Genomic DNA, 144,179 nt, shown 5'->3' on the forward strand with positions numbered 1-144,179 from the left:
CTCTCTTCTGGTGTCCCGGTTGAACATTTCAGAAATCTGGCAAGCCTAACTATAACTAAAACCAGAGTGTCAGAGTAGGACCTATTTTGGGGTGTACGAGTCGAGACTTTAAAATTCCAAGAGTTGGAGTTTGTCATTTCCCCCCAAAGTCTGAAACTGTGCCACGGCTGGGTTGTCAGACTAATTTTCGGGTAAAGAAGTCGGAGTCGGCCGATCTTAAATTTCAAAATGTCGGAGTCGGTAATTTTCTCTCCGACTCCGCACCTCTGACTGGAGCGAAAAGAACCCGCTGTTTTAAGACAACGATGTCACTTCTTTATCCCATTTAAGTACAATTAACAGAAAAATGAGAATGGAAAGAAGAGAGAATGATATCTATATGATCTATGATAAAAGACTGAGCCAATGAGAAAACAGGTGATGGTCCAATGTAGCATTTAAACAACAGCTTGCCGTAGTTTACTTACGATTTGAAACCTTTTTACGTAGTATATTCTGTTATACAGTATAACTTCGATTTAACGATACCCGATTTAACGATTTCCTCAATTTAATGATACATTTCACTGGTACGGGTTTGACTGCATTGAATGTCTATGTTCCTCGATTTAATGAAATTTTTGATTTAACGATAACTTTTTAAAGGCTCTTGACAATAGTTAAATCGGGCTTAGACTATAATTTATTGAAAGAGTGCTAATGCATTGTTTTATGGTTTTTCGTTTCTTTCAAAAGGCAATTAATTTGCAAACTGTCTATAATTATATCAAAACTACTCTTAAATAACCTTAAACATATACTTTTCCGTATTTTATTGGAATGAAAAAGAATCATTTTTAGTCTATTGTCCAGTAAAAAGAAAACGAAAAAAATTTAAAAAGCAAAAATAAATATAAAAATAATAGAAATATAAACATTTAAAATGTAAACAAAAGCATTACTGTAGGAAAGTTTTCCTATTAAAAACATTTGAAAAAGTAAACATTATTCAACAAAATATAGTTCATAAAATTACAAAACTTGAAGATTAAAAATAGGTTTTCTAGAGGATAGAAAGATAATTGATCTCTCTCTCTCTCTATATATATATATATATGTTTAAAAATGTTCTTCATTAAGCACACTGTAGAAATTTAAATCAAAAGCCTTTTTTTTTTTTTTTTTTTGCATAATATTATGCCTTCCAAAATCTGAAATCGAGTCTGTATTTTCATTATCTTTCAGTTTTTGAATGACACTTTTCAGGCAATAAAGTTACTTTCATTTAAAAATACATTTGAATTGGTAAAAAAATTGAATTATTCACCTGATACTTCATTGAAAATTAAACGGTTTTTCTAAAATTAGCCACATTTATTCAGTATTTTGAACGTATTTAAAATCTTACTAACATTAAATATTTCAACGTAACCTGTTATTTTACCATGAAGTGTTGAAAAATTATTTCCAAAACAAGTTTTAATCTTTCTTTAAATTTTATGAACAACAAAGTTTGAAAGGTTAATCAGGCTCACTTTAAAATTTTAATTTTGCTCTACTAGTGATAATTTTGCAAGAGAATTGAAAATGAAATTGAATAAGTTATCACGTTTGAGAAAATAGGCCAAAAACAAAGTAATAGCTACATTTGTCACTAATCTATCTATATTTTAATTTTACTATTTAAGAATGTCTCAAAATACGCTGCTAATTATTTGTTTTTAACGCTTAGAGAGCTTCAAAGTTTTATATGAAATGTCAGTTAGGGGAAATGTATGCAAAATATCAAAGTTTAAATTTTAGAGACTTTCCCTGCTTTTTGAATGAATTGAGAGACATTAATTGGATCCAAAACGAAACTTTCCAAGAGCAAATAACTGAGTGAGAAAAAGTGGAATTTCGGACAAGTCTTGGGAAGGGAAGTTATGATTCCATTTACCCCAGAGGGTTTAAACTTACCCAAGCGACTGAGGGATGAATGGAAACATCGATTTCTGTCCCCATGATGTTGATGTAAACAGATAATCATAATAGACACTATCAGTTTAGAAACATAGGAAATACAACACCAACGATACTCAATATGCGGTTCACAGGTCGCATGGGACTCGCTGAATCGTTTCAATTAAGGTTGAAATCGCGTTAAAAGAAAAATTATCCAAAGATTTTGCCCTAAATTTATGTAAAGGTAAGCACAAAAGTATAACTTACGGAAAAGTTAGTCTTCCAAAAAAAAAATAATAAATTACAATGTCAAGCCTAGTCGTTTCCATTTACCCCAGTATATACAGGCGCAATGGTAAAACATAAATTGCATATAAAAAAGGCAGGGAAGGTGAAACTCATTAACTAAATGCTTTTAGTAACCTTAACATGAAAAATAAAATTAGTTGAAACAACTTTGCGTTTGTATACCTGCTGGAAAGGATAACGTGAGATGACTAAATTTGAAAATACAACTTTTTTTGCACTGTCATCTTCAAACAATGATGACACCAACAAATTGTTTGGCAACTTGCAGAACTCTCATAATGTCATCTTTTTGTTGTCTAGTTTTTATTCACCAATTGTTTAGTTTCAAAACTGATCAAAAGTATAGTAATATAGATTGTTTTAATTTATCCAAACTTACCCAATCTTTTTTTTTTTTTTTGAAAATTTTAGCGCTTATGCAGACTTAATTTTAAATGAAAGTCAAAACTCGTTACCAACTAGAGGAAGTTGAATCCAGATGAAGTATCCAGGAGACTAGAAACTAGAAGGTGACCAAAAATGCAATGGTCTTTACACAAAATGCAACCATAACTATACAATAAAATGCTGTCAAAATTTGCATTTTCCGTAAAAAAATTTCATAGCAAAAAGACGAAAACAGAAGCTACTTGATTTATTTATTCTTAACTAATGAAGCTGTTCATCAGTTTCTTATACATTTGCGATAAAAAAGCGATTGAATCGATAAGTTCATCTTAATATGCCATGCTTTCAGTAGCGTATTCATGATTTATTAGTTTGAATTTTGTTATTTTAAAAACATAAATAAATAAATAAATAAAATAATAACTAACAATTTCGCTGAACTTCAAAGCATAGAAAAAAGGAAAAAAGAACAAAGTTACTTGCGTACACTGTAAACGCGGGCTACTTTGGCCCTAGAGTACTTCTTCTATTATGATTTTTATTTAAAAATTTCACAATAAAAACATGTCTCTTAACCTAAAAATTAAGATCTACTTTGGCCCAGCAAAAAAAAAAAAAAAAAAAACTCTCCAAAATATCTGGAAAAGAAAAGAAAGGCTAAAAGTGAAACTCTAAACATGAAAAACGGGAGTTTTAAGCAACAGATTAAGAGAGAGATTACAGACTCAAATCTTCTCTCTCTCAGGACTCAGTTACATGACTTAATTACTATAGAAGATGAAGAGGAACTTAAAGTTGCAGGAGCTTTAGAAAAGGTTGACCCACTTGCAACTGTTTCTTACGACTTCTATTCTTCCATAATTGTCAAATAACTGTTCACGCGAGAGAAGAAGGAGTTAATGTTGAGTACCAAAAAGTGTTGGAAGTGACCGTAAATTAAGGATCCTTTGCTTTACGAATGCTGTTATCTTAATAAAATAATTCAACCTCTAAACCTATGAAAAGATGAATGTTCTCTGTCGGTATTTTCTGAGACAATAACTAGGTATGCACACATATTTTTAATATTTTTTTATTTTCTTTAAAATAAATGTGTAACTCAAACTTCTTGTAAAAAATCGATTTTTATTTCAAATAAATAGTTTTTCCTATGAACACACGTGTTTCTTTGGCTCTAATTAGTTCTACAATGATTTTAAATAGGAAAAACAACTTTGGACCAAAGTAACCCAAACGTAAGGGTAACATTGCCCCCCCCCCAAAAAAAAACAATTAAAAAGGGCAATAATACTTCGAAACAAAGTGATCAGATCGCAAAATTTAAATTAAGATAACTCTAGATTGTAAAGAAAAAAAGGTTTCCAAAGATTGGAAATATGAATTGTTACAAAATTTATGAGAAAACATGACAAAAAATCCAAAATGTGGGCCAAAGCAGCTCGCGTTTACGGTATTTGCTATGTGTTTTAGATTTTGAAACTGGATACTTACGCATCTAACAGAGCTATATTTTAAAATGACCTTCATTAGGTTTTCGGAAATTAAACGTTTCAAGTTTTCAAAAAAAAAAAAAAAAACAAACTGCTTCAAAATTGCTTTGAACAACGCTTTCCTTATGATTAGTTAATTTTTTGGCTTATACTATACATTGTTATTGCTGAAAAGATAAGGAGTCTGACAAAGTGCATGAGGGGCTCTTTGACCACGTCTCTAAGCTAAATTACTTTTTAGTGTATTTTTAATTAGTTAACTGAATTAACTTTTATATCGACTAATACTGCCGTGTGCAGGTAAACGGCAGTATCTGCAGAAATGAGTTTTCGAGATATTTGAAGAAACGCGTTTTGGATTCAAAACTAACAATTGGGAAATGTTGGAATTAGACGTCTTTTTCGCGCCTTTTTTTCAGCGGAAACCACATAAGCGAGCTTGTACAGAAAAGATAACGTACAATAGATGACAAAAATGCAAAAAAATGAAAAATGAAAAATTTCCAGTTTCTGCCCTTTACCTGCACACGGCAGAATACTTATGCAACACCTTGAGAGACCACTCCCTCTCTTCACCATCACCTGATGACAATGCGTGTAAAACACTTTAAATTTGTGGCCACCCGTCGAAATTTCTTTGACCACTCACGCTTGTGTGACCGTTTAAAATATCTAACATAGCAAATACCGTTACGCTGTGCAGCAAAAAAAAAAAAAAAAAAAAAAAACTTCAAAATGCTTCTGGCATAACTCTTGCTGATTTTTATGTAAAACAACCCCAGATTCCAAATATGACAATATGACCACCAGTTTCTCCCATCACGTTCCAGTTTTTGAAACCTGCGCCCCCACCCCTTTTTTTTCCAGTCTTCGACAGTTTCATAGCCATGATTTTAATTTGGAGGGAAAGGGAGCCTTATATTTGCCATTAACACTCTTCTGAGGGCTAAGTTCAAAAGGTTGAACACTTTTAGTAAGTCGAGACTCTTGGGGGTATTCCCACCTGACATGTTTTAAATATCATCAAAACAGCTCTTTTTTTCCTAGGGGGTTTGTTATACAATTTTTTCACTTACTTTAAGGGAAAAACCAGAGTATGGGACCACACCTATGAGTCTCATGTCCAAAAAAAGGTTATGAAACTGTTGAAAACTGAAAAAAATTGGGAGTGCCATTTCCGAAAAGTGAGATATGATGGGGAGAGGCACGGGTCATATTTGGATTCAGGAAGTCATTTTGCGTAAGAATCAGTAAACTATATCAGAACCTTTTTTTTTTTTTTGTTTTTTTACGGCGTAGAGTCAACTGTTTTTTCAAGAATTTCCCAAGCCTTTAGAGCAGAAGTAGTGTTTTTTTTTTTCGGGAAATTTCATTTTGTTCGGGGGTCGGCAAGTAAAGCGAGCACTGGAAGGAGACCCCTACTATAAAGTGAGCCATGCTCTACTACTTAATGAAAATATACAACATTTGTGTATACGCATTGACCGCATGTTACCAGCTGATTCCTCCAATATAATCTAAAATCATTTAAAAGAAAATTTGCACAACATGTTTAATTAAACACTAAACCTATGCAAAATCCACCCCAAAATGTAGTTTACAACAAATTTTATTCCAAAAAATTAGAAGAGTGATAAACTTAGCTGTATCTATTAACCCAGTGTTTCTCAACCTGGGGGTAGTTACCCACAAGGGGATTTTCCGAGGGGTAAAAATAAGTACAAAGATTGGGTTATTGTTCGGTGAAAAAACAAAACTTAAAAATCCTGTCAATCAAAACTTACTACCTAATCGTTAATCATTAGCAATTAATGAATAACTTCGTGCTAGAACTACAATGTGCATTGGCCAAAATAACTATCAAACAAATAACTAAAACATACCCGTTTTCTTTGACTGAATGATTAAAATTCATTTTAAGTATTATTTATTTTTCGTAATTTAAAGAAAAAATGCAATAGCTAATTTGCTTTTAGACTAAACTTGGGGGGGGGGGGGGGAATTGCTATTATATTATTTACGTTTTGGGTAATAGCCTTCAAACAGTTGGGAACCGCTGCATTAACCTCATAGTACAGTATTTATGGGGGACAACACATAAACGATACCTCAAAAATAGCTGGGAAGAAGAAACGTAAGTGTTTTCACATGACAAGTAAGAGCAATTGAAGCCAGTTACTTCGTATTTGTAGACCTACCGGAGAGAAATTGTAAGATTATTAAATTTTCAAAACAACTTTTTTCATAGTGTCGAAAAATGATGACTTCCATACAATTTATTGGAATGATGCAGAACTCTCAACACTTCTTTGATATGTTACCTAGTCTCCACACATCCAAAACTTTAGATTCAAAAACTACCGGAAGTATGGTAATGGTGGTTGTTTAAATCTTCTCCATGTTTCCTTTTACGCCAACCGACTCTACCTCAATTGAGGCAGTGAGAAGCAAAGGGATGTAAGTGGACATTTTCAAGTTTTGAGTAAAACTCGTATAAACATTACGTCCTAGGTAGGCTTTCATTGAATTTTTTTTCTCTAAATCATGCTGTACAGCAGCACCTACCAGAACTACTAGTACTATATCTTGCCCTAAGACAGATCAGGGGTTCAACTACCATTTGTACTGGTTATCTCCTAATTTTTAATTTTTGCCACTTGCATGCCTTCACCTCTCACTGCCTCATACGTTGTGTTTTTTTTTCTTTTTTTTGGAAAAAACAGTTGGTCAAAAGATCCCTACAGAGGTTCTGTGACCATTGATGACATATATGTCTCTGAAACCCTTTGCTTCTCACTACCTCAATTGCGAAAAAATGTAAATCACAGTTTAAAGGAAAAAAGAATCCAGTTTCATGGAGTAAGCCAACAAAATAGGAAAATACGCGGTTTCAAGTGGAGTGCTTGCTTCCCGTACCTTATCAACGAATCCATATCTGTTATCATCTCTTTCTGTGTCCGCAATCGGAGAAATCGTCCAGTCATTCAGTGCCCTAATCATCCCGGTCTTTATTTATTAGGGTCCCCACCTGATGGGAAGATGCGAGGTGTAGTAAGCAACCTCGTCTTTTGTTGTCCGGGGCATCGGCACTCGAGAAGTGCAACCGCATGCGATGAGTAGCTTGTCGACAGCCGGATTTGGTCCGGGCAGATGGGAGCAGCGATAGGGCACTTGACTGCGAGCGCGCCTCCATAAATAGCGGCCTCTGCGGGTGACTAATGGTTCCGGGAGACATTTATGAAGTGAAATCGCATTATCCCGGGCTCCATCATACCGGGCCCGAACCTCATTGTCTTTGGAGGGAGGTTATGGCTTCGAGGCTACAGTTGCCGTTTCGCCATCTGTTCCCATTTCACCTCAGAGGGCAGCACACCCCTTGCCTCCTTCGATCCCTTCCCCTCAGAGGGGGCGGACAAAAAACGCATCCCCATCTGATGGTACTACAGAACAGGGGAAGGATTTCATTCAAGAGATGCTAATCGCATCTCACATTCCACAAACGGATGTTTCCGTCTATGTTTTTTGTTTCAATGATTAGCGGTTTCATAACCAATCGCCTAACATTTTTCATCTATTTGTTTTTTGTTTCAATAACTAAGGATTTCATAAGCAGGCACCCCACATTCCACTTACGGATTCTTCTGCCCTTTGTTTCATGTTTCGTTTATTAAGGATTTCAAAACCAGGCACCCCACATTCCACATAAGGATTTGTCTGCCCTTTGTTTCATGTTTCGATGATTAAGGATTTCAAAACCAGGCACCCCACATTCCACATACGGAATTGTCTGTAGTTTGTTCTTTGCTCCAATGGTTAAGGATTTCATAACTAGGCACACCACATTCTACATGCGAATTTGTCTGTACTTTGTTTTTTGTTTCAATGATTAAGGATTTCACAACCAGGTACCTCACATTCCATATACGAATTGGTCTGTCTTTTGTGTTTTATTTCAATGATTAAGGATTTCATACCGTGACACCTCACATCCCACATACGAATATTTCTGTCCTTAGTTTTTTGTTGCAAGGATTACGAATTTCATAACCAGGCACCTCACATTACATATACCGATTTTTCTTTTCTTCGTTTTTTGCTTCAATGATAAAGAGCACGTCAAAATTCACCGAACAAATGTAGGTGGGACAATGAAATAGAAAAGATAAACGTACTGCTGTTATTTTACATTACAAAGATTTTCGTTTACATCATATAATTTATATACAGTAGAGCCCCGATTAACCAAAGTGAGTGTGATCAGAACATTTTCGGTCAATCTGAATTTTCGGACAAAATAGGGATCCATGAAATGACTAAAGAAAACTTTGAAGATTTAACTCTGCATTTAAAATACGTACACATTTGTAAAATAGCTACTTAATGTGATGTGTTTAGTTATTTTACTTTTTATTTTTAATTATATTGCTATTATTTTAATTATATTGCATTTTTACAACAAATATCTCACAAGCCAGAAAATTCAACGGGAATTTAATAAGATAAAATATAGAAAACATCAACTACTATGGTGTTATCAATAACTCAATTATTTTATTTTTTTTCCTTTGAATTTTAAACATGAATACGTAATTAACAGGAGTGCCACTTTTCAGTACTAAAGACGGAATTTCGTCTTCTATAAAAATTAGCGAACGGATTTCCGTTCTTAAATCTTCAAGATAACTGAATTGATAGAATAAAGTCTTCTTAATTGAAGGGTGAAAATCCATCTGCCATTTTTTTTTAAAAACGAAACTCCGTCTTCAGCACTGAAAAGGGGCCTCCATGTCAATGAAAAAATAATTACTTGATGTTTCTAATAATAAGCTCTACTTGAAGAATTGAACAAATACATACATTTGTGCTTAAAAAGTAAAATTAGATATAACAACATATTTTTGCACAAAATTTTCAGATCATAGCAGACACGTTTTTTGTGGAAAAGCTCACACTTCATTGCATTGAAAAAGGGATTCGTTGAAATCCCGAAACACGTGTTTGCAGTAATCTGGAAATTTTGTGTAAGAATACGTTGTTATATCTTAGCTTACAAAGCTCTACTTTACTTTCACCTTCAAACGTTTCCGAGTTAACTGAATTTTAAAACTAGAACTAGCAACAGTGTTCAAGAAATGAACTGGGCGCCCGAGGATAAGGAGAAGTAATAGAAGTTTACAAATAATTCAAATCTCGCAATGGAAATGGTCACTTCCAGTGACCTTGACGTGGTATTGATTACATAAAAAATATAAAATTCAAAAACTTTCGATTGAGAGAGTTTCGACTAATCGAGGTTCAACAAAATATTTATTACACAAATAAAATTTTTTGAAATGAACTTTAAAGTGTGTATCATTGCTAATCAATCGGCTGCACGCTGCTTTCCACAGATGTATTTCTACATCCCTTGTTTTTTTGTCTGTACACAAGTGAAAGCTCAAGAACAAAAATAGCTCTTTAAAAAGCCTTTACTTTTCTTGCATGCAAATATTAAATAAAAAAGAAAAAGGAAAAACTTGATTCCAAATACTATTACTTCACCCTTGATCTGCCTAGTTTTCAAATTACAAAACTAAGGATACTATTTACCAAGTAGTAAAATAATGTTATATTAGTAATACAAAAGAGTTGTTGAAATTTTACTGCCATAAAGTGTATATGTGCACTACATGGCAAAGGTTTTTAATAACGAGAGCAATTACATCGTTGAGTAAAAATAAAAGCTTTAAAAGAATTATTTATTTAAATAAAAATGACATTATATAATCTCCGGCACCCATGCTATATAATAAGATTTTCTCATTTTTGTTTGCCACATTAATTTGAATTTTTTAAGGTTACCAGTTCTACTTCTCTAAATACATGTTATTAATAATGTTAGAGAATGTTAGTTATTAATAACTCGGTAACTTTTAACATGGGTATGATTTTCCTTCAAAGATGAAATAACACTGGGAAAAAAAACAGTGCCTTTTCTTTGTTAAATATATATATATATACGGTGGACGCCGGTTAATTGAATCAGTGGTTAATTCAATCAACCGCTTTAATAAATGGAATCAAAACTGTTTAGAGAAAACATCATTCATATATATATATATATATATATATATATTATTGATATATATATATATATATATATATAAAGAGAGAGAGAGAGAGATACCATATTGCAACAATAACTTTCAAAATGCAAATGAAAGAGTTTTTTTAGCTTACTTATTGAACACCGTCAAAATACTACGGCTTGAAAACTCTTATCGGCGCTAGATTCGAAAATGCATGAAACCTCAATATTTTCAATGCACTGAGGGAAAATTATATTTTTGTTGTTTTTAAGTGCTTCTGATGCACCATCTCATTTAACATTTTCCATAAAGTTTGCACCCTTTGTAAATAACAAGCATATGAGAATTTTTCCGCAAAAGCATATTATGGTTGAAAAATATATCATACAGATGGAAGATTTAAAAGATATTACTATCTTTTTCAATATTACTTGCAAGAACTTGACACATTACGTTTTTTGAAATCGAAAGAATAAAACATTGCTTGTTGGTTAAATAAATCACAAAAATCCTTTTTTATCAAACTGCGTTTACAGATCATTAAACAAACGAATAGAATTTATTGATCGTCTCATATTTATTAAACTATACGAAAGCAACTTCTCTTATTGAAACACTATTGAATGAAAATCAAAAAAACATTAAAAATAAAAAGATTTTTTTCCTTCTGAAAAAAAGAAAAAAAAACCCTCAAGTGTAAACATTTTAAAACATCCAAAAAATTTAGAGAAAGTTAAAAAAAATAAATAAATAAAACAAATAAGTTAATAAGAACAAAGTATTAAACTATTGGCTTAAGAGAATTATCGGCCCCCATAAAAAGAATTCGTTTAGAAAATGTAAAAAAATTTCAAAGACGCAACAGCATAAAATCAGCTTTGAAAACCTATAAACAAAACGCGCTGTTTATAGGCGGTCCCTATGGCAGCGATCCTCCTCCGCATGCACTGAACTCGGAAGCAAACCACTATGCGGATTAAGTGAGCTTCCCGAGCTTTTCTCTTTTTTGTTTGTCCCACATCCCTCTGTGGGCCCGAGGCAGCACACTTCGCACTCCCCGACACGAGTCGCTTTCCTATTTACAGTCGTTTTTACACCAGCCTGGCTCCTCGCGGGAAATCTCATTAAGGGAGAAGAGCGCACCACTCAAGTTTTGCCCACTTTGCACACACAGCATTATGAGAACACATGTTTTCGCGCAAGATATCATGCAATGCCCTTCCTCCGACGGCACAGTTATTTCAATTCCTTCCGATTTCGAATTAATAGTTCTTGAAAAGCAAATATATACTTGCTTCTATGTATACTTGCCTGCATCTATGTATACTTGGTCTTGTCACAGTCCGTGTATACTTGCAGCTTGATATTCCATGTGTAATTACTGCTTGTATACTTGCAAGTATGCTTGCTAGTGCCCTGTATACTTACAGCTCTTTCACGTATACTTGGGGCAGTATACACGGGGGAGGGGGTATTTCTCTTATGTATACTTGCATCTTGTTATAGCTACCTTGGGTTGTTGCCTTCAACATTACTTTGCAAAAAATAATTCTGAAATCATATCATTGCGAAAGTTTTACTGTAAATTGGGTTTTACTACAAGGATATGATATGCGCAATGAAGACGAATTGTAGTTAACATTGCGGATTAAGAGTTACGTTATTAAACCCTAAATAAAGCAAAGAATTAGTTCATAAAATGTTTTTTGTAGTTGATTTTTAGCGTGGTTTCATGAACGTAATAGAAAATACGTAGCAAAATTTAAATTATAATTCAAAATTACTGCAGGTGTTCCCTCAGTTACAGATTTATCGGTTGGGGCACGTCTGATTTAAATAGAGGGAATTGGTACGACTTTGAAACGTGCGGAAAATTTGTGAGAACTTAATAATATGAACTGGGATGTTCTACAAAGTGAATAAATACGTCAAAGGAAACACTGCAACAATTCACAAAAACATTGTGGGATTTATTAACTTATTTACTTTTTTCGTAAATTGACTTGTTAGAGTTAACATTGCTTTATAAAAAAAAGTCTCACTTAGAACATTATGAACACTTTTATTGTAAATTTGGTTTTAATGCTACAAGAGAATAATATGTGCAAAGATAAAGCAGTTAGCATTGAGATTTGGGAGTTGTATGACAAACCCTAAATAAGCCGAGAATATTTGTTAATGATACCTTCCTAGAAATTCATTATTACGCGGATTTTCATGAAACTAATAGAAAATAGGTTATGAAAAAGAAATTTGAACTGGAAATTGATGCAGGTATTCTATCAGTAACATAATTATAGGCAAGCTTTCATGCCTTGTTTTAATTTTGTGAACGTTATTATATGAATTGAAATGCTCTGAAAATGCTAATAAATAAGTCACGGGGAACGTTGCAGCAAGTATCGAGTTGTACTCTTTTACTTTTGAATATTGATGCGTACATAGGCGTCTGTAAGGATAAATAAACTGATAGTCAATTTTTTGTTTGTTGCATCGAAAGACAGTCTGAATCGTTCTTTTTTTTATTGCTAAAATCAGGTTAATGATGAGAAGTAGAAAATTTGCTCATTATTTATATATTTTTAAAGAAACACTTTAGAGTGGGTGTAGAATTTTAAGAGCCTCAACTATAAATAGAATTTAATATTTGTTCCTTACACATTGAAGGAACAAAAATTTAACCTTCTAATAAATCAGTTTTTAATGCTGTTGTATAAAATAATATATTTCTTTTAATTTTATAATTTAAAAATTTCATTGACAGAGTCAATAGGGCGAAAATCTGAATCGGATGATTGCAGGTTCGTAACTGACACCGCTAAATACGCAAAGAGTACATAAGGCGTACGTCACTTTAGAGTCGGCGTAGCATTTTAAGAGCCTCAACTATAAAATCATTTAATATTTGTTTCTTACACATTAGAGAAACAAAAATTTATCCTTCCAATAAATCAGTTTTAATGCTGTTGTATACAAAATAGGTATTTTTTTAAATTTTATAATTTAAAAATTAAATAGGCAGAGTTGATAGGGCGCTGGTCTCGGAATCAGAGGATTGCAGGTTCGTAACTGACGCAAATACCAAATCGTTGGATACGAAAGTTTCGTGGTAGGAAGCTAGGAGTTGCCATCGGGTACAAAGTTAATGGAGAGATCTCGCTTCGTCTCCGAAACTATGCCTAAATTGTGGAGGTGGTGATGCCATCTATCGATGCCAAGACCGACTCATATTTTGAACAACCGCTCTCATTTATCTTGAATCCTACTTGGTCAAGCGAAAAGAACTGGGGTCTTACAGAAGAAGATTTGCAACAACTACAGAAATTCATTTTCCCAAAATATGTTTTTGTGTTTTTCTCAAAATGAAGTTATTGAAAATTTCTCTACTCATTCTCAAAATGTATCCAAAATACAGTTTTAACATTTTATTAGATAATTTGGTAACAAATTGAATATTTTATAATGGATTTTAATACTATTTACGTATACCTTTTTTTGAAAATAAAATGCAATGAAAATTAACCTAAAATGCAACTTTATTAAATGAATCATACTCTTCTAAAAAGGAATCAAACTCTAAAAGTGTACAAACAACAACATGCGAGTCCCATAAAATTTTTCTGATGCATTAAATGTGGGTTGTGGAAAATGATGCTGGACATTTATCGGACGTGAATGGTCCTCTGAAAAGAATATTTTTCGGTACAAAATAAAGAAATTAACTAGCGTGAAATTTCATAAAACAGCTAAATTATAAGCTAAGATAATCCATATTTTAAATTTGCTCTTCTTTTTCTGTCGTCAATTTGACAAACATGGGAGTTTTTTTGGGTATAGTTCGCAAATGATGCGATGTCTCCACTCATGCTCTTTCCCTTTCGTCTTCAACAAGACGAACGGCCTGCGTTACTGCGCAACTTTTTGCGAATGCAATTATCTTGACTTTCATGATACATGCCACTGCGCACCTGCTTGAATTTCCCTTTCGTCACGTTGAAGAGGATTTACAACGCTCATGAGTGGCAGATATAGTGTTAAGAGATCCTCTTCCCAGCAACGCTTAACGGGAAATTAAGTTTTTTGGGATCGCAAATATGGTGGTAAAAATTAAAATATATTTATCATAATTCTTGTAACCGTTTGTTACTTATTAGCAAAACAATATTGTATGCACCAAATAAAATGACCAGTACTTGATCAAGATAAAGGCAAGACGGGTTTGGAAAAATATTCATTTTCAAAGGAATTTCTTTTTCAATCAATCTTAAATTATGGAATTCAGACCTAATCCTTTTATCTTGTTCTTTACTAAACATGTAGAAAAGATCAAATATAGCTTGTGATTATTTGTCGAAGAATCCTGGATTTTTGGAATTTGTCTGGAGCAATTGCTGCTAGTAGCAAAGTAGAGGAATTCATTTTTATTTGGAAGTCGAAATATGTCGAAACAAAATATTGGCGCAGCGCATTTGAAAGTGCTCCCGTTCCTCGGGTGCGAGTTTAAGTGCTCTCGCCATTCCCTGCCATCTATTTCTCTTTTTAGCCGAGCTAACTGTCATCTTTTTCGATGCAGTAGAATATTTGAATCCGAAATGGTGCCTCGACACAGGCCAAGAGTTCTAAAACGAAAGCTTTCGAGTTTGGAAACCGAGGCCAACATATCAAAAGTCTTTCCCAGAAGGCAAAAAGAGACTCGACCAGAAAGAACAATGTAAAACTCGGCTTTTGACACTGGGTCAGGAATGTTGACTGGCCCGAAAAAAAAAAAACTCCTCGCGCAAGAACCATTTATTTCGGAGTCAGCGAGTTGCGGGAGGGGAGAGACAGAGAGAGAAAAAAAAGCTAAAAACAAAGTTAAAGAAGCCCAAAAAAGTAAGCAGAAGACAGGCCAGGAAAATGGGTGAGCACCATCTTTCATCTCGGCCGCGTCCAAAGTTCTCACCTCTGCACAGGCATGGACATCCCGCCGTAGATGGCACGTTACAAATAAATATAAATGCAGGAGTGCGCAAACCTTTGGGGAAGGCAGCTCTTGATGGATTCAGGTTCCCCTGACGAAAAGAAGATGATTTTTCATTCTGCCACGTCGGGGAAGCTGGGACAGCGGCACAAGCTTTATTAATCTCAATTAAGCACTCCTGCGCAACAGCTTAGTCGAGTCACATGCGGGCAGTCATGTATGAAATATACATCTCGCTTCGGTCTTGCTCGTTTTGTTGGCGAAGGGGAAGGCACCCTCGCGCATACCAATGACACTTACTTTCGCTCTGCCCTGCCACTCTATCAGGCTCCGGGTCCTCCAAGGACCCGCAGACAGAAGTCTTTTCTGGAGCCCCAATCTCGCGCATTCATCTTCAGCTCGCCAATTGAATCGATGGGAGGCCTCGCTTTAGAGCGATTGACTCGCCACTTCAGACCTTTTCGCATTCTTACAGATTTTATGAAATTCGCCCCCCGGGAAGAGTTGGGAGCCGTAAAAGGATTCTTCTTTGTTGGGCGGGGGGGAACACTTTCAAAGCCTCCGGTGGGAGAAATTATCTTAAATACGGAAGGCCTACCTCGTTGCTCGAGTTGGCCCTCCGAAGCTTATATATCTTCAAATTAATTCAAAGTGTCAAAGAAAGAACCCCCAGTTATTCTTATGATAACTTTGCCGCCGAGTTCACTGATTGTCGTAATTACAAACTTTATCTCAAATCGGGACAACTTTGAAGAAAAAGGACTCGCACTCATTTGTCACGAAGACTAACAGCCTACATAAGTTTCCATTTTCCGGAAACTTTTATTGATTTCAGACTCCAGTGTTGTTAAACTCTAGAAGTGAAAGTCAAAATCATTCCTAATCTCACGATACATCTTTCTCACACATTATTCATTATCTTTAAACAACTCTCATCATTCTTTGAAGTACTTATCATACACATTTGCGTAGAACGTAATAATTTAAGATTTTACCAAATTGAGAAATTTTTAATTTATCCCGAAAAAAGAAAATTATTTCATGATATCACGATTTTGGTTCACTTTTAAACTAACACTTAAATATAAAACCTTTTAATATTTAAAACCGGACTAAATCCTTAGCAGAACCAGAAATCACACTTACTGTGTCAGAAATGTTGGGTTTTGACCTTTAATACTCTAAGATTGAAAGCTTTGTGATAGGATGTCCTAGAAATGCTGCCCATTTTCCGGTTACAAATGATGATGCTTAATTTTACTTTTTTCACATTGTCGCAACAAACTTAAAAAAGTATCAAATTGTTGTAAAATTAGCCATCATCCTTCGTAGCTTGTAGAAAATGCAACGGAGTCACAAAACTGATATGATTGATGAAGACCTTTCTGCGAGAACGCATTACTTCAATTCGATTCTAGATAATTGGATGTTAGAAAAAGGCTGATTTTATTACTCAGTGATGTTATTACGAAGAACGCTGAATACGACTATAGTTCAAAAAAAAAAAAAAAACATAATTGAAAAACTATATTTAAAAAAGCCCTAATTTATCTCCTAATTTACCTTGTTATAAAAAACTAAGTTTAGTATTAAAAATAGTTTACACTAATTTCGTTATAAGAATATCAGCTTCAATTGAAATGTTTTGCAGTATATAGAGGTAGTGGTGCTGGAATTTCAAGTATAAAGTAATTCGAAATAATTCCGCAAAAGTTTGTAGAACAAAACTTAAGAGATAACTAATTAGAACATTATTTGTAAACTAGCGTTAGGCTTTTTCATACTCATCACGAACATTTTTCATTAACTGAAGAAATGAATCAGGATTGTATTTTTTAATAGTGAAAGGTAAAATAATGCAAAAAGTCTGTTGGTTAGTTCTTGCGAATACGATACGCGTTTCTTTCTTTCTTTTTTTTTTTAGGTGGCGTCATTGAAATTCGTCAACTTCGAAAAAAAAAAAAAAAAAGTAGGGGTATGTGGGGCAAAGTTAAATAGCGGGGCAAAGAGAAATGGTGAAAATTTGACTCTGCTTTTAGCACCAACCGTCTGGTAATATTTTAGCTAAGTAGTAACACATGTAGTTGATTCCAATCAAGATAAAGTTACCTCAAAAAATGAAATAAAAATGATAAAAGCAATTTTTAAAAATTTATACTCATACTGTGATATTTTGTTGTAAGTCAAAAATTATTTTTGTTGTTATTAAATAATAAAGCTGTTGTTATTAAAGTTTTAAGTGTTAATTGAGATCTACTAATATTTGGTGAAATATTTGTCTAATAGTAAGCTTGTTTGTGTTTAAAATAATTTGTACCGTTGTTCAAGTGCATGAGGGGCAAGGTAGATGCCGCAAAGTAAAATAACTCATTTCGTTTACTTATTCCATGCTTTATAAAATCACTTGAGTATTTATTTATTAATTAGTTCATTTGCTTTCTTTCATTTAATAATTCCCTTATATGTTCATTCAATCATTTATTTTCTTTTTTACTATTTTATTCACTCATTTGTTTTTTTTTTCTTATATTGCGTAATTAATTTTTTTTTTTGTTGATTTTCTTCTTTTCTTTTTATTTATTTACTCATTCTTTAGATCAAAAATACCTTTAATAATCAAATAAAAAAATATTTCATTCGAAAATAATTTCATTATTCACTTTGCCCCGTGGATAAAAAAAAGTGAAAATTTTCCTCCTTTTTTGGAGGTACAAAGTTACTGCCAAAAATAAAAAATAATGTTTCAGTGCAAGTTTTATTATAAAATATATTGTTCCTTCTTTATGAAACGTAAATTTTAGAGTAAAGTTCCAATTTGTTCATATTGAAAAAAGTAAGTGATCTTAACCATTTCACTTTGCCCCACATTCCCCTACATTCCTAAAATGAAAACAAGTACCACACCTTAAGAACAACGGATATAAATACTCAAAAATTATCTTCCTACATGCATGTTTTTAAGAGATGTCATCTTTCTAGGGAGGATGTTTTTCCCTTACATAAGAAGAGATGATCGTGTTAATTGGATCGTTATTCAAGTAATTATTTTCCGGGGATAAAATGCATCCATCGAAACCGTTCAGCTCCCCCCCCCCCCGCTAAATGCATCTTAATTTTTAAGATTAACGCTCTGAAAGGGTGTCCTGAAATGTAGCTTTTCTACATCAAGAGCACTCTGAAGGAGTAAACGGATTTACATAGTGAGCTCCATTTATGCAATTAACAAGATGAAATCACGGTAATTCTATTTTTAATGCTAACCGCAATGTGAGATAGTTTTGATTTCTGTATATGTTATTTGTTAGTTTACGCACATATGCTTTCGTGTGGAAACAAAGTTATTTCCGTTATTGTTAATGATTTAAATCAAACCGTCACGAAGTTTTTTTATTTATTTTTAATTATAACTACTATTTTCTTCGGAAAGGTGGATTCAAAAAAAAAAAAAAAAAATACTGCGTTTTTCAAATGATGAAGTTCAATTTTTGAATTAAAAGTTGACTGAGTCTCTGAGCTATTTTAATGTCCTGTAGCAAAAAACTAATCTACAGACAGAACGCAATACTTGGGAGTAGAGACGATCTTGAAAGTTATACCAATTGACAGCTTCATTGAAAAATTTATGAAGTACAAGCGGAGCAAAGTGAAATATTTTACTTCATTTGTTTATGCATTATTTTCTTAATTCCTTCACATACTCATTCATTTTCATTCATTAGTAATTTTTTGCATTTTTATATGTGAATTTATTCATTCACTTATTTACAACTTATTAGCATATTTATTGCACATTTATTTAATAATAATTCATAGATTAATTTATTTTTCCTTTGTCAACTATTTCATTTATTTATTTAGTTGTCCGTTTGATTCTTTTTTTTTTACACATTTAGAGACGAATTTCAATAATTAAGAAGAAAATATTTCATGAGAAAATACACAATCTCTTTGACCCATACAAAGTGATAATTTTATGCTACTATTTGACGGTATAAATTTACTGCGAAAAAATGGAAAATAACATTTCAATACAAGTTATGGACTAAATTATACCCTCCTTATGTATTGTAATTTTTTCAATTAATTTCCATTTTTTTTTCATTTTGAAAAAACCGAATTCATCTCATTTCCCTTTACCCCCACATTTCCCTACTAAAAAGCACTGTATACGAAAAAGCATGCAGAAAATGCTGACTTTGACGTTGAAGTTACCCCATTGTTAAACTTCAAAGTTTTCATTAAACAAGTATTCCATTGTTGATGAGAATACATTTGCTTTTTAAAGTATCAAACATTTTTTGGTTTTTTTCTGTAATTATTTATGAATAAGTAGATCTATTCCTTGCATATGAATTTCAAACAATGTACGCGTTCTAGGAGCTATTCAAGTTATTTCATCAGCACACAGTAGTATTTACTACTAAATATCAAATAATAATAGGGTTGACTAGGGGAATTGTGAATTGGGGGAGTTGTGAACTACGTCTATAACTTTAATATTTACATTAATATGATGAAAAAATAACTAATAGTCTAATTTTCAGTTCTTTTTTAATATGCTGTTAAATCTTGAAAACAATCATCCAACTCCTGGTATACAGGGTGCTCCGTTTTAACCTGCAAGACCTTTATTTTCTCAACCGTTAGTCCTAGATGTATACTTCCGATTGCAAAAATGTTCAAAATCAGATGCAGAGTTACGGTATTGAAAATTTGAAGCAAAAATAAAAATGAGTCAAAAATACAAAATTTAACTTTTTATACAGGCCCTAGGTCCCCTAACTAACATTTAGAGAAATAATTTCTATTGGAAACTATTACTGATACAAAAAACTTGACATTTGTGCTACCAAAACTCAAGGAGATATTCCAGTTCAAAGTTTTAAGGGACCATACAGAAGATAAGATTGGAGCTTATCGCTCTTTCGGAAGAATGACAGGTCGTCCAAGTAGAAAAAACAAGGTATTAAGAAAACAAAGTGGTATTTTTTTAGACTTTTAGGTTTGATATCTTTAAAAAAAACTTGTTTTTTTTATATTTGTATAAAAAACGAAGTCTGAGTTTACAATTTAAGTTAGTATTTTCTTTAAATCGACAAAATATGTCATTTTTAGTTGGTATTAAATATCTATTATAATTGTTTTCTATTATTTCCCACTTGCTATATTTTTAAAAATGGAGAAATTTGTTACCGGCGTTATACAAGAGGTGTTGTAAGCACTGAAAATGAAGGTATCATTTTCAAAGTAGGTTAAAAGTGAACATCTTGAATCGACCAAAATTATTTTATAATACCTTCTAAATGACATTTCTGATGCAGTTCACCATTAGCCCCAAATCTGGTTCGAGGTAATTGTGAATACCTCATAAAATTTTTATTTTTGCAAAGAATTTGTTAAAAATTTGTGTGGTACATTCTGAAAGATGTAAAAGTTTGAATATCAATTCTAAAGTGTGATATTTTTGAACACTTTTTTTTAATTGAAGATTTTTGTTGAAAACGTCGAAAACCATTAGCAATTACGTCGGTCAACCCTAAATATTATTTTCTTTCTTTTTTTTTTTTTTTTTTTTTGTTAAGAACGTTGAAGATTACATCTTACAAATCATTGTTCTGTTTCATTTCGTCTTAAAATGTGACTAATTATCATAACGATATTTGTAGGAGAAATTCTTATTAGACTCTCTACGAACTATGACTTATAATGATGGATATTCGTTTGTTCAGATCTTCAGCTTGTGAACCCATTTAAGGGTATACGTATAAGTTTCAAATTGCAAAAAAAAAAAAAAACTAATATTTTTAATTCGTTTAAAATATGCATGAAATGGCAGACAGGAAGCATCACGATTATTAAAAATTCATACAAATACAAAAGTTTAAACATTTTTTTCGAAACGGTACTTACAATGTCAAAAGCGCTCTTTTGAAACTTTGATACATTTTTCTCCCGATGCCGCTTTTTTTTTTCAATTTTGCCAAGATTCAAACAGTGATAACTCCAGTTTATATTATCATTTATTAGTTCGTTTTTCCCTATAAAATCTATATAAACTTCTGGATGTTTTGACTTTAAATCCTAAGTAATTGTCGAGGGAATTTTTTTAATGCAATTTTAAATCTATGTCTTTGAATTAAAAGTATGAGTCCTTTAAGTGTATCTCCGATGGAAAAAGATACCATAAAAACCATGGACTGCAATTCTATTATTAAGTTTGGAAACATAGAGCAGAGAAGGGCGCATAATTTAATACCAATGTCGTATGCGTGGGAGAATTCGATTTTTTAAAATCTTTGCTCAATATTATGAAAAATAATTTATTAAATGGTAATTAATTAGTAAAAATTAATAATACCCTTTAATATTTTATCGGAAACATTTTTCAAATGATGCATTTTTCAATACTCAAAGATCCAATTTTTTAAATGAAATTAAACAAAAAGTAAATAAATAAATAAATAAACAAAACCTCAAACCTGTTCATATAAAATTACAAATATGGGTAAAAAATATACATATTTTATGTATATAAATTGCAGTGGGATATAACAGAAATTTTTGCTGCAAATCTTCATTAAAGAAAATACAATTAGTTGTTGATACGAAAAAGGACTTAAAATTATGACAGCACGACACGCATTGCACGGTGTTCTAACAGTTAATTTTTTTTAATAAGTAGAGAAAATAGTATTTGTCAAAAAAAATATTTCCTATGAATTTTTATGCTTGTATTGTCATGTTTGAGCCAAATTATAAAATTTCTAAAAGTGTCTCAAAGAAATCATGTGAAATGTTTCTGGGCACTGTGCTTAGGGTTAAAAAATATCTAGGATTTTAACAAGATTAGTACAGGAGATACATCAAACGCACTTATTTTTTTGCTCTATTAATTTGGGTAAAATATCCAAAAATTAAGGCAGATCGGACAATGAAAGTGGAAAAATGAACCCCACAATCTAAACAGCAAAGGTGAAAATGTGTGGATGGAAACTCTGTAGAACAGCTTTTTCCTTTGCAATGCAGGTAAAACAGGAAAACAAAAATTAAAGTGTTGTGGTACAAATATTTATAACAATTCGAAGAGAGAAACTCGCGCTGTTCAATGTCTTTCTATCCAATTGAAAAATCCCGTAACATGGCTTATACATGAAAATTCTAAACATTTAGAAACATTTTTAGAAGCAACACACAATGCCTAGAAATAAGGAAAGCTTTCTTTTTTTAATTAAAAAAATAATTAATAGCATTTGTTTAACATAAATGAATGAAAAGCATTCAATATCACAGTGTGTATACGATTGCCCTACATTTAAGAAAAATGGCAGCACAACCTTGATAAAAAAAAAAAAAAAAGAGAGAATACGTTTCAAATAAATTCAACAGATTTTCCCTCTACGTCAAACAATTTCTGGTTCCCGGTAAACCTCAAATTTGAATGCAAGATTCTGTATATTTTTAATTTTTACAAGTTCTTGCACTTATTTGAAAGATCATACATGATATTTTATTATATGTGTAATAACGCGAAAAAATTTGTTTCTCACATTTTAAACTCATTGAAATAATTAACATTACTTATCAAAACTGCTTTACAAAATTACCTTGTATAATTTAGAAGTCTACAAAAGTTTTTACAAACATTTTTAAGACAACTGTGTACACATGTGTTTCGTGATTCAATTTTATATTCAATTTACGAGATATCTAACAATTAAAACTAATAACTATGACATTTTTATTTGTACATTCAAACAAATTACATAAAATATTTTGAAATTTCTTTAAAATATTCTTTTGAACGAAAATCACCTTGCATTATATGCTCGGTTTGAAAAAGGAATGAAATCTGTTGTTTATCCATAAAATTTGAAACATGGATAAACAAATAAAATAATTATTGACTAATGCGATGATTTTGGGGCACTCTTTTCTTAAAATTGTCCTGCTACCAAAAATATACGCATTATAGGCACCTTGTCATAGGGGGAAAAAAGCACTGAACTATCAACACTGAAACTAATAATCTTAGACATTTTTACACTCAATTTTGCAAGTTGGATAAAATGTTTCTAAATTTCGTAAAAATATTCTTTTAAAGAAAAACCATCTTGTATTATAAGTTTATTATAAAAAGAGAAAGGAATGTGAAGTACATCCATAAGATTTGAACGAGTAAAATAATGATAGTCTAATGCAATGCTTTTGTTGTCCGCTTTTCATACAATTGTTTCCTGCTATAAGAAATATGTGTAAAATAGATACCCTGTCGTAGGGAAAAAGATCACTGAAATGTAAAATTTCATACAACAAAGTTTAATGCTTAAATTATAAATTAATTTCATTTCCCCAAGAGATTTCTAAGCTCTAAAAATCATTTTCATTTCCCAGACTTTCTCCTCCTGCGTTGGCAAAAGCAATGATTTTCAATCACATTTTAACCGCATTTGCCAATTTAGCTCAGAACGAAGGTCAACCGCGCGGCTTCGTTTTAAATTGTGTGTTGTGAAATCGAAGGGTCTATTTATGAACGAGTTGCTAAAGAGGTGGTATTTTTCGAGTGATGCAATTGGCAGAGGGCATCGCTCCCCCCCCATCGCCCCCCTCCCCCTCGTCGGTCGAATGAATGTGTACGAGCATTAGCCGAGGCTGCTCTGGCAAAGAATGTGCCTTGGGAGGGAGGCGCGAAAGAGAAGGGGATTTGGGAGTAGCGCAGCTGAGCTTCGTGGATCTTGTAATGAGCCCAAATCCCAAGTGGCCCTGGACAAATGAGAGGCGGCCACAAAGACTGTAATGAAGACGCGCCCCAGACCCATTCCTTTAGCTGCCAAACACCAACACTCAGATGCCCACTCACACTCAGAGACCCTATCACTTTTTCTGCCACTTGCTCAATGGAAAGATTGCTTATCCTTTGCCACCGAGTAATTAAAATGGGGGGAAAGTTCACGTACTCCTAGCGGAAATATATATAGCTTTTCTATTACATGCTTTCTTTTGTGTATCCGGTTGTGATAAGTCGGCTTTGAAAGCAATGAACAAATTGTTCTACAAAAGTGTTTAACATTGCAAATAAAATACAGCTAATATGAATAGGAAAACTTGTTTTATTTCTATCCAACATTGCAACTTAAATTCACGTTAATACGAAAAGTAACCGTGCATCACAATAGTTAACAAAAAACTAGTCTTACAAAAATGTATTTCGATCAAAAATTAACCAATATAGTATTTTTTCAAGAAAAATAATACATTATTCAAAAATAATAATAGAACTTTCATTTATTGAGCAAAAAATACATATTTGACGTCTTGCTGGCAATCAATCCACCACATTTTGAACTAACTCAAAAAAAAGCACTTCATTACACATGTGAGGCGTAAGTATCTGAAGTATTTATTGTACTCACTAGGGACTAGAATCTTAACAATGCAGTTTTTCTACTCCTTTTGCATAAAGCTTCGTAACAAATAAAATTTTTGCTTTTTTCCCCCCAAAAATTTTTGTAAATATTTTTATTGGTTAAGAAATTTTGCTTAAAAAATGCAAATATGCAAATTTTTGTGCCGATACTATTGACGATCGATCCTAATTCAAATGCTGCAATATGCCTAATAAAAAAAGAAGAAAAAATGTTCATGGCCGCAAACATTTTCTTTTCTTACGTAAATTACGCGATGATTATTCTGTCTATAAGCTGTGGAGAAAATCAAGATTTCTTTAATCACCAGACAAACAACCGTTAGTTTGTAAAACTATTCTTCAAAACAGAGACGATCTAATGTGGGAGGGGTTTTTGTGGTACATCCCCCTTTAAAAAGTGTTCACTCTTTGATCATGTAAAACTAACTAAATCATCATCTGTAGTTTATCTATATCATCTAGGGTGTCCCAAAAAATGAAAGTCAATTTTTCAAATCGCACACCCTCTTATATTTTTCCTTTTATGTCAAAACAACTGTAAAAAAAGTTTCATATTTTTTGAGCAACGGCAACCCGTGCCGACTTGCGCCAGAAAGCGTAAACCATCACTATAAGTGTGTACTAGGACAAAACAAAAGAAAATTTTATTTTGGAAAGTCGAAATTTTATGTTGGTAAAACGTTGCCGCTATATCCTCACATGCACAAAAACAATATTTATCCAAATTTAAAAAAATATATTTAAGTGTCCAGCGTTAGGCCTGAAATGTGTACTAATTTCCTTCAAATTGAATTCTTCTATTTATCTTTTAAAGAATTGCGTATAAATTAAAAATTATATATATGAAGTTCAAAAATGATTAGCTAGCACATTTTAAAATGAATAATTTAAAAAATATATTTATAATGAAAAATGTAACTTAAACTTAAAAAAATCCATATCTTTGAGACTTAAATATTGCAAGAGAGCAAAAATTTCTATTTTATGTTAATTACCTACTTTACTAGTTATATTTTTAATTTAAAAAAAATATAAGAAAAAAAATTGATGTTTTGGAGAAAATTATAAATATCAGGCCTCTCCTGCTAGAAACCTAAATAGTTTTTAAACTTAGATAAATATTTCTGTAGTATACATGTGGGGTTATAAGGGCAACGTTTTATTAACATGAAATTTTGAACTTCCGATTTTTTTTTATTCGGCCTAATACACAGTGATTTCTTACATTTTTGGGCAATTTGAGCAACGACTTGCCCGTTGCTCAAATTATACGAAACTTTTTTTACTGTTGTCTTGAAAAAAGGAAAAATATAAGAGGGTGTATGACTCGAAAAATCAAATTTCACTTTTTTGGGGACACCCTACTATCCTCCTCCGATTTTATTTATTTTTTGGCAAAACAAATGCTTTGAAATTGAAATAGTTAGCACTCGAAGAAGTAGAAAATATTTAATGTTACGAAAAGTAATGCATTTCACCCACAACCATGGAATTATATATCAGGGTTCTGAAATCCCTAATCCATCAAAAAAAAGTTATCAATTTGTAAAAGGTGTTTCAAACTGAAGAAAATCAACACTTGGTGAGCTGAGAAATGACAATCAACGCCTTAGAACAGACAGGTAACCCTACTACTTTTTTTTCAGAACGTTGTTAAGATAAAGACTTATCTGAGAGATCTCCAGTGGAGTAAAATCGATTTCTTGCGAGTTTCGAATGTAAACGCAGCGAGCCACTTTCATGGATGACATTGATAAATAACGTTTTCTTATCACTCTGTTATCATCCGTTTACTTGTTTCAATTAGAAAACTCGCTAGACCATTATTTTCAAAAGAGCTCGATTTTCTAGATCAATGACGCACAGAAAATCGCCCTGAGCACCCTGACTTACAAAAATTCGGAAACCGGGAAATTCCCACGAAAACAAAACCGCAAAATCGTCGTGAAAGAAAGAGGGGGAAAAACGAGTGACGAGTTCTGGTATCAGCGATACAATTTCACTAATGATTTTTCTCCACTTCGTTAAAACCGGGGATCGCTGCGAAAAGCTAATTACGCTAATTGCTAGCAAAAAGTAACGTCTGACTAAAAGAGATAATTTTCCGCTGCTTTAAGTTTTCTTTTTTTGCAGTTTTTTTTTCTGCAATTGACTTTAATTGCGTTGACAGAATAAAGGATATCGTTGGCAAGTGTCGATTGCGTAAATAAGGTGCCTCATAATGGATGAGGTACTCGCTCATCTTAATCATATGCTTACAACTGTTCCCCTTCCTGTAGTAACAACCAGACATACTATAGCAAGCAGATTGAGTTCGGTAGAAAAAATGACGCTAGTTTCGGTAGACACATTTCATTGAAATGTTTTGTTTGCCTCTTTAAGCTTATATAAAGCCAAATTTTAAACTTCTCCCAAATAACTTGTAACGCAGTTGAAGAGCAATTACAAATAATTTTGATTTCTAATCCATCTGAAACAAAACCTCTAGACACTTTTATTAGTTTTGACATCGTAAAAAATTACATATCATTGTTGATAACATACAAACATTTTAGTTTTTATTTCTGGATCTTTGATACACGATTCCACGACGAATGTAGTTGCCTATTACTACTTATGTAATCTTTACTAGAATTCTAAGGGTTGGTGAACTACACAAAATTCCCAGCTCCAGTAATCAAACTTTATTACCATTTCGATGCAAGTTTTAAACCATTTAACTTTTCGTTATCATTTGTGAAACACAGTTAACCAGAAACAAGTCAAAAAATGTCTATCCTATCGGTTTCATAAACTGCAGCAAGCTATTTAAGCATCTTAGAAATATTGAACCCAGCCACCCTCCCCACTTTTTTTTTGGCTCCAAAATTCTCATTGAACTAGAAATATTTCATATAGTTATGATTCCCTTTTATCGATATTTAACTTCATTTGCTGCAATGTACTTCTTCTTAGCAGAGGCTTTGGTATTACGGCATATAACTGAGACGTCACGATAAATAATGTAGTTTTTTTTGGCAGCTGCTTAAAAGTTATCAAGGCAACAATGCTCAGATTACAGGTCGGAAATATGTTTCTACAAGGTATGAAATAAGGATCTTGAAAACAAGAGATACAATTTTAAATTCCAGAATTGTCAGTAAAAACATATTAAAAATATCTTTTAATTTTACGTATTAAAGTAAGAAGCTAATTGATCAATATCTGTTAATAAAAAGAAATTCTCAACAATTGGAAAGCAGGTACTGATTGATTAAATCTAGAAGAACGTTTTTATGTATAGCTAAAATGACACAGCAAAACAAGTGTTTCGGAAGAAAGAATTGGTCTAAAGCACTTAGCGATTCGGTATAACAATAAAATATGAGTTTCATTACCACCCTCTCTTTGGAGCAATGTTTTTTCATGAATTATAAACATTATAAAAAGGAACTATGAGTATGATTTTCAAAAAAAAAGTATTTCATAATATGACTATCGTTTCTAAATTAGATATCTGCAGAAAACGCCTTTTTAGTACAAAAACATTAATTTAGAAATAGGGAACACGAGTTTATTTCTCGAAATAGCTACACGAAAAAAATTATAAGCTTTTCTTTTTAATTAATATACAAATGAGACTAACAAAACAATCCATAGATGTTTTAGAATGCAGTAAAAATATGATAGTTTCTCAAGAATAAAAAAAAAAATAATGCTTTTTTTTTTGCAAGTTTCTCAATAACGAGACAAATGGCGAAAGTAATGATGTCTCTTCTATCAGACAAAGAAAATGTCAAAGTAGCTATTACTTGAAGAAATTCAATCGGGCATTATAGAACGATGCATTTAAACGTCCATCGCAGTTTCATAACATGAACATTGCACAGGGACATTTTAACATCACATTTTTATCGTGCACATATTTTATACCAATAAAATCTCAAGCGAAACTGATCACATAGTGGACTTCATTTAATCACATAAGAAACATAATTATATAAAACAAGTTGCGTAAATTAAGAAAATTCGATCACACTACCTAACACAACATTTGCGAAATCATGCTCCATTTTCAAATTGAACATATAAAACATGGAATGCATGAAACATCACAGTATCAAAATCTAAAAAAAACACGATCAAATTTAAGCACATGACTGTTATTTATAGTAACGGCAGAAGACAAATGCTTTTTCAGGAAAATATTTTTAGAAAGTCAATAAATCACAAAAAGTTAAAAGTCAACAGAATAATATGCGAAGGAAAAGCACGTAAATATATATCACTGGCAAACCTGAAATGCATATGAAACAACAAGAACGGTAATCGGAAAACGCATATGAAAAGACATAAATGTATATCAGCGGCTCCGACTGCTTTAAAAGAGCTCTTAGAAACAAGAACTCTTCCACGAAATGTATGGTATTTGAACCCTTCCTTTTGTTTCGTTCCCCAACAAAACTCGTCACTTTATCTCAGAAGAAGGATTTCCCCCTTGCGTTGAGAAAATGATCGAGCTTGGGGATTCTCTCCCCAACAGACCGGGGCACGAGTTATAGACAGCGAATCTCCCCGCATTAAGTGTTGCCTGTCTAGACCGTAAATCAGCCCCCCACATCCAAGCCTAGAATGTTCGCTCAACATTTCCCCTTTTTTTTCTGCTCAACTTCTTTTTTCCAATTCCCCCGTTTTCTTATCATGCTTATCAAGTTCCTCTCTGAATGTCGGGGAGGGCTGTGTGATTAGGTTCTTACTACTGTGGTCAGAAGAGGGTGCAAATTATTTAAACGCCAAGGGAAATGACGATTAGGTTAGGCGAATACGATTTTACTTTTCACCAGAGCAGTTTAAAGTGAAAGTCTAAGAAGAAAAGTGAACGTCACCCTGCTGGTTCACATCTTTGTTATTATCTTATAGAAGATTGTATCGATAAAAAATTTCAAAGTCATCCAAGATCGCAAGATATTCCAGTAGAACACGTTGCTTTTAGCTTCCACATCAACAACGCCCATAAGATATCTATAAGATTTGCACTTGAATATTTCCTCAACTAATTGAAGATTTATTTCGGATATTTAATGTCTCTTATTAAAGAACGCTGAAATTTGACAGTTCTATAATCGAGGTTGGCAATTTCAATAAGAAACTTGATTTGGAACTTAGAAAAGTAATTTGAATTCAAGTAAGTTGAATCAACTTTCGAGCAGGCGGTCATCAGGAAGTATAGGTAGGTAGAAAATCGAATTAATCGCTCGGCATCCTTCACACAACAGTCAACTCATCAGGCACATGTGCCGCTACCATTCTCAACCTGATGAGTTGAATTAGCTGAAAGGACATTACCAAGCGTTCACTCTACAAGCTATTCAATTAGTTGAGTCAACTAGGTCCAGTTTCAACAGCGCTGTGGAGCAGCTGCTCAAAAAATAAATAAATAAATAAATAAAATCGGCTTTGTTCAGTGGTGTGTGACATATATATATATATATATATATATATATATATATATATATATATATATATATATATATATATATATATATATATATATTAGTGTTCCCATTTATTTCGAGAAGAAAATTTGCCCTTCGAGTGAACACAGCAAAAATCGCCAGTCAACTAGCTGACAGGCAAGTTTTTTGAAACATTGATTCTACTAACCGCCTCGTCTGTAGGAGGCTTTAATTTTGTTTCAAGTCATCGGGCCATCAAAGTCATTTCTGAAAAAATTACCAGCTCCCAATTTTCCTCCGATACAAAATTTTTAGATACATGCAAACTTAACTTCAACTTTATCTTTGAAAACTGAGCAGCATAAAATCATATAGCATCATATCATTTTTTTCCCGTATGTATTACTACAACCACTTTGCCGAGACATTTAGACTTGAATTTGTCTGGTTGGCACGATATTTGCCAGAAGGCAGTTTTTTAATGCAACAAACCCAAAAAGTTTTTGCATGCCTTCATGCTATACACATGTTGAGGATATCTTTTCATTAAGCCATTTAGTTATGAGAATCAAAATGTAGTTAAACTGGAGAAAGAATCCAGAGAGTACGTCCCCCACGTTGACTTTCAATACCCTTTCGGAGAGGTGTGTTTTCAAAAATGTTTCTCGCTCTGAGGCCCTTTCATTCCAGTACCCTAAGCCGTTTCTCACTTGCACAGATTTTTTTGTTTTCATACAGGATCAGGGGGATAAATGAAAACAGAATTTCAATGTTATACATCTAGTTCTTCCGCTTCAATTTAAAGGAACAGATACATAACATTTCGAGCATTGCACCCAAAACTATAAAACGTCTCTGAGAGCAATTAGGCACGACAATTAAATGAGCATTTGTTGGCGAAAAAGATCATATTTACATTTATCCCATATTGTTTCCATTTACTCCAATAAACAGGAAAAACATGGAAATAGTGATTTACTTTCCCATGAAGCCGATGGCAAAATTGAAATAGTGATTTAGTTCCCATGAAGTTGATGGAAACCGATAATCGTAGCATACAAATCAATTTTGAAGCTTAAGAATTTCTACACCAAGGATACTCAACTTGTGCCCCATTAGGTTACATGCAAATTGCTGAATCCTCCAAATGTATCCCAAAATCATTTAAAAATAAAAATGGTCCAAAACGAAAAAAAAGCGCTAAATTCATATAAAATACACATAAAAGAAGCGCAATGTACATCTACATTAAATCTTCCAAAAAATAGGAAGAATGACAAGCTTAACTGTTACAATTTGCCCCAGAGTATATGAAGAATTAAAGTACCTGATTTGTATACCAAAACTAGCAGAGAGGGCAAAATTCAAAACTAAACGTTTTTAGTAACCGTCCATGCAAGTAAAATCAGTTGAAATAAGTTACTTCGCTTTTGAAGATCTTCTGGAGAGAAAAATAAAGGATCACTAAAAAAGTTTTTAAAAACACCTTTTTTAAGAGAATCATTTTCAAGCAATAATGACTCCTACAAAATAGTTTAGAAACTCGCAAAATTCTCAGAATGTTTTCTATATGTCACCTAGTAGTCACTCTCCAAGAGTATAGTTTTAAAAATCAAAAGTGTGGCGATAGGACTTGTTTTCATTTACCTAATGTTTCCATTTACCCCAACTGACTCTACCTAAACTCACGCTAGACATAATAATAAAAACCCTTCTGCATGCATTGCTCAATTATTCGGTTTAAATTAAAACCCGATTTAAAGAAATGAAAGAAAATGATCCGTATCCTTTGGAGCGTGGCTATCGCGTTGTTCCTGGTTTTTGCAAAGAGGAGGAAGTGGATTCCGCATTTTAATGAATATAAAAACGCTGCTAAAAAGGGCCGAAACGGAAACCGAATATCAGCGATTGCATTTCTTAGCTAAACGCGTCATTTCATTAATTACACCTAATTACTTGCAAGTACGAGAAAGAAAGAAAGTAACTCTGGAAAGCTGTTTGCATTCAAAAAATCGCTCTCCACTTTTGAACTGTGTTGCGGAGGAAAAAAAAGTGCCTGGTATTTTCAGCTCGCGAAAGAATCATTTTTGCCTTTTACGAAAATTAACTCTTGATTAAAGAATACTGCTTCAGGGAAGCTTGTGCTCTTTAGTTACGTAAACCTACTACGAACGAATCGCAGCCAATTTTTAATTTCCTACATTAGCAAGGGAGTGACATGTTTCTCTCTCTTTTTTTAGTTCCTCTAAGAATAAATCAAACTGAAATTAATTATTAATTAGAAAAATGTGTATGCTATCTCAAAATATTCCACAATCAAAAGGATGAAGGTATCAAAATCACAAAATCATACCCTCAAAATCAGGCCCCCCCCCCAAAAAAAAAGAAAGAAACAATTTTCTACAGTTTTCAAATGGTGCTTCAGTTATACATTTTTCAACAATGCGATCTCAAATGAAATTCCTACTGCTCCACATGGTTGTTGTTGTCTTGTCCATGTGTTTATAGTCCAAGTTACACCGAGAAAGTCCGTCTTCACTGATGATGACTGGGGCACGTTAAATATATCGTGGTCATAAAGTCCTCAACGCGAATCAATATCTCTGTCGGTGCTGAACCAGGAGTTGTTCGCCTTCTGGCTTGATTCTAAATTTCGAAATGTTGATAGATGGTGCTTCCATCTATCGCCTGCTGTCTGAGCTAATTCGGACTTCCACCTAAATGGTGCTCGTTAAAAAGGAAGCCTTTCCCTCACTGCCTTAAATCGACTAGCAATTGCTACTCGGGCGTGGTGATCCGAGTGGTATTAGTAACAACAGCAACAACAGCACCGAAGCGGTTCAAGCAACCACGGCAAGCTTTCTCTGGTTGGCAGTACAGGAAAAGATGTTTTTTTGGATACAGTTCGTATTCGGGACCTAAGTTCTTGCCAAGGTCTAGTTCTGTTGGTAGCGTCACTTTGTTTTTAACTGAGCAAAAGTATATATTTTTGAGCCTAGTAAAGTTGAAAATGAGTCATATTCAAAGCAATGCACACCGAGGAACCGCATTAAATTTAAATAGTCTAAACAAATCGTATACAAACTGATCGAAATAAATGGGCGCAATATGAGTGTATATTGTAATAATTAAGTGCATCAAAAAATACATTGACAAAGAACAGAAAATTTAATGCAGTTTTGAGACGATTAATTAAATGTTTAACACATCGTTTATCACCTCTCTTATTCCGTTTCAGATATTTTCAATTTCTCTCAATTTTAAGCGTAATTTATCACAAAATGCGGTTTAATTCATTACAAAATTCTTATAGTGCTGATTTCACAATTCTAAGCAACTCATTTCCTTTAACTTAAAATATAGTTATTTATTGAACTGTTAAATACAAGAAACATTTTAAATCTTCGGTTGGTAGTCGCAACAGTAAGTTGAATAACGCCGTCGTATTTCAAGGATTAAGTGGCAATGAACCTATTGCTTAGACAAGGAATATATGCAATACTTTTCGCGCGACAACGTATTCTGCTTATTTTACTGATTCATCGGAACAAATTATTAAATTTCTCTTAAAAAAGCATTGCTGTTTGTAGATATCAAACTTAAGGCTTTCATAATTACTTGAATAAAAGTATCGAACGTGAGGAACTTTTTGTTTTTGTCAACTACAAATGAACAACCAAAGGAAAAAATAACGCCATTCAGGACTCTAGGATGAGAATCATGTCAGTTTAAAAGCTTAAAACAAGAATTTTAGCAATGAATTTTAATTTTGAAAAAAATTCTGAAAAGATTTGCTTCAAGGGATGCCTCCTGTTATGGGCAACATGAAAATAACATTTGAAAACGGGTATTTACATTTCATAAATCAACTATATGCACTTTAAAAAAATAGTATTCTTTTTTTGCGATTAGAAAAGAACATTTTTGAGCCTGTTTGACTCAGTTTTGGCACCAAACATACTGTTTACCCCCTGATCATTTGAATATGACCTAGAACAATGAACAAATAGTCATCTACACTTTCACTTCTCCATTCATCCTCTTATGAAGCAGAAGAAACTTGCTTCGGTTCATATGGCGTATTCTTCTCAATGTTGCGCCCTACCCCATATTGCGCGCTTTTCCAAACTAATTTCCATTCTTCATCACATGCGTCATTTATGCTTGAAATCGAATAAATGCTGAAAAAGAAAACGCTTATCGTTAACACAGAAGAAATTACGAGACATCTGTTTCAACTAAACAAATGTCCAGTCCCATTTTAATTTGCCATTACATTGCATGGATTCCTTTGCAACAAAATTCCCGCTAACCCGAAAAAAATGTTTAAATTTAATGAACACTTTTGAAACAATCCTTTTTGATCTTGTTACGTCCTCTCATATTATTCTTACCATTCTAAAATTACCCTATCATTTTCCTAAAATTGTTTTTACAGAGTTTTTGTCTCAGATAAGAATTCGAACTATTGTCCAAAACTCTCCAATTCACTTTTGAAAGAACCTAATATATGGAAGCTACAATGTTTGAGTATAGACTGTTAGAGCACCTCCATAACGACTTTTCACTCTCACTTTTTCATACCTGAATCTTTATTTTCATTAAAATGTCACTTTAATACATATCGCTCGTTTGGAGAAAAAAAGTGCCAGAATATGAAATTATTAATTTTCTTTTTTTTTTCGCTTAAATGCCGTCAAATGAAGTTATCTTCTTTGGAAAATAATGACAGAGTTTTTGTTTTAATATTAACCTCTGGAGAGCGCAGTAAACTTACTTTTCTTAAATCACATTGCCTGAAGAGTTCAACTTCAAACGCTTCTGCTGTATAATTTCATTTCTTCGTATTGTGGCACTCTTTTCCCAAATGAGCGATATGTTCTACTGAATAAAACCATGGGCAGTGTTTGCCACCGATTCCAAATTAGTCCAACAGCTTCTTTTTAAAAAAAGAGTTACCATCTTGTCAAGCAGTGTAACAGTGCTTCCAGTTCTTATGACAATTATTTTACAACAAGCATTTTCAATTTTATTCCCTTCCTTTTATTCCGTTTTCATTGGATCTATCCCAATAAGCACGTTACCTATCATTTCTATGTCATCTAATGAAGTACTGTGACAAATGACTTGTTTTTGGCACTTCATTATTACACACCTGTGTGTGTATATATATATATATATATATATATATATATATATATATATGAAACTACTCCAGAATGATAATTTACCATCCAAAGCATCCGCCGTGGGCTCAGTTGTTTTTCCCCTGAAGTGAGTACACTCCCTTAGGCAGGCAATACCTCGGGGAGTCGTTGGCAGTGATCTTTCATCCTGGGCTCAGCTCCGATGCTTTGTTAATTGGAAATCATCCACCAAATGAATTGTTGAAGCAACCCCTCTCCATACTAGAAAAAGACGCATTCTTTTTCAAGAATCGATAACCAGACTGTTATTGTGCTCAAAATTACATAAAACTCCCCAGATCGGGAACGCTTGTTGAGAAAGATTTTCCTTTATCTCCAACTTTTCAAGAAAAAAAAATTAATTTGAATTTTGACCTTTTGAATTCAAATTATGTTTTTCGCAATCACGAGTGTGTGTATGTAGGCGTGTGTGTTTGTGTGTAGGGGTATGCGTATGTGTGTGCACGCATGTGTGTTTGTGTCTGTGTCTGTGTGCTGGCATAAGTGTGTGCGTAGTTGTGTGTATGAATGTGTGTGTGGGGGTATGTGTTTGTGTGTAGGGGTATGTGTTTGTGTCTGTGTGCAGGCATGAATGTGTGGGTAGTTGTGTGTATGTGTGTGTGTATATTTTTGTGTGTATGTGTGCGTGTGTGCGTGTGTGTGTAGTTGTGTATGTATACGTGTAGGACATGGATGCAACCTGGAGACAGCTTTCGCTATAGAAGCAGCATCATGAGGAGCCGGTCGACGGTGATGGTGCGGAGGGTGGCGGTGGGAAAATAAAATGATAGCTCGTCAAAAACAGTCAAATGAAAGCAATAAGCAATCGTGATTGCTCAAAAAGAAGTGCTTTTAATTACAACACACTTTCTTTAAAAACTTACAATTCGTGCACCTATAGTTTTTCATCATGCGCGTCTCAAAAGCTGTTTCGAAGGTGTACTGGATTGTATCTCATTTGATCCATGCATCTTTACAAAACGTTCGCCATTTTTATTTCAAAAGAATCAAAGTGCATTTTTATGTGTTCTCTGTCTTCCAATTACGGAAAAAGAATCATAAAGTATTGAAAAGTGGGTACAAATATTTAGATGCGAAGTCAATCACCTCATTTTTTGCTCCGCTGGAGGATTCAAAGAGTTTTTTTTTCCTTAAGTTTTGACTGCTTTTGAACCAAAAGGAACACTTTGTTACGAGAAATTCGGCATGTGGAATAAGGAGTTGAAAATATTGAATATAGTGGTTGACCATACCTATGATAATGTCGTGTAGGACATAACGAAGAAATAAGCATTAGCATCAACGAATACAAAAGTAGTTCAAAATTTCACCCCCAATAGGTGGTTTCAATAAATCAGTTTAACAGTAACGGGCAAAATAAAAGACCTTAACATTACATCAGTAAAAAGCCACAAAAAAGAAAGTGCGCAAGAATAATTTACAAATTATAAAAGTATATATAAATCAATACTAACGAAATTGCCCAAACATAACAAAATTAAACCCTCCATCAATATAGGTCTTGAACGTAAGCCACTTTCAAAATCAGTTTACCTTTTTAAAATGATAGCATTGTTGGTGAGCAATCACGATTGATAATTGTTTTCATTTGACCGTTATTGATGTTTGGTTTATTTTTCAACCCCCACCGTCCTTAGCAGGTGCGGCCCAGCCGGATCTGCAGTCCCCCGGAATCCGCTTCTCCTGGTCGGTGGCGTCCATGTCCTACACACACGCACGCTCACATACATACACACACACACGTGTCATTACACACATGCCAAAGTGCATACACACGACTCTACGCACACACACAAGCCTACATACCCATACAAAACTATGCACTCGTAACCGCCCAAGAGGAGAGGCAGGCTTGGGGTCAGGAGCAGTGTCTAGAAACAGTTACTCCAATGAGTAGGGTCCTGTCGCAGCTCGTGATTGCGAAAAACATAATTTAAATTCAAACTCTGAGGATTCATTTTTTTAAATATTTTTTTTCTATTTATCTGTCTTTTGCTTGAGAAAAATAGCTGCGTGAATTACATACTAAGCATAAGAGAGTTGATCTATAAATAAAGTTCCCATCAATTTTAAAAATATACAGCAATGTTTATTCTCATAAGAAATTTACATCGTTGGAATGAATAAACGTTGCTCGATTTTTCTACATAATCATCTTTTCTACACTGTTAAAAAAAATCCTGAAATTTTACTATAAAGGTTACTGCCATCCATGTTGCCTGTAACTTTCAGCGTAAAATTCTATTTCACTGTAAAATTTTACGGTAGAATAAACGAGAGTTGAAAAACGCAAAATGCGGCAGCAGGTTTGATCTGGGGACCTTCGGATTGGCAGGCGACTCTGCTGCCCACCATACGAGTTGGGACACATGAAGTGGCGGGAAATACGGTTTTATGTCTTTCGCACTGAAGTCACGTGGTGTATCAATTGGCGCTTCGGTACAGTTTACTGTATTTTTTTCTGTACAGTAATATTTACCATACAAGTTTCTTGAATTTTTAACATTGTATGCATTTTTGCAGACGATTCCCCGAATACTATATTCCAATGTAGTAGAACTCCGCCGCCAATACCTCTTCTTTGACTTAATAGTCAATCCAGAAACGTTGCCATCCAAGTGTTTCTCTTACTTTCAGAACAAGTGATAATCACTAGGCACGAAGTCCGGACTGTAAGATGAGTGGGGCATCACTGTCGACCCAACGTGTGTTAAAAGTTCCCGTTGTGGACGGAAAGCATTAGGTTGGACGTTGTAGTGAAAAAGCGTTACACCGGATACACTGTCTGGGTTGCACCTCACACTTGGTGGGATCAACAATGGGGCCTCCATCTCGGATAGCTTCTGAGCCACGATAGAACTGCGCAGCGAAGCGTGGCCAGGCAGTTGCGAGAGGGGGAACGGTCGCTCACGGCGGTGTTTCCTAACTTCGACTTACACCTTTCGATGCAACTGGAGTTCTTTGAGAAATTTATTTTCGGATCTGCTCTGGTAATTGGTATTCAAAGCGTATTTCTAATGATGATGATTTTTCTTCTTGAAAAAAAAAAAAACCTTACGCATGCATACGTGGCATTGTACGTTTCCAACCTGCATATTCGAGACAACTTTTCACCTTAGTAACAATTTTATGAACAAATATGTCAAATTGACCTTTGTTTCTTCATGATATCGAGATGACTTAACACTAAAAAGCTATTTCTCAAATAATACATTTTTTATTTTACAAAAATTTGTAACATCAATGACAAAATTAAATTTACCATTATCATTTTTTTACCTTATCAAACGCATCTAATCGTAATGAATGAATAAACAATTTTGCGCAACGAAATCGCATTCGAAAACACAAAGTCGAAAAAGCACAAATTTGCAATTAATTGTGAATAAGCTGCTAATTTTTGCTATGTTCACGTTTTGTTTCCTAGTGTTATATCTATTCCTGAATTATTTTTCGTAACAGTTGGAAACCAATCCATTATTCTTTCATAAATTTTAGGAGTCAAATTGTTCGGTATTTGGCATATCCTATACGCTTGAACTTTCTGATGTGGTTTTTACAAGTCACTTTGTCCCCTCATAAGATAAATCTCACACTTTAGTTTTGGAGATCTGTTTTCTCACTATAATTTGAATCATTCGATTCATAATAGGTAAGATTTGTTTTGCATTGCTACTGCTTATCTCTTTTTATAGGAGGTAAATTCCGCAAACCCAATAGTGAAACCTGTGTAAGTTGACCACTTGCGGTGCACTACTTTGGTGGTCAACTTATAAAGGGGGTAATTTTTTTTTTTTTTGAAATTCTTGCACCATGTATGCATTTTTTGACTAATTGAAACTTACTCTTTTTGTTCAACTCGCTTTCATTGTTTAGTATTACTTGAAACAATAATTTAAAATGTTATTCAAATATTTTTAGAGATTATTTTCCCAGAATGACGTATAATGTGTCATGAAAATTTAAAATTTCAGTAAATTGATCAAAAAAAAAGTTTTATTGTTTATGAAAAGTTACTCATTTTACATTAATAGTTCCTAAAAATTTATAGCTAATCAAAAATTACAATTTTTTTTGCTTAACAACAAAAGCAAAACAAGTTTGGAGAATAAAAGGGTTCTTAGTAGTTTTCCCATGTGTCAAAAAGAGGTTTCGTTATGCTGCTGTTTCATTTAGTTGGTAAAATGCTGGTCTGGTATCAAAAATATTCTTGGAAAGCTATAAAAAAATAATAATAATAAAAAAAAATTGCTAAATAAAATTTAAAAAAATAAACCCAGTGGTCAACTTACAAAGAGTTTTTTACAATACTCCAAACCAAACTTGGTGTTCATTGGTGGTCACGATAGACAGGTGGTAAAGATAGAGAGGTGGTCAAGTTACAGAGGTTTTCCTTCATTATATAAGATAGGACTAATTCCGTTCCTGACAAAAGCGGTAAACATAGACAGGTGGTCAACTTACAAAGGTAGTCAACTTTACAGGTTTTACTGTATTATGTCTGTTGCGATTTCAGTTCCGTGAAATTTAACATGAAATATTGAATTACTTTATAACTAGTAGGAAAAGCAATACGATAACCTTTACTATTTACCGTTTAACCAGCCACAACACCCCGTTTTCACTTGGTCATAATTTGTACTTAAAAAATAGTTTCAGAAGTATTAGGGAAAAAATAACTTCTAGCAGGAAAACGGACCTTCTTGCTGAGTGTTTGCTTATTTCAATCATTTAAAAGTGTATAGAACCTTTAAGAACAGAGAGATTTCCCAGAAATATTTATTTAAAAAATGTGTAATATTTTTTTCAAGAGGCTAAACCTAAAAACTTTTCGTCCGAAGAATCGATTAAAGTAAGAGTTTCTTATAGGGTATACACATAGACACGGTGCAACAGAGAGCTCATAATTTTCCTTCGTCGTTCCATTGATAATTCTCTTTCAAGGTACAAAGCACAGCATCATTTCAGTATCATGGGACATAATGCAGTAAAACTTGCTTATAAAGAGCTCTGATTTAACGAAAACCCAGATTTAACATTGAAATGAGAAATACCTGGTTGCTACAATCATAAGCAATAGGGGCATGAATTTCCTTTAACGTTAAAACCCCTCTTAAAGCTAGCAATACAATGTGATTTAAAACATTCTATTGACTTCTAGTTCAACATATCCTTTCTTGGAAAAATTCCTCAAACATTAAGATGTCAACCGAAAGTTCGTGATGAGTCATGAATTCTGAAAACAAGAGATGAGATAGTCTTTTTCTAAAAAAATTGAAGTGGATAAGCATTTGAAAATTATACATTTGTTGATGCCAATGATGTGATTTTCTAGATAATTCCAAGGGTTATTGTAGATCAAATTCGAGTTAAACCATATGAAAAAAAATTGAAAGAGACGGAAATAACGGAAACTGAAGAATTTCAAACTGAACCAACCTCAGCAAAGTCAATAGCTTTTAATGTTAAAATCTTCGAATTTTTATTTTATTTTATTATTATTATTTTGAAGTCACGGGTGCTACGCCCTATTCCTGACCATGGGTATTTCTAGAAAAGCAATAACAAAGGGAAAAAAAGGAAGTATTTCAAATCAAATAAACCAGTTTCTTAGATACTGAACAAAAAAAAAAAAAAAAAAAAGAAAGCTATTATGTATGAATTTCAATAGAGTTTTTTTTATGAACCCGTTTTTTACTAGCTCTAGGTTATAAAAAATAAATATTGTGGTCTCTTCACGCTCTTTATAAGAGAGTTAAACAGTATTTACATTAAACACTTATTATCGAACCATCTAATAATAAAAAACGTCTCACGAACTGAAACAGTTATTTATATGATGTTTTAACATTTAAATATCATTATTGTAAACTTGAAAGTTCAAATTAAAATATTCACCCGCGTTAAACTTAGAAGGTCATTAAAATACTCTATCTGATTCAAGCAATTGGCTTTTCGAAAAAAAGTCAAAATCTGTGCCGATGTAGCAGAAACAATAAGAAAACTCAACAGAATTTTTGTAAGATTTCTCTCCCTCCCCCATCTAAATTTGCAAAGCAACATTAGGAAAGAAATAGCTTACTAAATAGGCTGTAGAAGATAAGCTGAAGTAATATCTTCCATGGTAATCAACTAGAAACAAGATGTTCGATGAACTTTGGATTAAAAAAAAAAAAAGAAACTTCTTGCAAAACAGAAGAAAATTTTTGATTCACACAGTGCCTGATGTTCCTGATCCTCGATAGTTAACAATATGTACAAAGCGTATTGTTAAAAATATTTATATAAGTATAAAGCTACAAGTAACTGCTCCTAACAAGACGTAAGACAATATTGCCAGCATGTACCAAACAGATTCGTTGTTATAGCTTTCATAGGCCGCAGTTTTGCAATTGCTTTGGGTTAAAAGTCTGAAATGACCATAACAAAAGCTGATGACAAAAACCGAAAATAGATGCGAAGTCTATTTTGACACTAGACGATAAAAATGATTTCGCACACCATCTCATCGGTTTTGTTATGACCATTCTAGACTGATGAGCCCGAAACAAGGGCTCTGGAAGCTCCAACTTATGGCATACGCTTGTAGTTCACTCAAGTGTTCGTTTGAACACAGTTACGATTAAGTTTTTCTTAATTTCTCAATTAATTAAAAAAAATCTTGTCATAATATAGTGAAAAATTATTATGAATAATCATTTATCCCCACATTAAAAAATATAGTTTTGTAAATGTGTTCAAAGAAAATATAAACATGAAATCCTTTTTTCAAACGCTTGAACGATGAGTAACTTCCTCGCTACATTAAATCATCATATGAAATGGGGCGAACGCAAGGAAAAAAAAAGATACCAAGAAAACTTGCTCGCAGTAGTTTAAAATGACTATGAGCACTGTTGTTTTATTGATGAGAAACGAGCTGAGAAGGAAAGGGAAAATGAGAAATAAAAACAAATATATTTAGTGCGAGCTGTTTGCAATCATCTATTTTTTTTCAGCGGTAAAGATTTTAAATTTCTCGCAGCATTAAACTTGCATTTTTTAGCGAAAAACTTTGAATATTCACTAAACATAATTTCTAATGCTTTTATCAAAGTTCAAAAGAAAAGTGATTAGAGATGTACTTAATTTCAAAGGCATTGTGAAATGATTATACAATTTCCGGGAACCTTTTTTCCCAGAAAACTAATCAAGGCTTCTGCAGAAGCGTGTAGAAAAAATGACTCGAAAGTTTCATTGCCGTATTTGTCGCTTTCCTTTCTGTTTTTCAAGCGCTTTTTTCCGGGCTTTTTGAATTTCTGATTGGATTTTGAATGTATGAAAGTTTCTGGGGAACCGTCTGGTTACTTCTGCTAAAAGTGCATAAAATCTCGGTTTCCCATCTATGAATATTTATGAGCCCTTCAGCTAAATGCTTTTTCCTAATTTTCCAGATCAACTCCCTCCCCCCAAGGATGCTTGCCTCATTAGCATATGGCCCATTCACTTGTATTAGTAATTTAGCGTAGCGGTATTAAAAGCTGTGAACAAGGAAACGTCATATTTCCATGCATAATGCAAAACTACCGGCTAATGAAATTGATAGAAATATAATGTTTCCCTCTCACGGGGTAAAAGTATAATCTCGAATAGGTTGGGTCACTTCCGAGACACCCACCGGGGGTGATTAAAGTGGATTAGCTAAGAATTACCCACTGATAGAGTCGTACATTCGTAGCGAATTAGCATAACAGATCACTTGATTTATAGGTTAATGACAAAGGATGAAAAATTCATTCTCTTGGACCCAAAAGCTCTGTTTTAATTTTAAATTCAACAGATGATTGCTATCATAAGGAACGGAAAAAAACTCAGCACAAGACCGGAGCTGATCGTTTTGATTGAGAGATAAACCACTCGAGACTTTTTTCTTTTAGATGAAAAGATCTTAAGTTGAGAATATCCGTTTTAAGGAATGAAAGATCTACTTTTGTTTTTTCATGCTAGGAGGGAAAATCTTGCACAAAGGTTAACAAATCAATTCAAGAGGTTTAGTCGGTAATTAGTGAAGAAATTGTAAGCAAAATTGAAAGTGACGTACAATATTTTCCTATTTTTTTTAAAAATTAACCTGTTCCAGTGAACTTGAATCAGCCATATTTTATAATACTTTACTGTCGTTTAACTGAACAGTACATTTTCTTAATATTCTTTTAAACGAAAAATGACACTAATTGAAAAACTCATAACAGAATATGTGTGTGTCTCAATTTTTGAAATAAATTGGTGTTTAAACACTTTAACAAAATTAATTATTTTTTAAATAAGCGTTAAACTCAAAATTTTCAGAGAAAGGCATTTACTTTTAATTTAGCTGAATTATGATATTTTATTCCTATTTATTTCCTATCAAAGGGACATTGACTATTTTTTTTTTTTTTTTTTTTTTTTTTTTTTTTTTTATGGTGTTAGCGTTTTAGTGATCTATGATACTGTAGATCTTATATTATGTCATGTACCATGCAACTGAAAAAAAAAGTCCTATAGAGAATCTGTATCCTGTTAGAAATTTTAAACAAAATAAAATCACACTGTCGGCTGGTGTTTGGTTTCATAAATCTTTGCTATTGCTAAGCTATATTAGTTAATAGCTACTAAAAAGAGATTATTGGGATTATTTAAATATGTGTTGTTTGTCATCGAACATTGTGTGGCAAGCAACGATTAGTAACTCAAAATATTCATCAAAAATAATGTGACACAACAATGAAAATAATATTTTAAGGTAGAAAATATCGTTTTTGGAAAAAAAAAAAAGTTGGTGAATTTACTGAAAAATCGTAATAATAAAGCATTTAGAAAATCAAAAAAATAAAGAAATTATGTAATCCCAGCTGATCAGTGGCGTACCTAGCATGTGACACCCGGGGAGGTAATTTGGGGTGTCACTTCAATCCAAACAAACGCAAAAAAAAAAGCATTATTCTATGTAAGCATGAAATTTATTCCATTTCCAGTCTAAGTACTGACAATATGAATCTAATCCTAAGCATAGCATAAACTCCATGATTCGAGGTGGATGGAAGGAGGTCCGGGGGGGGGGGGGTTCCCCCCGAAAATTTGCAAATTTTCAGCTTAAAAATGCATTTTAGCTTCATATTTTTCAGAAACTTGCAAATTCCACCCTGGGTGTCACCCCCCAGACGGATGACACCTAGGGTGGACCGCCCCCCCCGTAGTTACGCCACTGCAGCTAATTGTTCTCAAGTTCACTTGCTCAAAAATCCTTAGATTCTGATTCATGATCTTTAAAGCGGAGAGCGATATTTCTTTCCAAAATAAAACTTCAAGAACTTAGTTCTCCTAAACGCAATGCCACGAGGAGATATAATTGTTTTATGTAGTCTTATTCTTACGATCTTTGTGATGGGTAAAATCTGTTGAAAGAATGTAAGGTTTTTCAGGCTGAATTCGGTGCATTTATTTTCGCTGAACGCTGAAGCCGTAATTTTTTTTTTTATTAAGAAGACGTTAACTTTATGCATTTTATAATTAGGAGCTTCATGCTATATTTCTTACTAGGAGACCATACAATAGCGTAATAATGAAAAAAAAATGAATAAGTAACAATTGAAAGAGCATATCTTACTATGAAACCATGCGATATTAGAGTATTGAAAGAAAAAAAGTATCAATTGAAAGAGCGTATCTTACTAGGAAACCATACGATAGTGTAATAATGAAAAAAATAAATAAATAAAAAGACCTGTGACCCTCTTCCTCCAATCAACTTTAATTTGAATTCTGAAACTTTGAATTCAAATTATGTTTTTCGCAATCACGAGTTGCGACAAGACCCTACTCGTTAGAGTTATTGTTTCAAGAAATGGCTCCCCCCCTCAAGCATGTCCCTCCTCCTGGGTGGTTACGTGTGTATAGTTGTGAGTGTGCAGGCTTACGTGTGTGCACGTAGGCTTTGTATGTGTGTAAAGGCGCGCGCGCGTAGGCGAGGGTGTATGAGCATGCGTGTGTAGGACATGGACGCCACCACCCAACAGAAGTGGATTCCGGGGGAGAATGCTCAGGACCAGAGCAGCCGTGCCGGTGGGTCGGTGGTGCTGTTGGTCCAAGCTGAAAAAGGAACCACAACATCAAGGACTGTCAAATGAGAACAATAAGCAATCGTGATTGCTCAATAAGTACCAATTAAAAGAGCATATCTTACTAGGAAACCATACGATAGTGCAATAATGAAAAAAAAGGTAACAATTGAAAGAGCGTATCTTACCAGGAAACCATACGATAGAGTAATAATGAAGAAAAATTGAATGCGTAACAATTGAAAGAGCGTATCTTACTAAGAAACCATACGATAATGTAAAAACGAAAAAAATTAAACAAGTAGCAATTGGAAAGAGTGTAATAAAACATGATTCCGAGTGCGAAACTAATTGCCCTCGTGTCCCAATTATCAGAATATAAGGTCTTAAAGTCTGTCGAAATTTGAAGAAAAGTAGCCAAATTTAGCCAGTTTTGGTGAGCAATGGAACATCTTTCGCACGCTTTGCAGATGGATGTCCTGCCACATGCAGACGATGAAATCGCAAGATATTTTCAATTTCTCACAAAGTCGTTAAAAATGGCGCTTTTCTTAAAACTTGCGCAGACATTAAGACCTTCTCTCTCGATAACGGGGTGACGAGAGCAAATAACTTTTCCTAAAAAAAAATTGTTTCAATGCATATAAGTGGCAGTAGCGTTAAAAACTGAAAATGGCGTCTATGAAAGAAAAATTTCCCACGGCTGCAGAGAGAGGGGTTTTAAAGGTCAAGTTCCCAGAACATTTGGTTTTAACACATATTTCCAATCCTAAACGTGGTAGTTTAAGTATGTTCTGGCTGCGAAAGTGCCTGGTGTGAATTCGAAAACCGTTGAAATTTTCTTAGATATTATAGAAAATTGTCTGCGTAGAACTGTATAAACTAAAAAAGTGATTGAGATAAGGATAAAAAAAAATAATAATAATTATAATGCTTATATATGAAGCAGTTTTTTATGATCATTCTGTTTATGTTCATAACAAACTCGAACACTTGTTTGTTGGTAACTGAAATAATATTATTTAATATTAGAATTAATTGGTTCCTTTACTGTATGAAATTGTTTAGCCTTTTTTAAAGCTAAAATGATTCCATTAGAGTTTCGATAGCAATTTTAGCTTGAATCATACCAGAATTTTGTGGCAAAATGCAAATCCTCCCTCGTTTCTCAGCAGAAATATATCTTATTTTGAACTTATTTTAACTTATTTTCTCTTTTAATTGACAAATTAAAAACAAAACAAAAGCATAATAATTTATTTTTCAATTTAAAATACGAAGTTATAAATCACGTTTAAAATCACTCAATTTTTTACTTCCTTTTACAAAAAAGGAAGTATTGTATTCGCGAAAAAAATTTCACTCAAAAATCAACCTTAATGTCCATTTTGCTCACCCCCGAATGAATGTTAAGTTTTTTTTTCGACTCGACCACACGTGGAAAAGTGCCTAAGAACGTATAAACACACGAAATATCCATTTTGACGATTCCCGAGCAATTTACAACGAGTTTTCTCGTGACGTCTGTATGTACGTATGTATGTGCGTAAGTGCAGATGTGCATATGCATGTCGCATAACTCACAAGGACGGTATGTCCTAGAAAGTTGAAATTTGGAACGTAGGCTTCTAGTGAGGTCTAGTTGTGCACCTCCCCTTTTGGTTGCATTCGGGTGTCTCTAGGGGGTTTTTTGCCAATTTTTGGGGGGAAATTATTGTAAAATTTCGATGTAAACTCAAGTGCTTTTACAATTTGGCGGACACTTGGCGATATATCGCCAGTCTTTTAGTCGCCAAGTTTTGTCGCCAACTTGGCGACAAATTTGGTGATTTTTTTTTAAATCTGGTTTCAGTTTAACCACTGTTGGTGATATTTAGAGAGTAAACTATGGAATCACATTAAAATTGCCAATAATGGGAAAATGACATTAAGTTGGAGTAAAAGGAAGTCATATGAGGCACATATCAGCTCGTTTTTTAACAGCTAAAAGTTGTACTTTACATAATTGAACCAGAATGTTGCAAATTGTCTTGCCACTTTGATGCAGAAAAAAAGAAGAAAAAAGCAAACGAACTATTGATGAAAGCAATGATATTAAAAGAAGTCATTTTGTTTTATGCAAAACGAAAAATGATAGAAAACCGTTACTCAAATAAATTTAATTGAACTACTATCAATACAAATAAATTTAATTGAAACGAAGATTTTAGTTGAAATGAGTTCAATTATTTGGTCAACTTATTTATTAAAACTTCCACCAATGTATAGTTTTCAATAGCTCGCTCAGAAGCGAGCATCGAGCCGATGAAATGAAAATGAAATGTGTATAAAAGGATTAACGGTACTTAAGGGTAGAGCAGAGCGACTTTTCATCCGGAAAATTTGGCATCATTTTTGCTTGTTTTAAGACTGGTGCGGAGGAAGTGAATTAGGAAACAAGAGTGGCTTTTTTTGACAACGCTCATCCATCTTGATAGTGGGTGCTAATTTATTCTCTCGGGCTAAAACGTTCCCCTTTTAATTGACAAATTAAATCATTAATATTTTAAATATGAAGTATAAAACTAAAACACGTGTTTAAAATTATAAAATTGTTTTAGTAGCTAAAAGAAAGATGTTAACAACGCTATAATCAAACAATAAAAAGAGGAGTAACATTGAAAGAAAAAAATGTTTCACTTCGTGTATGTAGATGTTATCAATTTGCTGCAAAAAACAAAAAGATAAGTGAGTTTTTGATAAGAGCTAGAAGTTATTTAATTTCATGTGATAAGAAAAATAATTGCAAACCCTATCCCAAATAAATTTTTTTGAAATACTATTAAAAGAAAGACATATAACTTTAGTTGAAATGAGTTCAATCATATGGCCAACAGTGTCTATTCAACCTTCCACCAATGCGCAGTTTTCAATGTCTGGCACAAAAGGGAGCATCGAGCCGATGAAATGAAAATGAAATATGTATAAAAGGATTAGCGGTACTTTGGGTAGAGCAGAGCGACTTTTCACCTGGAAAACTTGGCAACATTTTTGCGTGTTTGAAGGGCTGGTGAGGAGGAAGCGAGTTAGGAAACAAGAGTGGCTCTTTTTGACAGCGCTCATCTATCTTGATAGTGCGTGCTAATTTATTCTCACGGACAAACCCGTCACTCGATCGAAGTAAAGCAGCAGCTTCTTAATGGGAAGAGTTTGGACGAAACCGGCTTCAATTATATGCGTGCAGCACAGATGTAATGTAATTCAGCAGCCGGCTCCACTAATCCTTTTAAAAGCTCCGAACAGTGTCGAGTCGATGCTGAAGAAGAAAATTGGATAATCAGAACTTTGTAATTGGCCGCTGTTCTTTAACGATATGGGTGACGGCAATTAGCTCATTTTCTACTAAGATTATTATAGAAGCCCGTAGAGGCAAGGGTACAGGACAGGCTGACTGAGTCAAAATCAACAATTCCCGGGTCTAAATAAACATCTTCACGAGATTTTTCAAGCTGGATCGTGGAAAGATCATGGTATGTTCAAGTTTAAAGGTCTGTTTATTTGCTTCCTAACATAATTTCATCCATTATATCCACAAGTTTGGGTATCGATATTTTTGAATCTATCCTGAATTTAAATTGCTGTCAGGTTAACGAAAAATTCGAACACAATTTCTCAAAATATTCATAACTTTTAATATCGCCTACTTTACTTTCCACTTTAAAAACGATTTCAATTTTCAAAAATATCATAAAGTAATTAAACTTATAAGTGAATACATTTTCAAGTTTTTCACTCGATGTAAAATTATCTTTAGAAGTTTTATTTGATTATTTAAAATATGATTGAAGAAATCGCCATTTTTTAATAAGAATATAATGTATGATTGCTCAGGCTCGTTTAAGAACCGCGGTAACAAATTAAACATTTTTAATGGAAAAAATATTTCATTTTGTAAAAACACAACTTTTAGACAATTATGTTAAGAAGAAGAGTGGGTGTTGGGTCCACCCCCGATTCCTTGTTTTAACATATTTTTTTATGGCAAACCTCAACCCCAGAAGCATAGCTGCACTAGTGCCTCTAAACACACGTTTAAAATACAAAACAAAAACAAAACAGCACTTTTATAGCAATTAGGTTCTATTAGAACGTATGCCATAATAGCTTTGGAAGTATGTCTCATTGGCCAAAAACTCATTTTTCGCCGTTGAAAAATATTGATCATTAAAAGCATTACGTTCAATACTTCTTCTTAAAATTCTCAGACTACGAGCTGCAAAGTGCAAAGGTATTTTCAAACTATATCCAAATTGTATAGCCTAATGCAGTTGATGAATTTATCAGATAAGCAGCAAAAAATAGAAAAGAAAGTTCAATAGCAATTTGAAGCTGTTTTTTTAATGCAAAAATTACATAGATTTTCGAAACATTTCACATAAACTTCTTCTCATTCGAATGAATTGATATGCAGATGAAAAAACTTTGCATCTTAAGAAATGGAAAAAACAACATAATTCTTAAGTTAGAAGAATCCATGAAAGTCTTGAAAAAAAGTATTAAATTATAGAATAGGAAAATAACTAAATGAAAGTTAAACAAGAATACTTAAATTTTTTTAAAAATGTTTGCCTTCCTTGCAACAAGACACCTTGTAATACAGTTCTTGTGCTCTTGTTTTGTCATTTTAAATTTGAATTCTTTCACAAAATAAGAAATTTTTAAGACATTTTGGTGACTTACTCAGAATTTAAAAAGCGGAGAGGAATATGGTTGAAATAGGGGGGGGGGGGGCATGGCTAACTTTAGTCGTTTCCTGTTGTCAAACAAGAAAACTTCTGGATTTTCAGCGGCATATATCCCCAAATCCTTCCCTCTTGGATATGTCACTCATTCATTTTCCAATTCAAACTCGAATATTCATTGTTTTATATAAATTCAACATTTTATTCAACTGGTTGTCCAAAAAGGAGACTTTGCTCAGTTTTCAGTAAAATATTTTTCACCCCAGCATAATTTTTTTCCTCTGCCATCTTGTGCTCTGTCTTAAAAGTCCTGAACCTGTTTTAAAAAAATAAATAATTTAAATATTTCTTCACAAAATATTTCTTTTTTGGAAGGCTAAAATATGTTAGCGTCACCGTATTGGATAACTCTTCCCTCATACATAAACTCATTTTTTCCCTTTGTAACAAAGGCATAACCTTGGCTACGGAAGTGTAAAAAACACGAAAAAAAATCTTTTTTTTTCTAAACTCTTTCAATCACAGTTTTTGTGTAGAAAGAAATGTTTCATTTTTTATCGTCTTTTAATAGAAGCTGTAAAACACGTGGTCTTTATTTGCCGGCACTTGTAAAATCTCTAGGGACCTTCTTCAGTTCGTTTTCAAATTTATCTCCCTAACCGCTCGCTTTCGCAGGCAGAAAGAATGCCTCCTTCATCAAAGAGCCGACCCCCCCCTCCCTTTCTCCCAATCTTTGGTGGGAAGAAATTACCCTTAAATTTGGTTCTGTATCAAAAAAAGCCAATTTCGGTCCTAGCCTTGTGGTAAGCAAATGCAATCAAGCACTATGGCTTTCATCAGTAAATCTTTGATCCCTGTATGAGGGAGTCTGCTGTTGCTATGGTGATAATCTAGGTTCACGCGAAATGAATGACAGCGTTATATCCCGGTGATTAAAATGAATAAATGGAGAATGATAAGTTTTCTTTCTCCCGATGAGCTTTGATGGACAGCCCGAAATGAAACAGCTTTGGATTTAAACGAGTCCTTTGGAAGCAACAAAGGACCCCTTGATTGCTTCGCCCGGCAAGAGAAACCAAAATGACGGCGCGCAAGGGTTTATTGGGGGTTTGTCACAGGACGCAGTGGTTGCCTTACAATTAGTGCAAGTCCCGAAGGTGCCCGAGACCAGGACACACGCTCGGCAACCAGGACGTGAGTCCACGGCTTATTAGTTTGCTTTTCTTCAGAAGGAGGAGAGATGCTACAAGTGTACATGTTCATTCCACTGAATAGTGGAAATTCATTTGGTCAGGTCAATCTTGTGTCATGTTTCTACACAAAATAAGCAATTCCCAATAAATGGAAAGATAGTACTATTGACGATGTTGTTTTTGTGGCCAGGTCCAATAAAAAGACCTGAAATTTCCTAATTCTAATGCTACTTATTGAAAAAAGAATAATAATTGGGACTTTTGGAATGCCCAAATGATTAACAGGAAATACCCAACGTTGTTTGCACAAATAAACAGATTACAGAATACACTTGTTTCGGGGTTTCAAAGAACCTCCTTTTCAATTCAAAGGTTACAGCTTTTAGATGTAAAGACACCCACTAGAAGCTCACCCCTTTGAGTTGAAAAAGGGGTTCTTTGAAACCCCCGAATCAAGTGTTATTCTATAATCTGTCTATTTGCTACACAACGTTGGATATTTCCTGGTATTCCTCGGCACAAAGGTATTCATTTATTGCTTACCCAAATGATTAGTTTGACTCATTGACGACACTGATGGTTTATCATTTTAAACATTCCTGCACAAAGCAGGTAATATTTTAATTTATTTTTTAAAAGTCTTGAGCATATTAAAAAGATCGTATTTTCGTGTTAATATTGAAGGCATTACCATTTTCTTGAACGTTTAATTAACGCGTACCCCCAAAAAAAGGTTATTATTGTTTACTTATTTTTAAGAGCTAATTCATAAGAGTTACAAATTAGAAAAATCGTACAACTTCTGTTTCGCTAGTGGCTGGAAGAGACATGTTGGACACTATGTTACTGAGAAAAACACTCTCTGAAATTAATATTTTTGCGAATTTCTCGAAACATAATGGGCAAATTGTTCGGTATCTTTTGTCATATAAAGGATATAATTTATCTAATATTTTACACTAAAATTTAAATGAAGCACACATTTAGGGGGATGACAGCACATTGAAGAATCATAAAAGTATTATGATGATCCTTCATGGTAAATAGCTGGTATTAAGCTATACCTTTTAGAGCGTAATTTCCTTAGTATGTAAAATCATTTCATGGGTTTTCATAAAAAGTATCCCTTTTATTTACGAAGATACAAGCACTTCTGCCAAAAGTACCTATTTCATTCCCTGGTTTTTGACTCATCATACCCATAATCTTTCGCTAGGAATTCAAAATTTAAGTATTGAAAAATTGCTAAAATAAAAATATTTGAAGTAATTCATTTTTCACCGCGCATGAGTGAAATATAGCCGTTTTGATTATACGGGTCATTCTTCAAAAATGTAACTTTTCTGTCACACGCCTTTTTCAGTAAAAACTTTAAGGAACAATTCATTTAACAATGCTTTTTAATTTCCTCCAAAATATATCTATTTAAACCTGCCAACATTTTTTTTTATAGTAATTTTTATTTTAGTATATTTTTGGCTCACAACAGGTGAATTCTCACCTCCGTGCTATGTCACACACCTTGTGTGACTGTTTATATTGCTCAATGACTTGTTTAATTAAAAGTATTTACTTATTTATTTATTATTCCTTTCACAAGTGTCTCAAATACTAATTGTTTAAGCATATTTATTTTTTATTATTGTGTTTTAGTTCATTTTAGTATGATAAGGGGTCATGTCGCACAATAAATTCTCACCTCCGTTACTTAAACACAAAATACCATTCCTCATTAACACGTGGCAGTAATGACATTACATTTTATTTTCCATAATACAAGGGAGATTATCAGTCACAAATAAGTTGTGTGAATTTTGTCGAAAAACAAGAAGATAGATTTTGTTTCTAAAACTAAGTGTGGTTATTGTGACTTCTCACCTCCGTGAATTTGAAAGATTGTAGCAACGAAAAAAAAAACATTTCCCTGAAAAATGTATTCATTAGGCCTATATTAATGGAAAATTCATCACCTCCGTGACAGACCTTATCAATGTTATTTTTTCTGAGGTGAAAATAAATGATGAAAGGGAAATACATCAATATTAGGCATTCTACCAAAATTTTAAATTGCCAGTATATTCTCAAATTTACTAAATTATATTTTTCAACACACATTTGAACTAAAAGGATATCTACTAATTAAGCCGTACTTTAACTAAGAGAGCATAATATTACTCTCCCTAATCATTAAAATAGTTCATTGTTTGCACAATTAACTAAATTAATACTTTGATAATAAATTGGCTTCGATTTCTAAACATTAAAAGTTTTTAATGTTTTTTTCATTATTTTTATTTATAAGTAAAATTATTGGAACTTTGCTGGGCTATTTTTTATGGTTACTTCTAGTAAGTAACACTTTCACTTAAGATTGAAAAAAAAAGAAAACAAAAGGTCTCGAAATTGAAAAATATTTGCTTTAAAAAGTTACATTTTCTAGAGAATGACCCATATAGTATGTCGTTTATCAGAAAAAAGGGAAACATCTCCAAAATGATAAACACTGCTTTGGAACGCACACTAGCTAAGCCTAGCACTGTAATAATCCCCCCCTTAATTAAACTGCTCTAAATGTAAAAACAAAATGAACACAACTTGTATAGATATTCTGCCTTAGTTTGTAGGAATTTGTGATAAAAAAAACTTGATGAAGAAAACCAATTTTATAGTTTTATTGGCAAAGTCAAACAGAAAATTTAGATATGTTATCACTTTATACTAAACAAATGTCACCAAATTAAAGAGGTAGTTTACAAATATTGTTTATGATGTAAACATCCTGTAAATGTTTAGTATGCTAATGCAATAGTAGTTTCAGAAATTACTGCATGTTTTGTTGACTTGATTTTACTCCACCTGTCCTTACTCCTCCTGTCTTCTCCATCTATTCATTTAACCCCATCTAACCGCCCTACTATATTTGCTATTCATTTCTTGCGATTCCTTATTTTTGGGAGGGAGGGAGGGGGTAATGGTGGATTCAGGGGAGGGTCAAAGGGTAAGCTGATCCTCCTGAGGCCTGAGTTTTATTTTGATTATTATCAAACTTTAATTTTTAGATCCGAAAAAAAAAAGGTTAATGGAATCTATGTTAACTATTTTTTTTGCTTGGTTTTGCAAGGTATTTCTTCTCAGCGCGTCATAACTCATAGGATTGACTGGGTTCGTTTACTTGGATATTGCTATTTTGAGTATCTGTTCATTTTCAAATGAACAATATATTCAAAGCAAACGTTTCCAGCTTGTTTTCTTGGAGAAAAATTATGAAAATTTAAGAGAATATGACTCATGTCGCAGGCTGCGTCATTGAAAAATTTAAAAAAGGGAGGGAAGGTCAATTTCAAAGGGTTTCCATCTCATTGGACTTGCGGGGGGGGGGGGGGGGAGGATCCGTAGAATATAAGACTGTGCGCTGTCCCTCTTGGAGGAATGACCACCCATGCTAAACTGATACTTTATGTTGAAGGTATAACGCTGGTCATTGAAGCTTTTGGTCTTTGGGGGATCAGGCCCGTCCCTATACCGGTCCCAAGCCCGGGTAAATAGGGAGGGTTTTGCGATGGTGTAACATCCACGCTTATAAAACTACCACTCTTTACTTACGCTTGAGTAGATCTGGGCGGTCATTCCAAGCTCGTCAGCTTGCGAGATCGAGATTCTCGCTCACGTGATCGGTTGTGACGTAGAAATGCCGTAAAGTAGTATTCTAATCTACTCGAACCTAGCCGCAAGATATCTGCCCATTGTCTATCGAGTGGAACAGTGAGTAGGCAATGGGCGCCACCGGAGTCAGGTCTGTACCTGGGTCCACGGTGTCTAAAGTCGTAAGTGGTTGGATTTCGTTCCCGTAACGGTTTAGGGGGCCCCGGCCGAAAGGTCAGTCCTCTGGAAGCCCACGATGGCATAGCAGAGCGGGGTTCCCTTTTGTGTACCTTCTCCCCCCCCCCCCATTACAAAAAGTTCTGGATCAGCCCCTGAAAGAAACCAGAAAACGGATAGGACGCAATGCTGATTAGGAATCACATATAATTTCAGGGTCAGAAATAATTCTTACATTCGGCTAAAGGAGTTCAAAAGCACTAAATTTTTCTCCTTGAAAACAAAACATATTGAGAAAGTTTATCTTGATGTTTTCGTAGTTTTTCCGTTAAATACTACGAATGTAACAAAATATATGTCTTTACTGTAGCAAAACAAGCATGCTTATTTGGCTACTGTTGCTTATCGTCGTAAACTTAAGGTTAACTCCTGTCTTTAAAAAACAGGTCTTATTGGTAAAAAACAAGCTTATGCAGTACTTTTTCAATTTTTTCTGCTTTAACAACATTGATTTCATCCTTCAAAGTAAACTGGTTTAAAACATTTAGTGACTAAAGGAAAAATTTCTCTGCTTTTAAACTGTCGTAGAAACTCCCTCTACCTCATTAAGGAGCTCTATCCAGCACTGCGATGCTATGTGATTGCGATTTATCATTGGGTCATTAACACCTCTTACAAGTTCGTACAAAAATGTATAGGACACCATGTGAATACATACGAAAAATAGGGGGTTTACGTAAAAAATGCATAATATAGGACTTGCCGTTTTCTCTCTATTTGCTGCTCCAGATTAAAAGTTACATTTCAGTATGGTTCGGTATAAATCCCTTCCGTGATCCACGACCACTTGTTGAAAGTTAAAGTTTACCAGTCAAAGAGATGCCTGACGATCTAATAAACATTGTGGATGCAGTGATTTAAAGAAATGCTTAATTTGTCTGTCCAAATTAATTTTCATTGCACATAGCAGCGGACGGAAATCAACACATACGAAAAAGTAAGCTTACAAAACGATACTGTAAAAACACTTAATTTAGCGAGTCACAATTTTAGCGAAAGTGAAGGTATAGGTGATTTTGCTAGCTGAAAATTTCACGAATTTTATGTGAACGGGACCGAAAGTTTGTTCGGAAAATATTTCTCGCCACCGTAATTTTCACTTTTACGATGGTCTTGCGAAAATGAAAACCCCGTGAAAATATGTGCTTTACAGTATTCAAGAAAAGATAAACCGTTAATTAACCCTTCAATAGCTAAAACAGAATTTCTTCCATCAATGTTAGATTTTGCAATTTGGAACTATAGGAGTCAGCAAAAAACGGTTTTGGGGAAGACGCAAGTGGTGCATCATTAAGGATAACTGTGCAGTATACATCTGCGATCATTAATACGAAAACTGAGCCTTGAGTTTTAATTTCAATTCTTGATTCAAATATGGAAACTTGTTAAAAATATATGAGCAGTAAATAGAAATATATTGTAAATATATAAATCTTGTAAATAACTATCCTTTTTTGCTGAATGTAAAGTTGTTCTTAATAATCCGCAGAAGATGGGTTATTAAGAACAATGTCACCAAAATTGAGTCGTCTTCAAATCTTCAAAACGAAAATTGAGTCATAAGTTAGACTTACGTGATCCAAGCGCAGAAACTTGTTTAAAATCATGTAGTAATAGTAAATAAAAATTTATTGTAAATACATAAATCTTGTAAATAACTGAGCGACCGACCACCTTCTCATGATAACCTCCGGGTTGTTAATGTAATAAAAATATAGTTGCATTGCTAGGAAAAAGCTGTACAGTTCACACTAATTGCAAAAAATACAAAACTGGATAGTAAAAACCGTAATGTCCAGAAAAGCTAAAGAAAGTCAAATTTTGATTTCTTTCAAGACATTTTACGACTAAACGCAAACTCAAAATAACAAAAAAATGTAAATAATTTTTAAGACACTTGAAAATAGTAATAAAAAGAAGCATTTGATTGATAAAAAACGAAATGTAAGAATATTTGCAATTTAATAAGTTTTTCAAACTTGAAATTCTCCAAACTTTGAATCTTATGTGGGATTAAACACATAAATATTTTTTTCTTTTTTAATATAATTTTTAATATTTAGGATGTCAAAATACAACTTTATTTTTCTATTAAAAGTCTCTTATTGAAAAGGGATATTTTCATTAGTTCTATAACTAGGAAACAACTCCAAATATTTAGATCTAGAAACCGTTTTACGATTTAGGAACATTAGTACTCGAATGAAATCACAAAAAGTATTTTTCTACTCCTCATATTTGATTTATTGTTTGAGACTAATTACAGCAACAAAATCTGTAAATATCATGTTTCAGGGCAAAAACTTCCCATCAAAAGTTAAAAGTTTAGATGCCGATCCTGCGCTAAAGATTAACCGTCAAGTTAAAATGAAAGAATCAACTTTTTTCCCCAAACGAGAGAGAGGCACTTTTCGAGATGAGACTGGCGGTGCCATCTGTTGGTGGTTAGTGGAACAGCGGCTGTGCAGGGCAAAGTGGATTCATTTCGCCTGGGATTTGCCTCTAGGTGCTGTAGACTGTTTACAAAGGACATTCCCGCCTACAAGACCCCTAACATCATCAAATAATTGTGCGGGCCTCCCTGCATCTTAACTTAATCCCATTGGCCAACGATGTTCTTTCCCCAAATGTTCTACAGAGGGGAAAGAATAAAAAAGAACACTGAATTATTGACAATGTGTCTGATGTATTTCTGTATTGGCTTCTCACTAATAGTATTTTGTTTTCAGGGTGTCTTGCTTTTTCTTTCCTTTCAATATTATTTTTCGCTCGCAGAGTCCTTTAAATCTGTTTTCGTTTCGAAGCAAAATTAGCGCACTCTCGTCGTCACCTCTTTTCTTTGAAAAAATGAACAAAGTTCTCGAGCAGGAGCCTCCTGCAGTACCAAAAGTCTCGGGTTTGAGAAATAACCCTACAAGCTTTTTAACGTAATGCAGTTAGAGGATATTTTTATTTATAATATTTCGCACGAAAGCTCATTCCAGGTTTAGAAGAGAATCAAAAAATAGCTTCAATATTTCCTTCAAGTGTTAATATAGACGTAATGCCTGAAAGGGGAATGTTTTGAAACATAGTGGAAACAGTTCAGGTGTGCCTGAACCAGAAATTCGGAAAATGCTATGCAGCCTTTAACAAAACGAAGCATTATATGAAAAAGTTTTAGAATTAAGCTAGTTTTGTTTTAAACCAAAGTTTTAATCGAAATTGCACTTCAATTAGTTACATGCTTATCCTTTGAAGTACATTTAAACCTGTTTTTGTGCGGTCTTTTTTTTTTTTTTTTTTTGCTGCGAATTTTTTGTGCGGTATGTGAACATTTCTATCAAATTGGGACTCAAATGATGAAATTATTTATAAAACAAGTGCGAGGTAGTATCTTCAAGTGACAAATTCACCCCGATATCTTTCGAGTGCGAGGTAGTATCTTCAAGTGACGACGTGTTCACCCGATTGGGAGGTCACTGTGACCTCCCAAAAATTTCCTTATTAGGGAAATTTTGTCTGACAATTTGGCTAAATTATCATCACTTAGTTAATTTTGATTTCGTTTAAAGAAGCTATTCCTAGATATTTCGTGTTTTGGGGTTATTTTCTACGAGAGACTTTTTTATGCGATCCCTCTCCACCGCATAGAAAAAAAGTATTTTTTAACTGTGTTGCGAAAACTATTTTTTATAGCTACTCGTGAAGTTTCAAACGATTTTTTTAGTGCAATTTTTTAATGAGGTCCCTATCCACCACACAAAAACAGGTTTGAGTGAAATTTGTTTTTGTCCTCACTATGAAGGAAACTGTTCTAATTTCACAAATTTCTCCCATTATCTGATGAGCAAATATTGAAAATATATTCTTATTATTTTAATTCACTATAATTACTGTTTTGTTTTTGTTCTTCAGAATAAAAACAAAACGTGATATAATAATATAAAATACAACATATACCTGTAATATGCAATAGAGTATTTTTATCGAATGCTTGTTTTCATTTCGTACTTTGAATGCCAATAAATGCCAGCGTGAATCAACGGCCCTCAGTATTGTGCCAGCTCGATCCCATTCCATATCCCTGAAAATATTCCGCATGTAATGTTGTTCTAACGCAAAGAATGACAAATTGCGACCCCTGGTCATTTTTGCGACTAACGGTTTTTTTTTTTTTTTTTTAACTATCACAACGAGATAACTCTCATTAGAAATTGAACGATTAATTGAAAAGTTATATGGCGGAGCATGAACTTGCCTTGTTGAAAAAGAATCAGGCATCAGCAGCTTATAAGTTTGACAAAAAATGCCGTAAAGAAAAGTGTAATGAAAGCCGAGAACTAAGCGAACAAAGTGTTGTAGTAATTCGCTTTATGTTTTTTTTATTCATTTATTTTATTTTTTGTATTACCAATCCCGTAGAAGCGGGTGACTATGGTACAGTTTTAGTACATTTCTGACTGTAATTACTCAGCATTCATTCGAAAAAAAAATGAAGTTACATTATTATTATAGTTTAGGACCTTGGCTTTTGATTCCAACCCTGAAATAATTTGAAACTTTATCCGCATCCCCTCCAGAGCAGTTTTTTTTTTTTTTTTGTACTATTCTCACCCTCTCATTGCGGGTGAGAATGGTACAGCATCTGTTTCAACGTTTTCATGTAAATTTTGGTGGTTTGTACCATACTCTACCTTTCTTATATTTTAACGAGAGAGTTGTAGATGTAAGTTATGCTGAGAATTGAACTTTGGAGAATCAAGTACATCATAAAGTCGAGATAAAACAAAGGCTTTTTTTTCTTCATAACTTTGGAAAATGGACACAAAATCTTATCTTTTCCAGGATACTGCCAAAACTTACCTTGCTTCAACATTGTTTAAACTTTAAACTCACTTGCATCTACACCAGTGATTTTTCCTGGGAACTTTTTCCCTGATAATCTCACCCTCCATTACACTTCAAATTGTAAACTTTACACATTTGTAACTGTAGCAACATCAAAATGTTTTATTTTTGAATTAAAATTGGAGGTAACTTTCTTTATGTAATATGAAAGCGAAAGGTACACACGAAATTGTGATTCCTTCTACACTAAAAGTCCACCAACATAAATTTCTGAGCTACTTACAAACACGCAGCACCAGTTGCTCACCACAAATAAATTCACAATCACCAGGTTATTTGTCTGGCGGACCGTTTTGACAGTGATAACAACTATCTCATTACCAGAGAAGGTTGCACAATAGTTCCTATTGAAACTGGGCTAGCCCAGAGTGAGCTACGAACGCTTATTACGTCAAAATTGGAGTTTGTATCATTCTCACCCTCCAAACCATTCTCACCAGCTTTTACGGTACTTCATTTCCCTTTAAATCTAAGTTACAAATGTAAACGAACTCGAATTAGTATGATTTATATTCATCAGATGCAATCAAAAATTCTGGATCACACCTTGTCAGGACGAGATATCTACGCTTGAAATACCATTTGCACGCACAATTCCGATAACCCGGAATTTTCAAACTCGTTTACTTTTCAGTCCACACTAAGCCAAGTTTTGAGACTCTACTTAAATTCAGAGATACAATTCAGGTAAAAAATTTGATCACGTATGCTTATAATAAAGTAGATTCACTCCATTATGAACATTAATGAGACCGAACAAAAGTGTTCAGATAATGGAAGTGTTCATTATAGAGAGAGACTGGGTTAAAAAGTTTTTTTTTCTTTGATCATGCTATACAGCAGCACTTTCCAGGGCGACTAGTACTATCTCTTGCCCCAAGACAGAAGAGAGGTTCACCCACCATGTGTACTGGTTATCTCCAAATTTTTAATTTTGGCACTTACATCCCTTTGCTTCTCACTGCCTCATATGTATCCGCCGGTACCATAAAAATGTGTAGAATATCGGGGTGTTCAGATTAGGGACCGTTCAGATAGAGAGTCCACGGTATAGCATTTATGTATATATTAGACACTGGGGATGCACTGTCCCCATTGTTTTTCACTATATCAAGAAGAGGAAACCAATGGGGGCGGTAGATCCCCAAAATACAAACACATATGTTAATGCTTACATACATTAATCCTTAATATTAATTATATCTGAGAATGTACGTTGAATAACACGGGAAGGATATTAACTGAAGAACTGCGAACCTGACTATGCAACAAGCGATGCTTGCAATATTTTTGCAAAAAAAAAAAATTCAGCGTGAAAATGTTTTCAGACATGGGTTCATAGAAGTGAGTCCTATACTCAGGGTTCATGCCAAAATATAAGGAAAGAAATTGTAAAATGAACTCCTAGGGAAAAAAATCGGTTTTAATGATTTAAAAAATACTTTAGGATGGAATATCCCCATGAGTCTCCCAACTTGCATCAAATGTTCATGCTTTTCAACTTTGTACTTCTTTGACCCCTCAGAAGAATGTTGATGGTTAATATAACGGTTCAATAAAAATAATGGTAATGAAGTGTCAAAAACTGAAAAAAGAAAAAAAAAATAATTAGGGAGGGGGAGGAGAAGAAGTCATTTCCAAAAATTCTGACGTGATGGGGAAAAAACGGTGGACATATTTGGATTTAGGGGGGCATTTTACATAAGAATCTGCAATTTTGAATGCTTTTTTTCCCTCGCAGAAAAAATAAAGGGACTCCAAACTTATGCTAAAAATCCAAAGAAATAAAAATAAAAAATTACATTTTTAACTTTAGTTACTTCTAGTGCCGCTCCCCCTTCATAGACAGCATGTGTGAGTACACGTATCGCATAAAATACGTCCATTACTAGCCAAAAAAAAAAAAAAACTTGAAAATATTGCTTCTTGAAATCTTCAAACTTTGACTGCAATTATATAAAAGTAAAGTCCATGTTCTTCATGAAGTTCAAGCTCTGAAGCAAGGTGTAGCATATTTGAAGTGTTTGCGGAATGTTTCGCATACCAATTAATGAATCTTTTATCATGGCATTGCCCAAGTTACAGACATAATAATAAAATATACGAATAAAATTTTTAAAAAATGGTAAAAAATGATCTGATAGAATGAAAAGAAAGGGGTTACTTGGCGATTCCGTAACATATATCTGCAATTATAACTGCTGCTTGTGCAATTTCAACGTGTTCTTTTTCTGAACTTTTCTTACGTTTCGCGTGATAAAAATCTGCAATTGCTTTGCAAAGTTTTGTTGACTGCATTGTCGATGTCATGGATTAAAAAAAACAATTTCTCCCGTTCAGGCAGTGTTTAATTTCATTGAACTGCTCAAAAATAAGTTTTAAAATTATGGCAATAATTTTAAAAAAGTGTTATTTTTATAAATGACTTTTCTTTTTGATAAAATGACTAGAAATATGCATTTCCTCACAGATCCACTTTCCAAATCCTATATTTCACTTTTTTAATGCTATAATTTTTTTTATTTCCTTTTAATATATATTAGCTGAACATTCAGTCTATTTCAATGCTTCTTTTTTTTAAATTTTTATTTTGTTTTAACATTTTCAGAAGTGGAGCTCGGTATACCAGACATGAACTTTAAACAGCTGCTAATCATTTAATTAAGGATTAAATTACGCGTTTCTTTTTTTTTTTTTGTAGTTAGCAATTTACTTTTTGTTTAAGATTATCTGTGCAAAAATGTTTCGTATTGGGATTGACAACACTAAGAAATAGGGATTGGGAGATTGGGACAGACTCATTTTCTCAATCACAGATTCTCGTCACAAAGGTGATGATTAATTTTCTCATTCAAAAAAAAAAGGATATATATATATATATATATATATATATATATATATATAGTCTGTCATTATATTGCGTTTTATATTGCGTTTTATTATTGTTTAGAGATTATTTTACAATGAAGTTGGTTTTATGTTTCATCTTTTTAAATCTGAAATATTTATTTCAAAAATATATGTCCGAATAATTGGACGTGTCATAACTCTTAACCTTTCTACTAAAAATTTGAAATTTTTTCTAGAAGATACTCTTTACGATAATACACTGTCTACCAAATAAAAACCTTTTTGGTTATGTATTTCATAATTCTGTCTGAAAGGGTGAATTATTCTTTACTTTTCGTTGTTCTTTATTTTTGAAAAATATTTAGCTTAAAAAGTAACCCAGTGAATCTAGAGTTAAGATCTAGAGCTTAAAATAACCGGATTATGTTCTTTTTACATTTAATGCATACAAAATGATTTTTCAATACTTAAAATAATATAAAGCATCAAGAAGTATGTCAAAATCTTTTCAATGCAAAATAGTATTAGCAAACTTGTGAGTTTTAAGTTACTTAGGTTTTCAAAGTAAAAAGTTACAACATTTAAAAATTATAATTCAGTGAATATTTCACGTTAAACACGCATATGTTTCCAAACCTTGAAATATCTTAAATAATTTAGTTCAAATTTTAATTGAGTCAAGTTCATTTCTGCCATTATTATGTTACCTAAGTACCAACATTAAACTGAGTAAACGCATTTGCAGCGTAATTTATGGCGAACGACTGACTCAGACTATAACCATAATCTACTTGAGCTGAAACAGCATCTGAAGTGTTTTTTTTTTTAAACCAAATCAATCCATTTGAAAAAAGAAATCAATACTTTTTTTCGCAGGTTCATTTCAGTGATCAGAACGAAAGCTAGCATTGAAACTTAGGTTTCAGTGCTAGCTACTGTACTACCTTACGTTTGCTTTCTTTGCATTAGCTGCCTTGACGCAGAAAAGCCAGATGTACAGAACACACCAAGGGAAGAACTATAGTTGAAGCATTGCGTATCAAATCCATTAGAATATTTTTTTACGATAGTTTTCATGGTAATTAACTTTCCTTTCAGTGCTAGCTTCCGTACAACCTTACGTTTGCTTTCTCCGCATTAGTAGTCTCGACGCAGAAAAACCAGATGTACAGAGCACACCAAAGGAAGAACTTGTTTGATGCGTTTCGTATCAAAACCAGATCAATTCATTAGAAAAAAGTTTAACAATAGTTTTCTTGGGAACTAACTTTCCTTTCAGTATTAGCTGACGCATGTTTTACGTTTGCTTTGTCCGCATTAGTGGAAGCATCAAGACGATGCCGAAAAACTGCATGTTTTAAGAGTTGAGTATCCAAACCAGTTCAATAATTTTTTTTTACTTTAAAAGAGAGGAAAAAAAAAAAAAACCTCTTAACTTTCTAAAACATTTTTCTGAAACTAAACATAGTACTTTACAAAATTCGTAATCAATTCTTTATAAAATAACGCTAATAATGCACGAGGTCTTTCACGCTTGATATTATGAAAGGTTCAATAAATGCTAAACGCGTTGCAAAGTTTCACTTTCTAAATGGGATATAGTACTTTTCTGTGACATCTCAGCAACATGTGGTTTGTTTGAAAAGCGAGTAAGAAACATAACAGTATAAAGTTAAGTCAAAGCAGATAATATTCAAAAGCAGAATCTCATTTGCTTCCTAGTTAAACATGTACAATATTCCTTTTGAATTGTTAAATTAATGATTTAAACGCTGTGCATACATTTTCATTTTCTAATTGCTATAATTATACTTTGAAGATCATCATTTTTAGTAAAATTAAGAGACAAAACGATTGAATGTCAACTATGGAAGAATACTGCATCCTAGTTAAACTTGGGTATTAGTAACAGTAAAAATAACGGCAGACATTTTGATGAATTCATATAAAGAACAAAAGTAACGAAGATTTCTACAGACAAAAAATTATTAATAATAGTGATAAATACTAAAATTAATTTGTACAAAGAAAAAGTTAATAAATTGAGACTAAAGTGCCAAAGAATATAATAATGGTATATATGCAGTTAATAATATCACTTATCCTAAGCCAGCGTTACCAACCGTGTATGGCAACACTAGAGATTTATTTTCGTTTTCCTGTCTGAGGATTGTATCTCAAATTACTTCACATTCGAAACTCATTATTGGCAATAAAACTGTCAAGAAATGACTCTTTTCAAAAATTTTTTTTTAGTTTCAGAAAATTTAAGTTTTCGCATAAAAAGAGGTCAGTTTTAAAAATTGAGGACTTTCAATATTGGAAGAAATTACTTATTAATCGAGATTTTTTAACTTACAGAAGGTAGTTTATAACGCTCAAAACCTGTTCCAGAAATGCACTTACAGTTGACCAAAATATTGTTTAATATATTTCGCTCAGTTAACTGTAGTGTAATCATATACAAGGTGTTCCGTTTAAACCTGAAATACCTCTATTTTCGCAACCGTTAGTCGCACATGCATACTTCCAATTGCAAAAATGTTCAAAATCAGATGCGGAGTTAAGATATCAAAAACAAATATGAGCCTAAAAAAACAAAATTTAACTTTTTGTACAGGCACTAAGTCTTCTAACTTATATTTAGAGAAATAATCTCAATTGACAACTATTATCCACACAAAAATCTTGACATTTGTGCGACCAAAACTCAAGGAGATATTCCAGTTAAACGTTTTAAGGGACAATACAGAAGATAAGATTGAAACTTATCGCCCTTTCAGAAGAATGACAGGTTGTCAAAGTAAAAAAAAAAGGTATGTATATTTTTCATTGCTATTGAAAAATTCATTCAAATGTTATGCCGTGATACGCAAACACACACTACAAAACCTCGAACAATTTGAAAAAACACACTCTGCACACATATAATTTTAAACACTTGTTAATTGCTATATTTTCCCCCAAAAGGTGTTATTGACGGCGAGTGTAAAGTGGTGTAAGTCACAAAACGCTGTGTTTCATATCTCGGCAAATATTGGTAGTACTAATTTCAAACTTTTTGTGTTGAAATTGTTTTTGAATGGAGATTCTTTCCCTAAGTATAATTTAGGGGGTCTGGGGCCCGTATAAAAAGTTAAATTTTGTATTTTTTTGACTCATTTTAATTTCTTGTCTTCAAACTTTCAATATTTTAACTCCGCATCTGATTTTGAACATTTTTGCAATTAGAAGTATGCATCTAGGACTAACGGTTACAAAAATAGAAGTCTTGTAGGTTAAAACAGAGCACCTTGTACATTACTTCTTAAACGCGTTTTCGTGTGACAACGCCATAACTCCCTTAATACTTGATCAAACTTCATTAGTAACTCGTCATTTTAAATATTTCTTTCACTGCTTTCGGCAAAAAATAAAGAGACAATTTATGTTATCGTTTTGTCCATAAACCCCCCCCCCCGATTTATTCTGTTTTTTATTACGCGTTACATCAATGCATAGCATCTCAAAACTAAGACACCCTAACTCGGTTAGAGAATCATGCTAAAACTTCATTTGATTTCGAATCCCCATGTGCCGAAAAATATCAGTTTTTCTTTCTAATCCACATTTCCAATAATATATTATCTAAACTCATGGCAGGATTCTGAGCTACATTTCTGTTAAAATCAGGAAACAAGGCTTCGATTTTAACACGGTTAACAGCAGTTTATCTTTTTAAGAATATTTTTAAAAAAATAAAGGTGTCAAATTTATTTAGTTGCTTTATTACATATTGCATTAGTCTCGAGATGGTGACCCAATAGCTCAGTTGGTAAGAGGGTCCGGCAAATAACGCGAAGGACATGAGATTGATCCTCCCATGGGTCGGAAAATGTAGTTTTTGAGTGACTGATTTTCCTTAGAGGAATCTTGATTCAAATTTCCAGGAATACATGAAGCAGTGAGAAGCAAAGGGATGTAAGTGTACTATTTAAAGTTTCGAGTAAAACGCGTATAAGTTCAGATCCTAGGTAGGCTTTCATTGAAATTTTTTTTTCTAAGTCATGCAGTACAACAGAGCCCACCAGAGCTACTAGAATAATCTCTTGTCCTAATACAAAGGCAAGGTTCTCCTACCATTTGTACTGATTTTCTCCAAATTTTTAATTCTGGCACTTACTTCCCTTTGCTTCTCACTACCACATATAATCTCAACTCATCGGGGGCAGGATTTTAAATTACAGTTGAGTTGCATTGGAATCAGAAAGCAATTTTATTTAAACTCGATAAACGGCAGTATCCTATATATTTCTCAAAGTTTTTTTTTTTTTTTTTTCGGGTACGCCATAACTTTCTAAATATTTCATTAAATTTCAAAAGTAAGGCAGCATTTTAAAGTTTTTTTTTTCACCGCTCTCATCAAAAAATAAAAAAAACATATTTTTGTTACTATTCAAAAATTATTTTAAAAAACCAGGTTTTTGAATTCCTTTCGTCAAGTGTGAATGCTTCACGCGAGCCAGTTTGTTACACTTAAGTAGATAAAACAGTTTTTCAAATCCTTGACCCTTTTTAGGTCAAAAGTTCTTTTCTTTTGTTCTCTATTTATTTCTGGGGAGAGCTTTTATTTCTATTTCATCTAAAAAAAAAGAAAAGAAAATCCAATATATCTGTGATTAAGCGAATCTCCAAAGTTTAGGCGTCTCAAAAGTTCATAACATTCAGTAATGCAAAACCTACTATAGTGATATCTCTTTAAGTTGACCACTTGCCGTGAAGTGCTTTAGTAGTCAACTTAGACAGGTGGTTAACTTACAAAGGTTGATATGGAATGATGTAAGACTAATTCTGTACCTCAAAAAAGCGGTCAATATAGCCCAGTGATCAGCTTACAAAGGCATTCAACTTTATAGGTTTTACTGCATTATTAAGTGCAAAAGGCATAATAAATTGCATTTTAAAGACAGAAAAGTAAAAAACAGTTGGGTTTAATATTTATACAGGAGGTGGAAGTTTCAGAGATCATGTAATGATAACAATGCATTATTAATTAATTGCTTATAATGACAAAATCATGTGATAAAATAATGCAATGAGTGATCAAAACGGAGGATATAATAATAAAAATTAAACTTAAAAAAATAAAATAGGGCAATAATGAAAAATGCGATCATAAAAAAATAGAGGTGACGTATGAAGGAAAACAATGACCAGTGAATAAAAATGTTTGATTGAAAACGTCCTCAGTTTCTGGAAATGAATCCAGTGACCCCTTCATAAATGTGAAGACGTGCAGCGTTTTCTAACTTCCGTGGAACTCTCTTGACGGCGAAATTTGTGAAGCCCTGGGTCGTCATAGACTATCGCCTCTGCTTCAACCGGAACTGATTTCTCTTTCAACTCCTCACCGGCTAACAAGGTTTGCTGAAAATTCAATCTCTATCTGAACAGCAGCAGAGGGCGGAACAACTTTTAAAAACCTTTAACGCGATCAAACTGATCCCGAAACTAGTGAACTATAATTTAATTTAACTCGTGCTCAAGAAGTCGGAACATTTTACGAGTATATATATAGCTATGTATGTTTTCTTTCTTCTTTTCTTGGATGTTGTTGTTAAGGTTGACCAACAACCTTTCTGACCATATTCCCCAGGTGTTTGCCATTTCAGCAGCTTGTTAATCTCAGTGAGGTCTCACTACGTGACTGGAATCAGTTATGTTTACGCATCAGCAGTGCTTGACGGAGCACAATTTTCAATAAGAGTCGAAGTCAGCTCGCTCCTTTACTATTACATCGAAGAGCACTTGTCAGAAAACGTCATTTGTACGAAATACGTCATCAGACGAAATTAACTGGCAGCTGTTTCAATTTTTACAGCAGTTACAAGGGTGGGAAGAAGGTTCACTTTCCAACAAACACATTGCAGTTGAGCGTCAAAAGAAAGTATATCTTCCTTTTAACGATTCGTGTTTAATGGACGCCTATTTCTTTTAGAGACCCTTCCTCTCAACCTTTTTCGTCTTTTACATAACATTTTCAACTCTCGGAGAGAAATTTAGTGCTTATGCTGGGTATCTTTCAATGAGTTTCCTTTTGCACGACGAAACATAGCATCTTATCCAATCAATTTATAAAATGAGGGGTTTAGAAATGATTGAATTTTCAAAAGTGTCTTTTTTTTATTCTTCTTTGAAGAAATATCATGGTACAAAAAAAATTAGAAGGGAATCTCTCTCAATCAGGTCGAAAACCGCTACCAAAAGCTCGTTATGCACCAAAACCAGCTCAATCCATGCTTCTACTGTATAGAAACCGTAAAAATGCACGGATAACATCAACACCATTAAATGTAATAAATTATTTAATCAGCTGGCATGAAATTGAGATATTATTTGAATTTAATTTTAATTTCAATGAAATATTCAACAAAAAGGGTCCCAAAATTTCAGATCCAGCTCAACCCAAATTAATTTTATACGTAAATAATGAGACAACACTGGTCATTTAAAAAAATAAAAAAAATTAGTCATACACCGAATGTTTTTCAAGGATAAAAAACTTTTGGAAAAATTAAGTGGACAGAAGATGAATTATTTTTTGTGCCTCCATCTGAAAATATGGAGTGACCCTCCCCCCCCCCCGCCTTGTTTTGAAGGCCTTCAAATTTAGTTCCTTCCCAGTGTGTGCTCTGTACATCGGGTTTTTCTGCATAAAGACCGCTAATGCGGAGAAAGCAAACGTAAGGTTGTACGGGAACCGGCACTAAAGAAAAAGTTACATAGTTACTAAGATAGAAACATTTTTTTCTTTAAACCTAACACTGAAATCAATCCATGAATGTGCAAGAAACTGACACTCATGTTGTGTTTCAAACGTATGTGCGTGAGACGGAATTAAAAGTGTAGGAAAATGAGGTACGGCAGAACAATTTACTATAAAAATGATGCAGGAAGGAAAAATAGTGATAACATATGATTGCAAAGTTAAAGTAAAAGTTGGTTTTTCGAAAAATGGAAAATCTTTTGAAAAACATACGCAAAAAGAAACAATTTTTTGAAATTTGATGCTTTGTTTAACATTTGCTTGATTATTTTAAGACTAGCAGGACTCGCATGGTGATACCCAAGCTAAAAATTGAATAAAAGTCCGTTGAATAATTAAAAAAAAAAAAAAAAAAAAAGACGCCCAACCTCCCTTCTGATGTGAAATGATAATAATTTTTCTTCCATTAAAATGTACACACTTTTCAAAAAACCTGTTAAAGTCTCTTTGCAATTTAAAACTATTTGCCAAAACGCATAAGAAGATTAACAGTAGCTTTAAAACTCAAAACAATCATTCAACTGTATAGTTTATCGCGTAACGTGCCAAGCAACCACGCTACCGTAACCCTGCCCTTTAGCGAGTGAAGTGGTTTTTTTCTGCAATTTAAAACGTTTCGCTAAATTAAAAATACTATAGTAAAAACTTTATAAAGAACAATCCCAATTGAATAATACGACAAGTCAAATTATTTACTTAGATAAGTAACTATTTTGTTACTATAAGAACAAAAACAAACGTTGAAGAAGTAAGAAAAACAAAACCCAATAGAAAAATCCTACAAAATCAAATTATGTACTTGAATATCGAAAAAAAAAGCATTCAAAAATCAGTTCGCTGAACATAACAGACTCACAGTAGCGTAGCCGACCACGCGTCTGACACGTGCGGTATGGTTCCACGCAGTTATCGACACTGTCAGCCAGTGCCTTCTCGAAGAGTTAACTTACCCCGCCATCTATTAGGAATTCACAGAACTAAGCAATTAAACATTTAATTTGCAATTACAAATATTTCGGTCCATCTGATTCAAAAAAAAAAAAAAAAGCCTACAGCGTCTCTAAATTAATGGATTATTCAACACAAAAATAATTTTTCAATTCGAGCCAGTAGTTCCTGATAACAGCTCGTTTCTGGGTGTCGTAACTGGGTTTTCGGTATTTGCTCGTAGTTCTGCTTTAGCCTCGGCTATTAGGACGTAACTTACACCTTATTAACCTTTGTATTTGCTAGTTACTCTTGAAAGCCGAACAATTTATTTGACTTGAGTTAAAATTGCAAATATTTATCATTCCTTTTGCATCGCATAATATCATTTTTGTTAAACAAATAAATTTTTAAATTTTTTTATTTTTGATGAAAAACGCAATTATACTGTCGTTATCAACATCCTTTTGCCACGAAGTACACAGATTTTGAATCCCTGATGGATGGAAATCGGTTTTTGAGCAAAATATCTAAAGATCGGACAATTTGTATATCGGACAAAGTTTCAAGTTTTTTTGTCACATATAGATTGGAATAAAACCATATCAGATGGTGTCATGTCAGGTGATAGAGTGGTTGAAGCTGAGCACCACACATCATTCTCAAGGGCTCGTTTTGAGCAGTGGAGTCTTGCATAATCATGTTTCAGGATTATTCCTTTTCCGATGATAAAGGTTGGAAATATTCTCGTCACAAATTGTATTATCTAATTTTCCTTTCTTCCGATCAACAAAACACTTTCTATAAGATAAAAACGAAAATTTAGCTTGTATCAAGATGCCTCATTTCCAGATATTTTTCTCCAAAATTCAGTTCATTTTTATCTATCTTGGATTGAAAATTTGCATACAGAATGAAAAAAAAAAAACTATTTATAACGAGAGCAATATACATCGTTGATTTAAAAAAAACTTTTCAAAATTTGTTAGAAAAACAAAACTACTTAAACATATTCTTCAAATAATTTGCTTACTGCCAAACTTGGAAACATCAAAGCCAGAAAATTTGATCTGCTTGTTTCTTTTTCTTGTTCAAATTCATATCCAAAATTAACAAAAAACTAACGAGACCTAAAATGCGTTGACTCAACTTCAAAACAAATGCACTCTTTATTCTTGAAATTAATATTTGTTGAATATGTAGCGGTGTTAAACTTACTTACTTAATTAACTGTCCCTTTCCCCCCATTTTACACTTATTTTGGTGTGACATTTCCCCTCTTTAGATCCTTTCTTTCATTTTTTATTTATTTATTTATTTATTTTGTACGCTTAAGTCTTTTCTTAAAATCCTCCTCCTTTCAACCTTTTCATCTTTTACCTAACATTCTTAACTGTCAGAGAGAAATTTAGAGTTAATGATGGGTAACTTTTAATGTTTATGGGAAATAACTAAATAGAGCAAAAAAAGGGTACAAAGATTAATTTTAAAAAAAAGTACATTCAGATGGGGAAAACGTCGTATCATTTTAACACAGAAAGACTATGTATTGTTTGTGTTGCTTTCCAGTATATCTCCTATTCATATTATTTCTGAACATTTTAGTTTATTTTTTAACTTTAGAAGTATTTCTTATTGAATAGTATTTAAACCATTAAGTTTTGAAAAGTCATTTCTTAACACTTATTCTCAGTTAACTTAACAAATGTAAATTAAGTGTACTGATACGTTATTTACAAAATAAAATATTTTCCTCATGGCAAATGTATTGGTACCACATGTACTCCCCGACGTCAAAACAATCATGGCAAAGTACTATTTTAACAAAAAAAATTCTGGTTTTTCTTTTTCAAATTTAATGTTGTAAAGCAAAATTTCAAAACAGTTTTATCCCGTTTTATTGATAAATATTTATACTCGTTTTTTATAGGCTGTCATACCTCTTGACACAGTGGTCAATGAAACCCATACAAGGTTGACTGTTTCGGACATGATAGCTTCTGACAGGCAAGCTCCAATTTAATAAATTGACATTCTTTTGGGAAAGTTTTTTTACTTGAAAACAGTTAGTCCAAACTCTTTGAAAACTACGAATTTAGAAACAATTAACAACGTAAACTACATGGCAATACAATTTCAAGTACCTAGAGCAGTTACAGCTTTTACACTATCAATTATTTGTACAAATCCTTAGTTTTCATTTAGTCAGCACTTGCAGCAGTTACTGCAAAAAATTAATGTATCTAACAATGCAGGGAAACTTTGGGGACATCTCTGTAGCGAATGGAATGAATTTCATGCGCATCAATTATGGTAAATAAATTCAAAATAATGAGTTAAAATATAAACTCTGTTACGGATCCAATCAGTCGAGACCTGAACCGGAGAATATTTACTTCTTGGATAGTTCACTGACAGAAATAAGCGACATAGGCAGTGAGTTGAGTTTAATTACCATCACTGTAGCACTATGAAAGTAGTTTCATACTTTAACTCTTTTAATTCATTTATTCCTTTTGAAGAGAAGAAACTTATTAAGCTGAAAATTTTAAGCTCTGTAATCTGCAGAAATGAAGGTTTAAAAAAAAATCCTGCAGCCAACAGGACGAGCTTTAAAGTTCTGATATAAATTAAACTTTGATTTTGAATTTATACTATTATATGATTTTGAATTTAGAATTCTTATTTGCATCTAAGCACATTACTGTGAGTGCAACCCTAAGGTCAACCGTTGTGGCTAAAATGTTGAGAGCTACTGCCCGTTAGCCGGAGCAAGGAAGAACAACAAGCAAATACTAAAGCACGCCGTACTTGTAGTTTTGGGCTACTAGTGTTACAACTAAGCATTTCTTACAATACAATTTTGAGTTTCTAATACTGTAGTATAACTCGGAAAAGGCGGAAATGAAGAATTAGCTTAAATGAACTTGACCTTAGATGGATGAAAATAGCGAAGATCTGTTTGGCAATAATTGTTTCTAGCTAAAATGAATCAGAGCTTCTCATTCAAGCGATACATCATCATTCGCTGTTGGTCAATGCAATTAAGAGAAACCAAAGAGACCAATAAAAGAAGCTAAGAACACGAGGCATCGAGCTGTATCATAGACAGGGATTCGTCCGCGAAGCTAAATTCATGACCCCGCCCTCGCTCGTTCTGAAAGATGTTTGTCGTGCTGATGAGTCGGAATCGAATTAACCGATGAGAGCTGTCCTCCAGGAAGGCGTCGCCGCACAGGCAACAAAGCAGGAAGAAAAATGGGCATCTTGCTCCCCTGCCCCCAGATCGGATTAGACATCTTTTATTTATTCTTCCAACTCATAAATTGAAATTATTCTTGGCGAATAAAGAATGCGAAAGGGCATCTTAGCCACGAAAGCTAGCGTCAAATGGTTTGAATGAAAATGCAAATAAGCGCATTAGAAGGCTCGGAAAAAATGAAACAATGAACTTGTAAATAAAGCTTAATATTTCCCGGTAAACAGAAGGGACCGCCTTCTAATCTAGCCGCAGCAAAAAAGCGTTGCTTTAATGTTATTAGCGGGGAGCTGGCAATTTTTGATTTAATAGAAGCTGAGATCGGCTCAAGAGGCTCGTGTCGTCTTTGTTTAAGACTAAGTGCCTTGACACGGACTCCCGAGGCGTCTGTCACCAAGGAAAAAAAAAGAGCCAAAAATGAGAGCATTTACAGGTCAGCATCCGACTGTGTCCCAGCGGTGGACTTCATTAGAAAAGAGTCGTCGTTTTTGCGCCCGCCTCATGAATAACCCATGAAGCGCCATGTTACACCGGCTTCGAAAGAGGGCGCTAATTATCATGGCCGACCCTCCCCCCTAGCCACACCGGGATTGCCGCGCGCTCCGACGACCAAAAAAACAATGAGCGGAAAGAAAAGAAACAAAAACCAAACAAACCGACAAACAACAAAAAGTAAATATACACGAGAAGTTTATATTAATTTAAAATACAAAAGAGAGAAGCGGGGGCAAAGAAAAAAAACCGGGTAATCCTAACAAAGGTAAAACCGCGTATTCTTTTAGCAGCATTAAAGGTTTTTACGAAACGCACTCTTAAGAAGACTTTTAAAGCACTTTTGATGTTAGAACAATTTTTTGAGTGCGCGATATCAATAATGACACTCCGTTGTTTGTCGAGTGAGATATAATTATTCAAAGAGAGAGAGATAACTCGAAAGATAATCAGAAGAAAATTCACACGCAAATGCGAAAAAAGGCAGGATACTAATTAGCCAAAAACATTCTTCCCCCATATTTTATAAGCGAATATATACCGCTTCATTAATGCAATTTCAAAGTAAACACGAGCATTTAGATCTCGCACCGATACGCATTTCGTCGAAGCAAAAAAACTATTTGAATCGTCTGCGTCTGTTGGGAGTCGAGAAATTCAACGGTCAGTGGAATCTCTAGCGATCGCGAGAGGAAACTGAAATGAAAATGATGACGCGTAAAATAAAGATCGCCTCCTCCCCACCCCTCCCGAATTTCCTTTGCCATTTAAATGACTGCTAATGAAAGACAGATGCGTGATGAATGCCGAAGAAGAATTTCTCAACAACCTAATTAAATTCATCTGTATAATAGCTGGCTACCTCGAACCTCGGAATCGATTGTGTGGGCCCTGGAGATCTCTTCTTGCAATAGCTTTTAAAGAGCATTTCTTTGCTTTACAGCCCTTTTGCTTTTGCTCTACCGATAAATATTTCTTCAGCTGATGGGATCCAAAAATCGAGTTCCTGGGGAAATTAGGCACAAAAGCTTAGCAACGGCAACTTGTTCTCTCTTTTTTTTTCCGCGTGCGTGTGTGTGTGCCGCGTTTGGGCTTTCAAGGGATTCGAGCTTTTCTTCCAAATAATGAGCCCCGAGATTTCGCTGCCTTCATCTTCGTGTGGATTTTACAGCGATACTCAAAGAATACATATTTCAGATTATTAAGAACGGATTACTGGTTTTTGAAATCGAAACACGAGCTCGGATTGTTTCACGCCACCACGAGGCGAACTTTAAACCTCAGTTGACATCAGCGCATTTTTAATGCCCTCTAGACCTACGAGAACGAGATTGGATCGCACTCCTAATTACTACTTCCATCTGTTTAATTTTATTCCACGGGGCATTTCGTAGGAAAAAAAATGAACTAAAAATGCTGTTTCTTTCGATTCAAAACTGCTGCTTCGGTAAATTGACAACGAAGAACTCTGACAACAGCACACCATGAATTTTTAACTCGGTTGTTATCTTTGTGTTCCTTTTCTTTATTCCCATAAACATTTTTAACGCTCACATTTCATTCCGCTGTGGGTATTCGATATGCGTGCATTCAAAACAATATTTCCCTCACCAACAAAGAAATTTTCCAAAAATTCCTCTGTAATAGAAACAACGAATCACATTTCAAAACTTAAAATGATCTGATTTCGAAAAAAAAAATATGTTTATATATAATTAAGATGGAAATTTTGAATATCAATGTATTTTATATGAGACGTTCCGTTTCATTGAGAGTATCATGTTTTTTAACTGAAAAGGGGAGTACAATTTACTATTTAAAAATGTGGGCCGTTTGACAGAATGTTAATTTAAAATCTGTTTCTCAAAAGAAAATTGAGATTTGACATTGTTTGCAGTTGAGTCAAGGAGAGCATTTTTTATTAACAATCCTTATTAAAGCTGTAAGAGTTATCTTCAGTACCTCAAAGATAAAAGATTTTGTACACCAAAATTTATGTCTGACTAAAATCAAATTAAATTGAAGTGAAATAAAAAAGCTGGTATATAAAAGTAATGTAATATCTCTTTCTCATCAACTACTGCCACAAACATAACTTTTTTTTTTTAAACTTTAACTACTGTTTTGCATTCATCGCAAAAATATATTTGCTTTTAATGATTGCTTCAAATTTATTATGTCTCTTAAAGCTTATATTTTAAATTATGTGTATTCTTTGATTAGCAAACATTATTGAGGCATTTCTAATGATATGCCAGTTATTTCAAGAATAAAATATTTAAAATTAGTAAGTTTGCATTCGTAAAAGTGGATCTTAAAATTCGTGAAGCTTAATACTATAACAATAATGAATAAGTGTCACCTAATGAAACAAAATGCGCTGCATTTTTTTATAAGATGAATATTTTTCAAATAAGATATGGCTTCAAAAATTAGTTGTTAATAGTGTTAGAAATTAAAACATTCCTACGAGTAAAAGTTTTGATATCATTTATACTGAAAAATGCACAAAATATATGATATTATTAAAATCGTCAAGTATAATTTCAGTATTAAGCATTAGGTTACTAATTATCAGTGCTTCTGAAAAATTAAGGATTAAAAAAAAATAATATTCGTGTTGAAGTATTAATTTCTGATTTCGTAACATTTTACAACATCGCATTGTCTTACATTATTTAAATCAGTTATGAAACTTGTCACGTTAATTTTTCCTCAATTTTAAACCTTTACAATGTTATTTGTAGAGAAAATCTCTTAAATTTAAAATGTCTCCCCCCCCCTAAATTTTTTGTTTATTTATTGTTGTTCTTAGTTTAATTATGCTTCGGTTTGGTGTTTCCCTTTAAACAATGATATTTTTTCGATGTTTCATAACATACAAACAATGTAACTATATTTTTCCGGAAAGAGCTTTGTATATTTTTTTCTTTGAAATATAAAAGTTAAACTGAAAATTTTAGAATCTAAAGGCGTTGGAAAATTAGGGGAGCATTTATCAGGGATCCACATTACCTGTATACCATATACTATTGAGCCTCAATCTGAAACTTTTGCTATGATCAGGTCCACGTTTTTATAGTCTATGAGAATGTAATGGTTGATATTGTTGTAGAGCCGTGGGAAGATAAAAGGCAGTATCTGCAAATTTTTTTTTTTTTTTTTTTTTTTTGCATTTTGTCATTTATTGTACTTGGAGGAGTACATACTCAATGCAAATTTCATTGAAAAACAACAAACACCCCCATTTATAAGCAAAAATACTAATTTTTCAAAGCAGAGGGGGCGGGTGGAGGGAGGGGCAATTGACTGGAGGTGGAGGTCTAGTTTTGAATGCGTAATTGAGACTGAGAAGCAAAGGGATGCAAGAGCCAAAATTTTTGCAAATAAATAGTACAAATGGTAAGGGACCTTCTCCTCCGCTTTGAAGCGAGAGATCGTAATAGTAAACCTGGTAACTGCTGCTATACAGCATGATTTAGAAAATATTTTCAATAAAAGCCTACATAGGACCGGAACTTTAAGCGCGTTTTACTCAAAACTTAAAATTGTCCACTTACATCTATTTGCTTCTCGCAGCCTCCATTGTACTTTTTTTTCATACATCCAAAACACAAAGACCGCAGTTTGTTAAAATTGAAAAATATCTGGAGAAATAAGAGTAACACTTTAACTATGAAAACTGCGAAAAAAAATATACATACAAGATTACGCAAAGGAAGAAGTTTAAGAGATATAAACCTGAAAAGTACAGAAAGCAACAATCGGGCAGACCTTGGATTTGTTTCTCGCTTTGCCCATTTGAAATGCGTTATTTTTAAAGTTGAAGTAAATTCCAAACAATACAAGTAAATGCGTTAGGTGCTGCTGGTAATAACGTTCGGAATGTAAAGGGTTGACAATTGCTATTTAGGTATTTTAAAGCTCTTTACTGTCAAAACAAGACGATTGTAAAAGACGAAAGTAGAAGAAAAAAATCTTACGTGCGTTTATATAAATGGAAAGATGAAATACCTCATCTTGCTTTTAGAAAGTGATGAACATGGCGGAATGGGAAAAAAAAAGAACTAGACCTAAAAAATTAACTTTTGTCTGAGAAACTCAAGTTTTTGCAATCTAAAATTGCATTGCAACCAGGTTTTTATTTTTTCTTTGAAACGTTCTTTATTCCATTTTAAAATTTATCTGCTCTATACTTGATTTCTTTACGTTCTTAAAAGTTCCATTTCTGCGTCAATTATTAAATATCTTTTCTGATTTTTTCCTCCCTAAATATCATACGCTTACATTTAATGACAGTATACCATATTAGAAATTAATAGTTTTATAGCTATTTAAATGATACTAGATTATATTTGAAATGTTTAGTACCAAAACTACCTCAATCTATTTTGAAAACTTTTATCAGGATTGACAAAAAACTTTTCACGCTTTGCCCATTTTATTTTTCCTAAAGATTTTTTTTCTTCGTAAAAAAATATTCGATGTACGACTTCATTTATTTATTTATTTATTATTATTTGTCTTTTCAGATAAATTGTAGTATCTCATTATTTAGGTAAAAATCATTTCAATTGAGCTGTTTTAGAAATAAATCGGTCTTATTTTACTTTTAATTTCCCATTCAAATTCCTAATTAAATTCACGTGATTTCCCAATTTCATGCCTTGTACTATCACTAGCGAGTACAATCAAAAGAGTGAGTTTATTTAGCATATTATAATATTTATGATGTTGATGTTTCCCTTATGATTCTGATAGACAATGTGGTAAGAGCATGGATTGAGTGGTTTTTGGAAGCAGTTTTCTAGCTAATTGAAAGGGATTAGTTACAAATTGCTTTGTGGCGTGATAGTATAGACAAAAAAGTATCAAAATATGAAAAGTAAAATTTAAAAAAAACTTTGAAAATTATTGTTGTTGTTGTTGCCCGCCCTCGTTGTCCAGCAGTACTAGACCAGGTTCACGACATCGTACACAATCATAAAAAATCCAAAACATTTACTGGATCGTCAGCTGAATTCCGTTTGGCAAGCCCCAGGCACACGAGAATGTGTTCAGGTGAAGCCTGCTCAGAAGAACAGTTGGTACAAATTTCAATGCTCTCTGATCCATCGGAAAACTTCATTGATTTAAGGTGACCATTTAGAAAGCGGTCAAGATTAGTTTGTTCCTTTTTATTAAAATCAAGCGCCAGAAATCCGCTAGGACTAGGACACTGATACCAATGGTGCTCCGAGGGGGACAATCCAAGTGGTCTTACTCTTTTGTTTTATTTTTGAAAAAATCTCCAGAAAGGTGAGGGGTGTGGATGGTACAGAGGCCTCACAAGTACCATCCTTAGCCAAAGCTCTTGTCCAACCTTTTAAACGTTCATGGAATGAGCTAATTCTGATACTAAAAGCCTCATTTGGATGATTTGGTGACTTATTGACCGTAGATTGCGCACCGTTGTTATAGTACTTTTAAGCATGTCCACCTTATCTGCATTTTATCAACCTCATGTTGAAGGAGACCACTGTGTCCATTTATCCACGAAAGGAAATCATTGGGGAAGACATCATAAAGCTGCCGTCTACTGCAAGCCAAAAGGCAAGCGAGACCGTGGCAGACCTAGAAAACGGTGGTTGGACGAAGAAACCGGAACAGGCTTTGTGTTTGAGGTTGATAAACCTACTTGAGGAAATAGAATCTCTACCAATTGAATATAATTGCTCTTTTAAAAGACACTGTTGATTTTTTTTTTTTTTTTTTTTTGCTCTCAGGAACTGAAAACATAAAATAATAATTTGATGAAATAATGCATAAACAAAGAGAAAGCACGAGATAATGAAGCTTAAATATATTTTTAAGTGCGATACTGCTTACTATGTTATTCAATGTCAATTAACTAGGTTTTTTGTAAAATTTCACCGTTTTGACAATTTATTTGAAATCATAAGAAATCATTTTTACATTTACCGCTAAGGTAGATTATTTTTCCACTAATATTTGCAATAAAAAGTAATTACCTTTGAATTTCCTAAATTGGAAATTAAATTGCTGCAATTTACTGGTAAAAAGATAATCTTCTAATTAATAAACATCAATTTTTAACGTAATTACTCCTACACAGAGAGGAAAAATTGAAAGTCACTCGATTTCCTTTGAATTTCCAGCAGGTCTTACACTTAAGATCTTTCTAAGAATAAGTTCTTTATATTTTACATAATTTGGTATCCACTTTCTTTTTAGATAACACTCCTTCTGGTTTCAGCAAAAACACTACCATGAATAAATAACGTATGTTTTTGTCGGAAACAAATTGCGTAAACACATAAATATTGCATAAAAGCAGTCACCAAATAGAGTAATATTTTTTCCTTACTCGGGTTTAATGATAATATATATGATTAAATGAATACTTGAAAGGAAAAAAAGTAAACAATTTTTCCTTTTTCAGAAAATTCCGACGTCAGACCTGGATGCTAAATGACATCAACTCTTTAATTTACTTGGGAAAGAATGTCATTTGAAGAAACTCGAAAACAACCTATTGCCAATTTTTAAATTCGAACCACTCTTAGCAAAGATAAGAAAATCATTAAAAGTTAGATCCCATGTTTTAATTGAAGTAGCGTTTTTACGTTAAATGATACAAGTATTTATTCGTTTATTGTCTTCTTAATACTCAAAAAATGAAGCGTACAAACATGGGATGCACTGAAGGTTGTTTTAATCCCTTGTGGCACGAAAGAAGAGATCAAAAATCGCTCATTTCAATAAAATAAAGTGAATATTTTTAACTGTGATGAATCCTTAATGCAGAAATGTATGTTAGAGAATACAGCTGGAAAAAGGGTTGTGATTTTTTTTTCTCCCTTCCTTTTGATCCTGACAAAAGAGAGATTATACGTTTCCAAGGGGATACGTTGCATTTTTCATCACTATAGAAAAAGAATTTTATGTTCATGATATTAAGCTATTCTTTATAAATCTCGGAGGATTAGAAAATGATAGAAATATTTATTTTTTGCTTTTGATCTCCGTGTGCTTTCGAGAACCAATCATTTAATTATAATGAATGAAATTTCTACAAATAAAATGAAATGTCTGATGTCACTTTAGCGTTTTACAGTTAAATATGAAAAACAATGCTGAAGTAAATATACAACAATAAGCAGTTTGATATGCTTCAAAACAGACTATGCATAACAGAAATACCGCGTTTAGTATCTAAACTAGCTTTTTTTAATTCTTCTTTTTTTTCATAATTCGAAATTTTTTGTCAATCATGCTGTCTTTTTTATCATGCCACAAAGGGATTTGGAACGAATCACTCTCAAACAAATCGGAAACTGCTGCCGAAAACCGTCTACCATTGTAAAATCTTACGAGCTGTATCAACAGCATAATTATTATAAATTGCTTATTCTACTCACATTTTTGATTGCACCGGTTTCTACTTGACTTAAAAGTGAGAATTCACATGAATTGAATTTGAACGTGAATGGAAAATTACGAACTCAATAAATGATTAGACAATTCAGTACAATCTCTTTTATGCGGATTAACTAGGACCAAAGGCATTCCGGAAAAGTGAAAATCCGGGTTATATGGGTTATAAGCAAAACACATCCTTAAATTAGCAAAAACACTTTATTAAATATGCAGACCTTTCTTTTATTACAGCAAAGAACTTTTTTTTTAATTCGGGGTGTTGTTCAAAAGCACTTTCATTTTTGGTTTAGCTGCAGTGGTGACGGACTGACACTCAAAGTTTGCCATGTTATTTGTTAGGTGCGTTAATTTATTGTACGACCTATGCGCTAGTTGTACATTTAATCAAAATAAAAACCGCTTATTTGGTACATTGATGGATCCGCTCTTGCTATCATAATTAATAATTATTATTTAAGTGATTTTTTTTTTACTCTGCAAATTTGATGTGGATAAACCGGAGATCCGGAAAAACGGAGCCCAGATGAACGAAGTTATACTCTACTACTCACACATTTAAAAAAGAAAATAACAATGAAGTCGAGCTACCCGGATGCATTTGAAAGAAGAAAAAAACTGTCTGAAAAAGGAAATGCGCGTGAAATACTTTTTCGTGTCTCCTGTAAAATTAAAAAAAAATGGATTGAGCTGGTTGAGATACTAAGCTCCTCAAATAATGTTTAAAATACAAACAAATGAACTATGGTATTATAGCTCATTGCTTAAGTAAATTAAGACCAGGCATTAAAACGAATGCAAATTTTGTCGATTTCTCATGGCAAATGAGCTCGTGTATATCAAGTGGCACATCTGCAAAAGAGACGCATTTTTCACTCAAACTGAATTTGAATGTAGATTCGCCAAGAAGTACCCCTGGTTCAAACGTACACCGGACGGAAAGTGCTGCCAGAATTTAGCAATTAAAAGGAAGGGCCTAATAAATACGCTATATTTATTGGAAAATTCATTTTCTGCGTCGATTTGTTCAAGGAGGAAGTCCCCCCTCTTGCGATTCCGTTCTTTCCCATCTCTCCCGAGAATTCGTGCGTCGGCAAAGGGACCTTGCCGGAAAATATTCAATATTTTCTCTTTATGAGTGATCCCCTGTGTTGTGGATCTAAGGGAAGCCACTTCTAAAGTTTTGCCCCCTGAGAAGCTGCCCTCCCCCGAGGCTCAGGAAACGACGAATGGTATTGATCGAGGGACAGAATCTTTGCATAATATCCCTGTGATGAGTGGAATGGCAAACTGGGAAGCAACTGACTAAGATTAAAAATTTCCAACCTGATTGCCTTAGCGTCCGCTAAAGGAGTCTTTAAAGAAGCACGTTAATCAGATTTTAATGTTGGTAAGAACTCTCGACTCGCACCATTTTCGAAGGGTCGCTTTGATGCCTGGGTTATTCCCTTTGCGGGTTCCACAAAGGAGGCAAAACTGTCCCACCAAAACTCTTCCTAGGGATTTCGCGAATTAGCCAACCTCGAAACGACTTTCAAATCAAACGTCAGAAAATGGGAAGATTGTTAGATATCAAAAGGCGTAACAATGAGCGTAATAAGTTTCTCTTATCTTCCAAACGAAACTTCCGGTTTGAAATTTTATGGAAAGAGATCATTTAGGCGCAGTTAAATACTATAACGCGATTTTTGTGATACCATAATTGAAAATCATTCTTTTTTATCTCCTATCTTCTTCAATATGTTTCAAACTGTGCGTTTTTTGGTTACATCTCTTGCCAAGAAAGAGTTGGAGAAGTAAAATATGTTAGTCCACTTCGAAACAACTTTGAAACCAAACGGCAGAAAATGGGAAGATTTTTCGATATCAAAGAACAAAACAATAAGCGTAATAAGTCTCTCTAATTTTTCAAAAGAAAACCTCCAGTTTGAAATTTTATGGAAAGAGATCATTTATGTTTAATTAAATGCTATACCGGTGCTTTTTGGGACACCATAATTGAAAATCATTCTTTTCCCCCCTCTTCGCCAACCTCTCTTTAACTGGGCGTTTTTCGGTTGCATCGCTTGTCAAGAAAGAGTCGGAGGAGTAAAATGTGTTAACCGACCTCGAAACAACATTAAAATCAAACAACAGAAAATGGGAAGATTGTTCGATATCAAAAAACGAAGCAATATATAAGCGCAATAAGTTTCTGTAATCTTTAAAGGAAAAAATGTCCAATTTTTATCGAAAGAGATCATTTAGGCTAATTAAATACTATGCCATAATTTTTGGGGCACCATAGTTGAAGAGCATTTCTATATTTCTTCGTCAATCTTTCAACAACTGTGTTTTTCAACACTAAACAAACCTTCATTTGTCCTGTTTTCAGTATTTTATACGCATGCAACTTACAGTTTTTTAATCACTCATATATTTTATGCACTTTAAGAAATCTTGAAGGACAGTTTATTGTCTGCACTATACTATCGTGCTAAGTATTTAAGTCGTATCTGCACTTTTTAACAAGTTGAGTTCTTGTCACCAGGGGGATCTTTCTAACAGATTGCACATGAATACAATGTTTTAGGGTCTTTTGTGAACGAGAAATATTTTTTAAACTTTCTAAAAAAACGCATTTGAATCAAGTATACGACGGCATAAAACTTAAAAAAAAAAAAAAAGAACAATTGCTCAGTGTGAGTTCGGCTGCAAATACTACTTGTGTGCTTAGCACTGAAGTATAAAGGTAGAGGGTTGATCTAACTTCTGGTTTTGGAGGAATTCCTCCTTAAGGTATAACCATAAAAATCAGAACGGGATTATAAGTGCAATATTCGACAACAAATAGGGGTTCTCCGATAATTTGTCGAAAGTGAAGTCTTCAATGGGGTATTTTTAGTTGCTTTAAAGACCTTAGACCCCTCTGACCTTCCCATTGAATACGCACTTGATGGAGCGATGGAAATGTATTTTTACTTACGAAATCTTTAAAAATATGTTTATTTGCAGGAAAGTGATATTTGAGAGAAAAACTATGTCGAAGAAGCTGTCTTAGCTTCATGCTTAACAAGTATGATACACAAAATACCCTTGCTCGCGTCTATGGGACATTCGGGAGAAGGAGGATCAATGGATCTAAAAGTAATGTGTTGTCCTATAGAAAATCATTAAACCTGGAAATAAAAATGTAGTAAAGGGAAGTTTGGTTGATCAAAATAAAGTTCTATATGAAAGCTCTTAAAATAAAGTTTAAGTTGATGAAATGATTTGTTAATGCTGTACCAAATGTAGGGGAGTGTTTTAAATTCTTAGGTATCAAGTTTCCAGGACTGTCGGAACCAAAAATAAATAAAGGTGTGTTCATTGGTGCAGGTGTTTGGAAGTGTTTTTATGATGAAGTGTTTGAAAGACAAATGTTTCTAAGTCAAAAAGAGGCTTCAGGTTTTCAAAGAAGATTCCGAGTTAAAGCTGTCGCTGAAAAAATTTCAAAATACATTCAAAGACTTGAGTTGTTCGATGAGTTTAAAAGTGCATTTTCGTAATTCGAATTTTTACCACTTTTTCCAGAATCTGAAATTCAATTAGAAAAGAACAGGGAGAAACATCTCGCCAAGATTGCAAGGATCTTAAATGTATGACCAAAGTATGTGTTAAACTTAAAAGCGCAAAATAATGGCAAATGATTTCACGAGTTTTGATATTAATGCTTATGCTTATTAAAATGCATATAGCACCTAATTTTTGCTGTTTTAAAGTTTAGCAGATATGAAGATGGCGTAGTTAATATGGTGGCGAAGTACTATTGGATGTTACATGGAGAAGAACCACGTACTCCAGGATGTATTAAATAGCTTTAACTTATCCGATTCGCTGACGCATTAGCAAGAGCTGGTGAGACCATTGTTCCTGTTGCCTCTCTCACTTTCATGGAGACTTTCTCTTAACAAAAGGCAGTGAACATGGACATTTGAAAAGCTACGCTGGTGCATGATTGGTATCAAAGCAAGTGGCCTGGTGGTTCTCTTACACGGTACTACTGCAGACGGGACCAAACTGCTCTCACCCGTCTCTTTAGTGGACATTTATCCTCACTTTCATGGAGACTTTCTCTTAACAAAAGGCAGTGAACATGGCCATTTGGAAAGCTACGCTGGTGCATGATTGGTATCAAAGCAAGTGGCCTGGTGGTCCTTTTACACGGTACTACTGCAGACGGGACCAAACTGCTCTCACCCGTCTCTTTAGTAGACATTTATCCTCACTTTCATGGAGACTTTCTCTTAACAAAAGGCAGTGAACATGGCCATTTGGAAAGCTACGCTGGTGCATGATTGGTATCAAAGCAAGTGGCCTGGTGGTTCTCTTACACGGTACTACTGCAGACGGGACCAAACTGCTCTCACCCGTCTCTTTAGTGGACATTTATCCTCACTTTCATGGAGACTTTCTCTTAACAAAAGGCAGTGAACATGGCCCATTTGGAAAGCTACGCTGGTGCATGATTGGTATCAAAGCAAGTGGCCTGGTGGTTCTCTTACACGGTACTACTGCAGACGGGACCAAACTGCTCTCACCCGTCTCTTTAGTGAACATTTATCAACCATCACTTTTGTCAATGGTATTAAACAGTTCGAACTTAAGTGTTAAGAACTTACTAAGTGTTCATCTCTGCACAGGCCTCTCCTGCCCACATTTTATCCTATTAGGAGCTCACCAGACGGGACCTGCTCGGTGATCCTTTACTGGTCTTGTACTTTCTCAGAGTGAATGGATTCATGGACTTGATCTAGCTCTACGGATCTCGGGGATGAGAAACAACAACTTATCCAATTACTACAATTTCTCATTAATAAATTTAATGTATAATCATAGCATCTTTTCCAATTGTTTGATATCTCAATTGGTTTGGAAATAAAACAAATATTTTGAAAATACCTTTTTTCCCCGGAATATGTAAAATAGAATTTTTCGCCCATACATTCATGCGCATTTCATGAAAAATCCTAAAGTGATTGAAAAAATGAAAGTGATCTTTGAAATGTACGCACTATATAATACAGAAATCAATCATCACAGTAAAAACACTGCTTCATGGCCCAAATAGTTCCAAGATGTATAGGTACGGTGAAATATTTTTTTTTCGGATCTGTTTAAACCTGGAAACCGGTTACACTGAACAGAGGCGATTAGCCATACTACCATGTGAAAATTTTTATGTTCAAAATTTCTGTGCAGAGTTTAATAACAGTTAATTCTATACCGTGTTGCTTCATTTTGTGCTCCTTTGATTACGTTCTTGACATAAAACTTAAAAAGAATAAAATGCTGCTCTAACGACTTAATCTCATAGAACATTGCTTACTTACCTAATTTTTTGACAAATAACTCATTTGTGTCGTCTTAGAAAACATTTAGAACTGCAAAGGTATACAGAGAATTACGTATACAGAGCGTTAAGTATTATAAGGGATGAAAAAATCGCGAAGTGGAAATTTACAAATTCTGAAATAACTTAATCATGAATTCATAATCAATAATACAATCAATAGTACAAAAAAAAAAACCTTATTTATAAAATTCGATAGTGAAAGACTATTGATAAGATTGATAAGTCGGTAGTTTTTGCACCTCTGATTACCAGTCTTCATTAATGGGTAAACTTTTGAATGACAGCTTTTAGACTTCTTGGAGAACACCGGTTTCAAAAATTAAAACAATTTACTTCTTAAATACTACGATATATATACTTCTTATATACTATGGTCTACGGTATACAAGATTGCTTCTTGTATACCGTAGAGGGAGACGGGAACCAAAATTGCAGAAGTTAAAACTTACATTTTTATATTCATAAATACTATAACTTTTATATCTTTACGTAAGTGCATTTATGGTATGGCTCTCAGTAAATTCTGGCAAGCATTACTATAAAAGTGCACCCCAATACTTGCACCTCACACATCGACGCTAGCTTTGATCGTAAAATGTACTGCACGACAAAAAGGAATAAATAAGAGGATAAAATAAATAAGTATAATGAATAAATCAAATTAGTAACAAAATAAGCAAAATAAATAGATAAAACGAAACACACAACTAAAGATAAAGCAAGTATTAATAAATAAAAAGTAGTATTGATCATAACGTATACAACTCTCCTATTTGTTCCTCTTTACGGAAAATTATTCGTCGCTTTTTCTCTTAATACCATTAGGGGAACTTTCGAAATGAAAACAATTTGTTCCAAGCACTTCTAAAATGTTTCAGTGATAAAACATTTTGCACTTAATGTATGCAGTATGGAGTCTGATATTTTTAACGTTGATGCCTTTTCGAATGAAAGAAATAACTCATTTAACATTTTTCTTCATCCGCCATTCTTCCTTCTTTTACGAAACTGCACTATAACACAATTCATAAAGACACTTATTACCGGATAATAAAATTTACAATCTCTATTCAATTAAAAAGGACCGCGTAGCGGATCTAATGCAGCTAAGGTCATTTTTTAACGCTCATAATGTGTTAGAATAAAACTTAAAGAGCGATTATCCAAATTCGAGGTGTTGAACTTTTTTTGGGGGGAGACGCATTAATAAAATCAAACAGTGTATATCTGAAACGTAAATCCTCCTTTTTTCCGAGCCCTTTTTGGAGGAGAGAGAGCGCGAATTTCATTTTCTAGACTTGTATGTCGTTTCCTGTTTTTGGCAGAGTCTATTTTCTTCGCCTCTAGTGAAGCAAGTCAAGTCGGAGAGCGAGCTTAAGTAGGCGGCTCCGTTGCATAATTGCGGAGTTGGGGGAAGATTCTTTGGGTGGGGTGACATGTAGCGACCAAACTAAGTTTCCGTCGCTGGCAGAGCGAGCTAATAATTATTTATGAGCTTGCTCTAAACGAGATTAAAACACAGAGCAAATTACTGTCAGAGTCCCGCATCGAAAATTGGGTCCACACTTTGCCAGGCAAATTGCGCGGCAGCAGAGAAACGAGTTACGATACCAAAAGTTATTATTTCTGGCCCTGGTCCCTCGGTGCATTTCGATGCTGCCTGGGGGACTCGGGCTTCCGACCGAGCCCGGACAACCCAATTACCCGAGTGTCAAGCTCAAGTGAAGGAGCGAACGACTGCATAAATACACTTCACTGGCGGCGTCGAAAAGCGGCTGTAATTGCCGCTCAAAACGATTGACCCGCGTTTTTGCACTCCCTTTTTTCACTAATGACAAAAGAGGACTTTATTGACAGCTCCCAAATACTATTTCGCTGGTCAAGCCTTTTTCTCTCCGATCGATCCCGCATTTGCACACCCAGCCCACATTGCGAGTTGACGAACAAATAAAGCCAAGACGCGCGCATATTTTAGAGCCTTCTCCCGCCGAATAATCATGTTTGCTTATGCGCCGTCTTTATGCCTTGCCGAAGACGCATTATAAACACAGATATGGATGTGCATTCATTTGAATATTCATTAAATGGATTATTGGAAAGCTGTCACTGCTTTTTTCCCCCCGCCAACAACTTTTCCGAAAGTGAAAAATTGGATAACTGATTCCATAATTCAGAGCCCCCTTCCTGCCAATTCAATTAGGGCACAGCTTTTAATCAGAACTTAATAGATAATGCCGATTTATATATTAATTTCTCGATAATATATTTCAATTGTGGCTTTCGATCGCCGCTTGCCAGGTAAACCTAATCATTTCTCCGATAAGATTAAATGAACTGGTTGCCAGAAATAGAGATAATTTATAATTAAGTTACCAAGAGTGGAAAGAAGCTTGTAGCAGGAAACAGCTATCTCGGCCGAGTGTATCTCAAGCTTGATAGTGACAATTTAGTGCTTTGTTGTCTGGTATGTCATACATAGGAGTTTAAGCAAATCAATAAGAAAGCTAAGATCGACTTAGTTTTCTGTCAGGTGAAACTCTATACGAAACACTTCAACCTTTTCATATGGGCTAGTTATGTCTCAAAACAATCCAGGCAAAGCGTTGGAAAGAAAAAGCAAAGTCAGCAAATGTAAAATTATTTGAAGATTGTTTCAAAAAGCTCCGCAAGACGACCAATATTCGGTCATCTTCAATGTAACAGTCGATAAACAAAAACTATTTTTTAATGTTTTAAAAATATACCATCAAGCTATGAAAATTTTTACTTATCAACTCTCGTCTCTAGCTTTTACAAAAAAAAAACTTCCCTGTATTTTTTTAATGAAATAATTTAATCTCTAACGTCCCACATAAGAATACAAAATTTTAGCTGTATAAAGGCGTATAGCTTTTAAAGCTCATTAAAAATAATGGAACCAAAAGATGTAGTTTTTCGTACTGAAATGATGTCAAAGGAAGTGCTTAGGCTATTGAAACCCTGATCAAGTGTGGATCAGGAACAATGTGTGAGTTCCATAAATGAAATCATCAAACCAAGACAAAAGAAGATAAGTGGTGTTATTTTTTTTAATATAAACAAGTGCAATACATCATCATGGAATATAGTACAGTCTCGAGATTTCGGCTTTCGATAACTCGGGCGAAACCAAAATATTCGGCAGCATTCTGGCAAGACGAACCTAGCACGAAAAACCTGTTGCGAGCACATTCCTGATAACCCGGCATTTTTTAAAACATGCCATTTTTTGGTGAACAATAGGCCGAGTTTTCCGGACTCTATTATATTACAAACACGATTTAAGCTGTTGAAACTGAAACTATTATATTCAGAGGCTGTATTTTAGCTTAATACTCTCTAACGATTCTGTGACTCAGCACAGCAGTTATCTCCATAGACAACATGGTGCAGATAATTGAGAAGGCTTCTTTCGTTGTTCATAAAATCCAGACACTTAATAAAGTGTAGAAAGAAAAATGCTATGATTCGTGAATCAATTGAACATTTTGAGATTAGATAATTACAGATAATTTGTTCTAAATCCATACAAAATTAATGTTTTGTTTCAACTGAAAACCTAATTTCTATTTCATATCGCATAGTATATTATTTTTTCAGCGATTTAGAGAATCCCGTTTTAGACATTTTACTCTAACATATTATATTAAGCCCAACGCTATTCGGCTGAAAAAAACTAATAAATTTGCTCACACTTGTTTTGGGTAAGAAGATAGTAAGTCAAAGTATCAATGAGTCGATAAATTTGGATTATCCATTTTTATCAATTCTTTCACCGATACTGTTGCTGAATTTGAAACTGAGATTGATGAAATTGAAAATTACTCCTTTTTTTCTTCCCAAATTTATTTTTATGTTCAACTTACTGTTCTAAGATTTTACAGACGTAGTTGCTTAGGTTATCTAAATGAAAAAGATAATACTACCATTATATGAAACACTTAGTATCAAAATTAGCTCAGAACATTCGGGGTACATCATTCAAAAAAAAGAAAAAAAAACTTTTCTCAAAAAATAAAATAAAATAAATAAAAAAGACATAAGGAAACAACTAGATAATAGAAAAAAAAAATTATACCACATCTTTTACTTCAATTTTGTGATAAATTTTAGTGCTTTTCGATGGTTTTTCAGAAATTTCTATTACTTCTGTATAATTCTTACAATAATTACTTATCTTATTCAGAACATTTAAATATTTTTTGCAGCAGTTTTTTAACACGAAGTAAATTTTTATTTATATGTTTATTTTATTACTATTATTATATTTTGTGAAAACAAAAAACCTTAGACATTCGCAGAATTTTTTGGCAGATATTCAACGGTCCTCGAGTACAAAGATTTTTTTTTTTTTGGGGGGGGGGGGCAAAAAAAAGAGGAAGGAAATAGGGGGGGAAAACTCACCGGTCTCTAAAAAAATTCAGTTTTCTTTACCAATCCTCATTGCAAGGGTTTTTGTTTTTTGCAATTAAAAAATAAAAATTAAAAAAAAAAAGAGAAAGAAAGAAAGGTAAGAAAAGGGGAAGAAATAAAATTATCACTGGTTCATGAATTTTTTCAATAAGTCTTTCCGGTCTGCTGTGGGGCAAAAAATGTTGAGAAACGCTAGACTAAATGCCTTACATAAAGATTAAATACCTTCAATATGCATAAGTTGGGTAAACACATAGTTTAATCATTTTCTGTCTTTTCACAGGCTTGTTTAGATTCCAATGGTTAATTAAATTGGTCAAATGCAGCGTTTCTCAGTTTTTTGCCCCACAGACCGACAAGAGATTTCAAAAAAAAATCATGGGCAGGTGATGTTTTTTTTCCCTTTATTTTTTTCTCATCTCTCTTCCTTTTTTTTTCCGGAAAAAAAAAAAAAAAACTTTTGCAATCAGGATTGTAAAAAACATGTGAATTTTTTTTACGGACCGGTGAGGTTTTTTCCTTATTTTCTTCCTTTTTTTTCGCAAAACATAATAGTAATAATATAATAACAATAAAATAAACATAAAAATTAAATTTTAATTAGTGTTAAAGAACTGGTAACAAAAAATATTTGAATGCTGAGAGTAAGATATGTAATTAACATAGCAATTATACAGAAAAATAAGAAATGTTGAAAAATAATCGAAAGTACAAAAATTTATCACAAAATTTATATTAAAACTGTAGTATAGGATTTTTTTCTATTATCATGGTGTTTAATAATTTATTTATTTGTTTATTTATTTATATTTGGGGTGGGGGGGGAATGAAATTTTTCTAACGTGGAAGAGCAAAAAGCTCTCGAATCCCGGTGAAATTTTTCTGTCGGGCGGTCAGCCGGCTGAAAATCGCTGGTGCATTAAAATGTGTACAACTTAAACAGAAGATTTTTTTAAGTCTTTTTTTCATATGCATAGCGTTCCACTATAGTGCTTAATACCTACATGGTAGAAGTTTGTATTATCTTTAACATTTTTAAAAGAAAATCAACTGAAAATCTTGTAAGTATAACTTACAAGATTCAAGGGATTGCATATTAAAAAACTAAACTGTAGTTTTGACACTTTACCTGTTAGTAAGGAAAAAACATGAAAAGCATTATTTCAAAAACTGATTTTAAATTAACAAAAACACTGCTCGAAATTATTATCTGAAAAGGGTAATGGTAGATGCAAAAAAGTTGGCACATTTCTTATCATTTCTGTATACTAGCAGCCCTTTTATCAAACATCTGCATCAACACGATACAGTAGTAAAAAGAAACACAAACAATAAAGAAAATTTTGTAGGAAAAAAAATAATTGGTAGACATAGCATTTTCGTGAGCAATCAAGTTCAATGTTTGACAAATCATATGAAGTGTCAACTTGTAACTGAGTCAGCGAATGGCAAAACCCAAAAGAATCCGCAGCACTTTCTTGATTTCCTAAAATCAAGAAAGTGCTGCTTTGTACTGTTTAACTGATTTGATAATGTTTACAAATGACATTATGATGCAAAACATTACATAATATGTGGTTTAAATCCACAGCAAAACGCATGTCCATCACTTCCAGAAGGCTCTGAATCTTTCTTAGTTTCGGACGCAAAACTGTGCGTAAAAAAAATGGGTTTGCGTTTATATGAAATTACAAGGCAATGCTATTTGCATTTCACTTGGAACCCATTTATAATTTGTTTTTTATGCATATTTGCACTTAATACAAAAAAATGAAGGATAGATAACATTTATTTTGGCAATTTTAATTGGTGTCATTGGATTACTCATTGTTCCTCTGATATGTTTTAACCGGTTTTCAATATTGAAGTTGAGCAAAACTCCTGGTTTTTACAGATCCAAAAGCTGTTATTTACTTTTATTCTGAACTGCCTTTATCAAATAATTCAATCTCATTAAAGCACCGTAATTACAAAACCTATACCAGTACAAGCTTTTTTCTGCACATTCCTCATATTCTAAGATATTTTCAGAGTGCTTCTAGATTTCTATAAGTTTTGGATTTTTGATTCGGAGCATCTTTTTTTTCTTTTTGCCTGTTCAACTACGTATTAACGCTTTTAAATTTCCTATGATATATTTTCAGACGCTAAATTTTTTTTTTTAAATCTCTGACAATACTTTTAGACAGAAGAATATGTTTTCTGATGCAGGCTTTAAACCGAAATTAACTCTTCAACTTTTGTGTAAAATTAAATAACATTAATTGTCATCGTTCTTAAACTAGTGATAGAAACCAAGCATATTTTGCATAAAATTTATTAGTGCTTAACTTTGACTATTTTTTTCCAACACTCCTGACTTCTTTAAATGTGCCATAAACCACACGTAAAAGCGTATTCATTCATTGCATAAAATACAAAAAAAAACCTTCTTAACAATAAGAATGCGACGTAAATGTAAAACTTGAAGAATTGCTTTGTGTTAAAGCTCAAGCTGAAGTACACTGTGAAATGACTTTTGCAAGTGAAATCAAGATCAAGCGTTCTTGACTTTGATATTCATTAGAGGAGCTGATGATTTTATTAAAATTATGAAAGCATTTAAGTAGGAACGTGTGTGACATTAGAAGTTAAGCGCCATCCCATTTCTTCCACTGTTACGTTAAATATATTTTTCGAGTTTGAGTTTTGCTTGAACACAACAATTATTTTTCATTTAGCATTTTTTTAATGCTGTTGAATAGAGGAACAGCATAAAATAATATGGAATAAAAATTGTGTCTAATTTGAAGGAGTATTAATAGACAGGGATATTTTCTGTGCAAGATGAGTCGTTCCAAAATTGAATCTGATGTTAAATCGAATCGAGTTTTAATTAATGTGAACCGACAAAGGAAGAATCATGTACCTTACGTTCCCAAAAGACTCTTCTCCTAACCCGATATCACAACTTGCATCCAATCAATGCGCACGCCTGTGCCGTTTCGGGGAATTTGCTACCGGACTAGGCGGACGGGATAGAAAAGCGCGTCAAAGTCGACGAAACGCGATGGAAATATGAAATTGAGCCGAAAGAACGGCCAACAATTTGATTTGGTAGAGGTTTTGTTCGGTGTCGTCGAAGCAGGTAGACAAGGAATTGGCAAGGGAACCCTGGCTCTGGCTCTTGAGCGAGCAGGTAGGTAGTTAACAGCAAAGATGCCGCCCTACAAGTCGGTTTCAATGATCAAGTCCACGAACCCATTTGGAATCCCTTTTGCTGCTGAAAAGAGGCCAAATATTTCATATTCCTTTTCACATTAGCATCTCGTTATGAGTAACAAAATTAGCGCATCTTGAATGATCTCTGTGCAGGGAGAAGTTCCTTTGAATCTTCTTTTAATTAGAGCCGTTTGAACGTGAGACGCCATTCCGAACTTACCTTGTAATTCATTTTTGAGAAACCTTGCCGTTCTTTTTCTGGGGAGGAGGGTTCCCGCGCTCTGATTTTGCATTCTCATTCAAGCCCCAAATCGAAACTTTTAATTACTTTAAGCTCCAAGGAAGCAAGGCTCCGTGAAGTGCATCGTTAAGTATTCGGACTCTTCTCACGCTGCGCTTCAATGAAAGAAAGGATCTCGAAATCACTAAGGTGAAACACTTTTGTGGATAACTCTGACTCACAGCCCAGATTCATTTAGCGATACTTGCTTTACGCGCCGCTCTTTCAAGATCGCGGTAAAGAACCGGCACTCTTTGCCACTAAAAAGGGATCACAATTTAAAGACTACTGAAACTTTTTCAATTGTTTGTTCGCTTGCCTCGCTTTTCGACCTACTTCTTTATTGTGTTTACTCAAACTTTGTTCTTCTCACGCAAGCCAATGCACATAATAGATAGGCGAACTTTTCGTACCAAAGTCATATTATTCTTTAACAAATATTTCGAAATGGATAGTTTTCCAGCAGTGAGCTGAAATGCAGCCGAAATGAGAAAGTTAAAGAAATGCTAACTGCAAACAATGAAGAACATGATGTCACTATCAACTTATTTTCTAGCTTATTAACTAGCCGTTATGTAGCGCATGTTAATCCATTAATAGATGTCAAAACTTCAAGATTAGCTATCATTTTTTTAAAAACATATTTTACAGTTAAAATGTTCAATGGTTATTTCTGAAAGTTACGCAGACATGCTTTAAGAGTTGAAAATTAGAATCATTATGCACTCCGTTCTTTTCTAAAACCTTTATCAGCTAACTCAACCTATTTCGCTTATATTTTGAGCTACTTGAAAAGTTATTTCCCCAAACTCATAATTAGTTTCAGTATGTCTAGAAGTTATCATGCCAGAATTTAAACGTGTGATATCAATGCATTTAAAGTTGAATAGCTGGAATCCTTATTATACAGTTTTAAAATTTAATCTATGCCTTAAGTATATAGTCTCTTAATCCTATCAATATGAAAAGCATAGCTAGGAAACTTCACACTTACATTCAGCTAAACAGAATGCCAGGATTAAACATCCTTACAATATATGATATTGTCTTTATTCAACTGTGAGAATGAATTAAGTTGATACGTTTTCGAGGAGTACATTTCAAATCTTTTTCTTATGGGTTTTCAGTTTTTTTTTTTTTTTTTTTTTTTTTTTACTGCTTAACTTTCAAAAATGTAGCCACTATATTGACCACAATTGTCAAGATCTCGTCAGTATTTTTGGGTAAAATTACTACTCTCATAGTTTGTTTGTACTTGATAAAAATAGGAGTAAATACAGCGTAAGCAAGACACAAGTTTGGAACGATAGTTTAAACGACTTTTCTCGCTGCTCTTTTTCTTGCCATGGCGACAGGTTTCTTTGAAACAGTGAAACAAGTGCAGGAAATTATCTTTGCAACTTTCTTTACTTTAGTACTTCCTTGCACAGATATATTTGTTCATTTCAATTAGCTTTCAGTTTTAAAATAAAACATTAAAGTGGGTACGCTTCAGTTATTTCCATCAAAAGCATTAGGATGTATAAAACACGTAATTTTAACTTCTTGGTTTGCTTGATGTGCATATAAGAAGAAACTGCCAAGCGTTCTACACTATAAGTATAAGCTTCACCCTAATTTGCGAAGAAAGATTTTTAGCTGAAGTACCTTCTCAGGTATCCAAATAAAACCGGATGTACCTTAGTATAATAATTTTTGATATATATTAGTGTGATTTAAGTAGTCCTTCAGATTAAGATTTTATTACAGATATGAGAAATAATCAAAAATGTAAATCAGAAGTAAAGGAAATATTTTCGAGCAAAAAAACTGTTATCTAACATATCTTCCTTTAACAAATAAGCAACAATCAATTTAAAAAAAAATCGCTTATCAATGATTCACAAATCAATAAATGAGCAAAATAAAACTATTGTCTGTGATATTTTTCAGCAAGCCTCTTAATGTTTTTTCATTTATAAAACGGGAAAAACAACCAAAGTTTTAATTTAAAATATCCCCTAACAAAGGGAAGATTTAAAAAAAATCTTGAAATTTTTTAAACAAGATTTTTTTTTGTTGTTCAGTTACTATAGGCATCAGGAATGATAGGTTATTTCTGGTCTCTGTCCCACATAAAGATAGATCAGCAGTTAGTAATGCGTTGGAACGTAAAAATGTTTATATTTGTAAAAAACATATTGTAGTCACGGAAATGGTTTCGGACTTGTAAAAAACAAGTTCTGGGTAAGATGAATCTCTGTGTGAGACAAAGCAAGGGGAAGTGAATACTGATTTCTAAAAATTTCACACATTCAAAATTTCAAAGCTGGGAGTAAAATTGATCTTATTCACTTGAAGGAAAATATTAACGAATTTATTACATTTGTTAACCTGTCAAAAAAACTCTTAGATGGCAAAAGAAGACGACAAATACTGTAGATTTTTAAAATGTGTTAATACATAGTTTAGTATTAAATATTCAAGATTTTCTGCGTAAAAAATGAGTCATCATTTTGCACAAAAAGATAAATAACATTTCATTTTCTTGGGCACAGTAATGATTAAAACTATGTTGATACACAGAATTAAAAACATTTCATGTAACAAAGATAGGAAAAAAATCTATTTCCGATTTTAGAAATAAACTACATTGTAGTAAGAAGGGTTCTTTAAATATGGATACGATTCTTTTTTCAGAGCATCCTAATCTCTTCCATGTGGACATGTGGGCTATTTTTGTATGATTTTCTAAAAAAATTGTTTTTATTATTATTATTATTATTATTTCTTGTGTTGTAATTTTCCATTAAAAGCAAAATGTTTCAAAATTTTTGCAAACTGCTGTCCACAGTTAGCCTTCTATTTTAATTGACACTTCTCTCGCGTTTAAAATTTATTTCGACATACTTTTGAAACCAAAGTATTGTGAGTGTAGATTTTCGTTTGAATCTCTAACAAATCAGTTTCACAGCGAACAAATGCACCAAATAATGAGAAACGAGTATCATTCGACATTGAAACGAGAAAGAGAAATACATCCACAGTCGGAGTCAATTACTCACTGCTAGTTTAGTACGCGATAAGTGAGTGGGGGAATTGAAATGTTTTTGACAAGTAATTGGGGGGGGGGGGAGTTTAGTCAACTCGAAGTTGTAAGTGAGCGCTATCCATCTTCATTGTTGAGAAACCGAGTCTTTTCATAAAACATGAAGAAGGAAATAGACGGAAAGAAGGTAATAATGCGTGAGCCATCATTTATTTAAGGACTTCGTTCTCAGTTCTTAAATGTTTGATGTCATTTATTAAAAGTTCCGTTTGAATCTCGGTCAAGCCATCGCGAGTGAATAAACACCATCGTGGATGTGGCTATTTCGAAAGTGCAATTAATCTACATTCTCGCGTGTGTCGCTCCTAGCAAAGGGTTCAGGCCAGAGGGAACACAACTTCTTCCAAAGCAAATTAAAGTAATTTGAATCGGAGAAGCTCTCTCCCGTTCAAAGTTATATTGATAATGCTCCATAGCCTACAGAGATTTGGCCTCATTTTTTAGCTTCCACGCAAAAGGTAGATTAATATGCTCTGCGAGCTTTGTCACAGACGGAACTGGTGTGTCTGGAGGAAGAGATTAGCTTTTCGCGAATTTCTCTTAATATTAAATGATTTCTCTAGGCAATTTCCAACTTTACAATTCTTGTCAATTGCGCGCAACAAGAAGGCAATCGTTCCGTTGAATGCCATTGTTTTCAAAAGATGAAATATAAATACGCTTTTTGATGATGACTGCTGGATTTCTGTTCCCAGCGGACGCATTCCGAATTTATCAAGAACAGTTTTTCGCGTGTGATTAAACAAGGATGATCATTTTATTTTTCAAAATGATACTTGTTCCTATTCAACTTTCAAATGCTAATCTCCCGAGATTGCGTACAAAAATTGCTTTTACTTCAGGATTGATTTAAATTGGGGTGGATAGGGAATGGTTTATTTGCTTGCGTGATTCTTTTTCATTTGAGAAATCGACAAGCCTTTTTTTTTTTACTCCGCATGCAGATATGAGTCCTAATTTTGATATCGTTCAAATTATCCGTTGCATAATGAAACAAAGACAGTTTTTGCGTTGTCGTTGAATAGCTGCATCATTGAAACTAGCTTTTATTCTTCGAACAATTCGCTGTTGGGAGTCCGTGAAGAAGTTGAAAAAGAAAGATTTTTAATGAATAGTGCGTTGACCCAAGTACGACTTTATCTTGTAAATAAAACTCAGAGAGGAAACTGGGGGAAAAAAAGATTTCGCATGGAAGGCAAATAGACTTGCGTCTCTCGACAACCTCGCGTAAGATCATTGCTCGTGTCTTATTAGCTTAGTTTTAAACGTCAATTCGAATGCAGACAACAGATTACATTCGCAATTTCGAGCGCGCCTTCCATCAACAGCAGAAGCAATACTTTTTAAATTGGGAGTCATTTCTTTGGAGTTTTTTTAAAGGCAATTCACATTATTGAACAAACTTAAATGTATGAGTTTTACAAAGTTTGCAAGCTGACATTTTCTCACATTAAGATTAGTTTGTTAAATGTTGTGTTTTTTTCTCAGAAATAGCGTAAAATTATTGAGATGCATTATTTATATCTACGTTATGCTTTTGTTTGTGGTTAGTATGTGCAGAACCTGTTCAAGATTTAATAGACCATTTTCATTAAATTTATTCATCTGTTGAAAATCGTCGCACATCCTTGAGCAAATTAATATGAACAACGGAAACTTTTACTGAAAACTTCATTTATTTAAATAAACACATTACAAAAATCAATACAGAAATTATTGTAGATTTAGTTAACTACCAGATTATTAGACTTAGTATAACTACCTTTGACGTATAGCAACAACTGAAGAAGGATTTAATTTAATTAATTTCTGTGATCATTTTTATTACTGCACGAAGTCACATTTTGTAAGTCTATCTTTGACAATTGACCACAGATTTTCGATGCGATTTATGTCAGATGATTTAACTGGCCAGTCTAGAACTGAAATACGTAGATGATTCATATAGGTCATCACTTTTAGAGACACTTGGCAAGATCAAGCAGTGCGTTCAAGAGCAAATTGCTTTAGCTGTGGAATAACGCGCCTACATAAAATATATTTGGCACCTAGTCTTACAAGGATTTATTTTAGTATTAAAAAATCATCTTTTCAGGCACCTGTTGGTACCACTTCCACTACCGCATCCCCACTACAGCTCAAACAGCGCCCCTCCAAAATACTACAGGTTAATATGCCGGATTCTGTACAATGTTACGTAACACAAAGTAGTAAAGAGTTAATAGGCCAGTGCCAATAATGTTTGAGACCAAAAAAATTTAGAACAGGATAAAACCAGTTCGAAAGGCAAGAAAATCTAATAACATTAATAGGAAAGATAAATTACGGGCGAGCTGAGTTCGGGAAGGGGGGTGTAGGGGGGTTTAAGGGGGGGGAAAAACGGTTTATCACGATTTCCGGAAAAACTAAGAGTCCTATCGAAAAAAACTAAATTGCAAAGTTGTTGGTAATAAAAAGATCTACAACTTTTTCATTTGCACTTTTTTTCTATAACCTCAAAATATATGCGAAAAATTCAAAAAACCGACTTTTTGGTTTTTTATTTTTATCTCCCACAAAAAAATTTTTTTTTTCACTAAATTTAATGAAAAGTTACCTTATTATGTCCCAAATACACTGTAATTTTTTGGATTTAAAACATTTATTTTTTCTCCTTATTTTGGTTCAGTAGTAAAAAAGCATCAGAATTTTCAATCAAAAATTCTCACGTCAAAATATCTGATTTTTTTTAAAAATCGGAGCAAGTTTTTTTCGTTGGAATCTCTACTTTTTGATGGTATAAAAAACAATATACAATACTATGGAAACTTTTTGCAAAAAATGAAGAAAATCAAAAAAACTCGAATTTGAAAAAAAAAATCATCACTATGTAAAATTTTAAGCTATTTATTAAATTAACAGCAAATACAATAATTAACAGCAAACACAATTGGAAAACTGATTATTTTTCATAATATTCAAGGTTACACAGTTCGAAATTGCGGAAATTACTCATTTATCCCATCCTACAGTGTAGCTTGCTATTCGTAACTCCAAAAAACTATAGGGGGCACTGCAGTCACCGTCTAATGATGGATGAGAAGGGTATAAAACAAATGCATGCTGTAGCTTGATTTTTAATTATTTTAATATATTTTTATTTTCAGTTTGTGACAATGTCACATGGAAAATTTCATTTTTCGAGTAATTAAAGTGTACATTTTAATAAGGAGCTTAAAATTTTTACATAATTATGACTTTTTTTTTCAAATTCGAGTTTTTTGATTTTTTTCATTTTTTGCGAAAAATTTCTATAGTATTGTATATTGTTTTTTATACCATCAAAAAGTAGAGATTCCAACGAAAAAAACTTGCTCCGATTTTTAAAAAAATCAGATATTTTGACGTGAGAATTTTTGATTGAAAATTCAGATGATTTTTTACTACTGAATCAAAATAAGGAGAAAAAATAAATATTTTAGACCCAAAAAATTACAGTGCATTTGGGACATAATAAGGTAACTTTTCATTAAATTTAGTAAAAAAAAAATTTTTTTGTGGGAGCAAAAAATAAAAAAACAAAAAGTCGGTTTTTTGAATTTTTCGCATATATTTTGAGGTTATAGAAAAAAAGTGCAAATACAAAAGTTGTAGATCTTTTTATTACCAACAACTTTGCAATTTTGTTTTTTCCGATAGGACGCTTAGTTTTTCCGGAAATCGTGATAAACCGTTTTCCCCCCCTTTAAACCCCCCTACACCCCCCTTCCCGAACTCAGCTCGCCCGTAATTTATTTTTCCTATTAATGTTATTAGATTTTCTTACCTTTCTAACTGGTTTTATCCTGTTCTAAATTTTTTCGACTTTTTACCATTTTCAAAGCTATTGGCACTGGTCTATAATGCTTGTTAAGATATTAAATATATATAACTTATTTATTGTTCACAAAGAAGCTGTGGTTGCATTTTTTCTGTAGAAGTACCAATCTTCTGAAAAATCAACTTCTCAACAATAGCTTTTTTAATCGACTGAACGATCAGTAATTTTTCATCGGACACAGAGAAACGAAAGAGTGCTGTATGTGTATGTGTTTTTTTTTTTTTTTTTTTTTTGTCGAGTAGACAACCCCATAGTGTAAAAAATTTTGTGTAAACTTACTCCATAAAATAGGTGGCAGTATAGCTGCCTTCACTGCTCTGGAGGAACTTAACTGAAAAAACTGGTGTAAAGTTTTACATCGCTCGTGGAAGGTTACATCGTAGTAATGTAACTATAGCGTAACGTTTCACTAATTTCTGCGTACCAGAATTTTCTGGTGCACCTTTTCTCTGCACTTTTAAGGGAAATTTGGTAGGTTGAATGTAATTGATTTGAACCTTCCTGAGCTACTAAGAAAGCACCAGAAACATTAATGCAATTATGGCCAAAGCTAAGACAGAGTTGTCTACAATTCTTGCATTGCAAAGCTGCAGCTATCCAGAGGTTTATTTGCTCTTATTGGGAGATTAGTCAACCTGGATGAGCCGTAATCTAAATAAAGCCGATATACTTTTTAAACACTCAGTCAATCGTTAAACCGGTAGCTAAAAATATTTTCCACGACAGTGAAAAGTCTATATTTGTGCAACTTGTAGCAATTCAGGAAACTTTTTTTGTAAAGATACCTGATTGAACGAGGAATGGATGAAAACCCATGAAATCCCGAAACGTTCCATGGAAATAATCAGAGACGTTTCGGAATTTTTTTTTACAGTGTAACAGTTCTGATCTCTACGCATGCACTTTGAGATCTACTGACTGCAGGTTGAAACCATAGTGCAACGTTCCTCCAACAATTTGAGTTTTTAAAACAATGATAATACACACTCCAGAATTCTTGTAATGTTAAACCCATTAATTCTTGTAACCTTACACAATTTTTTACAGTGCACTCACCCTTTACGGTGCTATGTGCAATAGAAAAAATGGCCAATAAAATTTTAGAATTCTTTCAAAATCTTAATTTTTCCCGTTATCATGTACTGATATCTGAGGCACAAATGGTGAAATGATTAGGGAAAAGCTGAAAATTGGCACTAAATGCAGAAATCTTCCGCAAAATGCGGAAGAGTTGGCAGGCCCGAAAGTATATTTATGTAATTTGTGCCTTACTTATGCTACATTTATTTCCGTATGCATTCTAATTATTCAAATCAGAGGTAGTACAAATAAAGTATTTGTCTTTGTGAGCTAAATTAATAGCATAAAACATTAAAATTGAACAAAAAAAATATATATAGTAATTGCAGATGGATTGTGTCTCTCCGTCTTAATGCCGTTTGTACAATTTTGATTCCGCTTTTTATGATTTTATCTAACAAGTATGATTCTCAAAAGTTCAAAGCTTGGTTTTGTACCTTGATTTATCCATATACATGCAGCAACGTCCGTATTTAAACGGCACTAGCGTTAGTTCATGTTGCTAGCTAGTAGTTTGTTCAGGTGTCACTAGCGTTTGTTGGTATTTAAACGGCACTAGCGTTAGTTCATGTTGCTAGCTAGTAGTTTGTTCAGGTGTCACTAGCGTTTGTTGGTATTTAAACGGCACTAGCGTTAGTTCATGTTGCTAGCTAGTAGTTTGTTCAGGTGTCACTAGCGTTTGTTGGTATTTAAACGGCACTAGCGTTAGTTCATGTTGCTAGCTAGTAGTTTGTTCAGGTGTCACTAGCGTTTGTTGGTATTTAAACGGCACTAGCGTTAGTTCATGTTGCTAGCTAGTAGTTTGTTCAGGTGTCACTAGCGTTTGTTGGTATTTAAACGGCACTAGCGTTAGTTCATGTTGCTAGCTAGTAGTTTGTTCAGGTGTCACTAGCGTTTGTTGGTATTTAAACGGCACTAGCGTTAGTTCATGTTGCTAGCTAGTAGTTTGTTCAGGTGTCACTACCGTTTGTTGGAGTAGATGGAAACAAATTCTATTTCCACATTTGTATCAATTTTTGAAGCTAAACAGTTGTACAGGGAAGACAAGGTAAAATAAAGGAAACATTTTGAAGGTTCTGTATGATTTCAGATAAATGTATTGGCGCCATCATTGTTTTATATGACATAATGAAAAAAAAAATTCTAAAAAAGTTTACTGATCTTGCATTTTTCTCTTCAGCATGTCAACAAATGCAAAGTAACAGGTTTCAATTAGTTACATTTGTCATGTGGATGATGCCAAAAAGCATTTATGAATGTCACCTTCCTTGCTATTTTCGAAATGCAATTTAGAGGTTTCCATTTAACCCATACTTGCTGGGGGTAAATTTAATCAACTAAGGTTTTCATTCTTCCCATTTCTCCCATTTCTTAGAAGATGGAGGGTTTTTTTTAATTTTTGTAAATCACTTTGTGAGTATTTTTTTATAAATCCAGGCCATAACTTTTTTTTTTAACATGATTTTTCTTTTAAAATAATTTTGGCTTATATTTGGAGTATCAAAAGCATGCGAACTATGTGCCTCCGATTCAGTATTGTTGGTGTATAACTACCAAAATTTCTAAACTAATTGTGCATTGCGATTATACATCAACCTCATGGAGAAATATATCACTCTTTCGTCTCTGGTATAAAATGAAGCATGCTGAGATAATAGCAAACATTATTTCTCTCATTAACAAACAGTCATAAAGTCAAATTTTTCACTCTTTTCATTCCTCAGAGAATGCAATCTTGGGCACAATACCCAAAATTAATCACTGAACGCATTCCGAGAAGGATCTAAAGTTCAATGACTGAAATTCTGTTTACATTTTCCCTGACTGACCCTACCCCCTTTTTCAAAAAGTAATATTTCCCCTCAGATATTCCATCCCTAAAACAACTGCATCTTGATTACTCCAGAATGGATGTCGGAGCTACCATGCTCTCCCGCAGTGAAACATTTTACTCTAATTGAGCTTGTCAGAAGTCCCCGATATCAAACGCTTTGCCCCAAGTCTGCTTACCAGACAATCCAATGACTCCAATTCTGCTAATTAGATACTTCAATCCGACTAATGAATTGACTAAAACCAATCATACACGAAAATCTTCGGTGTCATTTATGGAGAATGCAAAGAAGCTTAGAGATAAGCAAAACAAGACGGTCATATATATGCAGCTGTTTATTTACAAAATCTCTGTTTTAGATGCAGATTAGCCAAAATTAGCAACATATGCAAGAGAAATAATTGATATTTCTCTGAATTCAATCTGAGAGGGCCTGCTTTAAGACTTAGCTTGGCACAAAGTAATCATATCTCTTTTAGTTACGGATATTTTGCGTATTTAATTCACTTTAGACATTGAAGGAAACATTAAAAAAAGGGGGGGGGGGGAATCATAAATCATATGCTAGTGATATCACCTGTGATACCTCCACATAAACTAAGTTTTTAAAACGTATTTTCTATAAAAATGTATCTCACGGAGGTATTCCATTCTTTTGGATATGCTTAAATATACAGGGTGTTCCGTTTTAACATACAAAAACCTCTATTTTCGCAACTGTTAGTCCTTGATGCATACTTCCAATAGCAAAAATGTTCAAAACCAGACACAGAGTTAAAATGTTGAAATTTTGAAGCGAAAATAAAAATGAGTCAAACAATACAAAATTTTACTTTTTATACGGACCCCAGGTCCTCTAATACTTTGTGGAAAATAATCTTCATTGACAATAAATTCCAACGCAAAAAGTTTGAAATAAGTACGACCAATATTCCCCGGGATATGAAACGCAGTGTTTTGTGACTTACATGATTTTACACTCGCCATCAATAACACCTTTTGGGGGAAAATATAGCAGTTAACAAGGATTTAAAATTATATGTGTGCATAGAGTGTGGTTTTTCAAATTGATTGAGGTTTCGTGGTGTGTTTTTGCGTATCATGGCATAACATTTACATTTATTTTTGAATAGCAATTGAAAATAGCAAAATTTTTTATTTTTTATTTTTTAGTTCGACAACCTGTCATTCTTCTGAAAGGGCGATAAGTTCCGATCTCGTTTTTTGCATATAGTCTCTTAAAACTTTAAACTCGGATTTCTCCTTGAGTTTTGGTCTCACAAATGTCAAATTTTTTTGTGCGTGTAATATCTGTGAATGGAGATTTTTTTTCCCTAAGTATTAATTAGGGAACCTAGAGTCCGTACAAAAAGTTAAATTTTGTATTCTTTGACTCATTCTTATTTTCGCTTCAAACTTTCAATACCTTAACTCTGCATCTGATTTTAAACATTTTTGGAACTGGAAGTATGCATTTAGGACTAACGGTTGCGAAAATAGAAGTCTTGCAGGTAAAAACGGAACACCCTCTATATATGCAGCTTAATGTTCAAACGTTTATTATACTCATTAGGAGAATATTACAAACTTATTTGAGGGGATGTGCTCTGTCAATGATGGCAGACTTATAGGTGAGACTGGAATGCTTTTAGCTTCTTTTAAGGATATTCAGGTTGGTTATCTGACATTGAATGTTTTGCACAACTCAAGTCATAATAAATCAATAATGAACAGTGATCGTCGGCGAATCAACAGTCCAAGAGGAATGTGAAGACTTGTAACGAGACTGAATAAAGTGACCAATCTTCGAGATGCTTTTCTCGAGAGTCCACAAGGGAAAATCTCTTAACTGGTGTAGGGTCAGCTGGGGTAATTTGAAACAGACTTTCAATGTTTCACGGTTTATATCGATAATTTCATTTATGGTTTTGCATTTTAGGACTTTTTATTCGAAGTGAATACAAGAACGTTTCTGAGCAGTCAACATTTAGAGCATACCCATCTGAAAAACTACTTATCAATAAGAAAAAATAAAAAAAGTGTCGTCCTGATGGTTAAGTTTTTGAATTACCATACAAGGCATTAATATTTGAAGCAGTAAATACTCTGTAATATTCTACAATACGTGCTACAACATAAAAACAGATGCAGAGAGTAAAATAGACAGAATATAAGGAAAACCTTTTCTGCAATCAGATTTTTAAAAAAAATCTACCAATATTCTTTTTTTCCGCATTTATTTCATTAAAACATTAGTTTTTATAGATCGAATGCCCTTTTGTGGAACAATGATTACCTTCATTAGTGTGATTTATTTGTATACGTGTAGCAAATCAATTGTTAAATTGTTATTCGTTATGAAAATGGAAAAAAACTGTGTTTAGTAGATAGCAGTTCTGTACTCAGGTAAAAAAGTTAAGTATAGAGCTTTTTGTGTTTTATTTTTAAAACAGACTACAATACCAAATTAGTCACTTTAGTTTAAGAAATAACGTTTTTCCTTAAAATGAATTCAGAAGCTTGTTTAATGAAAAATTTTAATTATTTAATTTTTTCATAAATTTGTTATTATTGTAATTTAGTTCTAGATAACATTCGTTTATAACGTTTTAACTAAAAATGTACATTTTATTGAGCTAGAGAACGTCACACTATCAAAATTTTTTTTTTTTCCTTTAAGTTTTTCAACAGTTTCTTATGCCGATTGTTTGACTTAAGAGACATTTTTATTGGTACAAAAAACCTTGCAATAACATTTTCATTTAAGTAGGATATCGGTAAGTAGAAAGCATTATGTTGTTAGTGATAAAATTATAGTTAATGCCGTTGAAAAAAAGACGATATAACAAAAACCAGTTACAAATACAGTGAAACCTGCGCAAATTCACCACTTGCTGTGCAGTAATTTAGTGCTCAATTTAGACAAGTGGCCAACTTATAGAGGTTTATACGCATAATACAGGATTAATTCTGTACCTGACAAAAGTGGTCAACTTATAAGGGTGGTCAATTTCAGAGGTTTTATTGAACAGGTTTTTCTTTTTTTTTTTTTGTTATTACTAATTATGATTAACTATTTCAGTTACTCGGATTGCGTGTACAAAACATGATGTCTGAGGAGCTTTTCAGGGGTCAAATTGCAAATTAACCTGTATTTAAGGTTAGTTTTCAAAACACATTTTATCTATTTGAAAAATTATTATTCAATGTTTTGAAACAAAATTCAGTCTTAACGATAACCTAGCAAAGCAAAAGCAAAATATCATGCCACTTAGAATAAAGGAATAAATATTAGTATATTTACGTAAATTCGAATGAAAATTCTTTTTTTAAAACGTCAGCAAAAAGAAAGAAATATAACGTGCAATTTATTGAAGTTGATGTGATAGAAAATATTTCAGCAAGAAAAAACCAGTTTGACCCCAAGAACAATCACTTTCAGAGTTAAGACTATTACTTATCTTACGCACTCGATGCATGCGAAAAATCTTCAATAGAAGCTACTACATGTGCTTTAGAGACTTTAAAAGAAAAACCTTATTCAGAACAAAGGCATCCACTTCATATGAAACTCTTTAATTCCGAAACACGTACATGCAATTTGTTTCGCCAACATATGTTTACATACTCTGCACTTCACAATTCAACACTAAACGTTGTTGAAAAACGTTCAATGAGAAAAAAAAGTATTATCCAACACTAGGTGCTATAAATATTAAACATTTTTGATTTGGAAAAAAAAACATTATCCAATACTAGACGCTAAGTTGAAACATTTTTGATTAAAAAAAAAACATTACCCAACATTATAGGCAATAAGGTGAAACATTTTTGACTTAAAAAAAGCATTACCAAACACTAGGCACTAAAATGAAACATTTTTGATTTAAAAAAAGAGTACCCAACAATAGCCTCTAAGGTGACACATTTTTTATTTAAAAAAAGAATTCCCTTTTCAGATCATTGTCTGAAATCATTAACAATTATTATCAACTGTATTATTTGGACTTTAATCCAAAGGATTTCTACTAGTGATTACACAGTAGTTTCAGGTGAACTTTCTAGTCATGATTCTGTTTTCTAATGGATCATAATCGTAATCAATTACACTTGAACTCCAGGTCTAATGGTGATCCCGACTAATCCGGATATGGGCGGAAGAAAATCCTTCCAACCGAAGAGCAAATGGGAGAAAAAGAAAAGACCTCCCAATCGTTAAAGGAAGAGGATGACTTGGTATTATCTATTATGGATGTCTCTTTGCGAGTCAAAGGGTTGAATTGGAAAACAGCTAATGTATGAACTTGGATTGCGGATTGTTTGCCAATGGCGTTGAAAGAATGGTGTGCCATCAATTTTAATTGAGTTGGGGATCGATGGCATGAAGAGGGATTGAATGGATTCCCTTCCAACAGCATGGGTAGGAGAGTAACGAATAGTAGAAAGAGATTTTGTGCTCAACAGAAATTGTCACACTAATCGTGTTGTTACTTTAAAGATTTCCTTTTCTTTCTTAACAATTGTGGAAGTCAAAAGCTTTCTTTTTTTTTCAACCACAGATTTAAAGCCGTTTTATGTCTTCAGCTTGGATCGATCTCTTAAATATAGCATTGAATGAATCAGTACTCGTTATCTGCACTTTAAAAATTAAGGGTTTTACGAAAGTTCAATGAAATAACTTTGCGTGCATTTGCATTTAATGTTAGTGCTGTAATTTTTTTTGAATTCATTCAATCAAATCAATTAAATATATTGCAAAAACTCATTTTTTCCCCAACGAGTATTTAATAAATGATTGATAAATACAGTTGTGTAAAGTTACAAGCAAAAATATTCTTCCAGGCTTAGTACAGTGTCTAAACCAACAGAAACTATCGTGAAACACATTAATAAAAACTACTTAAACACGCTGCTTTTGAAAATATTGCTATGCAATTGATTCATAGAAATGCATTATGTTGGTGGTTGGTTTTTCCACTTAAAAACACACCTACGACAACGCTTTTCATAACTTTTTTCATGTTCTTGTCGGAAACTCGTTTCTACAAATATCGAGTTAAAACAAAAATTTTATGTTGAATAAGCATCAAACAGTAACCAGTTGTTCCATACTTGTCTTTCATTAAAATAAATCCATTAATACTTACGAAGAATAATGTATTGAATAAAATATGTAACTTCCAAGGAGCAATATTTCTGCTTCAAAAGTTCTCCTAGTTATCCCAAGTTAGTACGACTTCAAAAAAATCAGGCAAATTAGTTATTGCAAGTTAATGTAGAATAAACTAAGTAACTAATTTCGAATTCGTGTTATTTTTCTTGATAAACTCTTGGCCCACACTTTCATGATATTTTGAGTCAATTTAAAATTTAAACAAAATGAACAGCTTTATCCAAGACTAAATATCTGGGCTATTTAGCCACAGGAAGTCGATAAAAAACTGTAAAATATAAATGTAAGGCAAAATTGGAAATGATAAACTTAGTTGTCAAGTTTGCATTTTGATAAGCACTACTCCTTACTGGCGTAGCATGATATAAATACATTATGCGCATATCATGAGAAGATTAAATCATACACAAAGCAACAGCAATGTGCTGAGTGACTTGTTATTTTCTTTTCTTTTTACTTAGTATCTATTAATGAATCAAAGTTTCTTTCAAGTGAATGCTCGATACTCTTTTATTAATCATCTACGTCTATATACGTTTGATTTTTTTTTTCAAAATAACCAATTAGGATCTACTGTTTAAAAAGCCTTCAATGTCCATAAACTTGGTCACATATTTACAAAGAGCCGTTTTTCTATGAACCACTTAAAGTATCCCTTTCACAATGTAAACTGTGAAACTTGCACAAGAGCAAATACTCCTCTTTAATAGGTATAGTTTTATTGTGTTTATATGTAAAATAATATACATTAAATACTATAATTGAAATGATCTATCATAAATTAGCAAAGTTAGTTGATGCACTCTTGACTGTTTACATAGACAGAATTTTGTAATTTCACAGCTCAAACCATGCCAGATCCAGAACAAAATTTTTCGTTGTATTTTTGGCTAAATTCATATCTGTACTACACTGTTAAAACTGAAGGGGATAAACGGGTGCCGTTTGGGACCTTAACGTGCGATTGGATGCTTGGAAATATGGTTATGGTCTCTGCTGGCCTCTTCAGTGGATCAAATTAAGGTGTTGATAATAGAAAATTTTTACCTGAAGTGTGACTCAGAACTTGACGCTTGCGCTCTGAAGTAACATTTTCAATCATCTTAATGGTGGTGCTCAGGAATATTGCTACGAAGCAGGTGTTGGCATTTTTTTTCAGATTGGATTAAGTACGGGAAAAGGTATCTACTTCAGGATCCTTTGTAATATCCTTAAAAATTCTGGCTAATACAGGCCTTGTATGTAAATCATGTTTGAGCCTTTAAAGGCTTTCCAGCATTTAAAGAGTTCGTGAAATCGAAGTATGCAAAGTACTACTGGTTGTTGCTCACATAACCTTAATAATATCTTGCTATTTCCTTCGCGCATAACATTTATTAAAATTTTCTCCGATGGCAGATTTAAAAAAAAGCCAGATTGTTAATATGGTTAGGTTAGCAAACATTTATTAACTCAAATAACTAGTTCGAGTAATAATTAACAAGTTTTCGGAATCAGATGTTTGGTCACCATTAAACTTGTATTATCAACTAGATTACACTAATAAAATATTAGTATGAGAAAATAAGACATATTAGCCGTTATAAATATGACATTGGAATTATTGCGCATTAAACTCAACACACACACACACACACAACTCTTACATGCTATTTATGATGAATATTGCAACTTATTCCATGTTGAAAAAAAAGTACTAATTAGTCACAACCTATTCCCTGCTTCGTCTCCATATTCTCTCTCTGTTTAAGATAATCCTTTCGGTTTACGATTTACAAATAAAAGTATCCCCTAGCGATTATACAATGATATACACTCATCAGTAAGTGCTTAACGATTAAAAGCAGATTTTGATTCTTTGACAATCTCTTTAGTGTTTTTATAAATCCTCCCTCCCTCTCTTTCTCTCTCAACGTGCTCTACTGTGGCCTCTCGGAAGAATTTACCTTGCTCAAATATTCCTTAGTTCATCTTTTGAAGGAAAGAGCCCATTAGAAAATACTACTAAATATATTCGTAAAAAATATTTTAAAAAACACGACAGATTAAAACCACGAAAGTCGAAACGCGAAGTGGCGATAAACGACGATAAATCCACTTGAAAATTACCGAACAATCAAACACATTAAAATGGAGAGTTATAAAAAAAAAGTTTCTCTTTTTTACATTGAAAAACTGATAATACATTCTACAACCACGTATTTTTCCAACAAGTCTTTGAGGTTAAGGTTCTAAAAATTAGATATATGGAGTTACAAAACACCCCATCACTTCTCCAAAAGAGCTGCAGAACTTTTAGGGAAATTTTTTCTCTCGTGGGATTGTATATTACAGGTACCAATTATTGGTTATGATGCTGAATTGCTGCAATAAAATTCATATTATTAAATTTAACAAAACCCAAGTTTTTAGAAGTGAACAAAAAATAATTTTTATAAGAGTGTTGTAGATATGCGATATGTTATAACTTTCTTTTTTTTTTATCAAAATATCGAAGTAAAACTAAAAATCTACAAGCATTTCAGAAGTTTCAACATTACATTATACGCTCTCAGCGCTCTATTCGTAGATAATGGTGATCAAAAATATTTTCGTCCAATAATGGTAGTAAAGAAACTTTCAAATAAATTAAAAGAACTTAATTAAATCTACGTTCTAAAGAAATTTTTTCGAATCGAAAGTGAAGAATTCTCCTGTCGTATTTTTATTCGTAAACAATGGCAGTCAAGTAGCCTCATCGTCCAGTATTGGTAGTGAAGATAATCGTCGATAAAATTAAGAGAACTTGATTATAGATCCACGTTCGAAAGAGATTTTTTCGAATCGAAAGGGAAGAATTCTCCTGTCGTATTTCTTTGAAAGTCCCGAAGGAGAGCAGACTGTTCTGCATTGATCGCGAATGAGCTGTCTCGTGTTCGCGATTTGTTTCCGACAGTCGCGAAGTGCGATTGTCAATCCGCCCCAAATGATGGGAAGGCCAAGACGCAAGAAGGAGTTCACAGAAGACAAATGATCCCCACTCCGCAGAAAAGATTGGGCCCCAAGATTTCAACCTCCCAAGTCCGTAATATTTGCTTTTCAATCCATCAAAGCTTCCATCTTTCCATCGTAGATCCCAGACCGCAAGCCATCCATTCCGAAGTTGCAGCCCCCTCTTTTTTTTAACCTCTTCTTTTTCGATCTGAGCAGCAGGGAGGCAGGTTACTGTTTGATTATCCGATCCTGCTCCTGTGGCCGAGCCATCCATCTTGAGGAGACAAATGAAGATGCGGGCCGGAACAATCCGGCAGCGCATCGTCCATCAACGCCAGTCCGGTCCTCTTGACGAATGGACCCAACCCTGGCCCGCTCTCGCGTTGGATGGGGACCACACGATGGCTTTCACTGACCCAGCTCCAGTCCCCGTGAGAGACACCATTACAACACAATCTAAAGTTCAGGACTCCAAGGTTTTCTTTTCCGATATCTCTATATGAATCAGATTTAATCTCTCAAAAATAATTTCCAAAAAATTACATGCACAATTCTGAAGCAATCCAAACTCACTCAAATTATTGATATAAATGATCCAACTTCAATGAAAGATACTCAAATTCAGTCTAAAGTAATAAACAAGACATTTTCATATTAATGTGAAGCCGTTTTTAACTCTGTAGCACAACAACTGAGGTTATAACTGCCGTTTTCCTACGTAGGTTTTTGTTAGGATACATGGAATCATGAGGAAAATGTATCCTACTACTTGACCTTATCCACTTTTCGGGACTTCAAATCACGGCTCGCAGAGGATATTTCTATCCCATACTTCACCCTAACATGTTTCAGAGAGCTTCAGAGCACAAAGCTTAAATAGTTATAGTCAAACCTGTATATCTAGAATTTCACAGGACGAAAGAAAAATTTGACATGCAGAAGTTTCCAGATACAGAATTTTCGAGAAAATTTGTAAAAATAAACAATTGTAACGAAGTCAAAGATTTGACATATTCTTTTGCATTGATATTGTTTACTTTTTTACAGTATGGCATGTTTTGGTTACACGTTTTACAAACTTTAATGATTATATCGATAGCAAGTTTATGTATACTTTTAAGAACGAAAATCATCTTTTAATGAATGTCATTCAAAAATGCAGATATTTTTTTTTTCTTTTTTATGAATGGAAACAAATTAAACACCCTTACAAGACCAATCATTTTATATGGTCGTGAGACTTGGGCAATTAACAAAACATGAAAACAGTCTACTTATTTTTGAAAGAAAGATCCTGCCGTCAATTTTTGAAGCAGTAGAAGAAAATAATACTTAGAGAAGCTTATATAACCATGAAGTATATACTAAAAAAAGACAACCTAACATATTGAGAGTTAATAAATCCAACAGAATCAGATGGCTGGAGCGCATTTTTTGACAGTAAGATTTGGGCCCAGTTAAAGAACTAAACTTTTCGAAGACTGAGGGTACTAGGAGAAAAGGGAGACCAGCTACAAGGTGGTTGGGCATGGACAGTGTAGAAAAAGATTTAAAGATTTTGGGATTAAATAGGTAAAGAAACTTAGCAGAAAGTCGTACCCCTTGAAGGAAGCAGGCAGAGAAAGCCTTGGCCTGCACCAGGCTGTAGTGCTGCTGAAGAAGAAAACAATTTGAACATTAGAAAACTCCATTCAATTTCGGAGTGGATGAAATACAATCATGTTCCTTGTAGGGGAGACCGGGGCAAGATGACTATGTTAACAATTTTTGTTGTTTATTAATTCATTTTTAAGGATAGTAAAATTAATTTCACATGAGCTGTTAGAGTAGTCCTTTGTGGTATTAAATATATTACCATTTATTTTTTCAAATAAAAATAACGAAGGATATTTTTATTTTTTCATGACCTTAACAAATCGTCATCTTGCCCCAGTACTGGGGCAAGATGACTTTGACCTTGGGGCAAGATGACAACGTTGAAAAAGGTTGAACACATTATATGTTTTGAATATGTTACCTAGTTTTAAAAATGGTAACTGTATTTTAACATCTTACAAAGTATCAAACTAAGCGTAACCCATTGGAGCGTAATGTTGAAGTGTTAAATTGTGCAGCGAACAATAGACACAAGTAAAAATGTCATTTTCATAACTGGAACATGCCTCATGCCACCATTCTTCACTTTTACAGCATTGGGTCCGTTCTTCTGTTGGAGAGTCACAATATTCCTCTTTACAAGCAGGGCATCTTATAACACCATTTTTTGAAGTTGATGCAACTGAATCGCTTGTCATGAATTGGACCTAATAGACTTGGACCTAAAGGAACTTAGTTTGAGTTTTTTTACTCCTTTTTTGAGCTTTACGAGCTTATTTTCCCTGTTTTTTAAATAATCCTTTGTCCTTCTGCTTTGCTCTTTGTTCTGACATTTCTTTGACGGGTGTGCTTGTAAGAATGTTTGAGCTCAGTTTTCTGCCTTTTTTTTTTTTTTGAGCAATCACGATTGCTTATTGCTTTCATTTGAATTTTGCCTAATTTGTGTCTATTAGATCCAATTCATTTGACTGTTTTGATGTGCTATCATTTTATTTTCCCACCTGCACCACCGTCGACTGGCCGCCTCACGATGCTGCTTCTCTAGTGAGCAAAGTCTCCAGGTTGCGTCAATATCCTACACTTACACGCATACATACACACACACATACACACACATACATACACCTACACACACCATACATACACCTACACACATACACACACATACTTACGCACATACACACACATACTTACACACATACACACACATACATACACCTACACACATACAATAACACATACACACACTCAAACACATACACACACACCTAGACACAACTACCCACACACTCATGCCTGCACACATACACATCCCCCCCCACACACACAAACACTCATACACACAACTACCCACACACTCATACCTGCACACAGACATAAACACACATGCCTACACACACACATTTACACAAACACACATACCCCCACACACACATAAGCACACACGCTTACACACACACACTCGTGATTGCGAAAAACATAATTTGAATTCAAGATGTCAAAATTCAAATTAATTTTTTTTTCTCACATTGTGTTGCTTTAGGCAATGCATTGAAATCAGAAACACTAACAGGCTTCTTTGGTGCATCGGAATCAGCATTTGCCATAACTTCTGCTTCGTCTGGAGGGTTTTTATTTTGCATTTCCACTCCCAAGGTCTGAGGATTAGCACTATTATTCTCAGTTTAATCGCCAACAACATCATAGTCCGCTAAAAACAAGAGACTAATGAGTCTTGATCCCTCATTCTTTAAACCCTTTATCGTCATTTCCAACTGTAGCTGGTTTGAAGTAAGCGGTGCTCAAAAGCCCACCAATTTTTTTGTCTGTGATAATTTGTCTTAGATGAATGACCATAAAGTTGTCACATGCTTGGCTATAGAAAATTTTTAATGGGCAGAAAAATGACGCATCAGGAGCTAGAGACGATGCGATGTGTGGGGTGGGGTGGCAACCCAACAGCATGATAATGTGTTTTTCACTGCAATATAAGATAACCTGCAAAGTTATGCGAGATTTATGATTTTCAATAATCAACAGAGCAAGTGATTCTTTGCTTGGTTTAATTCAGTCAACTAGTCATTTGGTCAACTAGTTTATAAATAGCCTCTGGTCACCGGCTTTCGAACGACACCTCCCTTGATTCAATGCGTCCTTTAACCTAAGAGGAGATAGAGGCACAAGGTCGCGTGAACAAACACACAGACAAATAAGCATTTACAGGATTTAATTAAATGGACAACATAGTTTAATAATTTCCGAAACACGGGGCAAGATGACGAGCTCGTCATCTTGCCCCCCGTTTCTTCCCGTCATCTTGCCCCGGACTGCCTGTTTGAACGGATTCTTCTCCATTGCCATAAAAGAAGGCGATTAATTGACATTTATTCATGGTAATAGGCAGTATTTAAACTAAGTTACTCATAAATACTAAAGAGACACGATATAACTTATCTGTATCTGTATCAGAGCTTATTTACAAATTCATAAAAGTTAGATCGTGGCAAAGGTGAACAAGCAGAGCTTCAGAACTAACACAAATATGGCGATTTCAGCGTCTCTAAACTATTGCTGAACGAACAGAGGAGAGGAGACCTTATAGTATGCAGTAGATGCTGTTAACTGGGGGGAAACGGAAAAAATAAGGAATTCGTCATCTTGCCCGGCTCGTCATCTTGCCCCGGTCTCCCCTACATATAGTTTTCCTTGCGCTACATGTTCAACTAGACATTGAGGCGTATTTGCAGCGAATATTAGAAACAATATTTTTTGTCTCCAAGTTCTACAGATGATGAAGATCGCTCAGGGGTGCCCATCCCCCTCCCCCAAGCTCAATATCTCAAATTCCCCCCTAAAATTTTCTTGCTTGCAAATAAGGTTAAAGGTAACACTTTTTAGAGTTTCTAATTCCCCAGCAAATTAACGGCGGGAGGGGGGGGGGGGACGCTAACTACTGCCATCCGAACCGAAATATTGTTGAGTTGTTGACACGTATCTCCTCCCAAAACTTACAATATGGCCCCTTGAGTAAAAAAGTTTGGAGCTTTTCTTTTTTTCTTTTTTTTGTTCAAACGTATGAAAAAATACAGAGAGAGTAGATTCACCTTTCTGGTTCGGGATGGAGTCATTGCTGGATGTAAGCAATTTGAACCTTGTCTGAAGTATAATATTGAATCAGATAGGGGGATCAGGGCTTTCCTCCCCCGGAAAAGTTTTGAAATTGTTGTTATTAAAACACAGATTTAGACATTAATTGGAAAGGTTCGGTGGCTTCGATTGGAACGTTTCGGTGATCCCTCCCGGGTACTTTTTTCGAAATTGAAGTATCAAAAAAGCAACTGTAGATACTCTTCTGTTACGTAAATTAGAGTGGACGGGTTCGGGGACTCTCCCCCGAAACGCTTTCAAAATAGCAGTTCTAAAAACGCAGTTTTAAACTATCATTATCTGTGATAATGTTAGGTAGAGAAGAGATTCGGGAGGTTTTCACTCCTGAAATTGCGGTTTCAGGCTTATCTAGGGTTGGGGGACCGTCAGTTTTCTGAGAGTTGAAGCTCTAAAATGACAATTGTAGCCGCCTTTCGTGACGTTAGGGAACGGAGTTTTCGAAGGCACTCCTCAGAACTTTTTTTCGAGATTGGGGCTCTCCCCATAAATTTTTAGAAATTACAGTTCTGGAAACTCAGTTTTTGATGACTCTTAATGACAAAGAGGGATTTTTTCGGGCGTTACAGTAGGGTGGCTTTCCTGGAACTTTACCGAAATTGAAGTCTCATATACAAAAAAGATGGGTCTCAAACACATGTTCACTATGATAGATATTTTTCGGAAATCCTGAAAATTGATCAACCATTCAGCACACATCGAAGTTCAGAACTCGAAAATTTTCACGAATCTAATACTTCCTTACGTATTAGATACAGAAGAAAATAAAAATTATTTAAAAAAATTATTGAAATACTTTAAGAACAAACTCTTCTACTTCCAACAGTGGAACCTAACTTCAATGAAAGTTTTATAAAAATCATCTAATGATAAATTGAAAGAACAGTCAATTTAAAAATGGTAGAAAAACGAGAGTAAAGTGAAATGAAAATTTCTACATGAACCTTAAGCTAATTTAAGAAGAAAATATATTAATTTTCAAGTAATGGGCTAAAAAATATGTTATAGAAAGCTTCAAAATTAGGTTTTAACCATTGTTTCGTGCAAATGAATCCATGAAAGGCTAGAGCATAGTAGTCAAAACTCTTACAAACAATAAACAAATAGCAGGGGAAAAAACAATTAAAAATCTTTTTATTTTAGCCATTTTTGACCTCCCTCTCATCACCGTTACACGTTTTCCTCATATAGAAATAAAACAAAGAATACATGTGCAATACATGTATGCATGTTCCCTATACAAATCCAGTTTATGTCGGATCTCAACCCAGTTTGACTAGGACATACTTGGACGCCCGAGAAAGAACGTAGAGAGATTTTCAAGCGGCAAAGTACTGAACCGTTTAAATTTTAGTTTTAGGACCGTAAATGACATTAAAAGGCTCTTTCTACCCGAAATAATTATCCGATCGGTTCGATTTTAGTTTCATTCGAAAGTCCGCAAAAATCCCCTGAAGTAGATTTACTTCCCTTTGGATTTCAAAACCATCAACAAGGCTCTAAAATCAACAGGATGAAAGTTGTACGCAAGTAAAGGAACATCAGTATCAATTTGGAAATTTATCGTCTACTGCGATCTCAGTTTTAATTATCGTCAATAAAATCAATGAGAAGAAAGATCTGTTGCCATTTTTTTTCTTGACTGTGAACAAAAAAATTCTTGCTTTTGTTTTGAGGTTTTTTCTGTAGTTAGAGGATTCAAAATTTTTCCTTTCTGTTTTTTTTTTTTTTTTCGCGATCTGTCGGGAAATTTTACAGATACTTTTTTTTTTTTTGTTCAAGCCGGATTGTTAAACACGCATCACTTGAAATAACTCTTATTTTCGAGGTAGATCGTGCAAAGCCAGGTGACGCTGCTATTTTATAATAAATTAAAAAGAAATCAAATCGACTGATCCTGATTTGCAAACGGACAATGACTCCATCCCATCTTTGATGATCCCTTTATTGAAAAAGAGACAGGGCTAATATGTTTCGGAATAAGTACGTCAAAAAGGTATTATTTATGCATATATTTCTTGTTGAATAAATTTAAATATTTTTTTCCTTCCAAAAATCAAAAATTTCATGTTCTAATAAAAAAATTCTGGAAAAAAAATCCTCCCCCCCCCACCTTTTGTTGGGGTCAAATTGCACCATAATCCCCCCTGTGGGCACATTGCACCATAAGCCTTTGCTCGGCTAGACTTAGAATAGAGTAGATTCAAAAGGGGAAGGACATGGGAAAGGGGAATGGTGCTAAAACCGACATATTTCCCTCCTGCACCACAAAATGAGAATGATCAGAAATATTGCTAACGAGCATCCAGAAAGTCGTTTTCAAATTCGCGGTCTCAAAAAGCAAACCCATGCTTGCGTTGTTGAAACTAGGATTTCCGCTGCATTGGAAACGCTTATATCTCCGGTTATAGCTAATTGAGAAAGGAAGAAACTTTACTTATGCAGTAAACGTTCTTTTAAATGACATAAAATGTTAAGGGATGTGGGAATTTTTTGACATTGAACGGAAGGGGAGTTAAACACTATAAAAGTAACTAAGCTTCGAGTAAGAATAATGTGCTTTAGATACTGAACGAAATATTGTCTTTCGATGTGTCCTAAATCAAAAGCAAATTTTAAACAACTAAATGAATAAACCGCGATTCAATAATTTATAAATAAGATTACTTTTGAATGTTTTGAATAGAAAAAGATTTTAAAGCAACAAGGAAAGAAATGTCTGGAAAGAGAGCTAGAAGGGCTGCTTTTTGTCTTTGATGTGTTATTGAAATGCTTTCGTGCTCCTCCATATAGCGAATTTAGGGCGATTACATAATAACTTTAACTCCCCTCAGCATTTTCTAAGCATTATTAATTATTTCATAACGAAATTACAGCTGTAACGAAGTTTACATTTGGTTCTTTTAACTTAATATCGCTATAAATGGGAGTGAGCATATAAAGAAAATCCTTGTTTTTCATTATGTACAAGAACACGACATCTCCAATCACTTGACACATGAAGTGATTCTTTTTATTTTTCTTTCTTTATTTTTTTTTTTTTTTTGAATGCTTGTAAGATTTAGAGTACTTTTCCTTGATTGTTGACGCAGTGTACATCCTTATTAAAAGATTTGTAATTCTTTAAGCAGATTGCAATTCATTACGGCTGTTCAATTCATGGCTGCAATAAGAAACTTCGGTTATAAAAATTCAGAACTGAGTAAACTAGTTAGTTTTAAAAATTGTTTAGTTTTTAAAATTGAGTTATTTTAACGCTATTTGGTGAATTCGGTTAATTCTCAGCTCAATGTTATCCCCCTTATTAAAGTTTGAACCACTGCAAACTTCTATACGCGGCACCAAAAAAGTTTTTCACGTATTTCTTGTTTCTTTCCGAAAATGAAATCCAATGTAGAAAAGATAACATTTTATCTTCCCGATAATGCAGAGTTGTGGATTTTTAGCTATGGTGGCGCCATCCATATACCATTTCTGGAGTGAATCAAGCAAATTAAAACTTTTCTTGCAATCTGAATTTTCTACAAAGCTGACCTTAAAATAAGGTATGCCGAGCAGGACAGTGACAATTAAGTCAAATAGAGGCCCTAAATGGTGAAAATTTTGGGGCCCTCAATTTTAACTTAGAAATAGAAGTTCTGAGACAATCATTTCCAATAGCAGGGGCATGAAAACCAGGGCTGCGGAGTCGGAAGGAAAATGGCCGACTCCGACCCCGACTCCTGGATTTTGAAACGCCCGACTCCGACTACGGATTTTTTTTTTAATTGTATTTTTTCAACTACCTCTCTCTCTTCAGGAGAAGGGGGAAAACCTCTAAACAGAGATTGAAGTATTAATTCCTTTTTATGAAAATTTCGCATTTTGTTTTTTATTGTAAACCCAAGACGCATACAACGTCAGAAATTCAATATAAAATCAAATTTTCCAATAGTTACGAGTTAAAAAGTCAGATGACTTAAAAATCCCTTTTAAAAAATTTTAAAAGGATTATCTGTAATTTACCCCCTTTTAATGTTTAACAAATAGACATTGATCAAATCGTGTGCTTTCAATTTTTGAAAGCTGTAACTTGATTGAAAAAAAGCTTTTTTTTTATGAATCCAAGTTCTTGAGAGGGGGTGGTGAGCCCCGGGTGACAACCATCTGGTAGATGGCACCCAAAGTTAATTTCAGAGTTTATTAAAAATATAAATATTTTAATTCTGAAAATTTTCGCGAATATATTTTAAATTATATTTTATTAATAAAATTGCAACGAAAATAGGGCACATATACAGTGGCTCCCAAAAGTCTTCGTACACCTACGACTTTCAACGAAATAGGCCCCAATCCATTGGTTAGAATTAATATTTCGGAATAGGTATTTAATTATAAGATCTATGATCAATTTTTAACAAAACTACATGAAAAGTTTTTAAAAAATATTAAAGCTTAATTTTTTAAAAATCAAAAACCAAAAAGTGCCGGAAATTTTATGTCACAAAAGTCTTCGTACACTTTGTAAAATGTCTATATATTATTGAATAATCTAACTTTTTATTAAGTTATTAATTAGTAGAATATAATCCAGTATTCATAACACCTTTTAAAGTCTGGGAATAGATTTCATTCTTTTTCTTCCTTTTTTTGCGTAATTTAAGTAAGTGTTCAACCACACTTCGAGTCTTACTGTTTCTAGCTCTATTTTCGTTTTAAAGCTATATTTTCGTAATCTAGCCTATAGATATCTCTAAATACGTTACATTAAGTTCAAATCTGGAAATTGAGGGGGTATTTTCTAAATTTTCGGACAATTTTCGAGGCATTAGACGCAAACGTTGAAAACCGTGTGCTTCATATCGTTATCTTGATAAAAAACAAAGTTGTTTCCAATAACCAAATTTTTGACTAAGAGTTCAAAATTGGTTTTTAAAATATTTAAAGGAACATCATGATTCATTATTTCATCAAAAAATTCGAAACTACAAAGTCCTGATGCTGATATGCACCCTCACACTAGAACACCTCCACCGTCGTGATTAACTGATCCAACTAAGTTCTTAAGATTAAGTTCCTAATTTTTTCTTCTACTTTCAATTATGCAACAATTTAACCAAAAATGTTGAATTCATTTTTATCTGTAAGTAAGATGTAATTCTAATACGTTTTTGAGCTTATTTATCCTTGATTTTGCGACGAAAAGCGTAAGCTTTCTGTTTCTCGCGCGACCAAGAAAATTTCTGCGGGAAGAGGCCCCATTTAATCCAGCTAATCAGAGAACTTGGCGGAAAATTTTAGGTGAAAATTAAACGTAAAATTCTTCTTTTAACTCTGTAGAAACTTTTACAGCAGTCAAATCTGTATTTTTCTTAATTTTTTTAACTTTAAATCTGCGATCACGTTTTCTCAACTTTTCCGGTTGACCTTTTCTTACCTTGTTTTCGCTCCGTATCCTTTCTTTAAAGAATTTTATCAAGCGCTCGACTACACAAACAAATAAATTAACTAATTTAGAGACATTTCAAACCAATTTACCGCTACTGTGGGAAACAAATTCGAATTTTGAATGGTGTTTGCGGTTTTTTACGAATACCAGCGATTTTATAGCAATAAGCACAATATTAAGGAATAAATAAACAAAACATTAAAGCCAAATGACTTATAAGGGTCAACAAATTGCAAAAATATTAATAAAATGGCATATGATAATTTTAATCATGAATTTATTCGAAAATATTTGAGTGTACGATGACTTTTGTGGCGTGTTATTTTTCTGTCTCTTCGTTTTCTGACCCATTTCAAAAAGAAGATCCGTCAATAATTTGAAAAAACCAATGGGTTGTATTTAGAATGACATAGGAATGATGTGAAAAAATATTGGACTTCATATTCGAATTCAGTTTCGAGTTATTTTGGTTGTACTAAAAAATTTCAAAGTGTACGAACACTTTTGGGAGCCACTGTACGTCAGGAGCTTATTTTACACAAAATGCGGCGGTATACAAATTTGTACGAATAGCTTTTACTATACCTGTATTTCTCCTTCGCTGAATTTTTAATTTAAATTTTATTGGCTGCTTTAGAATGAACCTTAATATGAAGATTGCAAGATTAACCGCAATTATTGAGTGTTGTAATCAAGAAATCATTTACAATTATTTTGTTCCATACTTTTTAGTGAGAACCAAGCTTATAGAAATAGTCTTAATAAAGAAAAAGAAACCATTAGATTATTTCATCGGATATTTTGAATTCGTGCTTTCGCGTCTTAACTTTTTTGAATTTGCCGATCACCCTCAAACGTTTCAACCTTAGCTACGGGCCTCGACTTACTAATTTGTTACGTTTCTTTTACTATTTTGTAACTGAGATCGAACAAAACACTATATTTCTATTTTTATTTGAAAGTGATTACTTGAAAAAGTTAGGCAACAAAACCGTTTGCTGAAAGTTGCTATTAGTTAAGTTTAAAAGCAAGCAAACTAGGAGACGGCTACAGAAAGTTCGGTAAGCACTCAAGCTAGCTGATTGCCATAATGGCAGTTGGGTCATTCCATGCGAAATGAGCAAATTAGCTGTGGCTGACATGTCACAGATTTCAATGAAAATTTTTATTTAGGTAAACCATGCATATCTATGAGGGAATGCAAAGTATGGAAATTTAAAAATTGTTTGTTGCTTTGTTATTGAAATTAAAAGTTGATGCTTACGCTAGGCCTAAATGTTCAGAGTTCATTGCTGCCAGTTTGTGACTCAATAACTTCATAAGTTATAAACGTACACTTAAAAAAAATATTTCCCTCATTCTATGAACAAAACTCTATTGGGAAAAAGCAAAGTAAAATTTATTCGGATCTTTTTTTGAATCTGAGATATTAACAAAGATTGAAATTTTGCCAATTTACTTCAGATTTCAAATCACTCTTCTAGCTCTTTTAATGAAAAAATAACAGTAAAAATGAGTCAGATTGAAAAACTATCTATAACTAACTATCTGCTCTAATTTAGTAGTTGTTTATGAATTTCTTGATTACGAAATCGTACTTTAAAAAATCAAAAATTTCCGAAAATTTCATTTTTGCCTCTATTTCAGATGTTTTTTTTTGAAGATGAGGGAATGCTCTAAATTTACTCAATTTTTTTACGCAACATATTGAAGTGTCTTTTAGATGCTACTAAATTTTAATGATTGGTATCAGAGTATTTTTGTTACTAGAGTAACTTGAACTAAGGAAAAATTACATTATTTACTTCTATTTATTTTGTAAGTTTAGCAAAACTAACAATTTCTTTCGTGTTTCATTTTCTCAAAAGCATGTTTATGAAGTACATGCTGAAATGTACATTTTTTTCAATTGAAATAAATGTTAGTTTTACTTGCTTTTGCATCATTTAGTCGATTATCTAGTTCTTTGAATTCTCGTAATTTCACATAAGGGTCAATCCATAGAGGTTCCATACAATATAAACGACTCATTCATGTTCAAATATTTCTAAATTATCAAATTAAAATAATTATTTTGAAAATTACAATATGTTTTTTCAGTATGATGTATTATATAGGGCACATTATACGTAATTTAAGAAGATGCCATGAAGTTTTCACAATTTTTATTTCTGTTTTAGTGTGGGAATCGACTAGCAAAACTGCTTAATTTCAAAGACCTGTATCTTTTTTACAAACCAAATACAAAAAACAATATGTATAACATGTATAGTACTTGAATGGAATATTCAATTGGCCAAGAATTTTTTTTTTTTAATTCCATCCCTTTTTGGTTTATAGGGGCCTAAAAATGTCATTTTTCCGATTTTTGAGGGACTATATTCTATAAAGGGTACACAGACACACAGCAACAGTTACATATTCTTTCTAGCATGGTTCCAGTGATTGGTTTTTGCCGTATTTCATTTTCTGTTTCCGTCCCCTACGTGAGTTATCCCCCTTTGAAATGAGTAAAATTTTTGCATTTGGCCTTGAACTTTAACCTGTTCCCATTATTTTAATTATGAACTTACAGCTACGTAACTCAGCATGTAAGACTATCAACTTATGCACTTTAACATCAATGCGTTAAAATAACTGTCATAAAAAATTCAATTAGATTTTAGTCAAGATGCAAAGGTCTAAAAGTCCCGTTTTTGACTACGAAAATCACTTTTGATGACCTCTAAAAAATCAAAGGTCCAGTTGAGAGAAAAAATAAAAGTGGTTTTAAACAACTTTCATATGAAGCTTTTAGGGATATGAATTTCAAAAAAATTAAAAATGGTCGAGCGCACCCATCCGTCGAATCTGTATGGATTGACCTATAAAACAGAAAGAAAATGCTATTTTTCTGAATTTTATTTTACGTTTGGAAATCAAAAACCAATTTCGAGTTTCTTCAAGAAAATAGTAGAGACACAGCTCTATATTCTTGTAAAATTTTAAAGTTGTCTGAATTTTCTCTCATTTGAATTTTTGTGTGTATGTGAAGGGGAAAATCATCGTTTTACAAAATGTCACTTAATTTAAAACTGATTTTGAAGACAAAGGAGTTAAAATACAACTTCAAAAGTAAGGTATTTCTTTTATGATACTTAGCACATTATTGGGTATTAATTTCATCAAAGCTAATGCATTCCTTACAGATTGAAACTAAAAAATAAAATGCTTAATTATGAGAAAATTGAAATATTTTCAGTTTTTTAAACTCGGTTAAAAGTTAACCATAATAACTTTGAAAATTTTACTAATATCAGATTAATTACCCTACTCCATAGATTGCAACAACATATAACTTTTATGTTTTCATTAAATAGTTAATAAGATACAAGTCTTCCAAAAAGTGCACACTAGCGTTTATGAGAATGCTGTTCAATTTGACCAATTTTCAATCGCATGTAACTATTCAAATAAAAAATTTTAAGCAAAAATATTTCAGATATTTTTATATAAACATAAAAGGAACTTGTATACCAAATTTCATAAAAATCTGTTACCATGCGGCCACCACTTTTTTGCGAATTTTGCTCATTTCGTATGGAATGACCCAGTTATTTTCTCATTAGTATCTTTTTTACGTGTAATCGAACCAATTGGTAGTCGGTTTTTAAAAAATGCAAGGAGAGTAAGGGAACGAAAAAAAGAAGCCCGGAGTCGGAGTCGGCATGTTTTCTAACAACTCCGACTCCTTTACCCCAAAATCAGTCCGTCTCCGACTCTTCGACCCTGACTCTACAGCCCTGGTGAAAACAAATTTCGGATCCGTCATAAATGACTTTTACGCCCCCCCCCCCATATTGTTTAACCCTACATCCCTTTTTTTCGCCCCTCATTTTAAAAATTTCTGGTCCCCTTGAGGCTGGAGCCAGGCCAACAGGTGTCTCCCCCCCCCCCGTGCACGCCCGTGCCCTTTAATAATAGCATAATCATGTATAACGGCATGAGCACTTTTCTACTCTTACACATTACACAATTTTTTTTTCAAGTATTTTATATGACTTTTCGTCTTGCTTTATTTTTTCAAACACAATTATTTTTCCAGTGCAAGTGTGACTTATAATTTACACTTTTTGCTTCATTATGCGAAATAATCAAGCTATTGAGTCTTTCTCCCATTTAATTTCATTAATAATTCTTCACTCTATTTTATGTTTAACTCTGCCGTGTTGTATAACAATACGTCAACGCACACCTTTTTTTAAAGATAAATTAATGTGCATATATGTAATATTTCTGATATTTCTGAATATGTTGATTTAGAGTATGTAGACCATCTTCCATTCCATTTATTGAGAGTAAAAAGTATTCCAATAACGATACACTTCTAGTTATTAAGAAGGCTTCCAAGCTTAAATATTTTGATCTATGAATGAACAAGGCTGTGTACTGGGGAGGGGGTCTTTCGCAGGCGCCAAGTTTTAAAGGATTCAACTTGACTCCGAAAACATAGAGAGGAGACTCATAAAATATGTTCACGGCTTTATAAATGAACGTCATTAAATGAGTCATCAAATTAAATTAGAAACAAAAGATACATTTTATTTTTCTACTTCCAGCTTTTAATCAAAATTTTATTTATAAATATTTTAAAAAACGGACTTTTTGGTTTTAAATAGGTTTTGATTTTTGATTGCAAATTTCTTTGCACAGATTGATGCGCTCTATATAAGAAAAAACATTCGCTAAAAATCGGAAGTTCTATCAGAAATTTGTAAAGCTATTTTTGTACCAACAAATAAAAGCATTGGAAGGGGGGGGGGAGAGTTGTGTGTATTGGGGGATGTGAAAAATTCTAAATTGTTATTTTCGATGTCAGAGATACATTATATTAAGGGGTGGAAAAGGTGCGATTTGTAAACACTGGAAAAACAAAAAGGAGTTTTGAAATCTGACAAAACCATCCGAACCGCGATAAGCCTGAAAATTCGTAAAGATGTTTCGTCATATCTTTGTGATTTTTTTTTTTTAACATTAATTTTTTAGACATTTTTTTTAATGTTATGGGACAAAAAAGATGCAACAAGTACTACTTTTATAAGAAAATTAATTAATTTATTTGTTTACAGATTACTTTAGATTTCCCAATAATCTCTGTTAATATTAACTCTGTTAATATTAACAGATTAACGAAAAATGCTATTTTAAAAATATTTTTCGTAAATTTTAAATCGCATTTCTTGTAACTTTTTAAAAAGATCCGTTTTTATATTAGCGTAATATTAGTTCTGGAGACGAGAAATATAGTGGATAACTCGGTTTTGGGATGTGTAAGAGGGGCGTGCAAGGAAAACGACTATTTTATTTCCGAGTTTCTATCGAACAGAAAAGTTGTGATTGGTGACGACTAAATTTTCAAAACAAATACTGAACACGGAAAATATATTCATATCGCACAACGCACTTCAATGTAAAAAAAAAAAAAAACGCACAATTTGATCAGTCCCCACCCCCCATATGATCTTTCCCTCCCCGCCCCTCTTTCTCCCAGTTTTTGTTGAAGAAAGGAAGGTTTCTTTTTTCTCTTCCTGTTAATTTAACGCACTACTACAAGTAAAAAAAAAAATAGCTAGGAGGTTTAAAGAGGGTAATATAAAGATTACGCAAAACTCACAACCAAGCAAAACTTTCATTATTTACATTAATAGCGTTTTTTTTAGTTAATTTTCTTGAATTTTGAAGGCAATAGCATAATATTATTTAATCCATTCAAATGCTGAGGGAACGCTGTTCAACGAAATATTAGGTTTATTATTGTAAAAGTATTTCAAATTTAATAATAATTGGTTTCAAACCACCTTTTATTAAGAAGAAAATGTTAATTTTTTTAATTGAAGCCGACGTTAGTAATCTTAACTGATCTTTTGTGGCCTAACAAAAACTTGTCACCCATGGTTCTACCCACTAAAAAGTTGCGTTCCGCTCAAACATTTTTTCCCAACTACAGCACTGAATGCATCATGTGTTTAGATTTAAAATGAGGGGTGGAACAAGCTGTGTTTCTCCAGAATTATAGTCACGCTAACCTACTGATTGAGTTTTGACCTACTTAACTTTCTTTTTAATTATTGAGATAAAAAAATAAATATAACTTTGTTTAATTCCCATAGTGTTTGCGAATTTTAAAAACTACTTCTAAAATCGAAGTTATACGTTTCTATGACGAAGTACCTACTTTTTAAAACAATTTTAATACTAATTTTCTTTATTTCACTCTTTGTTAAGCTTTACTTGCTTATTTAAAGCGTCCCTTGTCAAACTTTCAATATATCTTAAGAGTTTTTCCTGTTTCGTCATCTCACCCCTTATTGCTTTGGCAACTTTCCTCGAGACGGGGCAAGTGTGTAAACTCTGCAAAGGATCCCAAAAAGAAAAGAAAAAAAAAGTAAAATATACAAAATATAGTAGTGTAAAAATTTACTAATAATAATATACATTTCATTGAAGCTGAAAAAGTTTTTCTTCTGCCATTACCCATCCTTTAAAAAAATAAAGTTTAATAAGTTCACAAGCGTGCCCGGGTTTTCCCTCCCAGGTATAGTGCAATGCCTTTTTTCGTACAAGCAGTTACCATATTTTAAAGCTTTTCTTGGTACAATACAACAAATATTGTGCAGTGTAAATGGGGCTGAAGCAATCTAATACACAATGTCCATCATTATAAGTAAAATTTAAATTTCACTGAAAGTAGAAACGACGGTTAATTTGCGAGTTACAGTCAAGTAGGTTCCCTTATTTTCCCATTGAGATCCAATATCTATGAAATTGCACTACAAGTATGGACAATTTCATCTATCCAATAAAACAATAAATACTAAACTTTTCCAAGCCGTTTTCTTAGAATACATTTTTTCTTTGCGTGTTACATAATACAAGTCTCAAAAGAAAAATGAAAGCTATAAATTTGATAGCAGATTTTCAAAATATCAATTAATTCCAAACCTACTGCTTCATTTCCAAGTCCAAAATGTGCAGAGTACCACATAACTTGGTCACTGTCCTGTAAGAGCTCGGGAACCTGCTGAAGTAACTTCATAAAATGAAATTATCGGATTGACTGTCAAAACATCAGGGAAAATCTACTAGAACCAACTTCTCCATTACTTCGTTTTTTTTTTCCTTCCAAATAAACACTTGTTGCGATTGTAGAGAACACGAAACTAATATAGTATGGGTAAGATTTTTTAAACTAGGAATAACTTCTTCATACCGTTATAATATATTATCAATTAATGTAGTTGCAATAAAGAAGGATTAAAACAGAGGGTTACATAAAAAATTAGTTTTAACTCTTTTTTTTTTTCAAATGTCTACAAACTCAGATGGAAAAATATCTTGGTGTTGCACATCGGAGGCACAATCTCCACTGCATGATAAAATTACAGTTATTAAAGGGAAAATTCGCTTAAATTTAAAACACTTAACAAAAATTACACTGTAAAAAATCTTATCTTCTGACTCGAATAAAATAATGTATGATTTCTATTCGAGGCAGTGAGAAGCAAAAGGATGTAATTAGCAAAATTAAAAATTTGGAGATAACCAGTACAAATGGTAGGTGAATTTCCCCTCTGTCTTGGCGAAAGAGATAGGAGTAGCCCAGGTAGGTTCTGTTTTACAGCATGAGTTAGAAGAACTTTTCAATGAAAGTCTACCTAAGACCTTATCTTCAAACGCGTTTTACTCAAAACGTGAAAACGTCCATTTAAATCCCTTTGCTTCTCACTGCCTCATTTGTAATATTTTAACCTTTAAGCATATATGCAAACTAATTCCTAACGTAAGCAAAGAAATTGTATTCTTAATTAACGTCACTACTCCGAAATATAGTACCTTTCTCGTAATTTGAAATCAATAATTTTAACGAATTCATATGACTCGATAAAACGATAATTACTTCTTTCTGTACTGACATATGAGCCGTTGAGAGCAAAAATGGTGCAAATGAATTTAAAAAAAAAATTAGTTGTTGAATGGTTTAGTAATTACTTTTGCACAACACATTTACTTCGTTGTACGATAACCGTCTGCCGGCAAATGGTTGAACCTAGAATTACGCAACTTTCGCATCAAATAGAATGTGTTTAAAATTTTTTTTTCTTGACGGTGAAGATGTAAATGTGATACAAAAATAGAACAAGCACTTTGACTCTCAACGACTCATATGATAATGTTCATAAGACATCTCAAAAACAATTTTCAAAAATATGATAAAACTCTTTTTCAGGGTCAAGATGTCTCAACCAGGGACCGATTTACACATCTGGGTGCCCCAGGGCACTGAAAAATATGGTGCCCCCCCCCCCCCAAAAAAACACAAAAATTATGGTAATTTTTGGATATTATTTTGATAAAAAGAAAACTCTAAAATAAATTCCTGATTTTCATGTAAGAAATTTTTTTACAGTTGCAGATGGGGAAACTATGATGGTTAAGGTAAATCATAATGTGCTTTGTGCGTTCCTTTGTTTTCTTGTAGTAAATTCATCTATAATGTCCTTATAACCAAGTTTTGCGGTCAAAATTCCTTCTATTAATAATAGAGCTAATGAAGATAATTTACTATCAGAAATGAGAGTATGCAAAGGACACTCTTCAATAGCGAAAATGATCGTCCTCCACTACAATTTGAGATTGGCAAAGTCTAAAACAATTTCAGGGAAGTATCTACATTGGCAAAAGTATCCATTTACCAAGTTTATGGATTTTTTTTTTTTTTTTTACTTTTCTGTGATTAAACTTTCTTTTCTGATGATTGAACTAATATGAATAAATTCATCAGGAAACGATTCCTCCAAATCACAGGATTAAGATTTTTAAGGATGTTTTGCACTTTCTCGAATATTTTGCTTGTCGCATTCAAACAAGCAAGAAAATTTCTTTAATATGCCATCGTAGGCTGACATCCTGAATTTTAGTTTTGTAATCAAATCATCACAGATTACATAAAAACAGGAAACCTTGAAACTTTTCTTAGAGTCTAATATGACTTCTTCACATTGTCCATCATAAAACTGTTTTCGAGTTTTTTTTCTGTCTTTTTGCTCAAAAAAAAAAAGGATAACAGAAATTTGGTGCCCTCTTTCCTTTGGTGCCCCGGGCTCCGAATGCCCTGCCATAAATCAGTCCCTGGTCTCAACAACCACTTGTCGAGGAAGCGAGAAAACAGTCCATCGGAATTCTCTTGCTAATATGTTTTAAAAAGTTCCGTGATTGTTAAAATGATTCAAACCATACCAATTATGCTTGTAGAAAAATGAAAGTTGAGAAGTATCATTGCTTCTCAATGTTAATGAGAAAATTCGCCCCATTCTTTTTTTAGCTTTCAGTGAAATCTAACAAGGGAGGGAACACACGACTTCAGTAATGATGGAAAAGTTCAAAATGGTCGCATTCGAAAGAGTATATTTGGACAATTTTTTGACCCATAAATTGTGTGCCCTCGTCTCTTCGTGTTCGAGATATAGGGGCTTAAAATCTGCCGAAATCTCAAGAAAAGTCGCCAGATTTAAAGACTTGGCAAGAAATTTAAAACACCTCGCGATTTCAGCTTCTGCATCTTGCAAGGCATCTCATTTCCATTTTGGGTCATCTGCAAAGCGTGTAAAAGATGTTTTGCGTTAATCCCTTACTTGTGCGTGTTAAATTAAAGAAATCACCATCAAACCTATGAAATGAAAAGTAGTAAGCTTTATCCAGAGGACCGGAGGCACGACAACTTTATAATGAAATTAAACATAAATTGTATGATTTCATACGTGATTATAATTTATTTCAGAATTTTTCTGTATTTTAAGTGTATTTAGCTTATTTTATTTAAGTGTTAATTATTATTAATGAAATATGTTGTAAGTACTTCTTATTAATCTGGAAGAATTAATATGAATAAGTACAAAAAGCAGACTAGGTATAGACTCATATACAGATAATTAAACGAATGGCCTTTGATGTTGAATAAAATAGTCATGGATTATGGTATCGGTTCCTATTTTATTATTTTTTTTAAAGTTATAATTAATACATGAAGTTTTATTGTCTGACCACTGTGAGGAAAAATATATAATTTTTAATTTAAAACAAAACAAAACAAAAAAAATTCTAAAAAGAAAACAACGTGTAAGAAATATCAATAACCTGCGCTTAAAAATTATCGATATCGGAAATTACATCATGGATGGAGGAAAATAAATATTTTGTTCTTAAAAACTGTTAATATAGTCGACGTTCTTTACAATAACCCCTAACGTTCGAACAAAATCTGCCACTACAGCTAAAAGGGGTTATAACGTAAATGCACAACTATAGTGCATGGTTTTTTTTTTTTTTTTCAACTAATTTTTAAAAATACTGGAATAACTTTCACAAGTTATGTTTCGATCAAACTACATGCACAACTATTAGTACAACCAGATTAGTACAACCCACAATACTTGGGTATGATACTATACGCTTGGTATAAGTCTGGGTTATTGAAAACTCGGCCACCTTCATTTTAAACACCTTTGCAATTTTGCATTTCGAGGGAGTTTGACGGTTGCAAAATCTGTACACGGCTCAAATTCATGACATGCTTCTAGTGCCACAATTTTCAATCTTTTAATCATTATTTTGTTCAGTGTCATATTTGTGAGGGTCAGCAGCATATTTTTGTCCTTTCGACAGGCTTCTTTCATTTTTATTTTACTATATCTCTTATTTGTATTTAACATTAATCTGCGAATTAAAATTTCTGAAATAGATTTTTTTTTAAATTTATATTGCCTTAAGTATACAATTTAACTTATTATTTCATTTTTATTTTACTTTAGCTCTTGTCTGCATTTAGATTACTCTGTTGATTAAAACTTCGGAATTGGAGGTTTTTTAATAATTTATATTTAGTTACCTAAAGTAAACAAATTAACTTTGAAAAGCATCTTAAAGAAATACTCATAATTAATACTACGTTTGAATATGACTTTTTTTTTGTGCTTATTTTTCAGCGGAAACCAAATAAGCAATTTTGTACACTAAAGCTGAGGCAACCCCCTTAAGGGCATGGGTGTGTACCTCCTAAATATCACGTAGTCGCCCCCAAAAGCAAGAGACCCCTCCCCAAAATGAGAGAAATACCCCCCAAAACACCCTCTTCCTAACAATTTCAATTGCGCAATCTACCCTACGACCCCCCGCCCCCTTCCCCAGGTGGGCACCCCTGGCTAAAGTCCGGAAGGTGGCAGAAAAGCAAAAAAAAAAGAAACAAAGAAAAATTTTGCTGACAATACGCTTTGCTTTCCACGGCAGAATAATACAAAATGCTTATCATACCCCCGAAAAAGCAACAGAAAACACACCCACATACACATAGCTAGAGTTGGAAAAATGTGTCTGGGAACTTGGGGTTTAGGGGACTCGCCAGAAAAAAAAGGTGTTTTTAAATCAATTAACATTATATTTGCATTGTTTTTACGAAAAGAAAAAAAAAGACATATTTCCGGTGACATCGTTTCCCCGCGCGCTTCCCCCTTCCCTACCATACTACACTTTCGCAAGTATATGTAAATACATTTTTGTTAAAAACTAGGTGGGTCAACCTTAAACCCTAAAATCCCCCCCCCCCCGACTATGGTGGGCCTGCTTTTAGCATTAATAATAAGATAAAACTTAAAACCTACGCTTAGTCTAGATTTAAAGTTGTTCCTCTGGAAAAACAATCTACTTGATAAGCTTGATAGTGGTTCTTAACTTTGACGCACGCATTTTTAGCACGGGCGCCTCTTTCCTTTAAGAGCGATAATGCTACCCTCCCCCCCCCCACATTAATACCTTAAATACCCCAAAAAAACAAAAGCCCCCCCCTTAGACGAGAGAAAAATACCCCTGAACACACAACCCCCTAAAAACTTTAATGGCGGTCTCTCCCCCTGTTAGTCACCAAAATAAGTAAAGACTTAAAACATCTTTTACGCGTTTTGGTGAAGGCCAAAAATGGCAATGAGATGTCTTGTCAGATGCAGATCTTGAATTCGCGCCCTAACCTACTATTTTTGAACAAAACTCGCTAAATTTGTGACTTAACTTAAAATTTTGACAAACTTTAAGACCTATATTTCGATAACGGTGTCGCGAGGGCACGTAATTTTTGCGCCATAAACATGCTTTACGATGCTGTTTCAAATGATATCAATTTTGATTTTTTTTGAATTTCCTTGATCCTGTGGTTTCCTGGTAAGGAGAAACGGTTCTCTTGAAGCCAGCTCAGGTAAAGTTTAAAACATAAAATCAGAGGATGAACAAAGAAAAATATATATTTTAAAAAATATTATAACTTTGATGCAAATTTAAATTTTGGTCTCAAAGATGTTTTTTGGGTATGAACGACTGTAATTCAAATATGTGGCAATGTATTCTTCTAATAGTGCGAAACAAATGCAGAAGATACTTTTTTTTTTCATTTTGAGAGCAGAAAAGGATTGCGTGTAGGGAATTTTACCATTATGAGTAAATAAATTTGTTTTTAACATGAAATAAGGATCTCAGAGAACTAATGATGTAACAATACAGCTTATGAACGTAAGATATAGATGAGATTTGACACTGTCATTTTGTTTTGACATGTTGTTTGTGGCAACACAAACATTGCGTTTGTGTTGCCAGGCGCTCACGAGTGATAAGTTGGAAAAGTGTGTGTACGGTTCTGCATTGAACTCAATCTGTCAAATTTTGTACCGAACAAAGAGCATTCATGGGTAGCATTCATTTTGCTTTCATTTGAAAAAAGCTGCTGCTGAACTATACCAATTACTTCGAAAAAGCTTACGGGAAGCATGCTCCATCGCATGTTACGTGTAGACGATGACTTTGGCGTTCAAAAGTGGTGCCTTTGATGTTGCAGACAAGGAACGTGGAAAACCAAAAAGAAGAAAAAGAAACTACGAAGATGTGGAATTTCAAGTGTTGATGGACGATGATCATTCTTAAATAGAAAAACATTTTTATTGGTCTTCTTATCATGAAATTCCACAAAGTACAATAAGGCCATAAGAGCCAATAAACAGAAAACCTCAAGACAGCTCTGTATTCTTTTGGACAGCTTTTCTCGTGCAGCTAAACTCACGAAAATACTTTCCAGAAAAATTTTTTGTCAACTCAGTTTCATTGAAAGGGATGATGTTTTCTTTACTGAGGATTGGGAAAGTACATTAACAGAAATTTTTAGGGTGAACTTTCCAGGCTCTGTTATTAGAGATGACGAAAGTTATCCTTATATTCCGCTTTATTCATTACGTGGAAGTGAGGAAAGGTGGAAATTAGCAGGTGAAATTGAGACCTATGACAGGATTGCTTGGGCCATCAATTCATTCAAGCCTTTTAAATCTGATAAACCCGATGAAATTATACTAGTTATCCAGCAGAAAGGTGTGGATATTATTACTCCACATCTATGTTGGATATACAGGTCCTGTTTAGTATTCGGTTATGTGCCTTGTGCTTGGAGAACCTGGAAGGTTATTTTATACTCAAGTCAGGTAAGCCGAGCTATAGTGAAGCGAAAACCTTTAGGTCCATCAGTCTAACCTCTTTTCTACTAAAACTTCTGAAGAAACTAACTGATAGGTACATCTGGAGTAGAGTTTTAAAAACCAAACCTGTTTCTAAATGCCCGCATGCTTATCAGACTGGTAAATCTACAGAGACTGCACCCTATGAACTGAAAACAGCTCTGGATAGTGCAGTCAATGGAAAGGAATTGGAACTCACTGCTTTCCTCAACATTGAAGGAGTCTTCGATAAGGTCCCCGCTGAGACTATAAATAACTCCCTTGCACGTTGCACGTAAGGGATTTAATCCCATGGTACCACTGTCAATAGTCTGCAAACTACCCGTATTACAAAAGCTAGCATGCTGGGTAAAACCATGACGCTGGGTAACTGCCGTGGCTGCGCACATGGGGGAGTTCTTTTTCCTTCTCTTTGGAAGCTTGGTGGTGGATGAACCTCTATAAGAATTCGTCGCAATGATCTGCACTGTATTGGCTACGCAGACGTACAATGTAGACGTATGAGGGGCAAGTTCCACGATACTGTTACAATTCCCATGTGGACTTCCCTTAAGGAGATACAAAATTGATGTACGGAAGTGGTTCTTACGGTCAATCCGAACAAGACTCGTTTGGCTCTGTTCACTCTTTAAACGACTCAAAGACTTGCGAAAAATCAAGTTCTTTGATTATCCTCTTGCCAACTCTAGTGGGGTCAAGTACCTGGGTGTAATCTTTGACAAAACTTTGACATGGAATCTACACCTAAAGCTTATTACCGATAAGACCAAGAGAACCTTTTGGTCTTGAAGGCGTGCCATGCCATTAGTAGTAATTGGGGTTTTTCAACAAAAAAAAAATCGCACACTGGGTTTACACTAGAGGAACTGTACCTACGGTTACCTTTGGAGCAATTTACCGCAACATTGTGGGCAATGAATTGGCTGACCAACTAGTTAAGCAGGGTTCCATTTCACCATTTGTGGGACCTGCGCATACCATTGGTTTGCCCTATAATGCTGTCAGGAATACTGCAAAGAATCGTACGTAGGTGGCTTCAGTCTGACTCGAACTCAGAGACAGGCCAAAGTTCTCAACCAGCCGCCTCCCTGGTTTAGATCTAGACAGCTGCTTGGTCAGAGTAGGAAAGAGATGAAAAAGTCCGTTTGGTTACTAACTGGACATTACACTCTTAAGAGATATCTTAATTTGATGGGTGTCACTGACGATCCATCGTGTAGAGGATGCCAAATGGCAGAAGAAAGTTCAATTCATGTATACCGTGAGAATGTGACTATTATTCTGCGCAAAGATTTGAACATTTAGGATACCACAATGTGGATCCTTGGGAATTGCCTAATATATCGGCTAGACAGCTGCTGAAACTCGCTTCTGCTATTGGGCTCTACTAGAGATCCTAGCGGGGATAGTACACTAGACCAGATCGCAGGCAATTCATTTTTTCAATTGAGGCTTGGTGAGAGATTTTATAATGTACTGAATACTTAGTTTCATTAAAAAAATGCTTCAAACGTAGTTTTCAGCGGGTCTTTATAAGGTAATTTTCATATTACAGATTGTCGGATGCACCTAAATAATAATTTAAGATTGTATTTTCCTTTCTAACTAGGAAAAACTAATTTTTGTCACTTTTATTCATCTGATCACTGTAATTTATTTTTAAAATCTCTGAAATGAAATTGGCAGCCCATTTTTTTTCTTTTAATGAGAGTCACAGTTTTGACGATGCTCCTGCTCCTTCTGTGGCCTACCTCTGGGTAGTTTGATCCTGTCGCGTTTCCCTCTTAGCGGCCGGCCCAACCTAAGACACATTCATAGTCAGTTTTATTAAAACTGTAAAAATCATATTTAGCTTGTAAATGTAAAGTGGAAAGGATATTTTGGGTCCGGCCCTCCTCCCTAAGAGAGTCCGGCCTGTCAGACATTTGCCCAAATGTCCACATGGCGCCTGAGTAGTGTCAGGTGGGATGGAATGGGTAGTTTATTTATCGTTCGAGTTACAGAAAAGAAAAATATTTAAAAAAAATAATAAAAACACTCATGTTATTTACAATAGTTTGACTTTATTTTGATTCAAGAAAGAACTGAATGGAAACAGTCAGTTTAGTGGCAGCCTTCTTGTAAGCTATATTGTAAAAATCAAAACTAACTGATATCGTTGAAACTTTTTCAGGATTTTGTTTGTATTTAGATATAATTTTATTCCTTTTATTTTCATTAAAGGAAGCCTCCCTTTTCAACTAAAAAAAACAGAAAAGAAAAATTCTATAGATTTTATGAAATATGTTAAAACTTTTTAAGTGGGGTGGAATGAGTATAATATTAGGCTTAATGACATAGGCTGTCGAATTAACATTTTTTCTCATTAAAAGTTATTCTCCTGAAGTAAGTTGTTCATTTTATCATAAGTTTTATATTCTGAAATCCTTATATTATGGAGTTGCTTATAATTGCACTAAATCTGGTTGCATGAAAGAAACCATTCTTTAAAGAATGGTTCAAACTTTTCGCAAGGCATCTGAAAAGACATGCAAGCCAGCTGAAACATGAAATTGTAAAGCATGCTACCAATAATAAAATTATCATTTGCCTACCGCCTAATACGAGTCATACCATGCAACCACTAGACACCACTAGAGCTGACTAAATAAATTGAAAACCAGTCTGGTATACTCCCATCCCACTAAGATTACGTTGAAGTACAATATCTACAGTAGATTGTGTGCTAGTTGAATACAGTGTTAAGAAATTTAAAAAGTATTTTATTGCTCAAGTTCTAGAACTTTTATGTATTTTTGCTTATGCTGTAAAAAATCTGAAGGAGTCTTTGACGGGAAATATTTTCACCATCCCAAATAAAGTGAAAATGGAGATTGAAGAAAAACAGATCATCAAAACCTAAGTCAGCCAATCCTCAATACTTGTGGACATTATACCTTTAATTACAGTGAAATTAGATTAATAGGTTTTTACCCTTATGTTAATATATTTTTGTGAAAAAATAATATATAAATTCATGTTTTCACTCTGAAATTCAAATTAAAACAATACTACCCATTTCACCCCCACCCCATGGGGTGGAATGGGCATAAAAACAGACTTTGAAATAATAGCTTTTTTACTAAATAATAAAACTATTTCAGTAATAATAACTATGGATATGTGAAGCGTATTGTTGAAATGTAAGCAGTCAGTTAAGGTTTTTTAATTGTTGGATATTAAATTTGAATAGCTTAAAAATAATTTCAAAAATAGCTGTTTTTATACCCATTCCACCCCACCTGACCCTATTGACTTGGTAGACATTGCCAGCTCGGAGAAGATAGGTTTACACAAACAGACGCGCCCAGAAATTAATAGTATAGATATAGAGTGGTTTGTAGTATCTAACTTAAATCTCTAATCACTATTCAGGTACTTAGAACCAATCAAATGTTGGCAATTGCCAGCAAAATCCGACATACTTGTAATTGTAACAAGGCATTATTTCGCGTTGTTTAGTAGAAAGAATACTGTTCCTTACTTAAGTAAACTACAACTACTGTTAATTTTTTATAAATTGTTATTGTAAATTTAAACTGTTTTGTATCGAACTAAGTGTTTAGTATATTCAGTAAATTACCGCCCATTAGCCAGGGCTAAAGCAGAAATACGTGAAATACTGGTCTGCTAATTCTATATTAGCTACCAGTTTGTTTCGCACTCTTGGCTTCCTTAAGAGGTTTTCCATATCCAGCTCAGTCACTTTCCTATGCCGGGATGTTGAGTGCTAATAAGCGCGAAACTGCAGTCCTCGGCTGGAAATGACTGAGCTGGCGGTGTATTTCACGTAAGTGTTTAGTTTTCTTTAAAATTATATGTAAGGGTAAACATGTTATGGAACGCAACATTTTTTTTAAGTTTACGAAGGTTAAAATTTTCCAAATGTGTCCACAATTATCTCAATCATCCTATCATCATGTACTTTGCGACAGTGAATGTAGCGAACATATGACAAAGTTTCACCCAAAAGATTTCACATTGCTAATTTTTCCTTTCCTTAAATTCAAATTATTGTAATTTAGTAAAAAAAAAAAAAAGCATCGTACAAGAAACTGCCGGAACCCTTCTTTTGACAGCTAAAAGCACATAATTGTTCCCTCATTGAAAATAATTTATTCTGTTATCTATCGATTAAATGTTATTACTTCCTTCAGAAACTAAATGTTTTCAGAATTAGAAATAAACCTTTGTGAAAAATATAGCTATGCTATTAAGCAGTGAAATCCTCCATTATATTAAAGATAAACTATTTCAATATTCATGTTTTATTACTGATAATACTACTTTTTTATTACTATTTTTTCACTTAAAGCTATTATGTAAGTGATCATCCTAACTTCACATAAAAATGAGGTTAACGCAGAGTGTTAGGAAGGCTGCAATTTCTGACGATTTAATTACTTTAAAAAGACATAGCTAAATCAAACACTCATTTATACGAGTAAAAAAGTTCATTAATAAGTATATCTCATACAGCTCCATTTCCATGCACTGGATTGAATGTCTTTGTTTTAAGAGTTTTGGTTAAATGAAAAATGTCCAAATAAATAGTTTGAATGTATTAAATATAAAACAAGACCTCAATTTTGGAAATTATATGATCTGAAATAATTTTGCATAAAGTTTAAAACTTCAAAGTCTTTCCATTTTGTTAAAATACTTTTCAAAATTACTCCTTTTATCCATAATCACTTTAAATTGACCAATTGAATTACTGCTTAATATTATGAAAAAATAGCGGCTCTCATTGATATTTTAAAGATTAAAACAAAATTATAAAAATTATAAACATACGGAAAGCTTTTTGTTAATTTTCACATCGATGTAGAATCCTTAAAGGCACGTGGGATAAGTTTAAATACTTTTTCATATTTTTATCAGGCCATCAAGATCATTTTGAAGCACGGATGCGAAGGCCGATCTCCAAACTTTATTCAAGCCCGGAACTTTTTTCGATCGGGGAAGTTGGCGAGAGATAAAGCAATTTCTAAACTCTTAATAAAATCCAAAAAAAAAAGGAGAAAAGAACAAAAAAAGTGGTAAATGACTTCCCGAAATTTCTCTCAAACTTAGGCCCAATTACGGAGTGTCTTGAGTGTAGAGTTAGAATTTCGGGACGCGGGCGAAGAATTTTTCTTCAAAGCATAAATAATAGCGCAGCACGGGGAGAGAGAAAAAAAAGGGGGCACGAAGGTGTGTGGAGCAAAATTGGAGGAGTTTGGGATCCAATCAGGTTGAACGGGCGAACTGAAGCGGAGGGAGTTGACAAGCCTCTGATGCATCTCTCCCGTGGGGACGATTTAATTTCGCGCCCTTAGTAATAAATACGAGTTGCAGTTTTTCCCTCCAACAGAAGCGAAGCAAAAGAAATATGTTGGGATCTATAGACCTTCGGCTGTATGGATTACGCGAGTAATTTATGGCGAGACATTCAGTGCGTATGCATCATCTCACGTGACAGGGGGCTACACTCTGGAATTTGAAATTAACCTCACGCACACACACAACAAGAATACATAGACACACGTGCATATATCGTCGCCTCAGAGCAACAGTAAGACATCTAATCCCGGGAATAACAGTAGAATATCCGATTGTTGCTCTGAGGCGACGATATGTAATTGTAGATATAGAAATTGTAGTCAACAGCAGTTCCGTCCTTTCAAACTTTCCCCGTGTGAGGGGGGTTGAGAAACACACGCTTAGTGCAGATATGGAAAAACAAGAAAAAACATGCCTACTTACGTGTATATACCTGTATTTCATAAAGACATAAGAGCAATTGCCTCTTATACCCCCCCCCCCCCCAACGCGAGCCCGGTCAAAAGTTCAATCATTGAAAGATTTTAAGTCAATCTGCAATTGAGGTGTTGGACGACTATCTTCCTGCACATTTGCTTCTTTAAACAACTATCATTTAGTTTTCTTTTAAAAGTTATTTAGAAAATACACCATTAAGCAATATATATTTTTTAAGGTATTTCAGTATCTCCTCCCTTTACAAAACTAAAAAAAAATAAAGAAAGAAATAAATAAATGACATTACACAAAGTCAATCATAGTCACACACTAGCTGGAAACCCCTGAAATCACTATTATAAAATTCAAGCGTTATATTTTACGAAGTAAAAATAATTTGAATATTCAGGGGGCCCCCAAGAGCAATGGCGCCTCCCCTGCCTGAAATGTTGCTGAGTACCCCCTCCAAAAAACGACAAAAATGCCACTTAACCCAATCGTCAAAATTTAACCTCGCAGTCTGTGACATGCCCCCCCCCCCCCGTAGGCAGCCCATGCATAGCAAGGATGTGAAGGACAGGAAATATAACATACTACGATGTTTCAATCAAATTATCAAATATAATTTACACTACAGCAAGATTTTAATTTACACCTAATTTACAACTGCGAATTAGTGTAGTATCATCTTTACAAACGGATGATACACTGGAATACATGTTTCATGTAAAAATGTACATTAGAAACAAAAAATTCCCACAGTTTATTAGGGAAGGAGAAAAGGATTCCCCTCATCCCTCCTCAAACAGAACATTATCATACCTATGCAACTTATTTGCGTTGCTTGGACTTATATGAAAAAGACTGATGAAAAGTCTTTTTGCGTTCCATTACGGTCTGATATTAGTTAACGTATCGAAAAAAAAACATTTTCACTGTCTAAGTTTAAAAATATCGCACAGATAAAAATAGTTTGTTCGGAAACAAGAATACAGTAAAGTGTATGAGCATTAAAAGTAAACAATTGATTTTAAAAAGGGCATAATGGAAATATATATATATATATATATATATATATATATATATATATATATATATATATATATATATATATATATATATATATATATATATATATATATATAATTGGTTAATAAGAGACGTTCAAATCAAAGCAAGAGAGAAAAAAAATCGATTTTGACCCTGCTACAAATAGGGCGCAATGACTTCCCTTGGATGTCCTGTATGTAACGGTGCCAGTGTGACCTGGTATACATTGTCGAAGCGGATACTAGCAGATCGACTAGTTCGAAGCAGATATAGTTATAGACACACCGACACACGCGCACAGGTTTTAATAGTACACTATAGATTATAGGTTTTTGACTGCTTTTTTCAAGCATATGTACAAAGAATAAAGTTGTACATTAAATATTGATTTTTTTTTTTTTTTTAAGTAACGAAAGTTGACATCTGACATCATTTCAAAAATTTCCTCGAGAGCAATTGTTTGATGCATTGCTGTACAACTGTTTTGAAACCATCATTAATTATCAGTGGCGGCGATTCAAGGGGCGAGGGGGGGGGGCAACCACCCCTCC

Source organism: Uloborus diversus, chromosome 3 (assembly GCF_026930045.1).
Source record: "Uloborus diversus isolate 005 chromosome 3, Udiv.v.3.1, whole genome shotgun sequence".
NCBI lineage: Eukaryota > Metazoa > Arthropoda > Arachnida > Araneae > Uloboridae > Uloborus > Uloborus diversus.